Source organism: Rana temporaria, chromosome 3, assembly GCF_905171775.1.
Source record: "Rana temporaria chromosome 3, aRanTem1.1, whole genome shotgun sequence".
NCBI lineage: Eukaryota > Metazoa > Chordata > Amphibia > Anura > Ranidae > Rana > Rana temporaria.
In genome coordinates, this window is record NC_053491.1 from 493974694 (window position 1) to 494118872 (window position 144179).

Below are 144179 nucleotides of genomic sequence, written 5' to 3' on the forward strand. Positions count from 1 at the left end.
CACCCCTAAACTTTGTGGACGGCATTCCCATAGACACACCCATAAACCTTGTGGACGGCCTTCCCATAGACACACCCCTAAACCTTGTAGACGGCCTTCCCATAGACACACCCCTAAACCTTGTGGACGGCCTTCCCATAGACACACCCCTAAACCTTGTAGACAGCCTTCCCATAGACACACCCCTAAACCTTGTGGACAGCCTTCCCATAGACACACCCCTAAACCTTGTGGACAGCCTTCCCATAGACACACCCCTAAACCTTGTGGACAGCCTTCCCATAGACACACCCCTAAACCTTGTGGACAGCCTTCCCATAGACACACCCCTAAACCTTGTAGACGGCCTTCCCATAGACACACCCCTAAACCTTGTGGACGGCCTTCCCATAGACACACCCCTAAACCTTGTGGACGGCCTTCCCATAGACACACCCCTAAACCTTGTGGACGGCCTTCCCATAGACACACCCCTAAACCTTGTGGACGGCCTTCCCATAGACACACCTCTAAACCTTGTGGACCGCCTTCCCATAGACACACCCCTAAACCTTGTGGACGGCCTTCCCATAGACACACCCCTAAACCTTGTGGACGGCCTTCCCATAGACACACCTCTAAACCTTGTGGACCGCCTTCCCATAGACACACCCCTAAACCTTGTGGACGGCCTTCCCATAGACACACCCCTAAACCTTGTGGACAGCCTTCCCATAGACACACCCCTAAACCTTGTGGACGGCCTTCCCATAGACACACCCCTAAACCTTGTGGACGGCCTTCCCAGAAGAGGTGGAGCTGTTATAGCTGCAAAGGGCGGGGCTAACTCCATATTGAACCCTCCGGACTAAGACTGGGGGGTCATTAAAGTTCATGTGTGTGTAAAGGGAGCTGTCCCAATACTTTTGGTAATATAGTGTATCTCAGTGCTGCTGACTGATTGGAAATGATAATATTCCGCCCTGACCGATCGTTTGATCGAATCCTATACGTTTCTTTGCGTTGGTGTAAATCAGTTGTGGATATATTTGGACACGACACGTGTATTTGGTGTTTTGTTCCTCAGAGAACCTTTATTATAATAGGTTGTACTTTCCAATGTTCCTCTTCCGGGATCTCTTCCCATTGGCTCTTCAGATATGGGAGGCGGAGTCATTGAACATCAGTTTACATTTGTCACCCGTGTGATGAAATGAAAAGTGCGCCGTTTGTAATAAACTTTACATCAAATATCTCATTTTATTGGTACAAAGAATGTCGGGCAGAAGTGCCGCCCCCTACGCATGTTCACTTCATCAAATCTGACCCTCCGTGGAAAAAGTTTGGACACCCCTGATTTAGATGAATTTTGTTATTTGAACAGATTCTTAGCCGGATTCAGAAAGACTTACGACGGCGTATCAGTAGATATCAGTAGATACGCCGTCGTAAGTCCGAATGCGCGCCGTCGTATCTTTGCGCGCATTCTTAAAATGAGATACGCCTCACTGTTGCCAAGATACGACCGACGTAAGTCTCCTACGCCGTCGTATCTTATGTGCATATTTACGCTGGCCGCTAGGGGCGTGCACGTGGATTTACGCGTCGAATATGTAAATGAGGAAGATACGCCGATTCACGAACGTACGTACGCCCGTCGCAGTAAGCTACGCCGTTTACGTAACACATACGCCGGCGTAAAGATAAACCACCAAAAAGATGGCGCAGCCCATGCAAGGTATGGATGACGGAACAGCCGTCGTATTTTACGTCGTTTGCGTAAGCGTACGTGAATGGGGCTGGGCGTAGGTCACGTTCCCGTCGAAATCATTTAGCTGACGGCGTTTCGTAGGGAGTATTTGCGACGTGATTCTGAGCATGCGCGCGCATGCGCCGTACGAACGGCCCTCATTTACATGGGGTCGCGGTTTAATTTAAATGTAGCCCGCCCACTACCTGCCTACTTTGAATTAGGCGGGGTTACGCCGGCCCATTTGCGCTACGCCGACGTAACTTAGGGAGCAAGTGCTTTGTGAATACTGGCCTTGCCTCACTATGTTACGTCGGCGTAGCGCATATGAGCTGCACTTCCCCCGCTCAGAGATACGCCATTGTATCTGAATCTGGCCCAGTGTCTTTAGTGTCAGCAGATTTTTGTTTTTCTAGAACCTTTATTGTGGTTTTTCACATTCCCATTTTTACCTCTGTGGGTTATTTTTTGTACTTTATCTCTTCCACCTCATTAGCAGCCCCTCCCCCACTCCTCCCTCATTAGCAGCCCCTCCCCCACTCCTACCTCATTAGCAGCCCCTCCCCCACTCCTACCTCATTAGCAGCCCCTCCCCCGCTCCTACCTCATTAGCAGCCCCTCCCCCGCTCCTACCTCATTAGCAGTCCCTCCCCCGCTCCTACCTCATTAGCAGCCCCTCCCCCGCTCCTACCTCATTAGCAGCCCCTCCCCCACTCCTACCTCATTAGCAGCCCCTCCCCCACTCCTACCTCATTAGCAGCCCCTCCCCCACTCCTACTATTTACTATCTCCTGACTTCTGATTTTGGTCTCAGTGGCGGCAGCAGCTTGTTATTTGCAATGTTTTCTATTCATATTTAGTCACAGGAGGGGGGACAGTGTGACAGGAGGGGCAGTGTGACAGTAGGGGGGCAGTGTGACAGTAGGGGGGCAAACTGACAGGAGAGGGGACAGTGTGACAGGATGGGGGGACAGTGTAACAGGAGGGGGCAGTGTGACAGGAGGGGGGCCATTTGACAGGAGGGGTAAGCGTGACAGGAGGGGGGCAGTGTAACAGGAAGGGGGCAGCGTGACAGGAGGGGGGGGCAGCGTGACAGGAGGGGGGCAAACTGACAGGGGGGGCAGCGTGACAGGAGGGGGGCAAACTGACAGGAGGGGGGGCAGCGTGACAGGAGGGGGGCAAACTGACAGGAGGGGGGCAGTGTGACAGGAGGGGGGCAGTGTGACAGGAGGGGGGCAGTGTGACAGGAGGGGGCAGTGTGACAGGAGGGGGGCAGTGTGACAGGAGGGGGCAGTGTGACAGGAGGGGGGACAGTGTGACAGGAGGGGGGGCAGCGTGACAGGAGAGGAGCAGCTTGACAGGAGGGGGGACAGTGTGACAGGAGGGGGCAGCATGACAGGAGGGGGGCAATCTAACAGGAGGGGGCAGCATGACAGGAGGGGGCAGTGTGACAGGAGGGGACAGTGTGACAGGATGGGGGGACAGTGTAACAGGAGGGGGGGACAGTGTAACAGGAGGGGGCAGCATGACAGGAGGGGGGCAAACTAACAGGAGGGGGGCAAACTAACAGGAGGGGGGGCAGTGTGACAGGAGGGGGGGGCAGTGTGACAGGAGGGGGGGCAGCGTGACAGGAGGGGGGACAGTGTGACAGGAGGGGCAGTGTGACAGGAGGGGGGCAGTGTGACAGTAGGGGGCACAGTGTGACAGGAGGGGGGCAAACTGACAGGAGAGGGGACAGTGTGACAGGATGGGGGGACAGTGTAACAGGAGGGGGCAGCATGACAGGAGGGGGGCAAACTAACAGGAGGGGGGCAGCATGACAGGAGGGGGACAGTGTGACAGGAGGGGGGACAGTGTGACAGGAGGGGGACAGTGTAACAGGAGGGGGCAGCATGACAGGAGGGGGGCAAACTAACAGGAGAGGGGCAGTGTGATAGGATGGGGGGACAGTGTAACAGGAGGGGGGCAGTGTGACAGGAGGGGGACAGTGTGACAGGAGGGGGGCAGTGTGACAGGAGGGGGGACAGTGTGACAGGAGGGGGGCAGTGTGACAGGAGGGGGCACAGCTTCTTCATTGTGTAAATATTCACCAACCCCACTGCATACACTGGAATAGATCATTTATAAAACAATTACAGTCACATTGATCGCTCAGTATGGCGGCTCAATACTCTATTACCACATTCCTTAAATCTATATGAAACACATGAAAGATGAAGAGTTATGGACGGTCTTCATACAGCTCACTGCTGCCCCCTCCTGGTCACATGGGATAGACAACACACAGCTTCATAGGATGGCCAACCTCCAACGGGGTCACCGGGTGTACGGGTCTGAAATGATACATTATTAGCCAGATTCACGTAGATCGGCGTATGTTTAAGCGGGCGTAGCGCAGCTCATTTTCGCTACGCCAACGTAAAATAGAGAGGCAAGGCCAGTATTCACAAAGCACTTGCTCCCTAAGTTACGTCGGCGTATGTCTTACGTAAACGGCGTAGCTTACTGCGACGGGCGTACGTACGTACGTTCGTGAATCGGCGTATCTTGCTCATTTACATATTCGACGCGTAAATCCACGTACACGTCCCTAGCGGCCAGCGTAAATATGCAGCCAAGATACGACGGCGTAGGAGACTTACGTCAGTCGTATCTTGGCAACAGTGAGGCGTATCTCAGTTTAAGAATGCGCGCAAAGATACGACGGCGCTCATTCGGACTTACGACAGCGTATCTACTGATACGCCATAGTAAGTCTCTCTGAATCTGGCTATATATGGGTAACCTGGTAACTGGTATACTCCATAATCATAGTATTATAAATAGCTTACAGTGGAGCCAAGGAAGGCCTTAGTGTGAGATCCTCCTAATTATAATCCGCACCCCTCCCCCCCAATCCAGAAACACAAGACTGCCAGCTGTAGCTATCAGCACTGAGGGACGCACCCAGAATCCTTATAATATGGTGACCAGATACTTGGGCTGCTTTCACACTGGGGTGTCGGCGGTACCCGTCATTTTTACCATAATCTTTGCAGAGGTTTTTGGCCGCTAGCGGGGTACTTTTAAGCCCTGCTAGCACCCGAGAAAGGGTTAAAATCACCCGCAAAGTGCCACTGCAGCGGCGCTTTGCTGGCAGTTCGGTGGTGGTGCCCATTCATTTCAGTGGGCAGGAGAGGTGGAGAAGCGGTGTATACATCACTCCTTCGCCGCTCTAAAGATGCTGCTTGCAGGAGTTTTTTTTACAGCACCCCCATCCTCAGTACAGCGCCCCCATCCTCAGTACAGCGCCCCCATCCTCAGTACAGCGCCCCATCCTCAGTACAGTGCCTCCCATCCTCAGTACAGCGCCCCCCATCCTCAGTACAGCGCCCCTCGTCCTCAGTACAGCGCCCCCATCCTCAGTACAGCGCCCCATCCTCAGTACAGTGCCTCCCATCCTCAGTACAGCGCCCCCCATCCTCAGTACAGCGCCCCTCATCCTCAGTACAGCGCCCCCATCATCAGTACAATGCCCCTCATCCTCAGTACAGTGCCTTCCATCCTTAGTACAGCGCCCCCCATCCTTAGTACAGCGCCCCCCATCCTCAGTACAATGCCCCTCATCCTCAGTACAGCGCCCCCCGTCCTCAGTACAGCGCCCCCATCCTCAGTACAGTGCCTCCCATCCTCAGTACAGCGCCCCCCATCCTCAGTACAGCGCCCCTCATCCTCAGTACAGCGCCCCCATCATCAGTACAATGCCCCTCATCCTCAGTACAGTGCCTTCCATCCTTAGTACAGCGCCCCCCATCCTTAGTACAGCGCCCCCCATCCTCAGTACAATGCCCCTCATCCTCAGTACAGCGCCCCCCGTCCTCAGTACAGCGCCCCCATCCTCAGTACAGCGCCCCCATCCTCAGTACAGCGCCCCCATCCTCAGTACAGCGCCCCTCGTCCTCAGTACAGCGCCCCTCGTCCTCAGTACAGCGCCCCTCGTCCTCAGTACAGCGCCCCCCGTCCTCAGTACAGCGCCCCCCGTCCTCAGTACAGTGCTCCCTTGTCCTCAATTCAGCGCCCCCTGTCCTCAATTCAGCGCCCCCTGTCCTCAGTACCCTGCCTTCCCATCCTCAGTACAGCACCCCTTGTCCTCAGTACAGCACCCCCCAATCTTCAGTACAGCCCCCTCAGTACAGCGCCCCCCAATCCTCAGTACAGCGCCCCCCGTCCTCAGTACAGCACCCCCGTCCTCAGTACAGCACCCCCGTCCTCAGTACAGCGCCCCCCATCCTCAGTACAATGCCCCCATCCTCAATACAGTGCCCCCCATCTGCAGTACAGTGCCCCCATCCTCAGTACAGCATCCCCCCCTTCCTCAATACAGCACCCCCCATCTACAGTACAGCACCCCCCATCTGCAGTGCAGCGCCCCCCATCCTCAGTACAGCGCCCCTCGTCCTCAGTACATCACCCCCCATGTCCTCAGTACAGCATCCCCCATGTCCTCAGTACATCATCCCCCATGTCCTCAGTACAGCATCCCCCCGTCCTCAGTACAGCGCCCCCCCCGTCCTCAGTACAGCGCCCCCCATCCTCAGTACAGCCCCCCATATTCAGTACAGCGCCCCCCATCCTCAGTACAGCGCCCCCCATCCTCAGTACAATGTGGCCGGGCGATCGGTAAGTGGATAATATTTGCACCAGAACATATATATGATTTCCAGGAAGATGGAGGTTTAATGCCGACATTCCATTGAAGTGTAAAACATTGTGTGTGTGGAGATCTGTGTGTGTCTCCGTCTCGGTCCTGATAGTCGGGATGAAGGGGGACAAACAAGGACAATGAGATTGTGATTAGAGACATAGGGCCAGATTCACGTATTTGGCGTATCTTTGTGCAGGCGTAGCGCATCCTATTTACGCTACGCCTCCGCAACTTGGACAGGCAAGAGCAGTATTCACAAAGCACTTGCTCCGTAAGTTTTGGTGGCGTAAGCCCGCGTAATTCAAAGTTGGCTGGTAGGGGGCGTGTTGTATGTAAATGAATCATGACCCCACATAAATGACGCGCCTAACAAACGGCGCATGCGCTCACATGCTCAGTATCACGTTGAATTTACTCCAGAAGATACGCCAGGCCGAATGCCTGTGACGTGAACGTAACCTACGGGCGACTAACGTAAATGACGTAAAAAGATACGCTTGCCGACGTCCATACTTTGCATTGACTGCGCCTCATATAGCAGGGGTAACTTTACGCCGGACGTAAGCCTAACGTAAACGGCGTAGCGGGCGCAAGTACGTTTATGAATCGGCGTATCTACCTAATTTACATATTCGACATGTAAATCTACGGAAGCGCCCCTTGCGGCCAGCGTAAATATGCACCCAAGACTTACGCCGCTCGTATCTTGGCTAAATCTATGCGTAACTGATTCTAAGAATCAGGCGCATAGATACGACGGCTAACATTCGGACTTACGATGGCGTACGTGGAGATACGCCGTCGTAAGTCCACTGTGAATCTGACCCATGGATTGTATTCTTCTTCCAACATAAACATGAACTTCCATCATCACCACAAATAGAAACTTGGAAATAATAAACAATCACTTTTACACACAAATCCACATTACAAAGTTATCTTATGGAGACACTTTACCAGAAAGTACAAAACCTCCCAAAATCTCTTCTTGTATTTCTACAAATCCCAACAGAATGGATCAGTATGTGCTGCAGGCTGCAGTCCCTGGAGCTCCACAGGATGTGGAGGCCACATGTTTCCTGTCTACAGTGGAGCTCCACTCTGCAGCCACACCCCTCTCCCAGCTACCGCCATTCATTGTTTGTTACAATAAAGTTCAATAATAATAAAAAAAAGAGTGGAGGGCACATGCTTCCTGTCTACAGTGGAGCTCCACTCCGCAGCCACACCCCTCTCCCAGCTACAGCCATTCATTGTTTGTTACAATAAAGTTCAATAATAATAAAAAAAGAGTGGAGGCCACATGCTTCCTGTCTACAGTGGAGCTCCACTCTGTAGCCACACCCCTCTCAGGAATAAGGAAGTAGGAAAGTGGGCGGAATACAATGAAATACGATGTTCCAGGAAGTCGGGTCTTAGAGACATTTTCTGAGGTGTGGGGAAGAGACCTACAGACTCCAACATTTCCATAGAGAAGGTGAGTGAGAGACGGAATATTTCCATAGAGAAGGTGAGTGAGAGACGGGAACCTTTCCATAGAGAAGGTGAGTGAGAGACGGGAACATTTCCATAGAGAAGGTGAGTGAGAGACGGAATATTTCCATAGAGAAAGTGAGAGAAAGACGGGAACATTGGGATGGGCGGGGCATAAATTACTTCAAAAGAGACTTCTATTATGTAAAGGAAAACTCCGCCTTTAACCACTTAACCCCCGGACCATATTGCTGCCCAAAGACCAGAGCACTTTTTGCGATTCGGCACTGCGTCGCTTTAACTGACAATTGCGCGGTCGTGCGACGTGGCTCCCAAACAATTGGCGTCCTTTTTTTTCCCACAAATAGAGCTTTCTTTTGGTGGTATTTGATCACCTCTGCGGTTTTTTATTTTTTGCGCTATAAACAAAAACAAAGCGACAATTTTGAAAAAAATGAATATTTTTTACTTTTTGCTGTAATAAATATCCCCCAAAAATATATAAAAAAAAAAATTTTTCCTCAGTTTAGGCCGATACGTATTCTTCTACATATTTTTCGTAAAAAAAAATTGCAATAAGCGTTTATTGATTGGTTTGCGCAAAAGTTATAGCAGTTACAAAATAGGGGATATTTTTATGGCATTTTAATTAATATATTTTTTTTACTAGTAATGGCCGCGATCAGCGTTTTTTTTTTTTTTTATCGGTACTGCGACATTATGGCGGACACTGCGGACACTTTTGACACATTTTTGGGACCATTGTCATTTTTATAGCGATCAGTTCTATAAAAATGCATTGGATTACTATAAAAATGCCACTGGCAGTGAAGGGGTTAACACTAGGGGGCGGGAAGGGGTTAAGTATGTCCCTGGGTGTGTTCTAACTGTAGGGGGGGGTGGCCTCACTAGGGGAAACACTGATCCTCTGTTCATACATTGTATGAACAGAAGATCAGCATTTCCCCCGCTGACAGGACCAAGAGCTGTGTGTTTACACACTCAGGTCCCGGTCCCCGCTCTGTAACGAGCAATCGCGGGTGCCCGGCGGCGATCGAGCCCGCCGGGCACACGCACGGGAGTCGGGGGCGAGCGGGGGGCGCCTCCGGCGGCGCGCACGCGCCCCTAGTGGCCGCTCAAAAAGCGGACGTATAGCTACGGGCTCTCGCCCAGGAGAGCCGACCTGCCGCCGTATAATGACGGTGGCTGGTCGGCTAGTAGTTAACTTGCTAGGAAAGTCTTCTGTAGTAGCCGAGCTTCACACCCCACACCTAGCTTCCCTAGATACCCCCACAATCCACATGGCTTCCCTAGATACCCCCACAACCCACATGGCTTCCCTAGATACCCCCACAACCCACATGGCTTCCCTAGATACCCCCACAACCCACATGGCTTCCCTAGATACCCCCACAACCCACATGGCTTCCCTAGATACCCCCCCTTAATCCACATGGCTTCCCTAGATACCCCCCCTTAATCCACATGGCTTCCCCAGATACCCCCCAACCCACATGGCTTCCCCAGATACCCCCCACAACCCACATGGCTTCCCTAGATACCCCCCACAATCCACATGGCTTCCCTAGATACCCCCCCTTAATCCACATGGCTTCCCTAGATACCCCCCCTTAATCCACATGGCTTCCCTAGATACCCCCCCTTAATCCACATGGTTTCCCTAGATACCCCCACAACCCACATGGCTTCCCTAGATACCCCTACAACCCACATGGCTTCCCTAGATACCCCTACAACCCACATGGCTTCCCTAGATACCCCCCACAACCCACATGGCTTCCCTAGATACCCCCCACAACCCACATGGCTTCCCTAGATACCCCCCACAATCCACATGGCTTCCCTAGATACCCCCCACAATCCACATGGCTTCCCTAGATACCCCCCCTTAATCCACATGGCTTCCCTAGATACCCCCCCTTAATCCACATGGCTTCCCCAGATAACCCACATGGCTTCCCCAGATACCCCCCACAACCCACATGGCTTCCCCAGATACCCCCCACAACCCACATGGCTTTCCCAGATACCCCCCACAACCCACATGGCTTTCCCAGATACCCCCCACAACCCACATGGCTTCCCTAGATACCCCACACACAGCTTCCCTGATGGGGACAAGTGTCTCTTCTGAGCTGTGGATGGGGGGGGGGCTTATCGGAATCTGGAAGGCCCATTCAACAAGGGCCCCCCCCCAGATCCCCCTATATGATAGAGTATCGGGAACATCGTACCCCTACCCATTCACCAAAAAAGTGTCAAAGTAATAAACACAAGAGAGGGGTTTTTGACAATTCCTTTATTAAAAAATAAACGATAAAAACAGTGTAAATCCATCGTCCATCACGCCGCCCGCCGGACCTGAAAGATTTATTTTTTAAAAAGCTCCACCTTCTGGGACGGTCCCCTTCCGAATGCCTCCTTTGCATTTTGACATTTCTTCTTTAGGTAAGGGGTGGGGTCACCTGGCTACATTACCCAGTGGCACCGCCCCCTTATGACATCATGGACTGGTGCATGCTAGGCCAGTGATGTCATAAGGGGGGTGGGGCCACCAGGTGATGTTGCCAGATGGCCCCACCCTTATCTATATTAGAACTGTCAAAGTGCAGAGGAGGTATTCAGTGGGTGACCGTCCCAGAAGGCGGAGCATATAAAAAAAATCTGTTGTGTCCGGCAGGCGGCATGATTGATGATGGATTTACATCAAGGGACCCCCACAGACCCCCACAGCCTACGGCTGTGTGAAAGAGACCCTTGACATGGGGAAAATGTGCTTTGGGGTGGCAGAGCCCCCTTTGCCCCAAATCCCCAATATTAAGGGTATGAGGAGGGTATGATTAAGGAGGTGGGGCTGCTTGCTCATCCCCCCCCTTTCCTGACCTGCCAGGCTGCATGTCTGGATAGGGGCCTGGTATGGATTGAGATAGAGATCTGACTCGTCGGCTTTCCCCCCTTCCTGCCCAGGACAATTTTCAGCTCTCAGCGCGGTCACACTTTGAATGACAATTGCACGGTCGTGCTACACTGTACACAAACTAAATGTTTATCATTTTTTCTCATATCACCTTCCAGGACGGCACCTGAGAGATGATGGCTCCTCCCTGCAGGAAACACAATCACATGACAGTTTAAAAAGCCCCACCCTTCCCCTTGTTCCCCAGTATTGATTGTGTTTCTCCGAACACAGCGACACGTTTGTTTTAAAACCTGGAGACCAGGGAGGGTCGAAAGGTACCCCTGTGAGACAGGTTCTAGGGAGATTCAAAAGAAGAAGAGAGGAAAAGAATAACGGGAAGGGAAGAAGCAGAGAAAGGCAAAAAAGAAGGAGAAATTAAATAGATGAAAAGAAAAGAGGGGAGAAACAGAAAAAAACGTATGGATAGCACTCACATGGGCCGCATCTGTAAAGTATTAGAGAGGAAACAATATCTAACGAGTGGACATTGATGGTCAAACTTTCAGGCCAAGGAAGTAAGTTAAAAAAGTTCTATTTAATAGCATATAAATACAAACAATAATACAAAATAATATTACAAAAAATTATTATTATTAGCCACTGTATATTCCTCAGAAGTCGCCAACGCACGTTTCGCCGTGGGGCTTCTTCAGGACGAAGACGAGGAATGCATGTTTAGCAGAAAAACAGATTTTTATCTGTAATGATACAGTGTAAAGGGTTAATAACATATATATGAAAACAGAAAAAAGAATTAAAAGAATGAATATCTTAATGTATAATTACATGACAAAGTGTCCTTCAGCGGAGATATCCATGAGGCATATATGATACACAATAAACGAACGCAATGTCGACGGTGAAGTTTTGGCAGGGGTTTCACACAAAACACCAGGAATCTAATTTTAAAAAAGATATACATGTACACACTAAATAAGTCCTTAATTTCATGGTGATCAAAATCCTCAGTGCATGCAAACACATAAAGGAGATGGAAAAAACATCCAGTAGAGATTGAGATATAGACAAGAGTATACATAGAGAGAAGAAGGAAAGGGAAAAGGAAAAGGAAAAGGACAGATATGTCTATCATGGTAATACTAATAATATATATAGCATTTATGGTATAATACCACAGAAAATCACCTTTCAGGTGGCCAATAGAGGTCAAACGAATGGTCCGTGGGTTTCAGGATTAAAACATCCCAGGCAAAATACACAGCTCAAAAAGACTGTGATTATAAGAACAGAAAAGAAGAGAAAGATATATATAAATAAATAAATAGCCCAGTGTTAGCAGCCAGATTTGTTAAATCATAAATAACCAGGAGCATTGATTCACCTAATTAGGATGGTCTCGGGCTTACTGGGACAACAGAGATTGGCCACAATGCACAGCATATAAGTCCAATTATAGAAGTGCTTGAGCCAGTAACGCCGTCTGTAGACAACAGACACTGCAGTCAATGCAATAGGCCTATAAATAAAATAATAAATAAAACGAAGATGTAACAATGAGCACTCACAAAGAGCCAAAGAGATGTCTAGAGGCATATAGATAGCAACACTTACCCCAAAGCAGCGTGTATAACGAACGTCTGTGTCCCAGGGTGTACACAAGGCAACACAAAGCGGATGCACATGTATCTCCCTTAAATAGAGCGCGTTCCCGCGTCAACGTGCGACGTATGACGTCATCGGAGCACGCCGACTCGTTCAGACGGCGCATAAACAGGTCGCGATTTCCGACGGGACAACGGAACGGATATTATAGTGTTGCCGCGAATCACGGCCAAACACCCGCTCCCAACGAGGAGCGCGCACATACATCCAGGCCACAGGTCACAGCAGGGCACAGACCAAAATAACCGGGCTACAAATAATAGGCTCACAGAACAGTGGGCGGGCAAGATGAAAAAAATAATACAAATAGCACTTAAGGGGTCTTAGGCTTGCCATCTTGTGGACAAACAGGAGCAACGCATCCTATGCTAATAAGCACAGTATATTGGATTAGGATATAGAATGGGTGATTGTATAGACAAGAGAGACAGAATAATTAAAAAGAAAAAGAGAGTGTTTGCACATATAGAGGACAGCGAGTATTCCATGAACAAGTATAGTAAGGCTAAATTACAAATATAAATGAATTCCTGGTTTGTCATTGTGGAGCCAAAGCATAGAAAAGGAATTTAGTGATATATCACAGCAATATCTATAGATACTTCCTATAAGCAGCACAAAATCCCATCCATAGGGTGTGGCTGATCATATATGCCCCCGGTACATCCATGAAGGGCCATATAGTAAAGCAATCAACAGAAAGATATCCATAAGTTAAAATGATTCATCAATAGGCTGTGTATATGTGTACAAAAACATGTAGTTACACAGTACTCCCTGGGTTGGTATGGTAATCCCATTCCATTGTATTAGTGTGACAACACAAATTATGCATTATTATTATTTTTAGAAGAAACAATTAATATTCAACAAAAATACCAAACATATTCTTCTTGTTTGAGATCTTCCCAATCATTGTTTACATTTTGATTATACAGAACATCCATATATATTTTTATAGCATAGGCATAGCCCGTCCTAATTGTAATAAGTAGGAGAGGTTTAGCCTAGATGTTTTAGGGTTGATGACGTCAACCTCACAGTAACATGTATGGTAGGAATAGATAGACTATCAAAGGACTCATTGGAGATCATTAGACGTGTAAAAATGGTTTGAAACTCAGTGAGTCATTCAGCCCTGGCCAAAGGTTCTAGGGAGGCCGGGGAGGGCTGAACTAACCTGTAGGCCTTTGGTCCAACTCACAGGTCGCCCCAGGCATGCACCAGCGCTCTGAGCTGCGGGGAGGCGAGCCATCGCTGGGTGCAGTAAGAAGAAATCGCCGCCATCTGTATCGCTCTCTCCCGGGGGATTGCTTCCTTGTCAGGAGCATTGCACTCCAAGCCTCTCTCTGAGTAGACAGAAACTGTGTCACAGGAAGTGGGCGGTCCCCCGCCGGAAGTGCCTGTACGGCAGCGTGGAGAGCAGCGTTGGCGGTGGAAGTGGTCGGCTTGCAGACAACCTGTTCGGAGGTACCGTCAGCCAGGACCCAGTCAACCTCCTCATGGTAGAGGATGGGAAGACGGATACGACTGCTGGCAGATCCAGGTCGGGGGTCAGTGAGTACTAATCCCCCTGGAAAGGGAGGAAGGAGGCGGCGAGAGTTCCCGAGTTTTAGGGAACGGCCAGAGCAGGATCTGGATCCCTTCTCGCTTGCATCTTTTCCTCCCCAGTACAAAACCAGCAGTCTTGGGGGGAAGACGGAGTAATATTTGTATATCTCATGTCTTTCAGAATCCCCCAGCGGAGCCCAGGAGGCCTCAGTTCAGTCTTTTGCCGCTACAGGGCATAGTTCCTCTAAAAGGTGTGGGAATTGTAAGGAGAAGCTCCCTAAATCCTATTCAAAACCCTTCTGCTATAAATGTATAAATAATTTAGCAGGAAAAGAGGCTGCTGCAATGATGAAGAGTTTTCTTTCATCCATGCAGACGGAAATGTTAGTCAAAGCTTTCCGTGAGGCAGCTGGGCAGTCAGTAGAGACTGACATAGAGGAACTCACCCCCAGGGAGGGCACTTCTTCCCAAGAAAGTCTATTTTTTTTAAGGGTCCAAGTGCCTTCTTCACACCTTCACATATACCCCCTCTGGATCAGGCAGAGGATGAAGAAAGTGAGGTAGTAAGTCAGACCAGATCTAGACGCAGCTCAGGGGAGGCAGAAGGAGACTCTATTAGTCAGTCTCAGGAAGACATACGACTAAGGAGACACCTCTTCGCTGTAGAAGATCTTGACAGTCTCCTCCAGGCAATTTACGCCACAGAGGTGATCCCTGAGACCCCTAAACCAACCTCAGTACAGGATAAAGTTTATAGGGGCCTGGGTGACACCCAGTCTAGGGTATTCCCTCTTCACCAGTCCCTTAAGGAGTTAGTCCTACAGGAATGGAGAGAATCTGAAAGGAGAATTGTCAAACAAAAAACCTGGAAAAGAAGGTTTCCCTTCTCCCAGGAGGACAAGGAGATCTTTTTTTAAGCTCCCTAGACTTGATGCAGCTTTGTCACAAGTCACTAAATTGTCTGATCTCTCCTTTGAGGATGCGGGTAACATCAAGGACTTGATGGACCGCAGGGCAGAATCTCTTCTTAGGAAGGCTTGGGAAGCCAATTCAGCAGCTATGAGTCCAGCCTTAGCAGCAGCATGTGTAGCCAGGAACACCGATATCTGGGTGGAGACACTCACCGGGCACCTGTCTCAAAACTCTGATTCAGAGGAGGTGGTAGAGTCCCTAACAGTGATAAGGAAGGCGATTGCCTACCTGGCAGATGCAGCAATTGAATCTGCAAGAGCTTCAACCAAAACAGCAGCCTTGATTAACTCAGCTAGGAGGGCAGTGTGGATCAAGGCCTGGGAGGTAGATGCGACATCTAAAGGTAAACTGTGTGGCATCCCCTTTCAGGGTTCTCTTTTGTTTGGCAAGGGCCTAGATGATTTCCTGGCTAGGTCATCAGAAAAAGGCAGAACATTTCTAGTTAAACCTAAAAGAGAAGGTTTCAGGAAAAATTTTCGAGGCCCCCAGGGGCAAGCTAAACAAAAAACCAAAAAGGAACCCTACAGACAATGGAACTTTGGTAAAGGGAATAAGAACAACTTGCTTTTCCCCTCTCCCAAAACCGGCGACAAACAATCTAAGTGACGCCAAGATCAGAGTGGGGGGTCGGCTGTCCCAATTCTTACCTCAATGGGAAAAGATTTCGAACAGCCCTTACATTTGCTGAATTGTTCGAGAAGGCTATCGCCTAGAATTCTTGGCAACACCCCCCTCTATGATCACCCTAATACATCTTCCCAGGGATGCCCTGAAAAGGTCTGCCCTCCTAGAGGGTATACAGAAATACCATCTAATAGTAAATCTAAGAAAGCTGAACAAGTTTCTGGAATACAAGAGATTTACTATGGAAAGTATTTACTCGGTAAGGAAGAATCTCATGAAGGAAGCCTCCATGGTGACTCTAGACCTCAAAGATGCCTACCTTCACGTACCAATTCACGTGGATCATCAGGCATACCTGAGGTTTGCGGTTGTGGTGGAAGGAGAAATCCTCTGTGACGGTAGTAGAATGATATCCCCGCCAAAGTCTTCCCTTCTTCCCATAAAGAAAATCGCCCAATATTCCACGAGGGGGAATATTCCTGGAATCGCCCAATAAGCCACACATGAGTCAGAGCTTACTGCTGGAACAAGACAGGCTTTAATGGTACAACACACAGCTTATATGTAATTACAAAACTGTTACAATGACAATCTCCGCCCCCCTCACACAGTGGGGGCTCTCATACAGATTATTAGGCAGACACTTCGGAGCCGACCCTGAAAACACATTTTCTTTAGATAATGACATCAGTGAAGTTAATTACTAGTTGTAACAGAATACGTTATCTAGACAGCTTAGCCCCGCATATAGAAGAGATAATTACCACAATGAAGCAATCAGAATAATTAACATGAGCCACTTATCTAATCACAGTAAACAGTAACCACATGGCTTCTTCACTAGATCAATTACCCTTTAAGATAGGGCTGGCTGAGGAAGGGTCATTAACATTTCAAAAGCCTGTTAGCAGAGGAGTGAGTCACACCTGAAATCACCTGTTATACTTAACACACAGCAATATTACTTAGCAGGGAGAATTAACTGAATATCCTTCACATCCTCCACTGGCAGTTCAGGGCACTACCATTTGGGCTAACTTCCAGCCCAAGGATATTCACAAAAATCCTAGCGGAAGCAATGGCATTTCTGCACCTTCAGGGTATCTCCCTCATACCCTATCTGGACGATTTACTGATCTCTGGACAGTCAGCCATCCAGGTCAAGTTGGATTCCAACAAAGCAGTGTCAGTCCTGAAAAGTCTAGGGTGGATAATCAACACAGAAAAATCCTCCCTCAAACCAGAACCGGTCAAGACCTTTCTGGGATACATAGTGGACACCAGGCAGAAGAGGCTCTTCTTGCCAGAAGACAAAGTGGTAAAACTAGCCTCAGCGGCAGGGGACCTGATAAAAAACCCCAGGCTCTCCAGAAGAAATGTTCTGAGAGCCTTAGGCCTCATGTCAGCAAGCATACCAACGGTAGTCTGGGCACAGCTTTATGCCAGGACACTTCATTTCTTCTTCCTGTCCTCTTGGGACAGAAAGAGAGAGAGTCCCTGGATCAGGAAATTCTGCTTACCCCTCAGGTCCTGGCTTCCCTGGAGTGGTGGAAAATTCACCAAAACCTGAAGGAAGGGCGGCCATGGGCTCAGTGGAACCCGGTAAAGGTTACCACGGATACAAGCACTTGGGGGTGGGGCGCCCACCTAGAAAAGAAAAAAGCCCAGGGGCAATGGAACAGCTCACTAGCTCACAGGTCGTCCAATTACAGGGAACTCAGAGCAGTGGGGGAAGCCCTAATAGCCTTCTGTTAGATTTTAAATGTATTGATATTATGTTATAAAGGTCTCTGAGTCATTTTGGTTTAGACATGGTAGCTTTGAGGGCAAACAAGGTCAGTTACATCTGTTGTAAGCCATATCTATTCTTAAAAACATACGTCAAGAAGATGGGTGGAGATGTTACTTAAATATACATAGCGAGCGTTAGAGCTCATCGCGACCTTGTTTGGAAATGAGCCAATTGTGCTTAGTTAGCTGTTAAACCTGTATAAATGTACACGTGGTAAGCATAGTAAGTTAGGATTTCCTGGGTCTCCCGGCCCGACAGGAGAGATGGGGGGAGGGATGGGACCCTCTTCCAAGCAAGAGAGATCAAATCATCTTAACATCTATTTCCTCCTTCTGTAACTTTGTGATGCCTACCTGCCATGATGTTTGACTAAGCTGTAACAATGTAAGCATAAGCTGTCTGTTTGCTGTCATAATCGTTGGAAGAATAAACCATCATATAATGAAGTTATGTCTGAATATTTTGGAAGCAACGCCTGGAGAGGAAGAGGTTTTTGACAACACATCGCATGACACCTGTTAGAGGCATATGTCCACTATGTCCTCTGTTCTATCTCTGTCATCCCTCTCTCTCCCCTGCCTCCCCGGCACTTAACATTTGGCGATTGCCAGCCAGACTGGTCATTTTTTTCCTAAAGCCTTGACAAGGGGGAAATGAAGAAATGAAGTCAAAAATGTTCTTTCAAGTCTTGAAGAAAAATACGACCACAGAACCTAGCAAAACAGGCGTTTGTTTTCCAACAGAAGATGAGAAGGCTCTAAAACACAGGGTGAGTTTTTATTTGTTTTCTCATCTGTCAGAATGCTTGTAGATTACGAGCAGAAGAAAAAAAAAAAACGTACAAGGCTTACACAGGGCTACTGAGCCAAAGCTATTTTGGACAGAAAGTTTCAAGATATCATGCAAAATCCATTGAGGACTTTTCTGGTTATGGAGAAAAATCGTAGACGTTTACGTACGTGAAGAAAGCTGCCAAATAGAAGCTTCACGTTATTTTTTAAGGCCACCATTGTAGTCACACAGGCAGATGTACACTTTGAGTGAGCTATTATGGATTTTGATGTTTGAACGGTCCAAGAATACACTATACATTATACATTCCTTTCGCATACACAAAAAGGAGAAAGACATTATTTTTACGCACGCATCTTTACATTTGTTTACTTGAGGCTACTTTACAGCTTAAATAAACATTTACACTAACACGTGAGCCAAAAGGAACGGAAAAAGAACAAAAATAAAAAGAAGGCGGGCCAGAGGAAAAAGACAAGAACTGTTAGAAAATGAATTCTTCAAAGAAAATAAGGACATTACTCTTCCAAGATAAAGCAACGTATGAAGATACAGCAACATGAAAATGCAACAAGAAAAATCACCAAAGATAGACAATGTAACAAACAAACGAAAGAAACTAAAGTTAAGAAGACAAAGTTAAAGGACATTGCATCTCTTGTTTTTTTAAGTGTACACAGGAAAATCATTCTAAACAAGGGGTAAATATGTTTTTTATATAAGTGGGTTAACATGGGATGGTTAAAAATCTCAAGGTTCAGAAGTATATCTCAGTAATATTCGGGAATTTATATATTCTATATATATATATATATATATATATATAATGTGCAGGCATGTAAACAGTAGTGGGGTAATTAAGTAATTAATTAATTAATACCAGAGTGTAAGAAGTTCTTTAATAAGGAAATTAAGTTTAATGCTGCATATATATGTTCGGGAATATTTTAGCCTAAAACAACAGAAATGTGTTATTGCATGTCATTCAAAGCACATACAGGGGCAGAAGTTTTAAGGAAAAACTATTGATTAAAATTATGTAAGAACTGTATGAAATTCAGTTAATGGTAAACAACAAGGTATTTAGTATTTAACAAAAATCCTACAGATTTGGTTGTAGAAAATAATAAGTTAAGGATTGAGCAATTTTTACAAAAGTTTCCGAACTTGGGTTTGGTTATTTAATTAAAAGTGGTAAATTGTTCTAAATTACTAAAGTTTACACAGGAAAAAATATTAAAATATGAAAGTTTTGTTCAATCCAAAATTAGCAAAAATAGAAGAAAAAGTATTGTTAAAAGCTTTTATAATTGACTATTTCTGATGAGAATGAGAATTTTGTTTGGAGGAATTTTCTCAGGAAAATGGCCAATTCACAGTTCATTAGGCTGGAACTAATCTGTGAAGTTTCATGAGATTTTCTCCTAAACAATGTTTTGTCATTATTATAATCAAGAAATGTCATATTATAACGTTATGTACATGATTTTTAGCAGATGTACAAACCAAATATGCTTTAAAATTTTTAAAAAAGGTTAAAAATTGTAAAAACGATAAAATGAGATTGGTTGAAAATTGTATAGTGAATGGTAGCTAAGACTGACGGTGACCGATCTTTCTCTGAGAGTGTGTCATTAACAGAGAAATGGAGGTAGAGTTACTAAGCAGATGGTCAGTCATGACAAGAGTTTTTTCCCTATGGATCTGAACACGTTAGTGTTTAAACTTTTTTCAGAAATCTGAAATAAAGTTTCATGGATGGAAAAAATATTTAATAAGGTATTACTAAGTACTAACTAAAGTAATTGTTTTAAAAAAACACGTGGATTTTACACCATTTGTTAAAGGTGTTATTTTTAAACATGAGGGTGTCAACACAAGGCTTTGATTAAGCTTTTGTCTGAGTGACAACTGCTTGTAAGGTCAGTTGAAATGGGACATTGAAGCTAAAATTATGCAGTGTAATAAGCCACAATTATGCAAGTAAGTCATGCAAAAGTTACTTTATCAATTTTTCAGTGGATATTTATTGGGAAGAATCCATTTAGATCTATATACAGTATATTTATGTATATTTATATTGGCACAGATGAAACTTTCTGAGTATCTGTCTACACTGAAAAAGTGATCTTAAGACTTGTTTGTTTAGCAGTCAGAGTGACAGGGCATGTGGTTACAATTAACCATACTGTATAAGTTGGTTAAAAAGGAAAAATACTTAAACATGATTTAAGTTTCTTTTTGAAAAAAAAGATATTTAGGATACCCAACCTAAATGTTCTTTTGCAAAATTAAAGCTATTATAAGTAAAGTATAGTAAAGAAAAGTACAATAATATGATAAAAATATTACTTTTACAAAATATAATTAGTCACAGAATAAAAAGGGGGACGATGAAAATTTTGTCTCAGTACAGACTGATAATGAAGATAAAATTCATTGTAAAAATAATTAATTCCAACAATAATGGATAGAATTATTTTTAAATGAAAATATTTATTTTTGCATATCCAGGTACCTGACAGATTGACTGACAAATTGATTAATTGATTTTTTGTTTAAGCTAATGAAAGAAATTTTGAACTACTCATTATTAGAGCATTTTTGTCATAAAACTTCTTGAATATTGTTTTATTACAAGTATAGGAATTTCAGAAGTTTGTTCACAAAATATGGCTAGGCCTTTGCTAAATTTGAATAGAAATTATGTTTTGAATAAGATTTCTACTTTTTATGAGTATGTTTCATAATTTATTCCAGTAGCTAAAGTTAGGAATTATAATTCTGAACGTACCAAGGATATCAATAGGAATGCCAACTGAAATATCAGATTTCAATTGGGAAGGTTATTTTATTTTTTGTTTTCTTTCATGACCATGAAACAAGCACAACTAAAATTCTATTTTGGTTATTACTTCGAGTTTTTTCAAAATTATTTTTTGATTATGTTATCATGGATCATCATTTTTGGATGAACTTCAATGATTTATTCATATGGACTTACATCAAAAGTGACATATTGATCGATTGATCATTATGTAAGGGGGAGTTGGAATATAGTTCTAATATAGGAATTTTTGAATTTTTTGAAATATGGAAATATAGTTGTTATATTTTGGTTTCTAAATCTTTTATAAGAATACATATTGATACACATAAAATTATTATTTCACATAGAATAATTAATTTTTATTCATTTTTATAGAACACATAACTTGGGAAAGTTGGATGGATAGTTTGTTATTACAAGTATGTATAACAAAGTATACATTTGAAGTATTAATATAGTTAAAAACATACAAGCTTGTGTGGAAGAAAAAGATTTTAAAGTATCTAAACAGAATTATTGTTGAATTAAATAATATGGAACATTGAAAAATAAATAAAAGAAAGAGTTGCTTGCTGGTCATGGATAGATAAATAAATTATATGGATAGATAAATAAATTATATGGTTAGATAAATAAATAAAATAAAATAAATAGATAAAAAAGATAAAAATATAAATAGAAAGACAGATAGAATATATAAAAATATGACAATCAAATAATGGGAAAGTTATGTTTTTATGTATCCACAAACAAATAGATTATGTATTATGTTTATAATTGTTCAGTGTCTAGAAAACTTATACTGAAGAAATTTGGTTATTGAAATTTCAAGAGAAATAAAAAAAATTGTATTTATTAATTAATAATTCAATATTATAAAGAAATATAATTTGATACATCAAAAATATATTTATTTCTTCTTTATGATAAAATATAAAATAGCTATATGATATGGTTGAAGTTATAAGAAGTAAAATTTATGAAGGTAAAGGAAGAAATTTTTAATATTACATCATTTAGATGGAGAATAAATTAAAAATTAATTAATAATATAATAATTTATAATTTCTTAATGGAATCAAATGGTTAAATATTTCACAAGAATATCTCCAAATTTTGGAAAAAAGTTTATGTACAATATCTGAAATGTTAAATTGTATTGTTTGTATTGGAAAAAAAGTAAATCAGAAACCTTTAGTATTTAAGATGAATGCACTTATTTTGTTTATTAATTACAGTGCATTAAGGGGGAATTGTTAGATTTTAAATGTATTGATATTATGTTATAAAGGTCTCTGAGTCATTTTGGTTTAGACATGGTAGCTTTGAGGGCAAACAAGGTCAGTTACATCTGTTGTAAGCCATATCTATTCTTAAAAACATACGTCAAGAAGATGGGTGGAGATGTTACTTAAATATACATAGCGAGCGTTAGAGCTCATCGCGACCTTGTTTGGAAATGAGCCAATTGTGCTTAGTTAGCTGTTAAACCTGTATAAATGTACACGTGGTAAGCATAGTAAGTTAGGATTTCCTGGGTCTCCCGGCCCGACAGGAGAGATGGGGGGAGGGATGGGACCCTCTTCCAAGCAAGAGAGATCAAATCATCTTAACATCTATTTCCTCCTTCTGTAACTTTGTGATGCCTACCTGCCATGATGTTTGACTAAGCTGTAACAATGTAAGCATAAGCTGTCTGTTTGCTGTCATAATCGTTGGAAGAATAAACCATCATATAATGAAGTTATGTCTGAATATTTTGGAAGCAACGCCTGGAGAGGAAGAGGTTTTTGACAACACATCGCATGACACCTGTTAGAGGCATATGTCCACTATGTCCTCTGTTCTATCTCTGTCATCCCTCTTCCCCCTGTCCCTCGGCACTTAACACCTTCCAGGAAGATATCAAGGGCAGAGAAGTCCAAGTAAGCTCCGACAACGCCACAGTTGTAGCATACTTGAGTCACCAGGGAGGGACCAGGTCCAGTCCCCTACTAGAACTATCCAAGGAAATCTTGGAGTGGGCAAAAGGAAGAGTTCTCTCTATTTCAGCCATACACATACAGGGGACAAGCAATACAGAAGCAGACTTCCTCAGCCATCAGCAGTTGAAGCAGGAGGAATGGGAACTGAACCCAGAGGTATTTCAAACCCTGGTACAGTGCTTCGGAAATCCGTAAATAGACCTGTTTGCCAGCCGGCAAAACAGGAAGGTAAAGAGGAATTCCTCGATTTCCCAAGAACTACAGTCAGAGGGTCTGGATGCACTATCTCAGACCTGGCGTTTCAGGCTGGCCTACGCCTTCCCGCCTGTGGCGCTTATTCCACGGGTCCTTCAGAAACTCAGCAGGTCTCCTGGCCAGATTCTTCTGATAGCTCCGTGGTGGCCAAGGAGAGCTTGGTTTGCAGACCTAAGGTCCATGGCGGTAGTGGAACCACTAAAACTCCCGTACAGGGCAGATCTCCTCAGGCAGGGCCCAGTACTTCACCCAAAGCCGGAATTCTTTCAGCTGGCGGCCTGGTTAGTGAGCGCCAGATCTTGAAACGTAAAGGCTGCTCAGAGAAGGTCATAAGTATCCTTCTCCTGAGCAGAAAACCAGTAACTCGAAAAATGTATTCAAAAATTTGGAAGACCTTCTATTCCTGGGGTAAGGAAAGACAGGTGACTTCAACTTCTATACCGGTTATCCTGGACTTCCCCCAGGACGGGGTAGACTTGGGGTTAAAAGTTAGTACCCTTCGGGTCCAGATAGCGGCCCTTTCAGTCTATCTTGATCAAAGATTGGCTAAAGAGGACCTTATTAAACATTTTTTGTTGGCAAGAGAGAGTTTCTCCAATCCAAAAATGTAGTTGTCCACCTTGGGACTTAAAGGATCACTAAACAAAAAATTTTTTTGGGCTAAATAGCTTGCTTTACCTTATAGCAGTCTTGATTTCATGTCCTCATTGTCCGTTTTTGCTTTGAAGCAGCTGTAATCCTTTGCTGAAATCCTCACTTCCTGGTTCTCTGGCTCCATAGTAAATTTCTCATGGGAGCTTCTCACTGTGGTCTAAGCTGTGTGTCTAAAACTCCTCAGAACCAATCGGATTCATTTTAAAAACAAAACACTGCCCTGGATTTGTTTGTTTTTGTTCTGTGTCTCTCTCTACTTCACATAAACATGAAATCAGTTTAAAAGCGAAAGTGAAACTAGAGGCACATTATATAATAGAATTTAATCAATTTTTCATCATTTTTAAAAGGAATCAGTTAACTTTTATGTCTCTATACCCTGTAAACAGTAATTTCAGCAAAATGTTTTTTCCTTTAGTGACCCTTTAACTAGGGTGTTAGAGGCATTATCTATACACCCATTCGAACCTATTGAAGAGGTTTCCCTTAAATTTCTAACTTTATAGTTAACTTTTTTGTTAGCCATTACTTCGGCCAGGAGGGTAGGGGATTTGCAGGCGCTATCCATGAAAGAGCCCTTCCTGAGGGTACAGGCAGATAGGATCACTCTTAGAGCAGACCCCCTGTACCTACCAAAAGTGGCATCCTTATTTCATAGGACGCAAGACATAATATTGCCGTCCTTTTGTTCTGAACCAAAGAACGAAAAAGAAAAGAAATTTCATTGTCTAGATGTAAGAAGGTGTCTTCTCACCTACCTGGAGAGAACTTAGGCCCTGTACACACGACCGAACATGTCTGCTGAAACTGGTCCGCGGACCAGTTTCAGCAGACATGTTCGGTCGTGTGTAGGCCCGAGCGGACCATTTTCGGGCGGATCGGACAGGTTTCCAGCGGACAACTGTTTCCTGGACTTGCTTTAAAACAGTCCGCTGGAAACCTGTCCGCCCGGACATGTACGGTCGTCTGTACAGACCTACCGTACATGTCCGGCCGCCCGCCATCCCTCGCATGTGTCGAATAACTTCGACACATGCGTGGAAGCATTTAAAAGGCAGGCCCGCCCACGTTGCCGCGTCATCGACGCAGCGACGGCGCGTACACGCCCCGCGTATTGTTTACGCGCGGACTTCTGTTCGATGGGGTGTACAGCCATCGAACAGAAGTCCCCGGGCAGACATGTACGGTGGAAACGGTCCGCAGACCGTTTCATCGGACATGTCTGCTCGTGAGTACAAGGCCTAAGAGTTTTAGGAGATCCAATCACCTATTAGTTCTACATGCTGGGCCCAGGAAGGGACTGCAGGCATCAAAAGCCTCAGTCTCAAGATGGATAAGAGAAGCTATCGCAGGGGCTTATGTATGCACGGGAGTGCCAGCCCCTACTAATATCAAGGCTCTAGCTTCTACTAGATCCTTAGCAACTTCCTGGGCTGAGAAAGCAGGGGCCTCCTGGGAACAAATCCGCAGCACATCTACCCGGTCCAGCCATCATACATTCCTGAAGCACTACCGTGTGGAAATGTTGTCACAGCAAGACTTAGCCTTTGGTCGAAAGGTTCTACAAGCTGTGGTCCCACCCTGAAGGTAGGCCTGTGGTTACTTGATTATCCTCTCAGGTGCCGTCCTGGAAGGTGATGGGAGAAAACCTACGATAGACTTACCGGTAACGGTATTTCTACGAACCTTCCAGGACGGCAGGCCTACTTCCAGCCCTAAGTGGAGGGAAAAGGTAAGTACCTATAAGGAACTATGTCCCTTGTGAACCAGTTCAGGATTATTCTAATACATACTGGGGAACAGGGGGAAGGGTGGGGCTTTTTAAACTGTCATGTGATTGTGTTTCCTGCAGGGAGGAGCCATCATCTCTCAGGTGCTGTCCTGGAAGGTTCGTAGAAATACCGTTACCGGTAAGTCTAACGTAGGTTTTCCCACAAATAGAGATTTCTTTTGGTGGTATTTGATCACCTCTGGGGTTTATATTTTTTGCTAAACAAACTAAGAAAGGCCAATTAAAAAAAAAAAATAATTCTGTCATAAAATTTTTGTTTTCCCCTTCTCTGATGAGGCGGTACTGATAAGGTGGCACTGATGGGCATTGATAAGGAGGCACTGATATGTAGAATTGATGGGCACTGATAGGCGGCATTGATGGGCACCAATAAGTGGCACAGGTGGCTGTGATAGGCACTGACGGGTGGCTGTGATGGGCACTGATGTGTTACAGACAGGTGTTACTGCTGGGCACTGGCACTGTAATGGGCACTGATTGGCACTGTGGTGGGCACTTGCAGACTTTTTTTTTTTTTGGGCACTGATTGGCACATCTGAGGGGGCTGTGCTGATCAACATGCTGATGATCAGCACAGACCCCCCTCTGATAGGGAGAGCCACCGATTTAGTCTCTCCCTGTCAGTGCGAACCAAGGAATGGTTCCTTAGGCCCCGTACACACGAGAGGATCTATCCGCTTGAATTTATCCTCGGATCGGTTTCAGCGGATAGATCCCCTGGTGTGTACGATCCAACGGATATTTATCTGCGGATTTTTTTCGGGCCGACCGATTTCCAGGGGATAAAAATTTGTTAGCATGCTAACAAATCTATCCGCTGGAATCGGCTCCAGCGGATCGATCCGGTGGTCCGGTGGAAGTCCTTATATGACAGCGTCGCGCTTGTCGCCGCGTCATCATCACGGCGACGGCGCGACACGTCACCGCGCTGTGAATTCGGCGCGGATTTCGATCCGATGGTTAGTACAAGCCATCGGATCGAAATCCTCAGAGGATTTATCCGTGGAAACGGTCCGGAGGACCGTATCCGCGGATAAATCCTCTCGTGTGTACGAGGCCTAAGGCTCCTTATCACAACCAGAGATGCTAAAATGCTGTTTTTATATTTAAATTGCAAGTCCCCCTCAGACCGACAGCGACTGCACTTCCAAGTGCACTTTCACTTGTAGTGCAAAGTGTATTTTCCTTTTTTCTCCTTTTATCACCTGACCTCTCTGTAGACATCTTATTGGCTGATACTTTGGTGATGATTAGTACCGGTCTTGGCTCTGAATGGAACAGATTTGTGGAGGTGACACCTAGAAATACGAGTCTGTATAAATTGTGGTCCTAAACAGGGTAAGATTCCTTTGTGACCCCAATATACCAATCAGATGAATGCCGGGATGAAGGTTCTGATTGACCCTCATAGTTATGGGTTGTAAATGACAGAAATCCATCCAATTCTAATCTATTCTGATTGGACAACCAGTCAGCCAATTGTTATCCACAGAAGGGAACAGAATCCTCCTTATTGGTTCCATTCATCTCACTACAAATGAGTGTATTATTGTTTGTGCTCCTTCCAGGTGATGTCATCTCGGGTCATCTTCTGATGTCATGGCGACCTCTTCCTCCTCCTCACAAGGTATGACTGCCGATCCTGACAATCCTTTCCAATGTTTTCCTCCATCTCACATCTCCAGAGATTGGAATTAGATGATAGGACGTCTTATGTCTCCGTAGTCTGGACATTTCCTGTAGACATCGGGTCAGTCCACCCATTAGAAGAGTTCAGGAGCTTCATCAATTCCACCATCACATTCCCGTGTCTTCAGATTTTATTTATCATTGATGGAAATGATCTTCTGAGATGGTCCAGTGACCCCATAATGACTGGAGGACCCCAAATTTGATGGTGATTTGTGTATTGGTCGGGGGAATCCTTTGTCTATAATCCTAAGGAGAACACACCCCCGTGTCACATGACACATATTGTTGGGAGATTTGGGGGATCAGAGTTCTTAGTTCACACGGATCAGACTCATCATTATTCAGGGGGAAGGTTTTTTAAAGGTTTTATTATTTTCTTTTAGTTTACTATGAAACAATCAAACCTTTTTAAAATGATCATCCGTACATATACATTAGGAGGTCTGTATATAAAATAATTACTATGGGTTTGTGTCAGTTTCACAGCCGTCACTGATAAGCCCCGTAATTTGTCTAATAGGTTTACTTCCTATGATCATCAGCTCATAATTCAATATTTTCTTGAAATACCTCAACCAGTAAGATATGGTATTATGACCACTAGATGGAGCTGATGATCATAGGAAATAAACATATTAGACACATTATAGGGACAATTCAGGAAGGTGATGTTTTTTTATATATAGACCTCCCAATATTCCTCCATCTGAGGGGTACCTTACCACTATGGAGGCAATCATGAGATTATCACAGGGAATCCAATCCCTCCATAGGATAATGTACATACAGACATATTGGTGGATATTTTCATTTCCCTTCTATATGCTCTTTATAGCATTGCCGGCCCCCAGTACAGACTTATCTGCTGTCATGTGTCAGAAGTCATCCAATCAGGATGAATGTTTATGGTTTCCGATTGTCCTCTCTGCAGGGTCGGCTCCTGGTGTCCTGGGAAAGGTCCCAAAAACCCCCGGGGATCTTATCATAGATTCTCTGGAGGATCTGACAGGAAGGGACTTCAAGAGATTTAGGAACAAATTGTCTGATTTCTCCTATGGAAATAAACGTCCCATCCCCCAAGGAAAACTAGAAAATGCAGACTGGATCACCACCAAGGACCTCCTGATAGTAAGATATGGAGAAGAAGGGGCTCTGGATGTCACCATTCTTGTCTTTACACTGATCGGTCTGATGGGACCCGCAGATGACCTCCGGAAGAGGAGAGCACAACATGGTGAGTTCTCATCTATAATGACCATTTCCTACCAATTCCTGATCAATATCTGTGTGAGGAAGAACTAGGAATGTCACTAGGGAAAGCCAGTGACCAATCAGGAACTGAATTTTGAATTTCCGAGTTTTCATATTTCTAAACTTCGGATTTTTGGAAATTCGGATTTTCGATTTTCGAAATTCCGAAATTGGGATTTTTTTTTTTTTTTTTAATATTCGATTTTTTTTTTTTTTTATTTATTTTTTTTTTTTCAAATTTATGAAATTCGGAAATAAGAAAATTCGGAAATGAAAAAATTCGGAAAAACAAACAAAAAAAAAAACTGAAATTTGGCAAAATTTTTTTCCAATGTGGAATTTTTTAATTTTCGAATTTTCGTATTTCCAAATTTCGAAAATTGAAAAATTTGAAATTCTAAAGTTCGAAAATGGGAAATTTGGCAAATTTCCAAAAAAAAAAACGAATGAGACAAACGAAAAAAAATATTTTTTTGGCAGTGCACATGTCTAGTCTGAGCCTTGTGCCCCATGCATCCACCTGAACCTCCATCAGAAAGAGGAGTCAAGGCTCCAGATTCTAGGGGTGTGCCTGTAATCCCTGCATAGAGAATTGGGGGCTTTTCTGGTCCCCCCACCATGGTCACATGTCACTGCAATGTGCTGAGATGTTACCAGGCAGACAAAGACCCTCCCCATCACCTGGAGGAGGAGGGACTCCAATCTACAGAGGGTTGGTGGGATGATGGTGTCTGGGAGGATCTGCTACACTAATAACTCTCTTAGTTATTATTTTATACATTTCAGAGGTTTGTCAGGACTAATCACTTCCCTGATCTTATTTCCAGCCAAACTGAAGAAGACGACACATGAGAAAACATTATCAGGTTAGTAGGACATCCACGTCTGATATGAAATCTCTTCTGGGTGAACATTTTGTTTTATTGTAGTCTGGATCAGTGGTGGAACTACCAGGGTCACAAAAGTTGCACTTGAGACCGGCCCTGGCATTCTGCCACTGTAGAGGGGCCCAAGATGGAAGGAAGGGGGGCCACTGCAGAACATGGGTTCAGTTTACACTGCTGTGATCCCAAAGTTTTGCAACTTGCTTGCAATTTCCTTGTAACTTTCTTGCGATTTTGTGATTTAATATTGTAGTCTATGGCACTAAATTGCACCAAAGCAGGCATGTACTGGCCATTGGGACTACAGGGAGTTTCCCGGTGGGCCGATGGCTTAGTGGGCCAGTTTCAGTGATAGCCTGTCAAAGTAATGGCTGCACGGCTCGCCCTCCACTTCATGCAGTGATGTGGGAAGGATGAGAAAAATACAGAGGAGGATAAGTGAAATAATAAAAGAGGTGAGCAAGGACTCCTTATGTCTTTTTGCACAATTGCATATAGTTTATATACTGTTTTTATGCTTGTTTGCAAAATTAAAGTGGGCCGGTCTGGATGAAGTCCAGGGCCAAATTTTTGTCTCAGTCCAGCCCTGCACCAGTCACAGAAAAGTATTGCAGGAACCTTTTTCTTTGTTGCTGTAACTTTAGTCACATTTATTTGGACAGCACCCATTAAAATGAATGTGTTTGACTTATGATAAGTTGCAGTAGTCTGAACCAGGGCTTATAAAGGGCCCCACAACAGGAACAAGTGGAAAGGGCCACAGGCTGGAGAAAAGGCCCCTGCCTCAGAGGGAAGAGCCCTGGGACCAGAGGAAAGGGCCTGTGACTGCTGGAAAAGGGGTCAAGGGGACCCTTCATGGGTTCTTGCACCGGGGCCCAGAAGGTTCTAGTATTTTCCGGCATATAAGACGACTTTTGGCATGTAAAAAAATGCCTTTAAAACTCGGGGATTGTCTTATACGCCGGGTACCTGTGTGTGTGTTCAGGCTGTAGGCATCCATTATTCAAAAGCCGCGCCTCCTCCTCCATGCTGTTCCGTGATAGGCGGAACACTAATTTTCCCAGCAGAGCCTCTGTTTCAGTGTTCCGCCTATCACAGATGCCTTCTCATCCTCGGTCTCGGACGAGAGGACATATGTGATAGGCGGAACACTGAACAGAGGCTATGCTGGGAAAATTAGTGTTCCGCCTATCACAGAACAGCATGGAGGAGGAGGCGTGGCTTTTGAATAATGGATGCCCGCAAACTGACAAACGGTACAAACAGGAGAAGGTAGGGAGATTGTGACAGTGAGGTCGGCAATGGCACAGCGGGGCATGTGTAATGGCACAGTGAGGCATTGCTGGAAAATTACGGGGTCGTCTTATACGCCGGCAAATACGTTACTCCTCTGATCTGGATGAGGTCTCCATAGTTTGGATGCTTCCACAGTCCTCCTGTATTGCATGGGATATCTTCTTTTAGGGTTCCATTCTTTGGGTTTATGGTTAGAATACAATATTTCCAACTCTGTCTTATAAATATTATTTCATGTGTGTATGAGGAATAAAATATTCTCCTTTCTCTCATAAAGACATCAGTAAGGAACACAGAGAGTCTGAGAAGTTCCAGAGGATTAAAGAATATAATTCCCGTATGGGGGAGGCTGTTCATCTACAGGAAATATTCACCAAGTTATGGATGATAATCGGACCCCAGAATAAAGAGGGAAAAGAAGAAGAAATAAGGAGTTCAGGGAGAAGACATCTACAGAACATGGAGAAAAGACCCCCAACCACAATCCTGGCCCTCTTTGACCCTGATAAATATGGGTTCATCCCTAAGATTGTTGTGTTACAAGGAGCTGCTGGGATTGGGAAAACAATGACCTCCAAGAAGATCATGCTGGACTGGGCCTCTGAGGATCTCTACCGAGACAAGTTTGACTTTGTGTTTTATCTGAGCTGTAGAGAAATCAACACCATCCCTGGAGACATAAGTCTTGTGGGACTTTTATCCAGAACCTGCAGACTGAGTTCAGGTGACCTGGTGTCTATTCTGGAGGATCCTGGAAGTCAGAGAAAACTTCTCATCATAGTTGATGGGTTTGATGAACTGAGGTGGACTCTGGAGGGGAAATCTGAGAGTTGTCCTGACATTTCTATGAAAACCCACAAAGAAATAATTCTCCAAAGCTTGCTCAGGAGACAGGTTCTCCCAGAATCTTCTCTGATCATCACCACAAGGACACTGGCCATGGAGAAACTTAACACATTCATTGATGATTCTCGCAATGTGGAAATCCAGGGATTTACAAGGGAAGATCGGGAGGAATATGTCCATAATTTCTATGGAAATAAAGAAGATGCAGACAAGGTTCTCCGTATAATAAAAGACGATGACGTTGTGTACACCATGTGTGCCGTCCCCATCACATGCTGGATTGTCTGCACTGTAATGAAACAAGAAATAAGAAAAGATTTGGCTTTAATTCGGTGTCATACGACAACTTCAATTTACCTTCTCTACCTGGAGATTTTACTAACCCATCACATCAAGACGGAGCAGTCTGTACCCAGGAAACAATCCTGTCTGAAGAAGCTGTGTGCTCTGGCCAATCAGGGACTTCTGAACCAACAAATCTTATTTGAGAAGAAAGATCTAGAAAGACATGGACTTTCTCTGGATGAGGTGGAGTCTGTATTTCTGAATGAGAACATCTTTCATTGGGATGTCCGAACCCAGACCTGCTACAGCTTCATCCACCTGAGTGTACAGGAGTTCCTTGCTGCTCTCTATTATGGGATGGATGATGGGTCTGGGTCTATGGAAGGGACTTTCCTCCCGGAGATCTGTAAAGGGAAATCACTTGATGACCTCAGTGTATTGTACCCACATTTATCATTATCTGTAAAATTCCTGTTTGGTCTCTTAAATGAAAATCAGGTGAAAACATTCTCAGAGATCACAGGAATCCCCATCTCACTCCGAGCCAAACCTGCAATCATAGAATGGGTCATGAAGGACATCAATCAGGATTTCTGTACTCAGACCATCTTCTGTCTGTATGAGACTCAGGATGAGGACTTCATTAGGAGAGTTATGTCTGGATGTACAAGTTTGTCTCTGTGTGGCTCACATACTGGTCCCTTCTGGATGAACAGGAATTATTCCAAGCAGCTGATCTATTGCTTGAAGACTTTGAAGAGAGAAAGTTTTCAGTCTTTATATTTTGATTCTCTCACTGTGGGTCCAGAGTGCCAGAAACATCTCTCTCCATTCCTACACAGGAGTCAGGTGGTCAGGCAAGTTAAGGTGACCAGATTTTTAAAATGAAATCCGGGAACATATTTTTTTCTTTACTAGTAATGGCGGCTGTGATGGTAGTAGAATGATATCCCTGTCAAGCATTCCCTCCTCTCCATCCAAGAACATCCCCTCCTGGAATCGCCATAATAAGCCACACATGAGCCAAGCTTACTGCTGGAACAAGAGACTTTAATGGCAGCTTGCTGCTGGTATATATACAGTTTTCAAGCTACAATCCTCAATCAAGGAACAATGAAATCTCCACCCCCTTCTCACACACAGTGGGGGGCTTCCATACAGATGATAGGCAGACTTTTCGGAGTCGATCCTGAAACACATTTTCTTTTAAGGGTAAACACAGATCTTCTTCACACAACACAATAGATCAATTAACCTTTAGAATAGTGAGGGGACATTAGCACTTCAATAACCTGTTAGAAGAGGAATGAATCACACATGAAATCCCTTTCTACCTCTAACACACACACATGGCTAGCAGGGAGAATTAAACTGAGACATATAGGCAAATGCATCACAGCGGCAAGCAGCGACTCTCTGCCTGTTGCCGCCCACCTCACAGCCTCTCAAGTCTTACTCTCCGGGCCCCGGCTACTACTGGATGGGGAGCGGAGGAAGATCACTCCACCAGGGAAGGCAAGGAGATAGGCAGGTGGCTGGCCAGGATTTGAGCCAAGGCATAAGAACATGCGAGCGAAGCTGAAGAAATATTCCCTCCGCTCCGACCAGCACATGATCATCGGAAAGGGGCACAGATAATGGAAAAAATACAACCCCCCTATGCTAGTAGGCACGGCGGAGCGGGGGGTGTAATTCTAATTTTTTTATTTTAATTCTGCACTGACTGTCTTTGAAATTGCCCCTGCCCCCTTATTAAATCCAATCTGGGGACAAAACCAGGGACAGACTTGGTCCGGGGACAGTGTCCTCAATCAGGGGACTGTCCCCTGAAACTGGGGATGTCTGGTCACCCTAAGGTAAGTGAGTGTGAGGAAATCCTAACTGAGGTCAGAGAATGGGCAGGAACCTGCATACAGTATAATGGTGAGTGAGTGAGGAACTTGTAAAGCGCAACACATGCGAACTGAATTGCCTCTGGGCGCGGTTTCCATTTCATGGGTGAGGAAACCCCTTGACCTCAGAAGAGATGAATTTTGATCTTTCTCCTGAAGGCCAAGTGGTCTGACTCCAGTCGGATGGTGGTTGGTAGCGCATTCCATAGCCGAGGTCCCTGGACTGCAAACCTTCGCTCTCCTTTAGACTTGTATTTGGCTTTGGGTATTTGGAGTAGGTTTTGATTGGTGGATCGCAGAATGCGATTGGGGTTATGGGCTTTTATTTTCTCGCATAGATATTGGGGGGCGATTCCTTGAATACACTTATGCGTTAGGCAGAGTGCCTTGAAAGTGATTCTGTCTTTTACTGGCAACCAATGAAGGGATCTCAGTGAAGGTGAGATTGATTCCCATGTTTTTTTGCAGATCACTAATCGAGCGGCCGTATTGTGAACGACTTGCAGACGGGTGATTTGGTATTTGGGGAGTCCAAGATGGAGGGCATTTGCATAGTCTAGTCTGGAATTGATGATTGTTCCCACCACGACTGCAATGTCCTCTTTCGGAATAAAGGGGGTGAGTCTGCGTAGTAGGCGCAGCAGATGATGGGATCTGCTGACTACAGACCCTATTTGTGCATCCATTGTCATGTAGGTATCGAAAATGACTCTGAGACTTTTGACTTTGGTGCTATGGGAGATGGTTTTGCCTAGAATGGGCGGGGGAATCCATGTTGACGCTGGGTGACTTTTCCGGTTTGCGTGAAACAGAAAAAGTTCTGTTTTTGAACCATTGAGTTTAAGATAACTGGATGTTATCCAGTTATCTATTAGAGAGAGGGATTTCTCTAGTCCAAGAGAATGATCCTTTTTGTTGCAGATACGAAAGTACAGTTGTGTGTCGTCTGCATAGGAGTGGTAAAGTAACTTCTGGTTACTGATGATTTCAAAGAGAGGGCGAAGATAGATATTAAACAATACTGGTGACAAGGGAGATCCCTGAGGGACTCCGCATGCTACCGTACGTTTTTCAGAAGTGAAAGGTCCCAGTTTCACTGTTTGTGATCGGTTTTCCAAGAAGGAGGAGAACCAGTGTATATCACTTTCCGCGACTCCGGCCACTTCAGCTAGCCTAGCCAGTAGTAGTCCGTGGTCTACAGTGTCAAAAGCCGCACTTAGGTCCAGCAGGATCAGAAGACAAGATTCTCCTTCATCTGCGGCCTCTAAGGTGTCGTCCCATATTTTAAGCAGCGCCGTTTCTGTTCCGTGCCCTGGACGGAAGCCTGATTGAAACGGGTCGAGTAATTTATGGGTGTCTAAATGCAGTTGCAGCTGTTGTACAACTGCTTTCTCCATTACCTTTGAGAAGGTATTTAGACCTGTTATGGGCCTCCGGTTGTTTGGGTCTTTGTGGTCAAGGGTGTTTTTTTTTAGAATTGGTTTTATTATACCTTGTTTCAGCAAGGTGGGCACCATGCCCTCCTTGAATGATTGGTTTATGAGCTGTGTGATAGCGGGTGCCAGTATATCGGCACTTTCTTTCAGCAGCTTAGTGGGAATGATGTCATTCGGTGCTGTGTTATTATGCAGAGTCCCGATGATGTTTTTAGTGGCATTGATGGTGATGGGTTTTAGGGTGAATTTTGAGGGTTGCGCCGGGTTTATGTCGGTATTTAGTTTGGAATTTGGGTTAGGGTTAGTGCCGAGTCCATTTTGCTGAATACTTTCCCAGATATTTTCAATTTTATTGATGAAATAATCCGATAATTTGTTTGCAAAATTCTTGTGAATCAGAATTCGGGGCCTCTAAACAAGCTGGGTTCATAGTCTGTGAAACCAGCTTGAAGAGTTTGCGGGGGTGGTTTAGGGCATTTGCGATGATCTTGGAGAAGTGATTTTTTTTGGCCATTAAGATTTCCTTATGATATTTCTTTGTTATTGTCTTGTAAATGTTGTGGTTTTTGTCAGAGGAGCTCCTTTTCCAGGCAGCTTCTGCTCTTCTACGCTCTACGGTCCTTAAACCAGCTGGAGTTGTTTTTTCGGACCCAAGTTTTGCGTTTTGGAGCCACCAAGTCAGCTGACTGTAGTAGCGCCTTGTTGATGGCGTCAAGAGTTTCTGTGGCTGTTTGTTTTTGTTGAATTGTTTTTATTTTGTTCCCTAGTATTGTTTTGAAGAGTTCCGAGTGGAGCTTCTTTTGCGATCTGGTCCAGTGAGTTGTCACCGGTTTTGTCGTTTTTTTGGGCTGGCATTTTTGGTGATTTTGAATTTAATGGCATGGTGATAGGTCCATGGTAGCGGCTCATTGTCGAGGATGTCAATTTCCAAATCTTGTTTGAAAATGAGGTCGAGTTAATGACCTGAGGCATGAGTGGGGGCTTGTATTAGTTGCTGCAGACCTAATCCTTCCAGATGGTCGATGCAAGCCTCGGCTACGGGGTCCAACGAGGAGTTGGTCCAGAGGTTAAAATACCCAAGCACCACAAGGTGTTTGATGCTTAGGGTGTATGAGGAGATGAATTCCGTCAGCGACGTGAGAAGGTGCGTTTTTGGGCCTGGTGGTCTATAACAAAGGAGAATATGTACCATGTCTTGAGGATTTGTTTGCAGCTGTAGCGTGAGGGTTTCCATGAATGGAAGTGAGTTTTGAAGGACTGGTTTGGTGATCGAGAGGTGCTTCTTGTGGATTACTGCCAGGCCTCCCCCTCTTTGGTCCACTCTGTTCTGCATTTGAATGCGATAATTTGCTGGCACCAGTTCTCCCAGAATGGTGTAGCAATCTGCTGTAAGCCAGCTTTCTGTGATGAAGAGGCAATCCAGATCGTGTTAAAGGATGAAATCAAAGATTTCTTGCCGGTGTTTTACTGCCGATCTTGTGTTGACCAAAGTGCATTATATGCGTTTAGGCTGGTGTACCTGCGTGCAGTTTTTCACTGTTAATCGTCGGTTGATTCTTAACAGTTGCTCACTCTTTAGAGCTTTTTTGGTGACCGTTGAAAGTGTTTGGGGCAAATGGTTTTACTTCCCAGATGGTTTCTGCAGAGTTTTTCAAGTAACCCATGATTGCAGAAAAGACGCAGGTAAGTGGATGTTGATTAGAGGGCTTTACGGGCACTGGGAGGAAGAATATTTAAGTGAACCGTCACTCGTTTAAGTCTTCCTTCCCCGAATTGGTCCAGAGGAAGGCAAAAAACCCCAGGCGTGCTGTGCCAATCTGCAATGACCGGGGAAAAAATTCCTTCCTGATCCCTCGCTGGCGATCGGTGAAAAACCCTGGATCAATTCCTTTGTGGATGGGGGCGTGGGGAATACGAACCCCATGGTTACCCTGGTTTCAGGGCAAAACAGGCTGTAGAGGCGAGTGTGAGTGAGGGTGAAATTCCCTTGAATGGGAGTACCAAGATGGCCGCCGACCGGGACTAGGCCCAAGCCAGGGGCTGGGGGTACGAGGGCAGTGAAAGGGGAGAGGGGGGGACCAACAGGGGCGATGGAGCAAAGTCCTAGGGGGCCTGGGGAGTTTTTAAATGTGTTGTGTGTGTGTGTGACCGGGCTGCAGTGACCAGGGAGCGTTACAGGGAGTCCCACTAGGCCGCGGCTGAAGCCGCGGACTTTCCTGGATGAGGCAGCCGCGATCCAGTAGTGGTCAGCCGCGATCCATTAGCGGGGCTTTCACGGGCCCCAGATGGTAGAGGATGGCTGTAGGGGATAGCGGGGGATATAGGGAGATAGCGGTGGGGTGTTTGAGGTGTGATGGGGGTGCCAAGGGGGGGTATTGGATTGTCCAAATCCCGGGATCCAAGCCGCAGCTTATCCTGAAAAGGACGGCCGCATTTGATCCCCGGATTGGAGGACAAACAAGGCCAGATAGTGCAGGCTTACCTTCCAGGAAGCTGCCTATGGGAGGCAGAGGAGGCCGAGGAGGGAGGTCAGAGGGGGGGATGGAGGATCAGGTTGTCCAGTTGTTCTGGGATCCTTGCTGCCTAACTGCCTGTCTGTCTAGCTAGCCCTGGGTGAGAGCAGACTCGGGGAGTGCCTACTCCACCACAGGGCTCTGACTGACTGACTGAATGGAGCTCCTGTCACACACGTCCATTCCGTTTGACCATGTGTGTGGATTGCTCTGTGAAAATGGTGATTATCAGACATGTTCTCCATCTAGCACACTTGTTAGAAGTCCTGGGATCTCACGCTTTCCTCAGCCCTAAGTCCTGGTTCACACTACAGCAATTTTCCAGCGACATTCTGATGACATGTAAAGGAATGTTCCGTCCTACATGCAACAAACACCCCAAAGTCACTCAAGAATATTCTCAGTCATGGAGCGTCATGCACCTTGGTAGGAAAACATGCGTCTGATAACTGTGATTGGGGGTCATTAATAATTATCCGGCATTCACATCTGCGTGTTTCTGAATGTGAGGTGACCCAAACAGAGAATGTGCGTTTTTTCGTACATCTAAAAAATGCACAGCAACGCACGCCACACATGCGCAGATGTAAATGAATGGTAACGCAGGTGCAATGTGCCTTGCTGTGCATTTTTGAAACCTACAGCAAAGCGCATGTATTCTTGTGGTCTGCCATGAATTAAAAAATGTGCAAATGAATAATAATGCACGCCAACCCGCAAGAAAACGCATGCTTTGCTGTGCATTTAGAAAATGTGCGGCAACACTCATTGCACTTGCAATACCATTTGCTGGCGTCTGCATGTTTCTGAACGCACAGCAACCTGCAGGAAAACACATGCTTTGCCACTCGTTTTGGAAACATGCGTCGTGCTTGGCTCGCCATTTTTGCAGTACAAGCGTGATGGACAGTCGCAGCGCATTTCTGAAACGTGCGGCAAAGCACACAATTTCTGTGGTTGATGTGCATTCAGAATCATGCAGATGTAAATGCAGCCTGATTGTTAATGACGCCCCAATCACGGTTATCAGACGCATGTTTTGCCGTGTGACAAAACTCGCTATAAACACGGATCCATCAAAGTCACATAGGAATGCTTCTCAGTAAAGTCACTTTGAAGTCACACCTGGTCGCCGGGAAGTTGTAGAGAAAAGTCAGGCTGGAAGTCGCTGTGACTTTCATGTTGTGCTGTGTGAACCAGAGCTAAATGGAGGTTCCCACATATCACCTTCTACACAACTTCTGGGAACAATCACATCATTTACATCATATTAACCCTTTCCCTGCCCCCAATTATACCATTTAACACACAGAACATTTGGAGGGAAAGCTTAGTGTTCAGAGATGTGGGGGAGGGAAATAATACCAGGGGTGTGACATCATCATCCCAACATTGGAGGAGCCAATTGTCTGCAGAAGTGGGCGGAGATGGGAATGTCTGGACTGCATTTTATATCTGGAACCAAAGTGGTGTTCCAGGATTTTCCAGAAGCTGTTGATGAATGGAGACCCCTGTGTAGGAAGGCCGGAGACCCCGTATACATATCAGGGGCCTTCTTTAAGTTTTGTCTGGAGTGTGACTTCAAAGACCACTCATAGCCACCAATGAGAAGTCCTCATCAGGTCCAGTATGAGGCGGTAGAGCCAGAGGGAAGGCAGCCATGTGGAAGGGAAATGTTGGGTGTTACATTGTTATTCTTGGTGTCAGAGGTCATACATTGTTGGTGGTAATTATTATCTCATTATTGGATTTTAGATTTGAGTGGTGTACTATTTCCAGTAAAGATTGTCTGGCAGAAGACAAAGCAGAAGAAGAAGATTCCTGCTCTATAGAAGAAGAAGAAGAAGAAGAAGAAGATTCCTCCTCTTCAGAAGATGAAACAGAGTCTGATTCTCTTTCCTTTCTGATGAACCCGGAGAGTAAAATTCAGGAATTACGGTAAGAGAAATGTGTGATCTGCAGTGATGGGGAAATGTGATGTCTTGTGATTGTTCCCGTCTCTCAGTGTCTCCTTCTATCTCTGGGTGTCCTCCATCCTCACCCATGTAGAATCTTCCATCACCTGTCCTCTTCTCATGTCTTCTCCTCTCTGAGGGAATCTTTCTCTTTGTAATCTCATCCATGGGATTTGGGGTTCCCCTTATAGTAGAACAGTGACCAGGCTCTGTACATATGGAATGACCCTCCATATTCCTAACAAGCAGGAAATAGGATGGAATAGAAACCCTTAGGACTCGCTCACACGCATAGGTGTGCGCAGCCTATTGCATTAAGGTGTGCACCTCAAACCAAGGATGCTGGTATGGGGTATGGCAGTGATTAGGATGCTGATATGGCATTGATCATGGTGCTGGTGTGGGGTATAGTTATGGGGTATGGCGGTGATCAGGATGTTGGTATGGGGCATAACGGTGATCAGGATGCTGGTACAGGGTATAGCGGTGATCTAGATGCTGGTATGTCAGTGATCAGGGTGCTGGTGTGGTGATTATGAAATTGGTGTGGTGTATGTCATTTTATTGTGATCACTGGTGACACTGGGACAGGTGACAAGTGCTGGGGCAGTGATCAGGGACACTGGGGCAGCCTGGTACTACAGTCTGTAGAGTGTACATGCCGTGTGAAAGGCTTCTGTACACTCACCGACTGCAGCAACATTTCTCTCACAAAGAGAACCAATGCTTGCTTTCAGTTTGCATTGTTTACTATGTGATTGCTGTGATTGGACACAGCAGTCACATGGTACAAGACCAGTTGTGCGCTTTGTGAGCCACGCAGGAGTCTCCAATGCAGTGGTGGTGCATCCATAAGGGGTGCATGGGCGCCGCCCCCTCTCTCCAGCCACCCCTCTATCAGGCGTCCGGGCATCCAATCATAGCAGAGGACGGGAGAAGACATCAAGGAGCGTGCAGGACACCGCCGCCGTGATCCGCTGCCCCACCAATACAGGTAAGTGCCGGGCAGGTGGGAGGATGCACACTGGCAGTATATGATGTGCACAGTAGCGGCAATTGATGGGCACAGTATTGGCAATTGATGGGCACACTGGCAGTAATTGATGGGCACACTGGCAGCAATTGTGGGGGAACAGTAGCTGCGTTTGATGGCACAGGGTTGGCAATTTATGGGTACAGTAGCTGCGTTTGGGCACAGTGGCTGTATTTGATGGGCACAGTGGCTGCGTTTGATGGGCACAGTCTTTGTTTGCGCCCCTCCCAAAAACAAAAAAATGAGCACCAAAGTTATGTAGTAAAATATATATATATATATATATATATATATATATATATATACGCACACACACTTTTTTGCCAGGGTTCATATAGTTTTAATTGAATATGTTTTTTATATATATATATGTGTGTGTGTGTGTGTGTGTGTGTGTGTGTGTGTATATATATATATAATTTTACATACTTTTTTGCTGACAAGCCAGGGTTCATATCGTATTGAATATGTTATATATATATATATATATATATATATATATATATATATATTAGGGCTGTGCGTTAAACGCGATATTAACGGCATTAACGCAAACCCATGTTAACGCCGTCAATATTTTTATCGTGGGTGGACGTGCAGAGTGTGCAGTGGCGCGGCGCGGCTTACCTTCTCGCTGGATTCACAGGCAAGTTACTCACCTTGTCCCTGGATCCAGCGATGCCACCCCGCTCGAGCGGGTCCTCCTCGCTTGGCGGGTCCTCCTCGCTCGGCGGGTCCTCCTCGCTCGATTCACAGTGTCTGTGTGCCGCCGATCTCCATTCCCTGCGACGTTACGACACGCACGGGAGCGGAGAACGGCGCCAAATTCAAAAAAGTAAACAAACACAATACACACAGTATACTGTAATCTTATAGATTACAGTACTGTATGTAAAAAATACACACCCCCCTTGTCCCTAGTGGTCTGCCCAGTGTCCTACATGTACTTTTATAAAATAAAAACTATTCTTTCTGCCTGAAAACTGTAGATTGTCCAAAAGTGTCCCTTTATGTCAAAAATGGTTTTAGATCAGCTAGAAAACAGCGATCATAAATTATAATCACTTGCAGAATTGTGCGATATTTGTGGGGAAATTCGTCATAAATTAGATAGATTAATCGTGAGTTAACTATGACATTAATGCGATTAATCGCGATAAAAAATTGTAATCGTTTGACAGCACTAATATATATATATATATATATATATATATATATATATATATATTTATATATATTTATATATATTACACAATAAAAAATGTTATGTGTGTAATATGTATATAGTGACAAGCCAGTGTAAAGTTCATCAATTGGTTGGCTATTTATTTTTATTTTTTGTGCATCTGCTGCCCTGCTCAGTGCTGTCTCTCCCTCTCTTCTCTCATTCACCTCGATCTAGCATGCTGCCCTGCTCAGTAAGCTACAACAAGGGTCAAGACCTGTCGAGGACTATATCACTGACTTCCGTGTTCTAAGTACTGACATCCAATGGAATAGTCCTGCCCTTCGCCACTGGTTTCCTCACGGTCTTTGCGACTCCTTAAAGGATAAACTAGCCAGAGTTGAAGTCCCAGAATCCTTGGAAGACCTGATTAGTTTGACCACTCAGATCGACCGCCGGTTACGTGAAAGACAGGCGGAGAAAACTGAAGGGATCCTTTCCGTGGCTTAAAGGCCTGATCCGTCTACTACACCTCCTAGCCAGAAGGCTCAACATGAGACCTACCACAGGAGCTTTCCAAGAGCACCCCTTACTCCGGCAGAACGTCTCAGACGACGACGTGCTAATTTGTGTCTCTATTGTGTGGAGGCAGGTCACTTTTTACAGACTTGTCCAGCAAGGACCACCAGAGCCTGTTTCCAACAGCCCCACTTGGATTTTCTTGGAGAGGGTCGGTCACAACTTTCCCTCCCAGTCATCCTCCAGTTTGCCAGGAAGACGCTTCCTGTGTCAGCAATCATAGACTCTGGGGCCTGCAGCTGTTTTGTGGATTCCACATTTGTCTCTCTGCATCAGATTCCTGTGTGTCCTAAGAAACAAGAATTCCATGTCCACTTGGCTGACGGCTCTGGCATCAAATCTGGCCCGGTCACACAAGACTGCACCTATTTTTTTGTCAAACCCCTTCAGGTCACCATGAATTCCTCCAGTTGGATGTCATAGCCTCTCCCATGTTTCCCATCATCCTTGGTGTTCCATGTCTAAGAGCCCATAACACGCACATTGACTGGCCTACCGGAGTTGTCACCTTCTCTTCCAACTACTGTCTAGAGCACTGTTTTCCAGAAAAGTCTGTTAGCACCGCTCCCCTTCTGAGCCTTCAACCTGACCCTGAAACCATTAAACTGATACCTCCGGCCTACCATGAATACCTGGATGTATTTAACAAGAAGGGTGCAGACACACCCGCCCCACAGGACATATGATTGTCCTATTGAGCTATTACCAGGGGCCGACATCCCTTTTGGCCGAATCTACCCCCCTCTCTGAACCCGAACTGGAAGCCCTACGTGCCTACATTGATGACAGTTTGGAAAAAAAGTTCATCCGACCCTCCACGTCGCCTGCAGGTGCCGGTATCTTCTTTGTGGAGAAGAAAGATCACTCTTTAAGACCCTGCATTGATTACCAGGACCTTAATAAGATTACTGTTAAAAACAGGTACCCTGTTCCCCTGATTCCCGAACTGTTCCAGAGGCTGTGGGGGCACGGATATTCTCAAAACTAGACTTGAGAGGGGCATACAACTTGGTTAGAATCAGGAAAGGGGATGAATGGAAGACGGCCTTTCGAACACGCTTTGGTCACTTCGAATACCTAGTCATGCCCTTTGGGCTCTGCAATGCCCCAGCTACTTTCCAACATCTAGTGAATGATGTTTTTTGGGACTATCTTGACTTATTTGTCATAGTCTATTTAGACGACATTCTGATTTTCTCTGAATCCCTTCGAATCTCATCAGATCCATGTCAAGAAAGTCCTGGACCGACTCAGGAAACACTGTCTCTACGCAAAAGCTGAAAAATGCGATTTTGAAAAACAAACTACACATTTTCTTGGACTTGTCATCTCTGCTGATGGGATCTCAATGGACCCACAGAAAGTTACATCTATTCTGGAATGGCCTGCTCCTGACAGGAAAGCCGTTCAGCGGTTCATGGGATTTGCCAATTTCTATAGGAAATTCATTAAGAACTTTTCTGGCATTATTTCCCCCATCACACAATTAACCAAACAGCATATACCTTTACAGTGGACACCTGAAGCTCAAGAGGCCTTTGAGCAATTAAAGATCTTGTTTACCTCAGCTCCCATCCTGAAGCACCCCGACCCTGCCTTGGCCTTTGTTTTGGGGGTAGATGCCTCCGAAAATGCAGTCGGGGCTATATTGTCCCAACGTCAGGGTCCTAAGTCCTTGCGTCACCCTGTGGCCTTCTTCTCCAAGAAACTAAACCCGTCTGAGAGCAACGATGACGTTGGGGACTGGGAATTGCTTGCTATTAAAGCTGCGCTTGAAGAATGTCGCTACCTCCTGGAGGAAGCCTCTCATCCGATTCTCATATTCACGGATCACAAATCCTTTGAATATCTAAGGACGGCTAAACGATTAAGACCTCGACAAGCAAGATGGGCATTGTTTTTCTCTCGTTTTGTGTTTCACATCACCTTTCGCCCCGGCTCTAAGAACGGTAAGCCAGATGCCTTGTCTCGAATGTTTAAGGATCCTGTGAGTTCCGCAGAGCCTGATACCATCCTCCCGGCTAAAAAGATGTTGATCCTTCAGGCTGATCTGATGTCTCAGATAAAGGCAAGCGTGATCAACCAACCACCTCCACAGGACTTGGCACTTCAACTAAAGAACGGCCTTTATCTCCATGGGGAACAAGTCTTTATCCCTGAACAATTCAGAGTATCCATTTTGGGACGTTGCCATGACCACCCCTTAGCCGGTCACTATGGAATCCGTAAGACTGCCGATTTGGTCGCCCGCTCCTTCTGGTGGCCAGAGTTATTGCAGGACTGTAAGAGATATGTCAAATCTTGTATTACATGTCTTAGAAATAAAACAGACAGAACCAAGACTTGGGGTCTTCTGGAACCTCTCCCTGTACCTAAGAAACCATGGAGCATGATCTCCATGGATTTTATTGTGGAAATTCCCCCATCTGAGGACTTTAATACCATTTTTGTCGTGGTGGATCGACTCACTAAGATGGTTCACTTTGTACCCTTGCAAGGCACTCCTTCTGCTACAGAAACGGCCACGGATTTCATCAAAGAGATTGTCAGATTGCATGTATTCCCAACAGTATTATTTCCAACCGAGGGGTACAATTCACCTCTAGGTTTTGGAGGGCTTTATGTGAAGCACTAAATATTGAACTTCGCCTCTCCTTTGCATATCCTCCACAAACCAATGGTCAGACTGAGAGGACGAACCAAACCCTCGAACAGTACCTACGGTGTTTTTCCTCTTTCGCACAAGACGATTGGCTATCCCTCCTTCCGCTTGCGGAGTTTTCGTATAATAACACCATGCACTCAGCAACCAATCAATCTCCTTTCTTCGCTAATCTTGGCTATCATCCGTCCTTTCTACCAGAACTACCTGTTGAATCTCCCGTACCTGCTGTACAAGACCGGTTAAACTTATTTTCTACCAACAATCAGGTGCTACAGGATGCAATTTCTAAGTCTCAGGCAAGTAACAAAAAGTTCTATGACAAGAAAAGAAGAGGCAACCTGAACCCGGAGCCTGGGGATAAGGTCTGGCTGTCCACGACCAATCTAAAATTGAGTTGTCCCTCAAAGAAACTTGGTCCCAAGTTTTTGGGCCCTTTCCCTGTGAAACGGAAGATCAATGCAGTGGCCTTCGAATTGGTGTTACCCAAGAACCTAAAGATGCACCCGGTATTCCACGTTTCCTTACTGAAACCAACCATGCCAAACCCCTTCCCTAACCGGGTCTCTGAAGTTCCCCCTCCTGTGCTAATCGAAGGAAACGAGGAATTCGAATTGGAGTCTGTATTGGACTGTAGATGTAGAAATAATCTTACTCAGTTCCTTGTCAAGTGGAAGGGCTACGGCCCGGAAGAAAATTCTTGGGAACCGGCTTCTAACATATATGCACCAAAATTGGTGCAAGCCTTTTTTCAACGACACCCAGAAAAGAGAGCCCTGAGGGGCATCCAGAGGCTGCCCATAAGGGGGGGCAATGTAAGGAAAGGACGGAGACGCCTCTGGCATGCGCATGCATGCACACTTGGACCACAATGGACTTTACTGCCCAATGGCGTGCATGCGCGAGCACAAAGGATACAACAGCCGCCGCAGTGCGCTACTGCGCATGTGCATACGCAACGGATGGCGTGCACATGCAAGGGGCGTTCCTGATGACTATTTAAAGAGAGCTCTGACGATCAGGCGGTGCTGACTGGTCTTCAGCAGTTCCCTGATTTCCTGACGCCTGTATTCTCTGCCAGATTCCTGTTACCGACCCGGCTTGCTTTGACTCTCCCTCTGGACTCTGATTCCCCCTGAATACCTGGCTTCTGATCCCGGCTATCCATTTGACCTTGCTCCTGCTGATCCCTGTGTACCTCGCTGCCTGTCTGTTATCAAACCCGGCTATCCTCTGACCTCTCCACTCCGGAAGTTCCTGCTACTTGTTCACCCTGACTCTGCAAGTGGGTTGGAGTTCCCCTTAAACTCCAGCTTTTCTCTCCACACCACCTTGCCCAGTGCCTGCTGCTCTACCAGTGTCTTCTGTCTTCACCTCCACCTGACGGCACTCCAAGCAACGCTCACAGGCACTCGTGTTCGTCCTACCTGAACCGCCATCTGTCTCATCCTCAGAGGGGTTCTGGGCTGGAGATACAAGGGAGGCTAACCTCATCATATCAGACTCCTACCAGGTACGTGACATACAGACACCACGGATCAATTTATCCTCAATTTTTACACAATATCCAGTGAGGTCCCTCAGTGGTAGGTTTCTGCAATCTGCCCCCCCCCCCCTCCTCTCCCCCTTCTCAGTCATTCAGTTATGAAGGTAAATTACAACTTGAGCTACTGAGCTCTGTAAATAACATGGATTATACAGTGATCTGGGAAGGACAGGCAGGTAAACATGAGGAAAAGAGATTTCAGCTCCACCTGCTGGCTGGAAATGAAAATACAAATTATTTATACTCAATGGGCCAAATCCACAAAAGAGATACGCAGGCGGAACTGCTGTTCAGCCTGCGTATCTCTGTGCCTAACTTTGGAAACGATCCTCAAAAGGATTTTTCCAAAGTTAGGCAGAAGATCTGACATCTGTAAGACACTTACACTGTCAGATCTTAAGATGCAGTACCGCATCCGCCGCTGGGGGCATTTTGAGTCGAAATGCCGCTTTGCGTATGCAAATGAGTACTTAAGCAGATCCACAAAGCTTTTAAGCTTTGTGTTTTCTGTAGGGTTGTCCCGATACCACTTTTTTAGGACCGAGTACAAGTACCGATACTTTTTTTCAAGTAGTCGCCGATACCGAATACCGATACTTTTTTTAAATGTGTCCCCAAATGCAGCCATGTCCCCCCAGCCATGTCCCCTACATATGCAGCCATGTCCCCCCAGCCATGTCCCTCACATATGCAGCCATGTCCCCCCAGCCATGTCCCTCACATATGCAGCAATGTCCCTCTAGCCATGTCCCTCACATATGCAGCAATGTCCCTCTAGCCATGTCCCTCACATATGCAGCAATGTCCCTCTAGCCATGTCCCTCACATATGCAGCAATGTCCCTCTAGCCATGTCCCTCACATATGCAGCAATGTCCCTCTAGCCATGTCCCTCACATATGCAGCAATGTCCCTCTAGCCATGTCCCTCACATATGCAGCAATATCCCTCTAGCCATGTCCCTCACATATGCAGCCATGTCCCTCACATATGCAGCCATGTCCCTTTAGCCATGCCTCTCACATATGCAGCCATGTCCCTCACATATGCAGCCATGTCCCTCTAGCCATGTCCCTCACATATGCAGCCATGTCCCTCTAGCCATGTCCCTCACATATGCAGCCATGTCCCTCTAGCCATATCCCTCACATATGCAGCAATGTCCCTCTAGCCATGTCCCTCACATATGCAGCAATGTCCCTCTAGCCATGTCCCTCACATATGCAGCAATGTCCCTCTAGCCATGTCCCTCACATATACAGCCATGTCCCTCTAGCCATGTCCCTCACATATGCAGCCATGTCCCTCACATATGCAGCCATGTCCCTCTAGCCATGCCTCTCACATATGCAGCCATGTCCCTCACATATGCAGCCATGTCCCTCTAGCCATGTCCCTCACATATGCAGCCATGTCCCTCTAGCCATGTCCCTCTAGCCATGTCCCTCACATATGCAGCCATGTCCCTCTAGCCATGTCCCTCACATATACAGCCATGTCCCTCTAGCCATGTCCCTCCAGCCATTTCCCCCATACCTTTGCCCCCAAAAGCCGCCGCCGCATGAAGAAAATCACAGCATTCATTTGAATAGCTGTTTTGCCCGCGCGTATAGACACTCCCCCTTGCTCGGGATTGGACAGATCACGATCACCCATCCAATCCCGGGCAAGTGTCTATACGCGCGGGAACACTACAGCTATTCAAATATAAGCTGTGATGTTCCCGCATGCCGTTTAACCCATGCGGCGGCTTTCGATGCGGCGGTGCGATGCGGCGGTGCGATGCGGCGGCTTGCGATGGCGCGATGCAGCGGCGGGGGGGAAAGTATTCTATTTAGGTATCGGGGTATTTGTACGAGTACTCCCGCAAATACTCGGTATCGGTCCCGATACCGATACTGGTATCGGTATCGGGACAACCCTAGTTTTCTGCGTAAGTTACGATTTGCATGCGTAAAATTAGGGCTGCTTTTACAATGTGTAAAGTTAGTACACCATGTAAAACCAGACCTTTTTTTCGATCGCCGCATTTTTTTTAAAATTTTGATTTTTTTTCCCGGCGCGCAACTTTGTTTTAACCCGTCGCAACTTTATTGTCCCATCGCAATCCACAAAGCCCGGTGTAAATTACGTTCGCGCGCTGCCCGTCGGGAAAAATGACGTCACACGCATGCGCAGTACGTCCGGCACGGGAGCGCGCCTAATTTAAATGGGAATCGCCCATTTGAAAAAGGAACGCCTTGCGACGGACGGAGTTAAGTTGCGCTGCCGCAATTTTCCGGGTAAGTGCTTTGAGGATCGGTACTTAACTTCGGAAAATTGCGGCAGTGTAACTTAACTCCGTAAAGTTAAGTTACGCTGCTGTTTTGTGGATTTGGCCCAATATTTCCTAATTACAAATCTATGAATGGAATGTTTTGTCCTGACCATAATAAAGACTGAAAACACGATCCATTCCTCTGAAGGCAAAGACCTCGGACAGTTCTCACTTCTGTACAAAAGGCCGTCCCATAACCAATACAACTCATACTCCAGAAATATCATCTGTCATTGTCTCCCTTCTGCAGGATAGGAGTTATAAATCCTGGAAAGTTACCCCTCCCCCATCACTAGAAGAAATGATAAACATCCCTAACTCCCATCCCCTTTATGAGTCCTTGTCTGACATAAAAAGTCCCAAGACTTCCTCTGTCCTGACTCTGGGCAGTGAGTGCCGATCTCCCCCTCTCTGCTCCTGGTGGGGGTTCTGTTCAGGTATGAAGGTCGTATCCTATGGACATAACCCCCTCCAGAGTTTCCCCACAACCACATATTATACCAGGGCTCAAAATTTCAAGTCTTGAGACACTAGCCAGGCCTCAAAGGTAGGGATGAGCTTTGTGTTCGACTCGAACATTGTCTGTTCGTACATTTGACGAAATTCAAACAAAATGGGTCGTTTGCGCCAAATTTGAGTGACACGCAATGGCCCATAATTCCCTGCAGCATTGCGCGCTGATGATTGGTCAAGCATGCACTATGACCCTGCATGCTTGGCCAATCACAGCGCGCAAAAAACGGAAAACAATAATTGGCCAAAGCCAGGGTGGCTTTGGCCATTTATGGCTCAGGGCTTTAGCACACGCCCCACACTATAAAAGGCTGCCTGCAAGGCGGCCGGGTGTAGTGTGTTGCGGCGTTGTTACAGATCAGACAGTCAGTCGGTTAGAGAGAGATAGAGAGAGACACAGTGGCCTGGATTCAAGAAGCAATTGCGCCTGTGTAACCATAGGTTACACAGCGCAATTGCTTACTTGCCCCGACGTAACAAATGCTCCTGATTCAGGAACCTTGTTACGCCGACTGCAGCCTAAGATATGCGCGGCATAAGGCTCTTATGCCCGCATATCTTAGGCTGCATTCTTGCGATGGTCGCTAGGTGGCGTTCCTGTTGTGCTCAGCGTATAGTATGCAAATTGCATACTAACACCGATTCACAACGTTGCGCGAGCCCTGCGTACGCAATTTACGTCGTTTCCGTACGGCGGTTTTTGCGTAAGGCTGCCCCTGCTATTAGCAGGGGCAGCCAATGTTACGTATACCCGTCGCGAAATTTGAAATTTATGTAGTTTGCATAAGTGAATCGTGAATGGCACTGGACGCCATTCACGTTCACTTTGAAGCAAATGACGTCCTTGCGACGTCATTTGCCGCAATGCACATCGGGAAAGTTTCCCGACGGAGCATGCGCTCTACGATCGGCACGGGAATGCGCCTAATTTAAATGATTCCCGCCCCCTACGGGATCATTTAAATTGCACGCGCTTACGCCGGGCATCAACCAGGCACAATCAAAGAGGATTTATCCACGGCCCCCACACCCGCTCAAACTTCCATGGGCAGCCCCTGTTCATATAAGTCATTTTATACAGGGGGAGGACAGCATTGACTGCATCCATCCACGCACCCACCGTAGGAGGGGCCCTAGAGGTCCACTTCAATAGAATCGCCTTTTTTGCATAGAAAAATAATAAAGACATCAACAGTTTGGTATACCGAGGTCTCTGCTCGTCGTCCTGTACCCCCAGGAGCGCTAGCTCCGGGAAACCGGAAGACTCAGGTGGAGACGAACATTAACAGTCTCAAAAACAGCGGACCAGAAGTCCGACAGCCTAGGACAGGTCCAGAACATGTGCATATATGTACCCTCTGAGGTGCAGCAACGTGGACAGTTGGGAGAGCGGTGCGGATATATTCCATGCAGTCTCTGAGGGGTGAAATACACCCTATGTATGAACTTAGCCTGTAACAATTTATCCCTAGAGGAAATCACCAGCTTATACCCATCTTCAAAGCATTCCTCCCATGCCTCTCTATCCAAGGTCGGGACGTCCACCTCCCATTTGCGCCACAAGGCATCTATTTTAGGGGAATCCTTGCTAAGAATCGTCAAGTACAGAGTGGACATCGCCTTTTTCAAGGAGCTCTGGGCTAGTAAGTCCTCAACCAGGTCAGCCTGGAGGATAGGGAGGGTAGGGAACTGGGCCCTAAAAGCATGCCGCAGCTGATGGTAGCGGAACAGCATCCAGGGCGCCAGACCAAAACGACTGGACAAGGTCGAAAAGGGGAGGAGGGATCCACCGTCAAAAATATCCCTCAGGAGTTTAATACCCAACCGGGCCCACAGCTGCGGGTCCGGTACGGTACGAAAGTGCCCGAGGTTAGGATTCCCCCACAGTGGGGTAAATGGGGACCATCTACCAGGGGACTGAAAGCGACGCCGAGCCACCCCCCACACCTTCAATGTAGTCTTAGACGGGCCCGGCAACATGGGGTATCCAGACGGACCTCGGTAAACCAGGTTGCTAAGTTCGGTAAGGGACCCCACGATAGCCGCCTCCAAACAGACCGCTGCATTGGCCCTGGACTGCTCAAACCACCACCGCACCGTGACCAATACAGCAGCCCAGTAGTACACCATCAGGTTGGGCAGCGCCAACCCTCCAAAACCAACAGGTAGCTGAAGGGTGGACCTGGCCAATACAGCTATCCAAGTCCCGAAAAAAAGAATGAGCCAACCACACAGGGCAGTTCCTAAAAAAATAGTTGAACTTGGGTAGAAAAATCATCTTCAGAACGTTTATGCATCCAAGGAGGTTTAGTGGTAAATTACTCCAGCGCGAGCAATGTTCCTTAAGTCTATCAACCACCGGCCTCAAGTTGAGCCGGTAGTAGAACTGTAGGTCTCGGGAAACCCTCACCCCCAAGTACACAAATTCCTCAACCCATTGCAACATTGACTGTGAAGACACCTCCCTATCCCCGGCATCCAGCGGGAAGAGAACCGACTTAGTCCAATTGATACGTACCCCAGAATACCTACCAAATTCGTCAAATATTTCCAGCGCCGAGGACAGGGAGTCAACTGGATCGTGGAGATAGAGAAGGGTGTCATCCGCATATAAGGATATTTTCTCCTCCAGAGGGCCAACCCGGAGGCTGAGTACACGGTCAGAGTCCCTGACTAGGGATGAGCCGAACATACCTGGGTTTGGTTTGCACCAGAACGTTCGAACAGACTCGAACGTTCGAATTCAAAAACGATCATTTTAAAGACCAATATTCTATTTAATGTTGGTAAACGTCTTTCAGAACCCGGGTCTTGCCCCAGGGAACATGTACCAATCGAAAAAAATATTTTAAAAACGGCCGTTTTTCCGGAGCAGCGATTTTAATGATGTTTAAAGTGAAGAAAAAAAAAAGGAAAAATTCCTTCAAATATCACACCTGCTGTGTGTCTCTAGTAGTGGCACGTGTTTAGAAATGTCCCTGCACAACATTAAATTATTATAAGAACAAAGTCATTTAATACTGCTTGCGCACGTGCTGTGTGGGAACAATATCTCGATTATTTTAGAGGTGGTGGGGGGGCATTATCTTTTCGGGAAAGCAAAATTGTAGAAAAAAGGGCACCCCTCAAACATACTGTAATTGTAGCGCAACAAGGAGCCACGTGCAAAGTATTGCATCAAAAATTGTTATTAGGCGCCCCTGTTACACAGGGGCAGAAAAATTTGTCCGTAGGCGCAAGATAACAATGCAACCCCTCCCAATATCTGAAATTGGAGCACAAAAAGGAGCCACGTGCAAAGTATTGCATCAAAAATTGCTAATAGGCGCCCCTGTTACACAGGGGCAGAAAAACTTGTCCGTAGGCGCAACATAACACTGCAACCCCTCCCAATATCTGTAATTGGAGCGCAACAAGGAGCCACGTGCAAAGTATTGCATCAAAAATTGTTATTAGGCGCCCCTGTTACACAGGGGCAGAAAAATGAGGCCTTAGGCCACGTGCAAAGTATTGCATCAAAAATTGTTATTAGATGCCCCTGTTACACAGGGGCAGAAAAATTAGGCCTTAGGCACTGGTGGCGGAGCACAGAAAAACAAAATTTCTTACTAGCTAACAGCATGAAAAGTGAGGAGGAGAAGGATATTCCATCAGCAGCACAACAGGACAGTCACTCAGCATCAGCAGTCTCAAAGGGATCTGATATTTCAACACAAAATTCTTATTCAGTAACATCAGCATCAGGTGCTTGGTAGCCGGTGTTGATCCAAGCCTGATTCATTTTGATGAAGGTCAGTCGATCAACAGAGTCGGTGGAGAGGCGCACCCTGTGATCGGTCACAAAGCCTCCAGCAGCACTGAATGTGCGTTCTGAAAGAACACTGGATGCAGGGCAAGCCAGTAGCTCAATTGCATACTGTGCAAGCTCTAGCCAGTGATCCATCCTCAAGACCCAGTAAGCCAGAGGATTTTCGGTGGGGAAGGTGTCCAAGTCGGATCTTGCCGCTAGGTATTCCCGGACCATGTAAACCAGACGCTGGCGATGGTTGCTGGAACTGGTCAGACCTTGGGGCTGCGGACTAAAAAATTGTCTGAACGCATCGGTCAGACGGCCACCTACTCCACCTCTGACTCACCGAAGCCTCAGCAAGACGTTGTCCAGGGCCAGGTTTTGGTAATCCCCCCGGTTCTGGGAACGCATTGCACAGACCCTTCTGCAAGGCCTCCCGCAGTAGTTTCATCTTCTGCTCCCTCTGCGATGGCAACATAAGATCCGCTACCTTACTCTTGTAACGTGGATCAAGAAGAGTTGCCAGCCAGTAATGATCCCTCTCCTTGATAGCACGTACACGAGGATCCTTACGCAGGCTTTGCAGGATCAGGGAGGCCATGCAGCGTAGGTTTGCAGAGGCATTCGGGGCACAGTCCTCTGGGTCACTGAGGACGACAGGATCCTCAGCCACCTCATCCCAGCCACGTAAAAGTCCACGTGTTCCTTGGGACTGTAAATGATCCCTTGAAGACTGCTGCTGTTGATGCTGAGTGCTAGGCTCCACCTCCATGCTGCTGATACAATCCTCCTCCTCTTCCTGTGTTCTAGGTGGGCAAGCAGGAACAGTGTCTGGATAAAGGGGGCCTTGAGAGGTAAGGAAGTCCTCCTCTTCCTCCCTCTGTTCTGCCTCAAGGGCCCTGTCCATTATTCCACGTAGGGTGTGCTCCAACATGTGAATAAGCGGGACAGTCTCACTGATGCATGCACTGTCACTGCTCACCATCCTCGTGGCCTCCTCAAATGGTGACAGGACAGTGCATGCATCCCTGATCAAGGCCCACTGGCGTGGTGAAAAAAACCCAAGCTCCCCTGAGCCAGTTCTGCTGCCATATTGGCACAGGTACTCATTGATGGCCCTCTGCTGCGTGTGCAGCCGCTGCAGCATGGCCAACGTAGAGTTCCATCTGGTGGGCATGTCACAGATTAGGCGGTTCTTGGGCAGGTTGTATTCCCTCTGGAGGTCTGTCAGCCGAGCAGTGGCATTATATGACCTCTGGAAATGCACACAGACTTTCCTGGCCTGCTTCAGGACATCCTGTAAGCCCGGGTACCTGCCCAAGAACCGTTGCACCACCAAATTGAGAACATGCACAAAACAGGGCACATGGGTGAGTTTTCCCTGTCGCAGGGCAGAGAGGAGGTTGGTGCCATTATCGCTGACCACCATTCCAGGCTTCAGCTGGCGTAGTGTCAACCACCTCTGAGCCTGCCCCTGCAGAGCTGAAAGAACCTCTTCCCCAGTGTGGCTCCTGTCTCCCAAGCACACCAGCTCTAGCACCGCATGGCATCTCTTGGCTTGCATTCCTGCGTAGCCCGTCGTACGCCTACGGAGCACGGCTGGTTCTGAGCCAACATCACCACAGGAAGAGGCCACAGAGGAAGAAGAAGAGGAGGGGGTGGAGGAGAGAGGTGTGTCACAAGCAGTAGTAGTGTTTTGGAGGCGTGGTGGCGGAACAACCTCCAAAACTACTGTACCTTGCCCTGCGTCCTTCCCAGCTGCCAGCAGAGTCACCCAATGGGCCGTAAAAGACAGGTAACGTCCCTGTCCATGCCTGCTGGACCATGAGTCAGCGGTAAGATGCACCTTGCCACTGACCGCCCTGTCCAGCGAGGCATGGACATTGCCTTCCACATGCCGGTTGTCACGGAAGCATGAATCAGACGTACAACAACAGATAACTGAAATAGGAAGGCTTTATTAAAAACCAAACAGCAAGGTTAAAGTCCAAACGGATGAACAAACAGTAAGCAGAGTCTTCCACCGGAGCCAGGGATCAGGAACCAGAAGGGTAGTCCGAACGAAGCCAGGGATCAGGAACCAGAAGGGTAGTCCGAACGAAGCCAGGGATCAGGAACCAGAAGGGTAGTCCGTGGAAGCCGGGTCGGTAACCAGAAGCAGCAGCACAATCTCAGGAGCATGTGTATACAAAAGGACCAAGCAGGGGAATGAAGCAACAGACCTTCTATATATGTGCAAGGCATCCAGCTCCTCCCAGTGGGAAGGAGGAGCCGCAGGGTGTGGTAAGTTATAAGAAGCCCAGAAACCAATATGGCCGCCAGCACATGTCAGATGAAAGAAGCCAGCAAGAGGTAAGACCATGACACCGGTAGAGAGCCGGAATCGCCTTCCGTGAGAAAAAGTGGCGTTTGGGTACTTGCCACTGAGGTACTGCACATTCCACAAACTCATGGAAGGGGGCAGAATCTACCAACTGAAAAGGTAGCAGTTGAAGTGCTAGCAATTTTGCTAAGCTAGCATTCAACCGCTGGGCATGTGGATGGCTGGGAGCGTACTTCTTTCGGCGCTGCAGCAGCTGGGGCAGGGAAATTTGTCTGGTAATATCAGTAGATTGCCCGCATGTACTACCACTACTACGTTGTGACACACCTATTTCTCCACCTTCGGTGCAGGCTGCAGAGAGGACTGGGGGTCTAGTGGGGTTGGAGGTCACAGAAGGGCAAGGGGAGGACCGCTTTGGTCTTTGGTGTGGGTCTTTCTGGTATGCCTGCCAACGAGCTGCATGGCAGGTCAACATATGTCTGGACAAGCATGTGGTGCCCAAGCTGGTGATGTTTTGGCCACGCGAGATACGCTTGAGACATATGTTGCAAACAGCAAAGGTACGATCTGATGGACAGGTTTCAAAAAAGGCCCACACCAAAGAGCTTTTGCTGTACCGTTGAGACACAGCAGCGCCACGTAATACAGTTGGTATGCTGCCCTTAAGCTGACCCCTGGAGGGCATCCTGCCTCTTTGGAGATGTGTCTGTGCCTCGTCCTCCTCTTCCTCCTCCTCCTCTCTCCTACCAGGCACCCAGGTAGAGTCAATGACCTCATCATCCCCTCCCTCCTCATCATCACTGGCGACAACCTGGCAGTATGCTCCAGCTGGGGGAACATCACTCCCAGATTGTTGTCCCTCTCGGCCACCCCCTCTCCCTGGGCTCACATCAATGCCTTCCTCTATCAGTGTTCCGTCATCGGAGTCTTCAAAACGCTGCGCATCTTCAGCTAGAATGTACCCAACACTGTGTTGAAACAGTTTGGGGGACTCCTCAGGAGGACACAGTGGGACTAGGGAAGGATTGTGTAATGCCATTGTGCAGAGGGTAGAGGACGCCTTGGCAGCTGCTTTGCCAGACAAACTATGTTCAGTCTGTGTGAGAGAGGATGAGGACGGCTTGGTCATCCACTCAACTAATTTCTCAGCATGTTGAGGCTCAACACGGCCAGCTCCCGAAAAGAAGGACGAGCGGCCACGGCCACGTGCTGAAGAGGATGCACCACATCCACCACCAGCGTTACCTCTAGATGCAGAGCCTGCTTGCCCTCGTGACTCTCTGCCTCTCTTTGTCCTTCCAGCCATAGTTATGCGTTCAGGTGTTATGTAACAAAATAGTCGCAGTCACACCAACTGCGTTCAGATGGTATTAAACGGCAACCACGCAGTAAGAGCGACTTGGCTCAAGTGTAAAGTAACAAAATAGTCGCAGTCACACCAACTGCGTTCAGATGGTATTAAACAGCACACACGCAGTAATAGCGACTGCAGTCAAATGCGATTTAACAGCACGCACGCAGTGACACCAACTGCCTTTAGTTGCTATTACACAGCACACACGCAGTAATAGTGACTGCGTTTCTGTGCAATTCAATAGCCAAGTTGCATTAACAGTGACTGCGCTTCTGTGCAAATAAATTGCACACGTGCAGTAACCTGTAATGCGTCTGTGTGTGCAATTAACTAGCACACGTTCAATAACACAGAATAATATTTTCAACCTAATCCCTAATGCAGGCAATAAAAAACGTTAGAGCACTGCATGTAGAACAAACTCCTGCCTGACAGATACTAATAGATAAAGTAACTGAGCTATACAGTTTATAAATATATTGACAACGCCTAAGGATGTGAATATATTCTCTACAAACTGTAGTTTTAACTATACTGACTACACTTCCTACTCTATCTATCTGGTAGAAAAGACACTGTGTCTCTATCTCTCTATCTATCTCTGCCGTGCAGGCTGCCTTTTATAGTGTGGGGCGTGTGCTAATCCCCCTGAGCCATAATTGGCCAAAGCCACCCTGGCTTTGGCCAATTATGGCTCTTCGTTTTTTGAGCACTGTGATTGGCCAAGCATGCGGGACATACAGCATGCTTGGCCAATCATCAGCGCTCAACGCCGCAGTGAATTATGGGACATTTTGCGTCATTCAAATTTGGCGCGAATGACCCGTTTTGTTCGATTTTCGACGAACAATCGAACGACCGATGTTCGATTCGAACATACGTTCGAATCGAACGCAGAGCTCATCCCTATCCCTGACCATAACTGCCAGTGGCTCAAGGGCCAGGGCGAACAGGCTAGGTGACAAGGGGCATCCCTGCCGGGTTCCCCTCTGGAGGGGGAAATAGTCAGAAAGATAGTCGTTCACACGAATCCTAGCCCGAGGGGACCTATATAGCATCTGGAGCCATTGAAGAAACCTAGGACCGAAGCCAAATCTACGCAGTACCTTCCACAGATAGCCCCACTCCACAGAGTCAAAGGCCTTCTCAGCGTCTAGAGAGGCCACAACTCGGGTTCTCCCATTATCATGTTGAGCATCCAGGTTCAAAAACAGGCGACGGATGTTGATGTCAGTGCCCTTCCCAGGCATGAACCCAGTCTGGTCCACGTGTATCAGGTCTTCTATCACCGTGGCCAGTCTAATAGCCAAGAGCTTGGCAAGGAGCTTGGCGTCCGCATTAATAAGCGAGATGGGCCTATATGAGGCACACTCTTCAGGATCCTTACCAGGTTTGGGCACCAACACCACAATCGCCTCAGACATTGAATCAGGAAGAACCCCCAGAGAGAAAGCCCGCTTCAGTAGGGAGGTGAGCCTGGGAGCAACAAGCTCCTGGTGCGCCGAGTAGAACTCAATTTGAATACCATCCGGGCCGGGGGTTTTCCCGGACTGAATAGAGTGTAGGGCCACCTGTACCTCCTCCAGGGAGATGTCAGAATCTAGGAAGTTGCATTGCGCCTCAATCAAGGAGGGAAGGGAGATCCGATCCATATAACCAAGCAGCTCTGCGGTAGTATAAGTTACCCTAGTGGAGTACAAGGACTGGTAGAACTCCAGGAACCTAGCCCCAATATCCACGGAGGACGTAAGCAACCCCCCATCCCGGTCACGCAACCTCCCCACATGAGTCAGAGGCTGCTGCCCCCTGACAAGCTGATACTGAAAGAATGGGATCGGTTGCAGTTGCAACAAGGGGTGGTCTACCGAAGGGGCCCCTCTGATGATCCAGAAGCAAAGTGGCAGCTGCTCCTGCCGGAAAAGCACAGAGAGAGGGTACTGATTGCTTTACACGATCATCATGGTCATTTGGGAGCCGAGAGGACTTTCCAACTAGTAAGGGACAGGTTCTACTGGCCTCACATGAGGAAAGAAGTGGAGAGTTACTGTCATTCCTGCCTCAGGTGTATACAACGAAAGACATTGCCCCATAGGGCTGCCCCAATGGGCCATTTGGAGAGCCAGGGACCAATGGACCTGGTCTGCATAGACTTTCTTTGTTTGGAATCCGATCTGAGTGGGCAGGGGGACATCTTGGTGGTAACAGATCACTTTACCCGTTATGCCCAAGCATTTCCTACTAGAGACCAGCAAGCAACCACAGTAGCAGACTCGTGGAAAAGTTCTTCGTCCATTATGGCTTACCTCAACGGATACATTCGGACCAAGGAAGGGACTTTGAGAGCAAATTAATAAAAAGACTGTTGGATCTACTAGGCATACAAAAGTCCAGGACTACTCCTTATCACCCACAAGGGGACCCTCAACCAGAAAGGTTCAACAGGACTCTCCTGAATATGTTGGGGACATTGACTGCAGAACAGAAACCCCATTGGAGTAAACACATTACTGCACTGGTTCATGCCTACAACAGTACCAAAAGTGACGCCACTGGGTATTCACCTTACAGATTGATGTTCGGCCGTGAAGCCCGATTACCAGTGGACCTGGCTTTTGGTTCCTCCTTGGATCACACATCATAGACCTCCCATAGAGGGTATGTGGACAGGCTGCGGAGGAGCCTGAAGATAGCTTATGAGCAGGCTTAGGCCACCTCGAACTCCAGAGTCAACAGGAACAAGAGAAACTTTGACCTGAAAGTAAGAGTTCAGGATCTTCAACCAGGTGACCGGGTTTTGCTGAGGAATCTAGGCATCCCAGGCAAGCATAAGTTGGCTGATCATTGGAGATCACAGCCTTATGTTGTGTGTAGGAAGCTTCCAGGGCTCCCAGTGTATGAAATCAAGCCAGAAGGAAACACTGGGCCAATAAAAACCTGGCATCGGAATCACCTTTTACCTCTCACTGAGGCAGTCAGGATAAGCACAGAGGAGGAATTCCCATCCACATCCACCGATGTGCGTAGGCCAATAACCAGATCTCAGCTTGCACCCTCTACAGATGAAGATGAGGAAGTGGAGAGGAGTTGGCTGTGGCCTCCGGAAACTTCAGAAACAGATGCTGATATCTCTTCAGAAGTAGAGGAGGATAATAACTGAACTCTCAGGGCAGAGGCCCCAGAATTTGTGCCGGCAACTCATCTTGCAGAAGAGCCCAGTACTCTTATTTACTCTCCATTTTTAGTCACTGAGAGGAGGGATGACGACATTTGTCAAAAAGGAATGGATACCCCGAAAGTGCAAAGAGAGACATTCGCCCACCACGCAGACTGACTTATGATACATTGGGCGAATGCTCTGAAGCATCTCAGTTTGTCAGCAAAAGAAACCTTGAACTGTCTGGTCCCTCTACTTTTGATTCAGTAAGGGACAACCCCACCTCACCCCTTGGCACATCTGTACCAGACACAGTAGTATCAGCTGTGAGTGCACAGGATAGCTCCCCATCATATGACAATTGGTGGGAAGCTCCTCTGTCTGTATTGTATGACCGTCTAGAGGCTAAAATGCAGAATAGAGTTAGCAATTTGAACCTCTTTGGAGGACCAAAGAGATAAAGTAGGGGGAGTGTGTAGCACTGACATTCTTGTATATTGATATGTGTTTGCATACTTTAATACAACGTCTATGGACATTGCTATGTTTATATATTTGGAGCCATCTAGTGACCAAATACTGGTAATGCAGAGAGATGTTTTGTTTAGTATTTTGGTTGCCTTGGAGACGAGGAGAGACCCAAATACTGGTAATGCAGAGAGATGTTTTGTTGAGTTTTTGGGTTGCCTTGGAGACGAGGAGAGACAGGGGAAAACAATCCTGGTTGTTGGGGCAAGTGATCTGAAGGTGCCCGAGGGACAGTGGCCGGATTGCAGAGACCAAGAGACACTCATCCGAGCATCGGAGAACCGGATCCATCCAGCGGAGCTGACGGAGAAGCAAGTTGCAGTCACAGGACCCTGAACAAAAGTTACTAGCCGGAGCTCCGATCCAGTGGGTGAGCGGGTCACAACCCACAGTTTGCTAAGTTTACACGCAGTTAGACTCATATACATGCCTCACTGGGATTTATAGTTCCACAGAGGAGCAGATAAACTGACACTGAGAAGGCTTGAGGCCTATCTAATTTGACATTTCAAGCAATTTTAAAATAGTTGTTGCAGTTACACCAGGAGCATTTTCACTTAAATTTGACTCGTCAAAACTGTGGATTACAAATCACTTTAGCTAGCGAAGAAAAGAAGATCCAAGACCAAGTACTTTAAGTGAGATCTCACACATAGCTAATAAAGTAGGGGGAGCTCCCAGGTATAAAATGTTTATGTATACTGTTTTCAAATAGCTTATGTTTAAATCAATTGTGCTGTCGTCTTACGTTGGGATGACAGCACAATTACTGTAATCACCTCTTTGCATATTTCACAGAAAAATATATCTCTGGTTAAGTATCCAGTTGTTGTGGTGTACTGTTTTTCTCACTCCAAGTACAGTCAGTGGATCCTGGGGTTATAATACAGGTATTTTGTATTGTCTTACATTGTATTGTATTGCATTGCATCACAGCTGTGCCAAGGGGATTGAGCCAAGTTAGTGGGGTTTATTGGTAGAGTACAGGCCCAAATTAAACCAGCAGCTCCTTCGGGGGTGAGTGCTACATCTGATTGCTGGAGACACTAAAGAATGGGGGGTGGAAGAATAAAGTGCTTTAATGTGAAGTGTCCCCCATGTGAATGTAGAATCCCATTGTAAATGTGGAATATCCACCAATATAGTACTTGTATCTCTAATATATCCCATAAGTCTCAGCACTAAAGGCTGTAAATGTATATCCACCCCTCCCCCCTACATTCTCTATAAGGGATCCTATTCCTGCCACAATCCGGTGATCTTCAATGGGAACTCCTGATTTGTGAACTTTAGGAAGGTGATGGAATATTGGGGTCACTGGGGTATCCACCATCAGATATTCTGCTGTTTTATTCCATAAACCCCCCCAGATCCTTTCCTTTATCTATCAATTTCAGAAGCCCCTGTATGAGGCACTGTGTGAGGTCCTGCTTAAAGCTGAGGTTCATCCTGATTTTTTTTTTTAAACCTATCTCTAGCCTTAATAAAGGCTTTTAGCGCTGTCATTTTTTTTTTGTTTAAACTTACCTTTTTTCAGCCGCACTTCCGGGTCTTCTTCCTTGCGGGCGAGTGGGCGTGTCGCTCCTTTTCCCCGACAAGTGATTGACATGCGCGTCATCGCCTTCCAAAAAGGCTTCCGGCGGTCGCATACATCGCGTCACGATTTTGCGAAAGTAGCCGAACGTCGGTGTGCAGGCGCCATATAGAGCCGCACCGACGTTCAGCTTCTTTCTGCTACTCGTGACGCGATGGATGTGACCGTCGGAAGCCTGTCGGAAGACTGTCAATCAAGAAGGAACGCCCAGTGCCGAAGACCATACCCAAAAGCGGCGGAGAAGATCGCTCTCTAAAACGGTAAGTACTGCTTAGTTTAAAAAAAAAAATACCCGATTCCCCTAGACAAAATGAGCATGAATCTAATTTAAAAAAAAAATTCAAGTGAACTCCCGCTTTAATAACCGGGTACATAAGGGGGTGACTGAGCTGTCACAGCGCCCCCTCTTTATACTGTGTAAACATAAGTACTACAACAGCTTCACCTTTATCATCTTCCCTAATAAGAAGATCTTTCCTCTGTATAACATTCTGTATATCCTGATATTCCGCTCTAGTGATGTTATGTTACTGTTCACTAAATGGGAATAATTCCTCATATTCATCTTATAATATAATATCATGTGTCTGAATTTTGTCTCTGCAGGTTGGTTGGATGTGGTGTGACTTCCTCCGGCTGTGATGATCTCCGATCCATTCTTATCAATAATCGATCCCTCACCACATTGGACTTATCAGATAATAATCTGGAAGACTCTGGAATAAAACTTCTATGTGAGGGGCTCAGAGATCCTGGCTGTACTCTGCAGACACTGAGGTGAGAATTATCCTATAAATGATATAATATTCTGCAGGATTCTGATATAAATCTTCTATGTGAGGGATCCAGACATGTCACCTAGATGAAAGTTATACAAAGACAGACTTCTGATTGGCCAGTCACACTGGGAGTTCCCATCATAGTCCTTCAGGTCGCTCGCTGTTATTGGCTTTCATCCCCTCCCCCTCCACTGACTAACAGAGATCAGACTTTGGCTGGGGTCACACTGGAGGTCACAGCGGCTCACAGCAGGGGGTCCGGTGCGTCTCCATTCACCATTTCAGGTCCGATTTCAAACCAAATTTTGGGCTGAATTTGGACCAGAAGACACACAGGACTCCGTATTCTCTGCATTCACTGACCAATCATAGACAGATGGTCCTCAATTAGAATCTGGAAGGACAGAGCGAGTCTCTAGACCAGAAGTGACCCCTAGATGACAATAAAATCCCCACATCCTTGTAGATATAAAATTGTCACCTCACTGAGCCGCAAAGAGAAGTCCTAGTCATTTCATCTACAAGCCCAGCAGGGGACGAGGCCAATACAGTGAGAAGACCCCCAACTGTCATTGATTTATGTCAGAGATCAGAGGAATCTATTTTATCTCTCATACAAGGTGGCTGTGTGGGGTCCCTGGTGGCTGTACAGGGTCCCTGGTGGCTGTACAGGATCCCTGGTGGTTGTGCGGGGTCCCTGTGTGGGGTCCCTGGTGGGTGTGCAGGGTTTCTGGTGGCTGAGCAGGGTCTCTGGTTGCTATGTGGGTTCCCTGGTACCTGTGCGGTGTCCCTGGTGGCTGTGCAGGGTCCCTGTGTGGGGTCCTTGGTAGCTCTGCGGGGTCCCTGGTTGTTGTGCAGGTTCCATGGTCCCTGTTGGCTGTGTGGGGTCCCTGTGCAGGGTCCCTGGTGGTTATGTGAGTTTCCTGGTGGCTGTACAGGGTCTCTGGTGGTTGTGCAGGGTCCCTGTGTGGGGTCCCTGGTGGCTAAGTGGGGTCTCTGGTGGCTGCGCAGGTTGCATGGTCCCTGTTGGCTGTGTGGGTCCCTGTGCAGGGTCCCTGGTGGCTGTGCGGGGTCCCTGGTGGCTGTGCAGGTTCTTTAGTGGCATTGTTGTGTCCTTGTGCGGGGTCCCTAGTGGCTGTGTGGGGTCTCTGGTGTCTGTGCGGAGTCCCTGGTGGCTGTGCGGGGTCCCTGGTGGCTGTGCGGGGTCCTTGGTAGCTCTGCAGCATTCCTGGTGGTTGTGCAGGGTTTGGTTTGAAGAAGTAAGCACATAGGTGAGTGGAGGGGGAGGGGGCAGGTAGGAGGGGGGAGGGGGCAGGTAGGTGAGTGGAGGGGGAAGAGGGCAGGTGGGGGCAGGTAGGTGACACACTCTGCATGGGGCAGACACAGATGACAGATAACAAGTGAGGGGAGGTGTAAAGGAGAGCCCAGTCTGAGGAGGAGGGTGACAATGATGTCGGGTGTCTGTGCACAGGGTGATGACTTGGCTGTGTCCACAGATCACTCACCCCTTCTAGGACATGGTGTCTCCACTGACACACATATGAGAGAGTGGAGGGAGGTCAGAGCGTGCACTCTTCTCTGAGTGGGCGGTGTCCCTGATTAGAGCCGCTCTCTCTTTGGCTGACAGGAGAAAGGGGAGGGGGGTGAGCGGGGGAAATACAGACAGTCCGCAGCTCTCCTCTCTAATATCACAGTGCCGCTGCCGAGTTCTCTGGCAAATTAAGCAGCGCTGTCACTGTGTGTGGGGGGAGGGTGTGGGGGCATTTTTTTGGGGGGCGGCATTATTCCTTGTCCGCCTAGGCCAGAACACAGCACTGATTGGCCCCATATACAGTATAGGTGTCATGTGCTTTTCCCCCCCTCTGGGGAGCTCAATGGGCCCGGGGGACTTCCCATAAGATCAGTTGTCATAAGTGTGGGGTCCCATTATGGGATCTGGTCCCTCCTGGTTGGATGGATATAGAATTCCAAACAAAACAAAAATGTGTGTCCTCCAAAACAATTGTCTCTTTATTTACAATAAATGCACTAACAACCAATAATATGTCAGCATATCCAGCAACCAATTGGGCAGTAGATAATATCACTCACCAGTGTCACTTCCTTTTTGAGTTCCAGGCAGGAAATGACATCACCCGGCTCCGCCCGAGGGTCGCCTGTCCAATGATTGGTTGATCTGCTGACATATTATCATTGCTTGTCAGTGCGTTTAGCGATCCTCATGGATTTTGCTGCATGGAGACGCATGTGAAGTAGAAATCCCATTATTTCCTATGTGGGCGGTTCCCATCAATGTGCCGCAGTTTAGTGTGAAAGAGAATCTATATGGAGCCAATCACCCCTCCAATGTGTGCGTTACAAAGTACGCCGCAATGTACCCGCAACAGTGTAACTCCACAATAAGACTTTTCAGGTGGGTGACAACTTACCTCCATTTCACAGGGGAGGTCCAACCAATATTTTATCCATATGTCACAACATTTGATTTTATAAGACCCCGCCCACTGATTATTCATTGGTTGTGTCTAATTCTGTCCCTCCCTGGAAGAACATTTCACCTCTTTCCTGCTTCTCCCTCCAGGATTTATGACTATAAAGTGACATTGCGGAGCTGTGATGATCTTTCCTCCGTTGTCTCCACAAACCGAACTCTGACCTCTCTGGAGATAACATTGTATGATGATTGGAAGATATCGGGGTCAGAAGTGGGACGTTGTTGTGAGGTCCTCCGGAATGCCGGCTTCTCTGTGAAGAGACGGTAAGATCTGTTCTATTGGAGGAAACACACAGACTAAGTCTTATGCCGCGTACACACGGTCGTTTTATGTGATGAAAAAAAATGACGTTTTTAAAAACGTCACTTTAATTGACCGTGTGTGGGGGAAAACGTCGTTTTATGTCTTCTAAAAAACGACCAAAAAAAATTGAAGCATGCTTCAATTTTATGTGTCGTTTTTCAAAACGTCAACTTTTACTTCACAGAAATTGACCGTGTGTAGCAAAAAACGACGTTTCAAACGACGTTTTTGAACCCGCGCATGCCCAGAAGCTACTTATGAAGCGAGCTTCAATGGAAAAAGTGGTGAACGTAACCTCGCTTTGCTAGAACATTGTGAGAAAAACGATGGTGTGTAGGCAACTTCGTCTTTGAAAATTGAAGTTTCAAAAACGTCGTTTTTTACTTCACAGAAAATGTCGTTTTTTTTCATCACATAAAGTGATGGTGTGTATGCGGCATAAGAATGTGAATAGTAAAATGTAGAGAAGATTGGGTGGTGATGATGGAAGGGGGACGTGGTTGGGAGGTCTTCTGACACCCGGGCTGCACTGTAATGAAAATGGAAGGGCGGGGTGACAATTTCTGTAGATCCCATTGGAGGTCTCTGTAGTTATACAGATAATGAGAGAGATGATTGAGATTTCCTGTGCCAGTCACACATTTCCCAGATGATGGAGAATTTATTCCTCATCCCAAGTTTTATCATTACAGATGGGGGATGGGGAAATCAGATCCACCAATAATAATCTTAGTCAGGTCCTTCAATCTTCCACAAGGTTTTACCCCCCATCCCCCGCTGTCTATCCAATGTGTCAGTATAACTTAGCCAATCAGATGTGAGCTCTCATCCTGTACACATGACAGCCAAGCACACCCGGCATACAGTCTGCTATCCCAATGGTTTGATGGCCATGAGTGTGTGGCCCCTGCCATGGTGAGGGCCCCTCACTTTTCCATCATTTATTACAGAGCACAGTATGAGCCCCTCCCCCCTTTTCCATCATCACAGCAACATTTCCTCCTCTAACACTCTCATTTTATTCTTCTATGAAGGATTGAAGGAAGAGGCTGGCATGTATCTATAGACAGAGAAAGATAAGAAGATGGTGTGTGGGAGCTCCTCCCCCTCTCAGGTAATACAGGGCTCCTCCCTCTCTCAGGTAATACATGACTCCTCCCTCTCTCAGGTAATACACGACTCCTCCCTCTCTAGGGTAATACAGGGCTTGTAACGGTACCCCAAATGGGACAGGGTTTTAAGCCGTTTAGGATATTCCATTCCCAAACACAAGGCAACTACCGACACTCCACAGTCAGTCAAACTAATCCCAATAACGAGACACAGCTCTGTTTGAGGTTCCACAGGAAATAGACCCTTTATTGAGAAATGCAGGCTCTTATATACAGTTAGGATACTGTAGTAACCAAATGAACAATGACCCAACTGCACCCACAACATCATACAATGAGCCCCAATACACATCTTTTTGTAGACATCCTGTCTCCGGCTCCTGACCTAACTTACATTAGCTAATTAACTAATCATTTACCCATACTAGATGACTCCGAGATATGACCTTTCAAGGTAGACGTCCCGTCTCACCTGCTATACAATACACATTATCATAAGTGTAAACACAGGACATCTTCACACAATACAGGGTCAATTGGCACAAGCCACAATGAAAGATCCTTAGAAGTTAGTCTGGATTCAACTTACATTACACAGACAGACAGGTGGGCTGCAGTCGATGGCATTAGCATCTAACAGCATGTGTCCCCACATTATGAATGAGTCACTCTTTCAATTAACCTGTTGAGTTCAGAATTAACAACCGGTAAATTTCCTTACAGATATCCTGGAATATATTGTGAATTACAGACCTATATTAAAGCAATCCAAGATATATTCTGAATGTCCATCATTTCCTGGCTCATACTTTGCCCAAAAGTGACTCCCGTTACAGGGCTCCTCCCCCTCTCGGGTAATACATGGCTCCTCCCCCTCTCAGGTTATACATGGATCCTGATATGAAGAGAATGTCCAGAATGGAATGATATCAGAGTAAAGTGATATGAAGTCTCACATTTTATTTTCTCTTTCTGATCCTTAAATATATGTAGCGCCTGGTTACTTCCAAGTACCGGTGCTATTGAAATTTAGAGGGTGATCAGAGTGCTAATGACTCTAAATCCAATTGCAATGTTTGAGTAGGGTCTCTGTTTCAGCTTGGCTGTACTGTGGGCTTATTCTGTTACTGGGGTGTTATCCCACCCTGGGAAGACAGGTGACAGCAGTGGAGTTAAGGCTTGGGTGTCCTTTACCAGCAGCCAATCAGGAGGGAGTGTCCTCACTGGGAATGCTGGGAGAGGGTACTTATTGAACAGAGGTCATTGAATCTGGGTCTTTTTTCATCCAGTGTGGCGCCCACCTTTAGGGTGACCACATCATGGCGCCCCGGCATTATGGCCTACCTGGCCGGGGCATGCGTTTCAATTGGTGTTCCTGGGCCATGTTGGTCCAGAACATTTGAGCAGCGACGGGACCCAGTGATCGACTGGGTTCCCACTTTTGAGGATCCCAAGCAGTATAGCTGTTCGGTGGGGAGTCTGTCTGAGGAGCGCCAATGAGAGGCTGCCGGTCCAAAATGATTTAGACAAACCACCGGGGATCAAGGTAGCCGGACACTGAAGGATTGATCACCTGTCAGTGGGTACCTGGGCATTGTTAAGAAGGAGATCCAGGCATAATTCAACCAAGGAGGATTGCCTCTGTATCTGCAATCAGAGAGGGCCTGTGGCCAGGGCCGATCCTAGGGTCACAGGTGCCTGGGTGCAGAAATATTTCTGGCGCCCCCACATGGACGTGGTTATCTTACAAACTCCTCCCCTTTACAAATGTTTCTATGGCAACAACTTCACCCCCCAACTTCAGCCCCCACCACTTTGCTTTGATTTTGCTTTGCTTTAATTATTTGGCCTCTATACCAAACAATATGTCTGGCAGAAATCCAATACAGCTCATCATCCAAATAACACCATTCCTATAGTAAACCATGTTATGGGGATGTTTCTCTTCAGCGGAAAATCTGCTGCCCGCTGCCAGAAGGTTGTCAATGGGAACAAGATTTACCTTCCAACATGACAATGACACAAAGCACACAGCAACAATGAGCACACAGTGGTTGAAAGAGAAAAAGGTGAGTGCCCTTGCATGGCCTAGTCAGAGCTAAGACTTAACCGCCATTGAAAATCTGTGGAATGACTTGAAGATTGCAGCCCACAAACGGTCAGCATCAAATGTAACTGAACTTGAGCATTTCTTGCAGTGGAATAACGTCCTTACAGTATGTCTCCAACTTACAAGCCAACATCAATTCTCTGTTTTATTGGGCAACTGTGTGGCAAAATGAGGTTTAATGTTGATAAATGTAAAGTTATACACTTGGGTCTAAGACTATGCATGCATCATACCTACTAGGAGGAGATCAGCTGGGGGATCAATGATGGTGAAGGATCTGGTATATCATAAGCTCAATAATAGCATGCAATGCAGGGTGGATTTGATTTAAATCACTAGTAAAAATGTTTGATTTAAATCATAATTTTTAAAGAGCAACGTTCATCTCTGTCCCGCAGTGGCTCCTCCTCTGACCTGCTGTTGACTCACCAACAGTCCCAATTACTTTAATGGGACAGTTGGTGATACGGCAGTGACACAGCAAGGTGAGGGACGTGGCAGCAGCAGGTGAGTGGATGCCCACTAACAGGCGCTGCCATGAGGGATCTGAAATGACAGGTGCTCTTTTAAAATAAGAAATTATTCTTGTTGGTTGTTAGAATCTTTAATATTTGCAAACAAAATGAAGGTTTCCTATTTAGAATAATAAGCTGTCAGGTTAGTAAAACAGCAATATCAGAACCCATACAATCATACAGTTTGTAGTGTACATAGATTTGCAAAACAATGGGATTAAGGAATATTCCTGAACTTTGTTTTATCTGATGGTTACTGTGAAATTGTGTGAATGCATCAATGCAGTGCATGTTATGTCACCTTGCAGAGCTTGGATTTATTGAGCCTGGGTTCACACATATGCAAACACAGACTTTGCATGTGATTCGCACCGCATTGATGGTGCGGATCACATGTACTGTCTGTGCAATGCGAATTCTGCCATACAGTTGTATGGCTGAGCTCGCATTGGATTTGCACACAAAAAGGTGCAGGGACGTTATTTTTCCCACACTGAAATTGGATCTCATGAGTATTCACATTCCTGTGCAAATTCACAGTTCACACTGTGATCTGTGACCCGATCTGGGGGTGTCATTAAGATTGTATTGACAACCGCATCAGTTTGCAGAGGGCAGTATGAACTGCCCTCTGGGGGAGGGATGTGATGAGGGACCCGGCACTGCAATCACGCTGGTTCCCGCATCGCTATAGTGTGAACCCGGGCTAAATGAGTTTACCAAAAATGTAAATATTGCAGAATATACAGCCTCATGCTACATAACTAAGCTCCATTTTATACCAAATAAACTAAATTATTAATGTATTTTAAATAGAAAACCTATCTTTAGATTGATTTTTACTCCAACATCATTTTATTAAAATAAATGTCATAAAAATAAATCGATAAAAATTTTTTTTTTTTTTATTTATTTATTTATTTATTGATTTATATCCACCCTAATGCAATGCCAAGCAGCGTTATCCAAATCGAGCAAAATCCTTTTTTGTATTAGACCAGCTGTGAGAAGAGGTGAGTGAATGGTCTCACAGCCGCTACGTGCCCCGTCTCAGTATTACTGATGGCCACACTGTCCATAGAAAATTACATATACGCGGTACTCAGTGTTGCCAACCCCTACGACTTTTTTAAAACCTAGAAAATGCACTGACAAGCTGTAATTTTTACTTACAATGTGAAATTTTACAGAAAATATTTAAACAATATGTACACTGTTTACAGTAAACATTAGCAATACCTATACAGTAATAAATGATCTGTCTGACTTTACAAATGAAAAGTCAGCTTGATAAAAAGTGGAGTGCGACTAAAATTATGAAAAACCAAAGAAAAATAGGTGGGGAAAGAAAGCGCATGCAAAGATCCATATAGCACAACATGGAAAAGCGTTATTATGGTCAGAACCTGGGCCTAGTCGCTTTATGCACTGCACTCCTATGCCACAGTCCATTTACCAACACAATTCTCCTAATTACTGTACCACAACTCACAGCCTCACACATACGCCTAGGGCTAGAGAATCCTTTTTTAAAACATTTTAATTTTCAATAACATTTGCACAAAGAATGAAATCACTTTGTCTGAGCCTACCTTACAGAAGAACTTCATTAAAATCAGTAACTGTTGAGAGAACGAACAATTTGGTTAGGACTATGCAACATACAACATGAAGTATGGGAACAAGAGGGGGGGGAGAGAGAGAGAGAGAGAGATCTATGTAGTATGTGATGTGACACTACTGGGTCTGGGGAGTGCATATGTGTTTTGATTGGCACCATGGCTGTGTTTTGATGGGTACAGCACAGTAGCTGTGTTTTGATGGGCACAGTGGCTGCATTTTAAATGGGCACAGTAGCGGCGTTTTGATGGGCACAGTGCCTGCATTTTAAATGGGCACAGTGGCTGCATTTTAAATGGGCACAGTGGCTGCGTTTTAATGGGCACAGTGGCTGCGTTTTGATGGGTACAGTAGCTGTGTTTTGGTGGGCACAGTGGCTGCGTTTGGTCGGCACAGTGGCTGCGTTTGGTCGGCACAGTGGCTGCATTTGAGCACAGTGGCAGTATTTTGACTGGCACAGTGGCTGCGTTTTGACGGGCACACAGTGGCTGCGTTTTGACGGGCACACAGTGGCTGCATTTTGACGGGCACACAGTGGCTGCGTTTTGATGGGCACACAGTAGCTGGGTTTTGATGGGCACAGTAGCTGGGTTTTAATGGGCACAGTGGCTGCAGTTAATGGCACACAGTAAATCAATTACTTACAACAGGGTGCAGGACAGCCAGGTCAGGTGCAGTCAGCAAGGCACTGCAGGCAGGTGGCAGACCAGGCAGAGGTAGGCTCGATCAGGCGGCAGCTGTGAAATGCGCCGCTCGCTTCCCTCCCTCTTAGCCACGCTGTCTGAAGATGGCAGAGGTGGGTGGAGCTGAGCGGAGCTAAATCTCCAGCCGCAGAGACGGCCCGCTGTGAATGCTGGGGCGGCCGTGGCCTCAGTCACGTCACACAATCACAGGTTGTTAGGAGCCCAAATCTGGCAACACGGCTCAGAAACTTGGCGCCCCTTCTCTGCGGCAGCTAACAGCGCTGGGGTGCGGGGCACCCACTGCACCCCGTATAGGATCAGCCCTGCCTGTGGCAGAGGTGTTTACCTGATGTCCATTTCAGGAGGGTCTGTGGCAGAGACTTTTCCTCAAAGGTTTGAGTGATACTCTGGCTGCCGGGTCAGTGAGAGAGGCCTGTCCGGGTACGCTATTCCCACTCAGGCAGGAGTGGTATGGAAAGTGTTATGTATGGGAGCAGGACTGTTCCAAATACTAGGCCTGAATCTGCTGTTCTTCTTCTTTCAAACTCCATCCTTTCATCACCAGTTCATTGTTTTTACCCAGCTGGGTAATAAGGAGCACAGAAAATACACTTCTTGCGGACATTCCTTTACTATTGCTTTATGCACCATACACCCCTAGGAATTTGGAAGAGCCATGAGTTAAATGTGCCACCCGAAACAAACCAGCAGCTCCTCCGGGGGTAGTGCTACATATAGAATTCCAGTAATAATAATCTTTGTGTTCTTTTCCTCTTCTAAATGGCTTCATTTCTGCTCAGTATTGTCCACTTCCTGTGTCGCTGTGTGACCAGTGCCCCCTTCACAGCGCTGATCTGATAGGGACACCCGCGCATGCGCGCTCCCATCTATTGTACTACAAGCCTGCAGTGACACGCTGGCTGCACCGCATGTACATTGGCCCAGACATCAGATCACCACTACAGCTCCGCCTCCATTGTCATCTGATTGGAAATCCAGGGATCTAAGCTCAAGCCCCGCCTCTGCCCCGCCTCCTCGCTATGAGTGACAGTGGCTCCCACACTTTTAGAGCTGCATGTGGATTGGCTCCTGGATGATGTTCTGTGACAACGGCACAAGGACTAAACATTACAACAAACTTTTCATTCAAGACACGGTCCTGTTGTGTCAAAGTTTACTGACATTACATTTTACTGACTCAATTTTAATTGGAATTTTTATTTTATTTTAACCATCACCCCCCAGGCAGATTCTGTGTCGCACCCACGGCAGATTCTGTGTCACCCCCCGGCAGATTCTGTCTCACCCCTCCAGGGCATTCTGTGTCACCCCCCAGGCAGATTCTGTGTCACCCACCCAGGGGCAGATTCTGTGTCACCCCAGGCAGATTTTGTTTCACCCTCCCAGGCAGATTTTGTTTCACCCTCCCAGGCAAATTCTGTGTCACCACCCCAGGCAGATTCTTTTTCACCCCACACAGGCAGATTCTGTGTCACCCCCAAGGCAGATTCTGTGTCATCCCCCAGGCAGATTCTGTGTCACCCCCCAGGGGCAGATTCTGTGTCACCCCAGACAAATTCTGTTTCACCCTCCCAGGCAGATTCTGTGTCGCCCCCAGGCAGATTCTGTGTTGCCCCCCCAGGCAGATTCTGTGTCGCCCCCCCAGGCAGATTCTGTGTCGCCCCCCCCAGGCAGATTCTGTGTTGCCCCCCAGGCAGATTATGTGTCGCCCCCCCCCAGGCAGATTCTGTGTTGCCCCCCCCAGGCAGATTCTGTGTTGCCCCCCGGCAGATTATGTGTCCCCCCTCCAGACAGATTCTGTGTCCCCCCAGGCAGATTCTGTGTCGCCCCCCCAGGCAGATTCTGTGTCGCCCCCCCAGGCAGATTCTGTGTCGCCCCCAGGCAGGTTCTGTGTCACACCCCCCCCAGTTCATTGTGTGTCACCCCACCCATTGCAGAGCATTACATGTCACCCATCCCACTGCAGAGTATCACGTGTAGTCACTAGTGATGGGCCTTGTTCGGTTCATGTCAGAACTTTCAAACATCATAAAAAATTGGACCCAAGCGGCAAACCCCATTGAACTCTATGGGACCCGAACTGCCTACTTCAAAAGTCCCCATTTTGAAGGCTTATATAAAAGTAAATGGCCATAAAAGGGTATGGGGGCCCGGGTACTGCCCTGGGTGACATCAATGATTTAAAAAAATATATATATTTTTTTAAAGGAGCAGTGATTTTAATGATGCTTAAAGTGAAACAATAAAAATGAAAAATGCCTTTAACCACTTCAGCCCCGGAAGGATTTACCCCCTTCCTGACCAGAGCATTTTTTGCGATTTGGCACTGCTTTATTTTAACTGACAATTGCGCGGTCATGCAACGTTTTACCCAAACCAAAATTTACATATTTTTTTCCCACAAATAGAGCTTTCTTTTGGCGGTATTTGATCACCTCTGCAGTTTTTATTTTTTGTGCTAAAAACAAAAAGAGCAACAATTTTGAAAAAAACAATATTTTTTCATTTTTGCTATAATAAATATCCCCCAAAAATATATAAAAAACAAATTTCTTCCTCAGTTCAGGCCGATACGTATTCTTCTACATATTTTTGGTAAAAAAATCTCAATAAGCGTATATTGTTCGGTTTGCGCAAAATTTACAGCATCTACAAAGTAGGGGATAGATTTATGGCATTTTTATTATTTTTTATTAGTAATGGCGGCAATCTGCGATTTCTGAAAGGACTGCAATATTATGGCAAGGAGATCGGACACTTTTGATACTATTTTGGGACCATTTCCATTTATACAGTGATCAGAGCTACAAATAGCTTGTTTTCTTTATAAATAACGGCTTGGGGGGCTGGTCTGTATGATGAGGTAACAGTGTAGTGCACTGGGAACAAGATTAGAGATTTTTTGGATAAATTCTGGTGTCACTTTGGCAGACTTTGGATGGAAATAACACATTTTTTGCACCACTTTGAGCAAGCCTTATTACTCTGCAGCTGGTGATGTGCTACTAGCAGATGTGCTGCAAGGACCTGGGACACCCTGCACTATACCATTATCCCTGTCAGTGGAGGCTGCTGAGAGGTCATGAGGTATAGCGGGGGCAGACTGAGGTGAGTAAAGAGGAGGGACAGATTTGTGCCCCTTTTGTGTGACTTTTAGGTGCTCCTGCCAACAGGCTGAGTGGTGGGAGGTTAAATGCCTTGGTAGGTGTTTTTCCACGCTTGATGTGCTTGAGACAAAGTTTCAAATTGCAATAGTGCGATCGGCTGCACATGTACTAAAAAACAGCTGAGCTGTGGGAAGTGAGTGGGGAGATAACAGATCCACAATGTGAGGGAATAGGGGGGCTGCTCTCTACTCTTCCATGATGGCTGCCTCCTTGGGGTTGTGCCTCACCCTCACTTTCCTCCTCTGCTCTATCCGGCACCCAAGTCACATCAGTGACCTCATCATCATCTCCTCCATCCTCATTACCACTGGAGACAACTTGGCAAATACACATCACATTCACATTCACATATATATGTACTGATGAAACATTTTATGGAATGTATACAATGTAATATCTCAGTGTAATTGTACAATTATCTCTTGTAGACGACCAGAGATTTGTCTGCTGATTGTGTCCCGGTGTTGGGTCTGCTGGAACTCTTCCATGTATAGAGGATGTACTCACCGACACATCGGATTTCTCTGCAATCCTCCAAAGTCTTCTACTCTTCATGGATATAATGGTCGCCTCCCATTGAGAATTCCCTCTTCTCCCCTCCCAATATTATCAATACGTACTATGATGATGATGAGGATCAGACTCATTATTAGGAACCATTCATGGCGGAGAAAATACATTTTCTAAAGTTTCTGGCTGGAAAAATCACTAATACAGCCACAGAGACCACATCTTCCTCTTACTGCTGTCCTACTACTCTCTGTCCTTCATAGTACTCTCCATCCTCCATACTGCTCTCCATCCTCCATACTCCTCTCCATCCTCCATACTACTCTCCCTGCACTCTCTCTCTCTCTCCTCTCCTTGGATGTAATACAATGATGTGGCTCTATCTAACATATACGACATTACTGGCTCCCAATGTCTCTCTCTGCAATTTCTTTCTCCATGTTGCTGACATTATCTTGTATAAGAACAGAACCTGATCCATCAGCAATCCCAAGAAGAGACTGACATCTCATAGCCGGCTCTCTGCTGCCTTATATGAGAGTTTTTGTTCCACAACCAGAAATTTATCCCCCTGAATGACAAATTTAGCCAAGTGATCCCATTTATAGAAGTTCATCTTTTCTTCTGCCAACTCCCCCATCTCTGCTCTGCATGACTCTCTGCCAACACGGCTACTAATATTTCCTTGTCAAATATCTTTATTTGTAAATGTCAAAGAATTGAACAAACAGTATAACACAGATACATTACAATTAAGGAATAAGTTCTTTCGCAAGTACGTCATCTTGAAAATTTTGTATAATGAGCACGTTATAACCTTGGTGGATAATTTGCAACAATCTTATACCGATTAATCAAGAGGTAGAAAAACTTGAAACAAAATTTGAAGCCTAATATACCATACTTATATATCCGTTAAGTAAGTCTACTTATTATATAAACAGTTGAAGCTTCAATCTTATATTACTGACCTAAGATAAATTAAGTGGAATATGTACAGCAAACATCAAAACGTCAGAACAAAAAATAAAAAGGGGGGGAGGAGGGGGAGGATAAGGTAAGGGAGTCTGCAGGACTAAGCCGGGAGACGCCTCCACTTGAGCAAGAAATGTAGCTACCGCCACGATGGCTGGGCTACCATGGCAACAACACATCATTATTAAAAGTATTAGAAGTAGTATAAGTAATCCAAGGCATCCACTCTTTTTCAAACTTGGTGATTGTATCCGAGTCCATGGCCGACATTTTGGCATGTGTCATTGCTTTATTTGTTCTGGATTTACTGACAGGTTTGGGGATTTCCAAGCCTTTGCAAGAGTTTGCTTGGCAGCTGTAAAGAGCTGCCTTATGAGTTTAAATTGTATATGCGTTAAATTGTCAGGTTTTAAGTTGAGTAAAGCCGATTTGGGGGTCTAAAGAGATACTCTTGTCAGTATGTTTGCGAATTGAAAAATTTCTGACCAAAATGTTTGAGCTTTCGGACACGACCACCAGGTGTGATAATATGTGCCTATGTTAGAGCATCCCCTAAAGCATAGTTCTGAGTAATTCTAAGTATATTTAGCCACTCTAGCTGGCACAAAGTACCATCTAGAAAGCACCTTGTAGTTTGTTTCTGACGCTAACACGTTTGGGGATGCAGTTTTGGTGTTATACCATATTTGGCTCCAATCCAAGTCACTCAATTCCGCTCCCAAGTCCTCCTCCCATCTGCGGACATATAAAAGTTTCCCAGTGTTGGGTTGTGTTACTAGTTGGGAATAGAGGGTAGATATCAAGCTTCTTGCATGTGGATCTTTTTTACATATGGATTCAAAGGGCTACTAATATTTCATTGTGCCGAGTCCGTTCAGCCGCTTTGCCTTTCACTGCCAACTTGCTGCAATTTTTATTAGCATGATTTATCATATCATCAAAACGTAATCAGAACAATCCATGGATAAATTCATTTCATGTCACGGATCATTACCCAAAGGGACTTGATTATCCCAATTGATTATTGGGCTACCAATATTATTACCTAGTTATTGGAAGGTGTTATTCTCTATAGATTTACCCCATTGAGGTTTTTCACTCATCAATAAAGTTTTGTATATTTTATTAACCTTATTCTGCATTTCTGTGATTATTACCAACTTCTTCTCATCTTGTTCTCCACAGTCAATACCCTCTCACCTTTCCCTTCCCCCTCTCTCACCTCTCTCTTCCCCCTCTCTCACCACTCCCTTCGCCCTCTCTCACCACTCCCTTCCCCATCTCACCTCTCCCTTCTCCATCTCTCACCTCTCCCTTCCCCATCTCTCACCTCTCCCTTCGACATTATGGCGGACACTTCGGACAATTTTGACACATTTTTGGGACCATTGTCATTTTCACAGCAAAACATGCATTTACATTGCATTGTTTATTGTGAAAATGACAATTGCAGTTTGGGAGTTAACCACAGGGGGTGCTGTAGGAGTTAGGGTTCACCTAGTGTGTGTTTACAACTGTAGGGGGGTGTGGCTGTAGGTCTGACGTCATCGATCGAGGCTTCCTATAAAAGGGATCACTCGATCGATGCAGCCGCCACAGTGAAGCACGGGGAAGCCGTGTTTACACACGGCTCTCCCCGTTCTTCAGCTCCGGGGAGCGATCGCGACGGGGCGGCTATTAACGAATAGCCGCGCCGTCGTCCCGGATCGCTCCCCGTGGGAATCCGAGTGCCGCAAGTAGCGGGGGGGTCCCGATCGGACCCCCGACCCACGTCTAGGCAGGGACGTACAGGTACGCCAATGTTCCTGTACGTGCCATTCTGCCGACGTATATCTACATGCGGCGGTCGGGAAGTGGTTAAAGTGGTTGTAAACCTACTTTGAAAACGTGCACCTACAGGTAAGAATAGATTAAGGCTTACCAGTAAGTGCAAGAAATATCTCCTTAACGTACATGGGTAAGGAGATATTTGCAGAAAACACTGCACAAATGTCAGGCGCCGTAGACAACAGCGCAGGTGGACTGAGCCTGCCGGTTTTCTGAATGGGCTCATGCTGATCCCACATGCATGCTCGGGGGATCTGCCAGTCCCGCACGCATGCACGGGAGTGACGCCATCGCCGCTCCGGCCAGTCACAGCGCCAGAGCAGCGATCCCCGAAAGGCGCACGGAGTGAAAATGGAAGTGGCAGGGAACGAGGAGCACTTCGATCTCATGTAAGTCTCACATAATGAGCTAGTATGCTATGCATACTAGCTCATTATGCCTTTCTCTTGCAAGGTTTTTTTCATAAAAAAGAGGGTTTATTCCTCTATAACACACTTGGGCATGGAGTTCACCAGAGCTTCACAGGTAGTCACTGGAGTCCTCTTCCCCCCTCAATGATGACATCACGGAGCTGGTGGATGTTGGAGACCTTGTGCTCCTCCACCTTCTGTTTGAGGATGCCCCACAGATGATCAATAGGGTTTAAGTCTGGAGACATGCTTGGCCAGTCCATCACCTTTACCCTCAGCTTCTTTAGCAAGGCAGTGGTGGTCTTGGAGGTGTGTTTGGGTCATGTTGGACTACTGCCCTGCAGTCCAGTCTCTGAAGGGAGGGGATGATGCTCTGCTTCAGTATGTCACAGTACATGTTGGCATTCATGGTTCCCTCAATGATCTGTAGCCCCCCAGTGCCGGCAGCACTCATGCAGCCCCAGACCATGACACTCTCACCACCATGCTTGACTGTAGACAAGACACACTTGTCTGTCCTCCTCACCTGGTTGCTGCCACACACGCTTGTCACCGTCTGACACCAAATAATTTTATCTTTGTCTCATCAGACCACAGGACATGGTTCCTGTAATCCATGTCCTTAGTCTGCTTGTCTTCAGCAAACTGTTTGTGGGCTTTCTTGTGCATCATCTTTATAAGAGGCTTCTTTCTGGGTTGACAGTCATGCAGACCAATTTGATGCAGTGTGTGGTGTATGGTCTGAGCATTGACAGGCTGACCCCTCCCCCACTCCTTCAAGCTCTGCAGCAATGCTGGCAGCACTCGTACATCTATTTCCTAAAGACAACCTCTGGATATGATGCTGAGCACGTGCACTCAACCTCTTTGGTGAACCATGGCGAGGCCTGTTCTGAGTGGACCCCATCCTGTTATACTGCTGTATGGTCTTGGCCACCGTTCTGCAGCTCAGTTTTAGGGTCTTGCAATCTTCTTATAGCCTAGGTCATGTTTTATGTAGAGCAACAATAATTTTTTTTCAGATCCTCAGAGAGTTCTTTGCCATGAGGTGCCATGTTGTCCTTCCAGTGACCAGTATGAGAGATTGAGAGTGATAACACCAAATTTAACACACCTACTCCCCATTAACACCTGAGACCTTGTAACACTAATGAGTCACATGACACCGGGGAGGGAATATTGACACTTTGGGCCCAATTTGACATTTTTTTTTAATTGTTTATTTATTGAATATTTCCAAAGGAAGGAACAACATACATTTTCACATGAGATTCAACAGAGATGATATAATCCAAATGGGGAATAATCATAACAAATGTTGTATAAAGGGTGTAACGGAATGGCCTGTGACACCCAGAGATGTTTGAAGGATGTGGGGTACTCCTGTGCCAGCTTCACTAATGACTCTTGGATCTAGGGTCATCCTATGTTCCTTTTGGGCATAGGATGACTGAGAACTGATGTCTCGGATTACATGAGATGGGACATTAATGATAATTCATATATTGCAGGATATCTTGAGATATTACAGGTTGCTTATTCTGACCTCCAACAGGTCAATAAGAATGTCTCATAGACTGTTGAGATGCTAATTAAGGCTGCCTATTATGGGATGTTTAAGTGTCTTGCTGTGATTGCATTCTGTGTCCATTGTGCCAATTAGGTATGCTTCTACAGACCATTCCATTGTGTGATGCTAATACGGTTTTGGGTCTATTGTACTAATTAAGTCTGTAAAGGTCAGATGTCTAACTTTGAGGTGTTAATTGAGTCTGGCTTCTGAAAGACCTTTCATTGTGGATGCTAATGACACTGTATTATGTGAAAATACTATTGATGATAATATGTGATTTGAATAGCAGGTGAGAGTCATAACGTCTGACATGTCAGCTGTAGTAATCAGTTCATGTTAATTATGTCAGATTCGGTGTCAGAACTAGAGATGTACAGAACGGTTCGCCGGCAAATAGTTCACGGCGATTTTCACTTGTTCGCATTCGCCGTCACCGGCAAACATATGCGATGTTCGACCCGCCTCCTATTAATTAACATTGAGCAAGCTGTGACCCTCTACCTCACAGTCATCAGACACATTCCAGCCAATCAGCAGCATACCCTCCCTCCCTGACCCTCCCACCTTCTGGACATCATCCATTTTAGATTTATTCTGAACCTGCATTCTTGGTGAGAGGAGGGACAGTGTTGCTGCTGCTGATTTTATAGGGAAAGCGATAGTTAGGCCAGTGTACTCCAGTCCTGAAAGACTCATCTGATCTCTGCTGTTAGAACAGCACCCCAAACAGCCCTTGTTAGGGCTAATCAATCAGTCTGCTTTTTTTTCTCTGTAATCTGTGCTGCGTGGTTTACAGAGAGAGAGAGAGAGAGAGAGAGAGTGTATTTTTTTGGAGTTAGGCAGGCTAGTCAGTTAATGTTACAGTGTGTAGAGGATAAATATACATCCCCATTGTACATATATTTATACACTGTATAGTTTAGTTAGATTAGAGGTGCAGGGTGCTGTGTAATATAAAGGGGTCCAGTGATGCAGGGTGCTATGTAGAGGGGCCCAGAGCTGTGGGGTGCTGTGTAATGTAAGGGGCCCAGTGGTGCAAGCTGCTGTGTAATATAAAGGGGTCCAGTGGTGCTGGGTGCTATTTAGAGGGGCCCAGAGCTGTGGGTTGCTGTGTAATGTAAGGCAGCCCTCAAAATTTGCACTCTCTGCTCGCATTTGGTGAGTGAAAAAATGAGGAGGGCGAGTATGGACAGGGATGTGAATTTATAGCCAGTGCTCCTCTCCCCCACCGTGCTGCAAGCTTTGCAGCGTGGCCATTTCATTACGAACAGTCAGACACCCGGGACCGCCCCTCTCCACCTCCCTTCTGCCACACATCCCCGCCCCCACAGTCACACAGAGCGTGCACTTCCATAGGAGTAAAAGAGCCACCCGGGACCGCCCCTCTCCGCCTCCCACCTGCCGCACATCCCCGCCCCCCACAGGCAAACAGAGCATGCACTTCCATAGGAGTGAAAGCTGCCTGGGACCGCCCCTCCCCGCCTCCCACCTGCCGCACATCCCCACCTCCCACAGGCACACAGAACGTGCACTCCCATAGGAGTGAAAGAGCCGCCCCTCTCCGCCTCCCACCTGTGGCACATCAAAGGAGTGGGGTGGTAAATGTCTCTGAAAGGCAGTTCTAAGTGGGTAGGCGCAAACCCTCTCGGTCCGCCCTCAGTGTGCACCCTCGTGGCTGAAGAAGAATGGTAAATATAACAGTGTGCTGGTGGATTAAACAAGATGTGTTCTGGGAGGAAGGTTGAGAGCATAGATGCTCTATATTGGGGGGGTAATTGGAGGCATAGATATGTCTGAATCATACCCTTTGTCTTGGTGGGCACTGGATACGCTGCATTGATGGGCACAGATCTTCTGCAGTGATGGGCACTGGTTACCCTGCATTAATGGGCACTGATCCACTGCAGGGATGGGCACTGGTTATGCTGCATTAATAAGCACTGATCCACTGCAGGGATGGGCACTGGTTATGCTGCATTGATAAGCACTGATCTGCTGCAGTGATGGGCACTGGTTACCCTGCATTAATGGGCACTGATCTGCTGCAGTGATGGGCACTGGTTACGCTGCATTGATGGGCACTGATCTGCTGCATTGATGGGCACTGGTTACTCTGAATTGATAGGCACTGGTTAGGCTGCATTGATGGGCACAGATCAGCTGCGCTCCATTGATGGGCACTGGTCAGGCTGCTTTGATGAGCACAGGTCACGCTGCATTGATGGGGACTGGTGAGGCTGCACTGATGAAGTTATTAATATTTATTTTTGTAGCTTAATTCTGCATAAAACATTTAAGTGTAATTTCATGAGATGATTTATGAGGGCATGTTTAGGGGCGGGGCATGGTAGGGGTTGGGTGGGGCAACTGGTGACAAGTAACCCTTATGGCCTGGCTAGTAGCTCAGGACTTGAAATTTTGAGCCCTAATGTAAGGGGCCCAGAGGTGCGGGGTGCTGTGTAATATAAAGGGGTCCAGTGGTGCAGGGTGCTGTGTAATATAAAGGGGTCCAGTGGTGCAGGGTGCTATGTAGAGGGGCCCAGAGCTGTGGGGTGCTGTGTAATGTAAGGGGCCCAGTGGTGCAAGCTGCTGTGTTATATAAAGGGGTCCAGTGGTGCTGGGTGCTATGTAGAGGGGCCCAGAGCTGTGGGGTGCTGTGTAATGTAAGGGGCCCAGTGGTGCAAGCTGCTGTGTAATATAAAGGGGCCCAGTGGTGCAAGCTGCTGTGTAATATAAAGGGGCCCAGTGGTGCAAGCTGCTGTGTAATATAAAGGGGTGCTGGGTGCTATGTAGAGGGGTCCAGAGCTGTGGGGTGCTGTGTAATGTAAGGGGCCCAGTGGTGCAAGCTGCTGTGTAATATAAAGGGGTCCAGTGGTGCAGGGTGCTGTGTAATAAAAAGGAACCCAGAGGTGCAGTGTGCTGTGTAATGTAAGGGGCCCAGTGGTGCTGGGTGCTGTGTAATATAAAGGGGTCCAGTGGTGCAGGGTGCTGTTTAATAAAAAGGGACCCAGAGGTGCAGGGTGCTATGTAATGTAAAGGGGTCCAGTGGTGCAGGGTGTTGTGTAATAAAAAGGGGCCCAGGGGTGCAGGGTGCTGTGTAATGTAAGGGACCCAGTGGTGCAGGGTGTTGTGTAATAAAAAGGGGCCCAGAGGTGCAGGGTGCTGTGTAATGTAAGGGGCCCAGTGGTACAGGGTGCTGTGTAATAACAAGGGGCCCAGATGTGCAGGGTGCTGTGTAATGTAAGGGGCCCAGTGGTGCAGGGTGCTGTGTAATATAAAGGGGTCAAGTGGTGCAGTGCTGTGTAATGTAAAGGGGTCCAGAGGTGCAGTGCTGTGTAATGTAAAGGGGTCCAGAGGTGCAGGGTACTGTTCAATGTAAAGGGGTCCAGAGGTGCAAGGGGCTGTGTAATGTAAGGGGCCCAGTGGTGCAGGGTGCTGTGTAATATAAAGGGATCCAGAGGTGCAGGGGGCTGTGTAATGTAAAGGGGCAATGCAGAGAGAGGAGTCTGAAGAAGAGGAGGAAGGTGGCTTTGAGGAGGTGGAAAACCAACCACAGCAGGCATCCCAGGGGGCTTGTTGCCACCTTTCAGGGACCCTTGGTGTTGTATGTGGCTGGGTAGAGGAAGAGACATTCAATGACATCAGTGAGGACAAGGAACGGGACATGGCTAGCTTGGTATCCAACCTTGTGTAAATGGGGAGTTTGCGGTTGTGCAAATGGACTGTTTGCGGTTGTTTGTGGTGCGTTAAACGGGGAGTTTGGTCTGTCACTGTGAACCCCAACCCTGTCTGTAACCCTAACCCTGTCTGTAACCCTAACCCTGTCTGTAACCCTAACCCTGTCTGTAACCCTAACCCTTACACTACCCGATCGATACAACATCATACCTGATGTTTTAAAGCACGTTATTCCAAACAATTTATGAATGTTAGGTGATTTATGCCCTTTAAGGATTAAAAATGGACTCTGCAACAACGACGTACTTTTCCATGGATCCCCCTCCGGCATGCCACAGTCCAGGTGTTAGTCCCTTTGAAACAACTCTTCCATCACTATTGTGGCCAGAAAGAGTCCCTGTAGGTTTTAAAATTTGCCTGCCCATTGAAGTCTATGGCGGTTCGCCCGTTCGGGAACATTTGTGGAAGTTCGCGTTCTCAGTTCGCGAATGCAAAATTTTAGGTTTGCGACATCACTAGTCAGAACGTCTGACATAGGAATGTGTATTATGCAGGTGAATAGCTTATTGTTGGAGTCAGGACGTCTGGGGGATAATTAACTCACCTGAACGTCATTATCTAAAAGAATGTGTATGAAGTTCATTGTGTGATGTGGTGGGTGGAGTGTGTCTAAACTGTAAATAAGAGCTGAAGGTTACCATTAAAGGGTTCATTCATTTTGGAACCAGTAACAGAGCTGTGTGAGTCTCATTATTCTGGAGAATGAAATGGGTCCTGTCGGCTGGATTGTCGGATTGTCGTGGGGGCGATGGAATGGAATATTGTAAACAGTTGTGACCATTACAAAGGGGATAATATAAAGTGTCAAATGATTATCAGACATTACAAAAACATCATGGTATAGGAAAAAGAAACACAAGTAACCATTAAAACAAGGTCAACAACCAATTTGGACATTTTCACTTAGGGGTGTACTGACTTTTGTTGCCAGCAGTTTAGACATTAATGACTGTGTGTTGAGTTATTTTGAGGGGACAGCAAATTTATTGTTATACAAGCTGTACACTCACTACTTTACATTGTAGCAAGGTGTAATTTCTTCAGTGTTACCACATGAAAAGATAGAATACAATATTTACAACAATGTGACGGATTTATCACTTTTGTCAGATACTGTATATACAACATACAATTTGTACCATAAATACATGCATGTTTCCTATATATTAGTCCCAAGTTAGATGCACAGAATGCAGGTAGAGCATTGGGGACACCTAGTGGTGGGTGAAGAAATTACAGCCCAGTTCAAACACACCTTGCTATGGGTAGTAAGAAGGTAGGTGCAGGCATGAGAAGCAGGAATCTCCTGACTCTGGTGAAGCACTTTTCCCTTCTATGGGAATATGAGTCTGTTAGAGCTGCAGTCAATGCTATAGGTAGGAAAAGGGAAGAGATGTCTGTGCTGTGGACAGTGCGAATAAGAGACTGCCAAATATCATACACAAGGTGAAGGGGATGGTGTTGAGTGAGGTGGGGTTTCCTCAGATGGAGGGAATGGTGTTGGAAGAGGTGGGGTTTCCTCAGGTGGAGGGGATGGTGTTGGGTCTCCTTGGGTGAAGGGGATGGTGTTGGGTGAGGTGGGGTTTCCTCAGGTGGAGGGGATGGTGTTGGGTGAGGTCTCCTCGGGTGAAGGGGATGGTGTTGGGTGAGGTGGGGTTTCCTCAGGTGGAGGGGATGGTGTTGGGTGAGGTGGGGTCTCCTCATGCAGGGAGGACGGTATCGGGTGAGGTGGAGTCTCCTCAGGTGGAGGGGATGGTATTCGGTGAGGTGGGATCTTCTCGAGTGGAGGGGACGGTATCGGGCGAGGAGGACAGCAATGGGTGAAGTGGGGTCTCCTTGGTCGGTATGAGGTGAGGTGGGGGTCTCAGGCAGAAGGGGATAGCATTAGATGAGGTGGGTGTCTACTCAGGTTGTGGGAATGGCTTTAGATGAGGTGGGGTCTCCTCAGGTTGAGGGAACAATATTGGATGAGGTGAGGTCTTCACAGATGGAGAGGAGGATATTGGTGAGGTGAGGTGGGGTGGGGTCTTAACAGATGGAGGGGATGATATTGGGTGAGGTGTGATCTCCTCATGTGGAGGCAAAAATATGTGCTGCCCCCCAAGTGAGCTCAAGTGTTCCAAGTGCTAATCCTCCATCATACAAAGACATTGTAGACAGTTGTGCTCCTCCAATCTTGTGGTTGGTGAAGACCCTTTTCTGTCCCCCCATGGCATTCCTCCTGATATTTCCACCTGTACACAATGTCAGAACATGGCCAAACTTTATCCCAAAATTGGGGGCGTGTCCAACTTCCGGTATGTGAGGAGTGTTTCTCTGTGAGCTCCGGACTGCGCTGTGATCCTTAAGTTATCCTGTGGAGCCCCAGGCTTGGATTTCAGACCCAGAACGGCTGGGATTGCTAGGGAACAATCCGGGAGCATGACCATGGTGAATAAGTATGGTCCAAGGGTCGGTGGCACGTCCGCGGACCGTCTTGCAAAGTTCGCCCACAAGACCAGCCAAGATGGCACCCGGCCTGCAGCGGCGTGGCAAGGCTCCTCTCAGCCGGGTGGCAGTCTGTGGACTGAGGGGAACAAGGACTGGACAGAGCCACCTGACCCGCTGGTGGATCCCCTGCCCTCTCTCTCGTTGGATTTGGGGGAGGGAGGCTCTGGTTCACAGGTGAGGGAGCCGATGCTGGCTCAGATCATGGACACCATTAAGAGCTGCCATGCTGTGCTGTCTGCACAAATAGACACTATCAGGGTGGACTTTTGCCATATTAAAGGATGATGTACACAAGATTAGACACAGGGTGAATAATGCTGAACAGCGCATTGGGGCGGTGGAGGACGATCTTATCCCACTCATGGTACATGTCAGGGATATTGCGGCGGACTATAAGTCCCAGGAGGCCAAACTCAGAGACATGGAAGATAGACTCAGGAGGAATAACCTTCGCTTCCTGGGTTTCCCTGAAGGGTCAGAGGGAAAGCGCCCGGAGGGTTCAGCAGCAGCCAGGCAGATACCCAAGACCTATGTTGGCCCGCTTCCTATACTTCAGGGATAAGGAAACCATTCTTCGCAAGGCCTGAACCATGCCAGATATGATGTTCAACAACAACCGCATCACCATCTTCCCGGATTTCTCTGCTGCGACACAGAAGCAGCGTGCAGCTTTTCAGAGTGTGAAGCTGCGATTGCAGGAGCGTAGTCTCCCCTACAGCATGTTATACCCTGCCAAGCTGAGAGTGATGCACAACGGCAAGACCCAATTTTTCACCTCTCCTAAAGAAGCAAAAAACTGGTTGGAATCACCCGGTGCTGCTTTAAGGGCCCTTGCTGTGGCCTTAAGGTTACTCTTTTAGTCATGTTCAGGAGCGGCTCCTCCGAGATATTACTCTGGAACTGATCTTCGCTGGATAAGATGTACATTGTTAATCCTTGCTGATCGCACGGCTATGGGGCTCAGATGTCTGACCCAGTTATCAGCGCGGTCCGTCAGTTGCTCTACTGACTGTCACATACCTACTCCTGATCTTTCTGTCTGGCTGGACTGGGAGAACTACCCCCCAGGGGTGACTTTTTTTCTTTCTGATGATTACAGTGTTTGGGGTGAAGGTCCGTGGGATGTTTGGGGCTACGGGTAGGGTGGGGGGAAGGGGGATGGGGGTCCTTGTTAGGGATCGCAGTTTCTCATGTTTTATTTGTTAGTTCTGTCTTTTAATGTTTTTTTTGTTTTTGCTCACATGGTCGTATTTGCTGTCTATCATGTTCTATGACTAGCCTATTATACAGTGTCGTAGATTTTCCCGGAAAAATAAGAATTTAATATTTACTAGAACATATTTGTGAGATTCGCTTAGATGAACTATGAGTCCTTTTAGGGACCGTTCAAAAAGAAAAAAACACATGCTTTCCAAATGGTCAGGGGAGTAGCCATCTTCTAATTTTTATGAGCCCTTTTTGGAAACAAAAGGCTAGGCCTGATATGTACTCAGAATGATCTGAACAATGGTGTCAAAAAGAGGAGAGTGGTGTTTTGAGCTCTCAAAAGTCTGGAACAATGATAACAGCTTTCTCACCAAACAAGATGGTTGAACTGGTTTCAAGTGAGAAGATATCCTCATTGTGAGCTAGTTTCAATGGACACTAGTGTTGGCTTTAGCCATCCTAAAACAATGGACAATGTTGACCAACGAGGGTCCCTGAGAAGAAACTGGTTACACAGCTGAGCTATCATCCTGCCCTCATTAAGAGACAGTTTAAAGTCCGATCCTCACAAACCAATGTACAAATTTGACTTGCATTAAGAATATACATGATACTGAAAGAATATATATTGGTATGAAATAAATGAAAATTAATGTTTAGATTATAAACGAAATCTTAGGACAGAGGAAAAAGATGACCATTGCATCTGTTGATTTTGGAGACTTTGTTCGAAGAAAGAAATATTTGAATATATATGCATGTAATTTTAATATAGAAGTGTTTTACAGAAGCTAACCCATATTATGAAAGATATCAAATTGTGATTATAAAAATGTGAATTAACCTGTAACACATATCAAAATGATTCATGTATCCACATTGAAATTGTTTTGCATTGACTGAGAGATATAATCTATGCATATTTAGAAAAACTGTTTTTAAAAGATATACCTTTATAGAGGAATATGGAAGCATGTTATGCAAGACTATACAAATTGTATGTTATAAAATATAGAGTTACCAGAGTGTATATGTGGGTATATATATATATATAGATATATACACATATATAGATAGTCTCCCCAAAAATATAAATATTAACGTACAGTTAATCTCACAATAAAGGTGAGACACCTGGTGGTTGAAAGTGTTATTACTTGAACTTCCCAGACTCTAGGGAACATTTAAAGCGGTTCTCCACCCTAAAGTGGAGTCCCGCTGATCGGATCCCTCCCCCCCTCCGGTGTCACATTTGACACCTTTCAGGGGGGAGGGGGGTGCAGATACCTGTCTAAAGACAGGTATTTGCACCCACTTCCGGCCAGACGCTACGGGCAAAAGACGGGCATTCCGACACATCCCGTCTGTCGCCCGTTGTGTGCTGGGAACACTCGGCTCCCAGCACACAGCGGGAGCCAATCGGCTGGCACTGCGCGACTCGCGCATGCGCCGTAGGGAACCGGGCAGTGAAGCCGCAGCGCTTCACTTCCTGGTTCCCTGAGCGTGGATGGCGGGGGGAGCAGCAGAGAGACGAGCGATCGCTCGTGCTCTGCTGCGATCGGCGCTGGACTCCAGGACAGGTAAGTGTCCTAATATTAAAAGTCAGCAGCTGCAGTATTTGTAGCTGCTGGCTTTTAATATTATTTTCCCGTGGCACATCCGCTTTAATCATTAAATCGTCAGCCAATAGGAACCAGACACGTCTTGACAGGAACTCCCATATGTGCCACGAACCTATGAGTGGAGGACATGTATTGAATAGGCAGAACTTAGTATAATCGTTATAGTTCTATTGTTCTGATCGATATATAATGAGGGAAGGAAATTAGAGAAGGGATAAAATTAAGAAGACCCTGAGAGGAGACCCCATCAATAGGAGCGCCCCATGAGAGCAGGAATGAAGCAATGACTGAAGTATGATGCAGGGGGGACTGACTCCGATGGGGAGGGGCACGCTAGGAAGATGCATGAAGACATATCCTTATCAAACGAAGGTACATTGAAAGACTGCAACCATTTTAGCTCTGGTCACTTGCCAGTAGGAAATAGTCATTTTGGAATTGATAACTTTGCCATTTTTGATTTTATCTCAAATCTATTGTTGTTCCCTATAAATGTTGAAATATTGAAGTATTGAATATCCTGTAGTTATGGTTGGTTCTCATAATCAATAATTGGTAAATTTTTCCTTAAAGACTACAATTTTTATTATCTTTTTATTTTTACATAGTTCCAATTTTATTGACAAAACAAACGTCCAATATATTCCACATTGTTAACCACTTACTTACCTGCAGTATAGTAACAGTTGGACATGTGAAATAGATGCTTTTGTTTCATTGTCATTTATATAAAGATATTTTGAGAACTTACCATGGCGCTAATGTCAAGTATATTGCACGCCCATTTTGGGGGTATTTTATTGATTTTCAAGTCGTTCATGTTACGCAATCAGTATTTTAATTTCATGTAAATATTCATATTTTGTCCAACAATAAATTTGCTATTTTGTATGATCATACGTCTCCGTGAATAAGTTTCATATTATAGATTATGTCATATAGATTGACTTGTATTTAAAAATATCTTCGTTATAAAAGAATTCAAAATAAATTACTGTGCGGGTAAAAATTACCTTAAAAAGCACAACAATAGCAGTAATGTGTCTCATGTCATTGTCTCCATGTGTGGGGTTGGGGGTGGAATGCCCTGGCCTGGGTTAGGGTGGTTGCCTTGCTGCCCTAGAAAGTTTAGTAATCCTGACATACTGAATGTTCCCCTCTTGCATTATGCAAGCCCTTAATGTCTTATCAAGGAATGTGAGGGGTCTTAACTCCTGGATAAAGCAGGCTTTGGTTTGCAAATACGAGTATTGCCTTCCTTCAGGAGACACATCTAGTTGGCTCTAATACGTTGGCCCTCCACAGGGCATTTGTGGACAGGGCATTCCACTCCATGTACTCAAACTATGCAAGGGGGTTTCAGTGTTGGTATACAGATCTATTTTGTATACCACCAAGCTGGTTAAAACAGACCCATTTAGTAGATTTGTGATCTTAGTCCTCATCGTAAATAACAGACTGCGTACTTTTGTGGCATTGTATATACCACCCCCATTTACAGTGGGAGTTTGGGACAGGATTATGTCTGAAGTGCTTAGGGTAGCGTATGGGCCTATAATTCTGGCAGGGGACTTGAATGTGGGTTTGTCACCAGCAATGGATAGATATGGTATGGTGCCTATGGACAGCTCCCCTCTGGAGGCATGTGTAAAACCCTATGACTTGGTAGAGGCGTGGAGGTGGAAGAATCCTAATGCTAAAGCATACTCCTGTTACTCTGCCACATGCAACACCTTGTCAAGTCTGGACATGTGTTTTGTTTACAGGGAGCTCCTTCCTAGGATCCTGGCTGTCCAGTACCTCCCCGAGCCATCTCAGGTCATTCTCCCCTGTTGGTCTCAAAAGATATGGAGGGATCAAGGGGGTTCGTTTTGTGGGGACTGAGCCCTTTGTGGCTCAAGGAGGAAATCTTTGAGAGATCTACCTTGTCAGCTATTAATGTCTTTTGGAGGGAAAATAGAGATGAGATTCCTGTGGGAGTTACATGGGATGCATTTAAGGCCACGCTTAGAGGTTCTGTTTCAGGAGTCATTAATCAAACTAGGTCTGATAGGGAATGGAAGATAAAGGAATCGGAGCAAGTTTCCACCGAAGCCGAGGTGGACTATATTAGGAACCCCAATCCTGACACTCATAGGACATGGAGGGAGGGAGTTGGGCAACTAGATCTAGTATTGGTGGAAAAAACTCAGAAAAAGCTTCTGTATCAGTCCCAGCGCATATTTGAATTTGGCAACAAAAATAGTAGATTACTGGCCTACCTGGCTCACTGACAGCAACCTGCTGCTTCTATCCGACACATTTATGATGGGCAGCAGAACCTCTGCACGTCACAATTGGACATAGCTGATGCCTTTTTTGATTTCTATTCAAACTTATACTCTTCTAGGGTGGACTATGGGGAGAAGGAGGTGCATGATTACCTGGCCCCTATTCCAATCTCAGAACTGTCTGAGGAGGCGGCAGGGGAATTGGATCTCCCATTAACTGTAGAGGAAATAGTGTCCGCCATACGTTCACTTAGCCCGAATAAGATGCCAGGACTGGATGGCTATCCGGTTGAGTGGTACGATATGTATGCAGAGAGTTTGGCTCCTAGACTGCTGGAAGTGTATGGAAAGTCCCTTGCACTATGAGCTCTCCCGGAGACTCTTAGAGAAGCCCTTATTGCACTGATCCCAAAAACCGCACAAGGACCATGAGCTATGCGAGTCTTATAGGCCTATTTCATTAATTAATGTGGATGCTAAAATCCCAGCTAAACTTCTAGCTGCTCGCCTGAACAAGGTCATAGCTTCAGTTATACATCCTGATCAGACGGGTTTTAAACCGTAAATAATGGTAACAAAGATGAATCTGCCCTTTCTGTGTTCCCACCACTGCGCTTATGAACATATAGGCCCAGATTCACGTAGAGCGGCACATATTTCTGCGGGCGTAGCGCATCTCATATGTGCTACGCCGACGGAACACAGAGAGGCAAGAACAGTATTCACAAAGCACTTGCTCCCTACGTTGCGCCGGCATAGCGTAAATTGGTCGGCGTAAGCCCGCATAATTCAAAGTAGGAAGGAAGTGGGCGTGATCCATTTAAATGAAGCGTGACCCCATGCAAATGATGGGCCGAACGAACGGCGCATGCGCCGACCTGTGGACGCATCCCAGTGCGCATGCTCAGAATCACGTCTAAACAACAGCCTAAGATACGTCGAATCACTGCCTACGACGTGAACGTAACCTACGCCCAGCCCTATTCACGTAGTCTTACATAAACGATGTAAATTACGGCGGCTGTTCCCGCGCTCATATCTTTGCATGACTTACACCTGCTTTATGAGGCTTAACTTTACGCCAGACGTAAGTCTTACGCAAACCACGTATATTATGCGCCGGGCGCATCTACGTTCGTGAATCGACGTATCTCCCTCATTTGCATATTTGCAATGGGGAGTCCAGCGTAACTATGCGCCCACGATACGCCAGCATAGGAAAGTTACGTTGGTCGGAGGAAGCCTATTTTCAGGCGTATCTAGTTCTATGGGCACGGCGCATAGATACGACGGCGCACATTTACACTTACGCGGCGTATCTCGATATACGTTGGCATAAGTGCTACGTGAACCCGGGCCATAGTGTTAATCAAATTGGCAAAAGAGTGAAGCTAGTGAAATTCAGCGCCAAAAAATTCATAATAAATTAAAAATAAATAAATAAAATTAAACAAGCTGCTCCTCATATACAATACTGATTGCAATAATTGAAAAGGGAAAATAGAGGGCGCTAGACCACAAGTGGTAAACTAATACATCTCTTATAATCGTGATCACAAATATTGATGATCAATCAAGTGAAATAGAAACAACAATTATATATCATAAATAATGGCTCTCTGTCATAGATGTGCCAAATAGAAATGTAGATAATAAGTAAGTAATTCAATCTTCTCATTTACTGTGCTCTTGATTAACCACTTAAGCCCCGGACCATATTGCTGCCTAAAGACCCAAGGGGTTTTTACAGTTCGGGACTGCTTCGCTTTAACAGACAATTGCGCGGTCGTGCGACGTGGCTCCCAAACAAAATTGGCGTCCTTTTTTCCCCACAAATAGAGCTTTCTTTTGGTGGTATTTGATCACCTCTGCGGTTTTTATTTTTTGCGCTATAAACAAAAATTGAGCGTCAATTTTGAAAAAAATGCAATATTTTTTACTTTTTGCTGTAATAAATATCCCCCAAAAACATATATACATTTTTTTTTCCCTCAGTTTAGGCCGATACGTATTCTTCTACCTATTTTTGGTAAAAAAAAAATCGCAATAATCGTTTATCGGTTGGTTTGCGCAAAATTTATAGCGTTTACAAAATAGGGGATAGTTTTTTGGCATTTTAATTTTTTTTATTTTTTTTACTACTAATGGCGGCGATCAGTGATTTTTTTCGTGACTGCGACATTATGGCGGACACTTCGGACAATTTTGACACATTTTTGGGACCATTGTCATTTTCACAGCAAAAAATGCATTTAAATTGCATTGTTTATTGTGAAAATGACAGTTGCAGTTTGGGAGTTAACCACAGGGGGCGCTGTAGGAGTTAGGGTTTACTTTGTGTGTGTTTACTAGTGTAGGGGGGTGTGGCTGTAGGAATGACGTCATCGATCGGGTCTTCCCTATAAAGGGAATCACCCGATCGATGCGCCGCCACAGTGAAGCACGGGGAAGCCGTGTTTACACACGGCTCTCCCCGTTCTTCACCCCCGGGGAGCGATCGCGACGGAGCGGCTATAAACAAATAGCCGCGCCGTCGTCCCGGATCGCTCCCCGAGCGGACCCGACCTCCGCATGTACCGGGGGGGGTCCCGATCGGACCCCCCACCCACGTCTAGCAGAGGACGTACAGGTACGTACATGTGCCTGTCCGTGCCATTCTGCTGACGTATATGTACATGAGGAGGTCGGGAAGTGGTTAAGTGAAAGTAAATTGCCACCACCACACTTGAATCTTCTTGACACCCAAAATGTGCTGAAGAAAATGGATGCGCTTACCAGATCGAATGGACTACTTTAATTAAAAAGATAGTCACATGAGCCTGAGCAGGATTGTGCCTGCACACATGTAGACAGGAAAATAGATGTGTAACCTCGTTTCCAGGAGTTCCAAATAGGGATTTGTGGAAAAACCAGGAAAAGCCAATAGCGTGATATTGCTTTTATTAAAAATACTTAAAAACAAAGGAAAAGCCAAATGGCTAAGGCCCCGTACACACGACCAAACATGTCTGCTGAAACTGGTCCGTGGACCAGTTTCAGCAGACATGTTCGGTCGTGTGTAGGCCCGAACGGACAGAATTCCAGCAAACATTTGCCCGCCGGGCCTTTTTTCAGCGGGCAAATATTTCTGGACTTGTTTTAAAACAGCCCGCTGGAATCCTGTCCGCTCGGACATGTTCGGTCGTCTGTACAGACCTACCGTACATGTCTGAGCGCCCGCCATCCCTCGCATGCGTCGAATGACTTTGACGCATGCGTGGAAGCATTTAACTGGCAGGGCCGCCCACGTCCCTGCGGCGACGGCGTGGACACGCCCCACGTATTGTTTACGCGCGGACTTCTGTACGATGGTTAGTACAGCCATCGTACAGAAATCCCTGGGCAGACATGTACGGTGAAAACGGTCTGGCGGACCGGTTTCATCGTACATGTTTGCCCGTGTGTACGGGGTCTTACTGTAAAAGTGCCTACCCGGCACTGGGGCTGCAGACACTTCACCGGCAATATGCGGTCGGATTGGGGTCGTCGGGAGTCACTGCCACCTCCGTAGCGCAACACGAGTTCCCGGCTGCTAGCTCCACAGGTCGGAGAGCACGTCACGTGACCAGGTACCGCCTCCAACGTACGTTTCATTAATTGAATGTCTTCAGGGGGGCGTGCCTGGTCACTGAAGCATCATGGTATATGTAGTCTATCGATACTACTCATTGGTCCGTATGGGGTAAAATAATTGGAATGCAGCCTCAGTCCCGTGCGGCTTACAACCTTAGCGCCTGCTCTAAATTAGCACCAGGACACTCAATTAGCAAACAATATAATAAATATAAGACATCTCATACACATTAAATCCACTGGAAACGAATGGAAAAAAGACATCATAAGTGATACGACCACTGTGTATCAATCCCATTAGTATATTTGGGTATCCAGAGTATGGATGAAGAGAGGTTGCTGTGCACATCTAGAGGGAAGCTGGGGCTGTGCCTTTTCTTCTCTCTATTGTTATAGTGCTAGGACCTCTTAAAAAGTAAAGTTGTTGGGCCAGATTCACAGACATTTGCGCTACGCTGTGGCGGCGTAACGTATCCCATTTACGTTACACCGCCGCAAGTTTACAGCGTAAGTGCTTGATTCACAAAGCACTTACCTGTAAACTTGCGGCGGAGTAACGTAAATCCGCCCGGCGCAAGCCCACCTAATTCAAATGGGGCGGGGACCATTTAAATTAGGCGCGTTCCCGCGCCGAACGTACTGCGCATGCTCCGTCCCTAAAATTACCCAACGTGCATTGCGCTAAATGACGTCGCAAGGACGTCATTGGTTTCGACGTTAACGTAAATGGCGTCCAGCGCCATTCACGGACGACTTACGCAAACGACGTGAAATTTAAAAATTCGAACGACGGCCATACTTAACATTGGTTAGGCCACCAAGAGGGCATGCTTAGTTTTATGCGACGCATCTCTACGGAAACGACGTAAATTTAGATCGACGGGCAAAGCGGACGTTCGTGAATCGCCGTAACTAGTCATTTGCATATTCTACGCCGACCGCAATGGAATCGCCACCTAGCGACCGGCCTAGAATTGCAGCCTAAGATCCGACGGTGTAACACAGTTATTCTATGAATCAGCCGCATAGTTACGACAATCGTATCTCAGAGATACGACCGCGTATCAGGAGATACGCCGTCGTATCTCTTTTGTGAATCTGGCCCGTTATGTCTTTTATATTTTTCTAAATGATATTTTTAATAACCCTTGTATATAAATATAAAATCCTTGATTGGATACATTTATACTTCTGCAAAGTTATGTAATTTATGTGTTCTGGCGATTATTATTCTCTATGCACGTCCGGAGGGATGCAAGGGTGGCAGTGCCCCCCTTATGATGTCTTTTTTCCATTTGTTTCCAGTGGATTTAATGTGTATGAGATGTCTTATATTTATTATATTGTTTGCTAATTGAGTGTCCTGGTGCTAATTTAGAGCAGGCGCTACCTTAAAGATAGTAAAGATCTGATTGTAGCGCTTAAAAACCTCCAAGCCACTGACCATACAATTATGGCTACAGTAGATATTGCGTCACTCTACACGAATATTCCACATAAGGACGCTCTAACAGACCTTCGTTGGGCTTTAAAGCGCGAGTCTAAACTAAAAAAAAAAACGAAACAAAATTTTTGATTAACCACTTAAGCCCCGGACCATTTTGCAGCTAAATGCCCAGGCCAGGTTTCGCGATTTGGCACTGCGTCGCTTTAACAGACAATTGCGCGGTCGTGCGACGTGGCTCCCAAACAAAATTGGCGTCCTTTTTTCCCCACAAATAGAGCTTTCTTTTGGTGGTATTTGATCACCTCTGCGGTTTTTATTTTTTGCGCTATAAACAAAAATAGAGCGACAATTTTGAAAAAAATTCAATATTTTTTACTTTTTGCTGTAATAAATATCCCCCAAAAACATATAAAAAATGTTTAGGCCGATACGTATTCTTCTACCTATTTTTGGTAAAAAATTGCAATAAGCGTTTATCGGTTGGTTTGCGCAAAATTTATAGCGTTTATAAAATAGGGGATAGTTTTATTGCATTTTTATGATTTTTTTTTTTTTTTACTACTAATGGCGGCGATCAGCGATTTTTTTTCGTGACTGCGACATTATGGCGGACACTTCGGACAATTTTGACACATTTTTGGGACCATTGTCATTTTCACAGCAAAAAATGCATTTAAATTACATTGTTTATTGTGAAAATGACAGTTGCAGTTTGGGAGTTAACCACAGGGGGCGCTGTAGGAGTTAGGGTTCACCTAGTGTGTGTTTACAACTGTAGGGGGGTGTGGCTGTAGGTGTGACGTCATTGATCGAGTCTCCCTATAAAAGGGATCACTCGATCGATGCGCCGCCACAGTGAAGCACGGGGAAGCCGTGTTTACATACGCCTCTCCCCGTTCTTCAGCTCCGGGGAGCGATGGCGACGGAGCGGCTATAAACGAATAGCCGCGCCGTCATCCTGGATCGCTCCCCGAGGGAATCTGCCCGCCGCACGCAGCGGGGGGGTCCCGATTGGACCCCCCACCCGCTAGAAGGCAGGGACGTATATATACGCCCTTCTGCCTGTCCGTGCCATTGTGCGGACGTAAATAGTCGTGCGGCGGGCGTTAAGGGGTTAAAGGGCTAGAAATGGGAAAACGATTATTTTTGGGCAAATAATGCGTTTTTTCAGCAAGTAGGAGGTGTGGCTATGGGGCTCGCTATGCACCCAGTGTAGCTCACAAATGGGAACATGAAATGTGAATCACTCGTCTTTTACAAACGTTATATTGATGACGTCATCTTGTTTTGGGAAGGGACGGCTGAGGTTTTCCTCCCCCTCTAATAATGTGCTAGTATGGGTATGTGAGTGAGATAATGTGCTAGTATGGGTATGTTTTGGGAAGGGACGGCTGAGGTTTTCCTCCCCCTCTAATAATGTGCTAGTATGGGTATGTGAGTGAGATAATGTGCTAGTATGGGTATGTTTTGGGAAGGGACGGCTGAGGTTTTCCTCCCCCTCTAATAATGTGCTAGTATGGGTATGTGAGTGAGATAATGTGCTAGTATGGGTATGTTTTGGGAAGGGACGGCTGAAGGTGTAAAATCTTTTATAGGAAAAATGAAAAACAATAAGTCTGGTGTGACTTTTGTGGCAGAAGTCAGCACTACTTCAGGTAACTCTCTGGACCTAACCATTAGGAAAAAGGATTTCCCCCAAGGGAGCGGAATGGGTTTGTACCCGCCCATAGCTTCCACCACCCTCTGTGGTTAGGGGCAGTGCCCAAAGGGAAATACATGCGACTCAAACTGTGACACAGAGGAGGATACTGGGCATTCCCTTCCCCCCCTCTCCTTGTTCTTCCCTACTTCTCCCCCGTTCTTTCCCTGTCCTCCCCCTCTAATAATGTGCTAGTATGGGTCTGTGAGTGAGATAATGTGCTAGTATGGGTCTGTGAGTGAGATAATGCGCTAGTATGGGTCTGTGAGTGAGATAATGTGCTAGTATGGGTGAGTGAGATAATGCGCTAGTATGGGTCTGTGAGTGAGATAATGTGCTAGTATGGGTCTGTGGGTGAGATAATGTGCTAGTATGGGTCTGTGGGTGAGATAATGTGCTAGTATGGGTCTGTGAGTGAGATAATGTGCTAGTATGGGTCTGTGAGATAATGTGCTAGTATGGGTCTGTGAGATAATGTGCTAGTATGGGTCTGTGAGTGAGGTAATGTGCTAGTATGGGTCTGTGAGTAATATTAGGGATTATATCCCACAAATGTTATAGAGAGTTTAGAGAAACCCTTTCAGGTAGAGGAATTAGTAAGATCTCTTCTCTCCGGACTAATAAGACCCCCGGACCGGAAGGTTTTACTTCTCAATCTTTTACATTTTTCTTTGTTTCTATTTTTGTAACAAAACTGTATAATGCTTCATCATCATCTGTCATTTCCCATTGCAGTCATTAGAGGCGCATATTACAGTGTTACTGAAGCCCGGGAAAGACGCCACTCTTTGTAGCCGGTATCGTCCCGTCACTCTTACAGATATTGATATTCTTCTATATTCAGAGATGTCAGCCAATCGGCTTATCCCATATATTTCTGATGTGATATTCCTGGACCAGGGGGGGTTTATTTCCAACAGAGACGCTGGAGATAATTCTTTACCACTTCCCGCCCGCCGCATCTATATGTACGTCAGCAGAATGGCACCGACAGGCACATTGGCGTACCTGTACGTCCCTGCCTAGACGTGGGTGGGGGGTCCGATCGGGACCCCCCCCCCCCCGCTACATGCGGCGGTCGGGTTCCCTCGGGGAGCGATCCGGGACGATGGTGTGGCTATTTGTTTATAGACGCTCCGTCGCGATCGCTCCCCGGAGCTGAAGAACGGGGAGAGCCGTATGTAAACGCGGCTTCCCCGTGCTTCACTGTGGCGGCGCATCGATCGTGTGATTCCCTTTTATAGGGAGACTCGATCGATGACGTCAGTCCTACAGCCACACCCCCCTACAGTTGTAAACACACACTAGGTGAACCCTAACTTCTACAGCGCCCCCTGTGGTTAACTCCCAAACTGAAACTGTCATTTTCACAATAAAGAATGCAATTTAAATGCATTTTTTGCTGTGAAAATGACAATGGTCCCAAAAATGTGTCAAAATTGTCCGAAATGTCCGCCATAATGTCGCAGTCACGGAAAAAATCGCTGATCGCCGCCATTAGTAGTAAAAAAAAAAAAAATTAATAAAACTATCCCCTATTTTGTAAACGCTATACATTTTGCGCAAACCAATCGATAAACGCTTATTGCGATTTTTTTTTACCAAAAATAGGTAGAAGAATACGTATCGGCCTAAACTGAGGAAAAAAAATGTTTTATGTATGTTTTTGGGGATATTTATTATAGAAAAAAGTAAAAAATATTGCATTTTTTTCAAAATTGTCGCTCTGTTTTTGTTTATAGCGCAAAAAATAAAAACAGCAGAGGTGATCAAATACCACCAAAAGAAAGCTCTATTTGTGGGGAAAAAAGGACGCCGATTTTGTTTGGGAGCCACGTCGCACGACCGCGCAATTGTCTGTTAAAGCGACACAGTGCCGAATTGTAAAAACCCCTTGGGTCATTTAGCAGCATATTGGTCCGGTCCTTAAGTGGTTAAATGGCCCTCATGCTCACGAGGAGTATGTCCGCTGTATAAGATTCCCTTGCCCGGTACCGGCACAATCCAAGATCCCTTAGCCAACCCAGTCACTTGTTGGGACATCAGTGTAGGGTGGTAAGGAACATAAAACTGTTTATTGAAACACAGGTACAAAGAGATATACACTCAGGGGACAATCCCTCTTCTTTGTATAATGACACAGGGTGGGGTAACATCTAGTAATGAGAGACACAGGTATATTCAACTTTTCATCAGTACACCATCCTATCAGCAGGGAGGGCTATTGGAGAAATCCCCTCCCCCCTCTAGCATCTAATAGCTGACAGTGGTTTCATTAACATGTAAGCTAATCCACATAAACATCCCATAATACTTTGCTCCCAATGCAGACCCAAACAATAGACCAATGGAATACAGGCACTTCACAAACACATAACAAACCCCCACCGCACCTCAAACTATCTAGCAATGGTCTGAGACACTCCTACAATATTCTATCCGTCTGAAAGGTGGAATTATTTATCTTCCTATATTTCTGGAGGAATATTGTTCAGAAATATTAATGTCCCAAGTGAAAGAGCCGCTTCATTCTTTCATCACAAACCACACATATAAGACCCAGGATAACAGGGGCAACACACAATGATAAGTCTGGTGTGGTTGTACTGGGAGTCTGGTGTGGTTGTACTGGGAGTCTGGTGTGGTTGTACTGGGAGTCTGGTGTGGTTGTACTGGGAGTCTGGTGTGGTTGTACTGGGAGTCTGGTGTGGTTGTACTGGGAGTCTGGTGTGGTTGTACTGGGAGTCTGGTGTGGTTGTACTGGGAGTCTGGTGTGGTTGTACTGGGAGTCTGGTGTGGTTGTACTGGGAGTCTGGTGTGGTTGTACTGGGAGTCTGGTGTGGTTGTACTGGGAGTCTGGTGTGGTTGTACTGGGAGTCTGGTGTGGTTGTACTGGGAGTCTGATGTGGTTGTACTGGGAGTCTGGTGTGGTTGTACTGGGAGTCTGGTGTGGTTGTACTGGGAGTCTGGTGTGGTTGTACTGGGAGTCTGGTGTCATTGTACTGGGAGTCTGGTGTGGTTGTACTGGGAGTCTGGTGTGGTTGTACTGGGAGTCTGGTGTCATTGTACTGGGAGTCTGGTGTCATTGTACTGGGAGTCTGGTGTCATTGTACTGGGAGTCTGGTGTGGTTGTACTGGGAGTCTGATGTGGTTGTACTGGGAGTCTGGTGTGGTTGTACTGGGAGTCTGGTGTCATTGTACTGGGAGTCTGGTGTGGTTGTACTGGGAGTCTGGTGTGGTTGTACTGGGAGTCTGGTGTCATTGTACTGGGAGTCTGGTGTCATTGTACTGGGAGTCTGGTGTGGTTGTACTGGGAGTCTGGTGTGGTTGTACTGGGAGTCTGGTGTGGTTGTACTGGGAGTCTGGTGTGGTTGTACTGGGAGTCTGGTGTGGTTGTACTGGGAGTCTGGTGTGGTTGTACTGGGAGTCTGGTGTGGTTGTACTGGGAGTCTGGTGTGGTTGTACTGGGAGTCTGGTGTGGTTGTACTGGGAGTCTGGTGTGGTTGTACTGGGAGTCTGGTGTGGTTGTACTGGGAGTCTGGTGTGGTTGTACTGGGAGTCTGGTGTGGTTGTACTGGGAGTCTGGTGTGGTTGTACTGGGAGTCTGATGTGGTTGTACTGGGAGTCTGGTGTGGTTGTACTGGGAGTCTGGTGTGGTTGTACTGGGAGTCTGGTGTGGTTGTACTGGGAGTCTGGTGTCATTGTACTGGGAGTCTGGTGTGGTTGTACTGGGAGTCTGGTGTGGTTGTACTGGGAGTCTGGTGTCATTGTACTGGGAGTCTGGTGTCATTGTACTGGGAGTCTGGTGTCATTGTACTGGGAGTCTGGTGTGGTTGTACTGGGAGTCTGATGTGGTTGTACTGGGAGTCTGGTGTGGTTGTACTGGGAGTCTGGTGTCATTGTACTGGGAGTCTGGTGTGGTTGTACTGGGAGTCTGGTGTGGTTGTACTGGGAGTCTGGTGTCATTGTACTGGGAGTCTGGTGTCATTGTACTGGGAGTCTGGTGTGGTTGTACTGGGAGTCTGGTGTGGTTGTACTGGGAGTCTGGTGTGGTTTTACTGGGAGTCTGGTGTGGTTGTACTGGGAGTCTGGTGTGGTTGTACTGGGAGTCTGGTGTGGTTGTACTGGGAGTCTGGTGTGGTTGTACTGGGAGTCTGGTGTGGTTGTACTGGGAGTCTGGTGTGGTTGTACTGGGAGTCTGGTTAGGGAAGACCAGACTGGGGTTCTCAGGCCATCCTATGACCCTAATAGACAAATGACTTTCACATTAGAGGAGCCGGGGAGCTGGAAAATAGGTTTCCAGAGCTCTCTAAAGTAATCTGGGTTCCACGGGCCCCCCATCCAATATGACCCCCATCACAAATACTCTTAAGACCATTTCTCTAATAAAATATGCTCAGAAACATAAAATACCTGCAGGTTTAATCTCATTTGATGGGGAAAAAGCATATGACCGAGTGAACTGGGAGTTCCTTAACCACTTCCCGCCCGGTCAATAGCAGATTTTGATGTCCTGCAAGATTTCATGCCAGCGCGCGCCCGTGGGGGGCGCGCAGCGCGGCGATGCAGGGGTGTCAGTCTGACACCCTGCATCTTCGATCTCGGTAAAGAGCCTCTAGCAGAGGCTCTTTACCACGTGATCAGCCGTGTCCAATCACGGCTGATCACGATGTAAACAGGAAGAGCCGTTGATGGCTCTTCCTCACTCGCGTCTGATAGACGCGAGTATAGGAGAGCCGATCGGCAGCTCTCCTGACAGGGGAGTTTGCGCTGATTGATTATCAGCGCAGCCCCCCCTCGGATCGCCACACTGGACCACCAGGGAAGCCCACACTGGACCACCAGGGAAGGGCAAAAAAAAAGGGGGCAATAAAAAAAAAGCAGTAAAAAATAAATAAAAAAAGGGCAGTAAAAAATAAAAAGATGCCAATCAGTGCCCACAAATGGGCACTGACTGGCTACATGGATCCATCAGTGCCCATCAGTGCCATCCCTCAGTGCCCATCCATGCCCAGTGCCCACCTATCAGTGCCCATCTGTGCCACCCATAAGTACCCATCAGTGCCACCCATAAGTGCCGCCCATGAGTGCTCATAAGTGCCGCACATGAGTGCCCATCTGTGCTGCCTATGAGTGCCCATCAGTGCTGCCCATGAGTGCCCATCAGTGCCGCCCATGAGTGCCCATCAGTGCCGACTATGAGTGCCCATCAGTGCTGCATACCAGCGCCGCCCATCAGTGCCCGTCAGTGCCACCTCATGGGTGCCCATCAGTACTACCTCCAGTGTTTCCAACCGTATGTATATTTACGGACAGCACGTAAATTTAACCCCTTTTCGGGCTGTCTGTTAAAGTCCGCTATGGGCATCGGGTGTCCGTAAAAAAGATGGCCGCGATCCGACCATACAACTGCGCATGCGCCGTTCCGAAGCCGGCCGGGCTCGGGAAAGCTCGTAAGCGTTCGGCCGGGCGGCGCATGCGCAGTAACGTAATGGCGCCGCTCAGCGCCATTTTTGAATAGATCGGTGGTCGACACTTGGGACATTCTCAGCGCCTGATGAAGACAGTGCAGTGGAGCTGGCAAGGGCTGGCAGCGGCAACATCCGCGAGTGAGAGGGAGTCGGGGACAACACAGACCTGGCCTGTCAGACCCCTGGACAGACACACAAGGCCCTGATATGTGCCACTGGCCAGCACTGTGCACACCCTGCCCTGGCTGCAGCCCACTGGCCCCTGGTGAGTAAAAGATGAAAATGTGCACAGTGTGCAATGTGTAGCATAAAGCGGCTCATTGATATCAGATATGGCTTTCTCTACATCCCCCTTCTGTCCACCTTGCTCATCCTCCCTCCACTTGGATGCCCCCTCTCCTGTCCACCTGGCTATAGCCTTCCTCCACCTGGCTACACCTCCTCTCTTGTCAACCTGACTCCATTCCTCCACCTGGCTGAACCCCCTCTCCTGTCCACCTGGCTGCACCCCCTCCTGTCCACCTGACTCCATCCTCCCCCCATCTGGCTGCACCCCCTCCTGTCCACCTGGCTGCACCCCCTCTTCCACCCACCTGGCTCCATCCTAGCCCCCACCTGGCTGCACCCCCTCCTGTCCACCTGGCTGCACCCCCTCTCCCATCCACCTGGCTCCATCCTCCCCCACCTGGCTGCACCCCCTCCTGTCCACCTGGCTGCACCCCCCTCTCCGGTCCACCTGGCTCCATCCTCCCTCCAACTTGCTGCACTCCTGTCCACCTGGCTCCATCCCTCCACCAGGAGTTCTGGTGCTAAAATGATTGAATTAATGTTGATTTTTTATTTATTTTTAAAGGGGGGCGCAAGTAGCTGGTCTCGCCTAGGGTGAAAAATAGTCTTGCACCAGCCCTGCTTGCCGTTCTAGTTTAGTGTCTTAATTTAGTGACTAAATACTATCAGTGTATAAATAATAATGGTGGATAAATACATTAAATGTTCATTGTTCAATGATAAAATAAGCAACTCTCACTAACATGACCAAATGATATGAGTAAATAGTGAGTAAATATATATTATTATTGTATACAATTTCTGTCTTGCTATATCTGATATCCTGTTCACCTCCTGTACCATATCTGCAGTCTCTGACCATCTCCTGTACCATGTTTGCAGTCTCTGACCACCTCCTGTACCATATCTGCAGTCTCTGACCACCTCCTGTAACATGTCTATAGTCTCTGAGGGGGAGCCAGTAGAGGAGTCAAGAGTGGGAGTGCCGCCAGATTGGGGATCACGAGAGAAGTCAGAGGTGTGTGGACTGTGTAGCGGAAACTATCAGATAAAGCCAGAGCCGCCAAGCTGGAGTTGCCTGAGCCCTGCACAGTGCACCTGAGAGGAGGTCAGTCTGAGGAGGGGTCACTGTTGTAAGGGGGGGAGTGAACACAATAATGTAAGGGGGCACTGAAATAAAGGTTAACCCTTATATCAGTTACCCCCCTAACCTTAGTGTATTCACTCTGCGGAAGGTAATCTCTGGTAACCAGAGTCCCGCCCCCCCTCATTAGAGTTCCCCTTTACATCAGAGTCTGCAGGATTTCCTCTTATAGTGCAAGGGAGAATTTTGCGGACCCTGATGTAAGTTGGAACTCTGATGTAATTGGGAGCGCAGAGCCCCTCCTTACATCAGAGTTCCCCCTTAGATCGTGATCTGTGGCATCGTCCTTTACATCAAGGTTCGCAGAGTTCTCCCTTGCACTGTAATGGGGAACGCTGTGCTGGCTGTTATATTAACCTGACCTAGAGAAATTTGTTTTTTGGCTTTTGTTTAACTTAAACACATTGCTAATAGCACTAGCAACATGTTTACAGTTTAAATACTAAAAGTTGCACAGTTTAGCACTGAAAACAGCCATTTTAGGTGCTTTTTTTAAGTGCCAGTAAAAAATAAGTGTCGTTCGTAATTTTTAGGCATCTTGCCAGTAAATTTCGCTTGGGGGGTTGGCAACACTGACTACCTCATCTGTGTCCATCAGTGCAACCTCATCGGTGCCCATCAGTGCCGTCATATCAGTGCCCGTAATTGAAAGAGAAAACATACTTTTTTACAAAAAAAAATACAGAAAAAAATTAAAATGTAATTTTTCAAAATTTTCAGTCTTTTTTTAGTTGTTGCGCAAAAAATTAAAATCGCAGAGGTGATCAAATACCACCAAAAGAAAGCTCTATTTGTGGGGGAAAAAGGACGCCAATTTTGTTTGGGTACAGTGTAGCATGACCGCGCAATTGTCATTCAAAGTGCGACAGTGCTAAAAAGCTGAAAATTGGCTTGGGCGGGAAGGTGCATAAGTGCCTGGTATGGAAGTGGTTAAGGGATCTCTCCATCAAATAGGATTAGGACCCAATATACTCTATAAAATCTAAGCTCTCTATCATAACCCCTCTGCTCGAGTTATGTCCAATGGGTTTCTGTCCCATCCTCTAAAAATTCATAACGGTACTCGACAGGGTTGCCCCTCATCTCCTTTGCTATATATTCTCACAATGGAACACCTTGCAGTTGGAATTTGAGAAAATAATGCAATTAAAGGGATTGAGGTAGGCTCCCATCAATACAAATGATCACTTTATGTGGATGACCTACCTCTATATACAACAACTCCATATGTCGCTTCCCTCCATAATACATGAATTGGAGACTTTTGGGCAAGTGAGAATGTTTAATGTTTACTATGACAATACAGAGGTGTTACATATCTCATTATCATCTCAGGAAATATTGTGTATACAAACAATTGTTTTATTATAAATGGCAGAAGCAAGCAATTAAACATTTAGGTATTTATATTCTACTTGTTTATCAGCAATTGCAGATTTGAATTATAGTCCCTTCTGTATACAATCCGTATGTTCATCTTGGTTTGGACACATAAATATTATTAAAATGGTTATATTACCCAAACTTCTATATGTATTCCAAACAATTCCTCCCCCCCCTGGATTTCTACGTAGTATAAATATTATCATCAGTAAATTTATATGGGGTAACAAAAAAATCACAGATTAAGTTACCTACTTTATCATTACCCAAGTGTAGGGGAGGTGTGACATTTCCCAATGTTCTGTTATACCTTCATGTATCATCTTTACTTCCTATCATGGATTTGTCCCATAATGAATCAACTAAACTATGGATTTTATTAGAAAAAGACCTTATTGTTCCGACCTTACTTCTTTGTTATATGGACCTCGTCAGCTCAGAGACCGCTAGTAGATTCTTTACCAGCCTTGGTTACATATACATTAAAAGCTTGGGGCCATTATTTACATAAGGGTCAATTGTCTACTAGACCAAGTCCCTTGTCACCAATGTTTGGTGATTGTGCATTTCCACCGACTTTGCACACATCTCCTTTTTTATCCTGGACTAAGACATCTAGAGTGTTCCTAAGGGACACTCTGTTACAGGGATCATTACCCCCTTTCTCTAGTCTCCTGCCATATCGTCATAATCCTTCACATGCATGGCTTGAATATCTGCAGCTTGGTCACTATTTTCAAGGTATTCAACCGCGGGAGGCTCTTTTCCATTCTTATACAGAAATTGAATCATTACTTATTCAATCAGAGAGACGAGCTCATATTCTATCCGCAGTGTATAAACTTCTCTTGAAGGAGACATATCAGTAAAATCCACAATTTTTCTCTAAATTGGCTGAGGATTTTTGATGTTGATGAAGAAGACATGGATTGGGATAAAATATTAACATTCACTTATAAAGCCTCCATATTCATTACAACAAATAAGATTATATTATAAGATAAGATTATATATATTATAAGATTTTATCTAGATGGTTTTGATGCCCTTCAACTTTACATAATTTGGACACTTCTATACCAAACACGTGCTGGAGATGTATGAATGCCCCAGGTACGATGTCACACATATGGGGGACCTGTCCATTAATTATTGTATTTTAGGATAAAATCCTCCAACTATATTATACATTGGGTGGAGATTGGATTCCTAATGATCCTCTGTTATAAATGATGCCTGGGTCCTATAAACAGAACAAAAAAGGCCTACTTTTTTTTCTGTATATGTATATATATTAATACATGGTCAGTATGGAGATATTTTAGAAATTATTTCGAATTTGTAACATACTTTGTGTAAGAGTATTTATTCTTATTTATTAAAAAATCATATTTTTTTTTTTTTTTTGCAATTTTTTTTCTCTTTTTCTTTCTTTCTTTTTGTGTAAGTTTTAAAGCTGATTGAAAAGAAAAGGGGAAAATTTGTATTATTGTTATTGTAATATTATTGAGGTTTTTTGAGGTCATAAATATAGATTTTTACTTTTTTCCTTAAAAGATAGGATTTACCAACCTTTAAGGGTCAGATATGTTACTATTTATTGTTTCTCATAATATTGTGGCAATTTATTTATGTATTCTTGAAGGGTGTATTAACGGCAAGATTGCATATATCAGGATAAGTTTGTATAAAACCGTTTAGGTACATGGGCCCGGATTCAGATAGATTTGTCTATCTATCTGCGGGCATAACGTATCGCAGATACATTACGCCGCCGTAATTTAGGGCGAAAGTTCCGTATTCAGAAAGGACTTGCACCCTTAGTTACGGCGGCGTAACGTATGTTCTGCGGCGTAAGCCCGCCTAATTCAAATGGGGATGATGTGGGCGTGTTTTATTTAAATGAATGGTGACTCTGCGTATTTGACGTATTTTACGAACGGCGCATGCGCCGTTCGTGAAAAAAATCCCAGTGCGCTTGCTCGAAATTACGCCCATGCAAACGATGTAAAACGACTTATGCAAACGATGTAAAATTTTCAAAAGTCGATGCGGTAACGACGTCCATACTTAACATTAACATATAGCAGGGGTAACTTTACGCCGAAAAAAGCCTAACGTAAACAACGTAAAAAAATTTGCCGGCCGGACGTATGTTTCTGAATTGGCGTAAATACCTAATTAGCATATTCATCACGTAACTATACGGAAGCGCCACCAAGCGGCCAGCGTAAATATGCAGCCTAAGATACGACGGTATAAGACACTTACGCCGGTCGGATCTTAGGGAAATCTATGCGTAACTGATTTTCTGAATCAGACACATAGATACAACGGCCCGCACTCAGAGATATGACGGCGTATCTCGTTTCTGAATCCGAGCCATGGTCTATATGTATTTGTAATAATTTCTGTATTTTTCTCCTCCTTTTTATTTATTTTTCTAAAAAATTATAAAGTCAGATTAAACAAAAATATTAGAAGCCGTGTTGGCAGAGAGTCATGCAGAGCAGAGATGGGGGAGTTGGCAGAAGTAAAGATAATCTTCTATAAATGGGATCACTTGGCGAAGCTTGTCATTCAGGGGGATAAAGTTCTGGTTGTGGAACAAAAACTCTCATATAAGGCAGCAGAGAGCCGGCTATGAGATGTCAGTCTCTTCTTGGGATTGCTGATGCATCAGGTTCTGTTCTTATACAAGATAATGTCAGCAACATGGAGAAAGAAATTGCAGAGAGAGACACTGGGAGCCAGTAATGCCGTATATTTTAGAAAGAGCCGCATCATTGTATTACATCCAAGGAGAGGAGAGAGAGAGTGGGGTATGGAGGACGGAGAGTAGGGAGGAGCCGAACACCCCCGGTTCGGTTCACAGCAGAACATGCCGGGCAGGGCTCAAGTCCTGCGGGAACGCATGGGAACGGAGTCCCTGCACTTTTTTCACAGCAGGAACGCAGTTCCCTTTGCAGGACTAGAGCAGCCGAGACGCCCGAGCCAATCCTTCACTAAGCAGCGATGCCCAGCTTGAGTCCCTGTCAGGGGCAGGCGAACCTTAGTAATCCTTTATGTTACTGGCCGCTTCCTGTATATGGATTCATTGGGTAGTATGCGGGTATTCCATCACTTCCTCGATGCCGCAATGTCTCCTGGGAGCTTTTGTCATCGTTCCCAGGAGACATTGCGGAGGTCTGCCACGAGTTATCTCGGGATTTAGAAAGAACTTGCTTAAAGTGGATAAAAAAAAAAAAACATGCGGTTTGTTAATTATGCATATGAGCGTATCATTTTTTTTTTTGGTAGGGGAGTGGATCTTAGGTGGGAGTTCCCACACTTTTCTCCCCAGGACTTGACCCCCGATTCATTATAGCCACAAGTAGTTTTAAATGATTTTTTTCATTTAGAAATTACACTTTGTGCAGGACTGTTCTAAACACGGGAAAAATTCGCTATTTTACAGGCATACTATAGACACCCCCCAGGTATGAAATTTAAAGGAATATTTCACTTTTATTGTTTCACTCTAAGCATTATTAAATTCACTGGTCCCGAAAAAACTGCAATTTTTAAAACATTTTTGCATTGATACATGTCCCCTGGGGCAGGACCCGGATCCCCAAACACTTTTTATGACAAAAACTTGCATATTAACCTTTTGATTTCTCCCATAGACTTTTAGTGGGTGTTCTGCGGCTTTCAAATTTGCCGCGAACACCCCAAATTGTTCGTTATACGGTGAATGGGCGAACAGGCAATGTTTGAGTCAAACTCATGTTTGACCCGAACATAAAGCTCATCCCTAATGGAGAGGAGGATGGAGAATGGAGAGGAGGATGGAGAATGGAGAGGAGGATGGAGAATGGAGAGGAGGATGTAGAATAGAGAGGAGGATGGAGAATGGAGAGGAGGATGGAGAATGGAGAGGAGGATGGAGGATGGAGAATGGAGGATGGAGAGGAGGATGGAGAATGGAGAGGAGGATGGAGAATGGAGAGGAGGATGGAGGATGGAGAGTAGTATGACAGCAGTAAGAGGAAGATGTGGTCTGTGTGGCGGTATTAGTGATTGTTCCAGTCATATTTTTTTATTTAAACCAATGGTAACCAAGTACAATCCGCCCCTCTTGAGTTTCTACCACTGCACTTATAGAACAATAAAGTGTACCAGTGAAGCAGACACTTTTAAAAAAGAATATGTGAAATAGTATTTTTAACTCTTTAAAGTAAATAGTGTATAAAAATAAGTAGCACTTAAACAAATATACATAAAGCAGAGTTTCCATCAAAAAAAAAAGTAATCATTATTGTGCACATTAGACCTAAAAAAGAAAAAAACATTTTTTTTTACTCCACTGGAAATGCCTGTTGCTATGCGGTCCCACAAAATCTGCCTTCGGAATAACCTAGGATTCTGACGTCAGCTCCCTCAGCATGACACATTTCCCAGGATGCCGTGCGCTACCACTAGGGTTAGAATCACAGGACTTAGAGACTGGAAGTGATGCGATTATTTGAAGATTTCTGCGCCATTTTTATTATTGGAAGAGCCCTTTGTTTTCAACATACGGACACAGACAAACAGCAGCCAGCACCGGAGAAGGATGAGCGGTCAGAGTCAGCATTTCTTACCGACCATACATAAATATGTACAAAAAAACAAAACTATTATTATGATTTTCCCTGTGTATTATTCTTTAGAGATCATCCATCTTCCTATAAGCTTCTTTGTTGCCATCACAGCGGCATGCACTTCTGCCGCCGCCGCACATTGTTGAATTGAATAGACATGTTACTGGCCGCTTCCTTAGATGGAGCTGCCAATTCCGTTTGGAACAGCCAAAGAGTCGGCTGAAAAAATGGGGGGGCAGGGCTTTTTCTGTCCTTGGCCCGAGAGAATGGAATCTACTTCCCCTAAGTCTTAGACAGAGTCCTGACCTACCCACATTCAGGAGGGATCTAAAAACCTATCTGTGGGCAGAGGCAGATTGATAGGAAGAGTGAGGTTAGGGTCATTCTGGAGGGAAGCACTGCTAGATCTGTTGGGAATTGTGTGTTGTCTCTCTTTTGGTCTTATGTGATTTCTATGGTTTTTGTACTGTATTGGTTTTATGGTGTTATATTGTTGTTTTATTATTTGATTTTAATTGTGGTACATATTTTATATTGTTACTATGTTAATTTATGCCTGTAACACTCGGTCCTGTTGTGAATTGTTAAGGTCTGGAAGCGTTTTGATACCTTCGGGTGATTCTACGCTATACAAGCAATAAACAACAATTGTGATAGCAACCCGAGTCCTTTCACAGGCCTTCAATGTGAACAAAGTGTTACCCTATCACATCAATCACCCTGTGACATTTGTGAATAAAATATATATAAACAAAGTGTATGTAAAGCACACCACTGTGGCAAGCTGTGTGGACTCATCTGAACAGGGTATCTCCACACATCTCCTTTTATTTAACACATCAGGACCCTTAAGGTCTGTCTGTCCATACCGAATCCGGTATTTACACGGTGGAATGTGGAACATCTGGTAAACCTTTCTTTCATGCTTACACGCCAAGCACGAGAGTGTAAGGCATATTGAGTTGGTGAGTGTTTAATCTGACGGGAGAGGATTCACTGACACTCGGGTGTGGTGGATGATTAGAAGACTATTACGCACAATCAACGATTGAATTCATATTAACCACTTAAGACCCGGACCATTATGCAGGTAAAGGACCGGGCCCCTTTTTGCGATTCGGCACTGCGTCGCTTGAACTGACAATTGCGCGGTCGTGCGACGTGGCTCCCAAACAAAATTAGCGTCCTTTTTTCCCTACGAATAGAGCTTTCTTTTGGTGGTATTTGATCACCTCTGCGGTTTTTATTTTTTGCGCTATAAACAAAAATAGAGCGACAATTTTGAAAAAAAATCTATATTTTTTACTTTTTGCTGTAATAAATATCCTCAAAAATATATATAATGTTTTTCCCCTCAATTTAGGCCGATACGTATTCCTCTACATATTTTTGGTAAAAAAAAAAATCGCAATAAGCGTTTATTGATTGGTTTGCGCAAAAGTTATAGTGTTTACAAAATAGGAGATAGTTTTATGGCATTTTTATTACTCATTTTTTTTACTAGTAATGGCGATCAGTGATTTTTTTTCATGACATTATGGCGGACACATCGGACAATTTTGACACATTTTTGGGCCATTGTCATTTTCATAGCGGAAAGTGCTATAAAAATGCACTGATTACTGTGAAAATGACACTGGCAGTGAAGGGGTTAACCTGTAGGGGGTGCTAAAGGGGTTAAGTGTGTCCTAATGTGTATTTCTTACTGTAGGCGGGCGTGGCTGGACGTGACATGTCACTGATCGTTGTTCCCTATGACAGGGAACAGATGATCAGTGACAGGCACACTAGGAAGCACGGGGAAAGGTTTGTTTACCTCTCCCCGTTCTTCAGCTCCTGTGACCCGATCGCGGCACACCAGCGGCAATCGGGTATACGGCGTGGTCACTTGGCTTCGGACCGGGTCGTCGGTGCGCTCACGACCCACAGCTGGGTTCTTAAAGGGGACGTACCTGTATGCCCTTGTGCCCAGCCATACCATTCTGTTGACGTATATCATCGTGCGGCGGTACTTAATTGGTTAATGGACTTATGCTTTATATACACTTTGTTTATATATATTTTATTCACAAATGTCACAGGGTGATTGATGTGATAGGTTAACACTTTGTTCACATTGAAGGCCTGTGAAAACAGACATTCCTTATGTATATTTGTATAAGTGCTACTTATTTTTATACACTATTTACTTTATAGAGTTAAAAATACTGGCCCGGATTCAGAATCGAGTTACGACAGTGAATCTCCGCATACGTCGTCGTAACTCTGAGTGTGGTCGGTCGTATCTATGCGCCTGATTCTTAGAATCAGTTACGCATAGATTTCCCTAAGATCCGACCAGCGTAAGTCTCTTACACCATCGTATCTTAGGCTGCATATTTACGCTGGCCGCTAGGTGGCGCTTCCGTAGATTTACACAAGGATAATGCAAATTAGGTAGATACGGCGATTTAGAAACGTATGTCCGCCCGGCGCATTTTTTTACCTTGTTTGCGTAAGGCTTTTTCCGGCGTAAAGTTACCCCTCATAAAGCAGGGGTAAGTCACGTTAGGTATGGACGTCGGAAACACACGAACAGCGTCGTATTTTATGTTGTTTACGTAAGTCGTTTGCGAATAGGGCTGTACGTAAGTTACGTTCACTTCGAAAGCATTGACAGTTTGCGGCGTAATTTGGAGCATGCGCACTTGGAAACGTTCACGGACGGCGCATGCGCCGTTCGTAAAAAACATCAATTACGTGGGGTCACAAGTAATTTAAATAAAACACGCCCACATCATCCACATTTGAATTAGGCGGGCTTACGCCGACACATTTACACTACGCCGCCGTAACTTAGGGCGCAAGTTCTTTCTGAATATGGAACTTGCTCCCTAAGTTACGGCGGCGTAATGTATCTGAGATACGTTACACCCGCCGATAGATATGAAAATGTATCTGAATCCGTGCCACTATTTTTAACTAGAAAATGTATTTTTCCCGCCATGAATGATTCCTAATAATGAGTCGGATCCTCATCATCATCATCGAAAGTATTGATAATATTGGAAAGTGTGGAATCCTACAGAGGGGAGAAGAGGGAATTCACAATGGGAGGCGACCATTCTATCCATGAAGAGTAGAAGACTTTCCTTTAGAGGGTTGCAGAGAAATCCGAGGTGTCGGTGAGTACATCCTCTATACATGGAAGAGGTCCAGCAGACCCAACACTGGGACACAATCACCAGACAAATCTCTGGCCGTCTACAAGAGATAATTGTACAATTACACCGAGATATTACATTGTATACATTCCATGAAATGTTTCATCAATACATATATATGTGAATGTGATGTGTATATCATTCCATTGTACACAGGGACTCGTCATATCAGTAATTTGGCTACTTTCCATCCACAGAAGAATTGGGATCATGTGACCCGAGGAAGATCTGCAGATCCCAATATCAGCAGCAGAGACAACTGAGGAGACGATTGTATTCAGAATATTGAAGGTCGGCCCCATTCCCATCCCAGGAACAGTCAGGACGGGTTTTATTATTTTCTGTTCTCCAATATCTAAAGGAATTTTTCTTTTTTATTGTTTCACTTTAAGAATCATTTAAATCATGGCTCCTTCAAAAAAGATTGTTTTAAAAAATAAATCATTAATGTCCCCCAGGGCAGTACCCGGGCCCCCTTATCCTTTTTATGGCCAATTACTTGCATATAAGCTTTGAAAATGGGGACTTGATTTTTGCAGTTTGTGTCCCATAGACTTCATTGGGGTTTGCCGTTCGGGTTTAAACTTTTGTGATGTTTGAAAGTTCTGACGTGTGCCGAACAAGGGGGTGACAATACGTAATGCTCTGCAGTGGGATGGGTGACACACAATGCTATGGAGGGATTGGTGACACACAATGCTTTGAGGAGAGAAACACAATGCCCGGGGAGGGGGTGACACACAATGCTCTGGGAGGGGGTGACACACAATGCCCTGGGAGGGGGTGACACACAATGCTCTGGGAGGGGGTGACACACAATGCCCTGGGAGGGGGTGACACACAATGCCCTGGGAGGGGGTGACACACAATGCCCTGGGAGGGGGTGACACACAATGCCCTGGGAGGGGGTGACACACAATGCCCGGGGAGGGGGTGACACACAATGCCCGGGGAGGGGGTGACACACAATGCCCTGGGAGGGGGTGACACACAATGCCCTGGGAGGGGGTGACACACAATGCCCTGGGAGGGGGTGACACACAATGCTCTGGGAGGGGGTGACACACAATGTTTTGGGTGGCACATAATGCCCTGGGGGAGGGGTGAAACACAATGCCCTGAGGGAGGGGGGTGACACAATCTGCCTGGGGGGGGTGACACAGAATCTGCCTGGGGTGATGCACAATGAACTGGGAGGGGTGACACAGAATCTGCCTGGAGGGGGGGGACATAAAATCTGCCTGGGGGGGACACAGAATCTGCCTGGGGGTGACACACAATGTTGGGTGGTGATGATTAAAATAAAATAAAAATTCCAATGAAAATTGAGTCAGTAAAATGTATTGTCAGTAAATTGTGACACAACAGGACTGTGTCTTGTATGAATAAAGTTTGTTTTAATGTTTGGTCCTTGTGCCATTGTCACAGAACATCATCCAGGAGCCAATACACATGCAGATCTGAAAGTACGGGAGCCGCTGTCCATCATAGAGAGGAGGCGGGGCAGAGGCGGGGCTGGAGCTCAGAGCCCCGGATTTCCAATCAGATGATAATGGAGGCGGAGCTGTAGCGGTGATCGGATGTCTGGGCCCCTGTACATGCGGTGCAGCCAGTGTGTCACCGCAGGCTTGTAGTACAATAGATGGGAGCGCGCATGCGCGGGTGTCCCTATCAGATCAGCGCTGTGAATGGGGCACTGGTCACACAACAACACAGGGAGTGGACAATACTGAGCAGAAAGGACGCCATTTAGAAGAGGAAAAGAACACTTAGGCCCCGTACACACGATAGAATCCATCCGCTGAAAAATCCCAGCAAATGGGTTTCAGCGGATAGATCCTATGGTGTGTACGATCCAGCGGATCTGTTTCCGCGGATATTTCTCCCCTGGGATGGATTCCAGCAGATCGAATATTTGCTGACATGCCAAACAAATCCATCTGCTGGAGTCCATCCCAACGGATGGATCCGCTGGTCTGTACAGACTCACCGGATCCATCCGTCCGAAGGAATCCCCCGCATGCGTCGTAATGATTAGACGCATGCGTGGAATTCCTTATATGACAGCGTCGCGCACGTCGCCGCGGCATAATCGCGGCGCCGGCGTGACACGTCATCGCCAGAGGATTTCGGCGCGGATTTCAATGCGATGGTGTGTACACCCAATCGCATGAAAATCCGCCGAAATCCTCAAGAGGATTTATCCGCGGAAACGGTCCGGAGGACCGTATCCGCGGATAAATCCTCTCGTGTGTACAAGGCCTAAGATTATTATTACTAGAATTCTATATTTAAGTATCAGAAAGAGAAAATAAAATGTGAGAGTTCATATCACTTTACTCTGATATCATTCCATTCTGGACATTCTCTTCATATCAGGAGCCGTGTATTACCTGAGGGGGAGGAGCCGTGTATTACCTGAGGGGGAGGAGCCGTGTATTACCGGAGAGGGGGAGGAGCTGTGTATTACCGGAGAGGGGGAAGAGACGTGTATTACCTGAGAGGGGGAGGAGCCATACATTACCTGAGAGGAGTAGAGGCCATGTATTACCTGAGAGGGGGAGGAGCTGTGTATTACCTGAGAGGGGGAGGAGCCATACATTACCTGAGAGGGGTAGAGGCCATGTATTACCTGAGAGGGGGAGGAGCTGTGTATTACCTGAGAGGGGAGGAGCTGTGTATTACCTGAGAGGTGGAAGAGCTGTGTATTACCTGAGAGGGGGAGGAGCCATGTATTACCTGAGAGGGGGAAGAGCTGTGTCTTACCTGAGAGGGGGAGGAGCCATGTATTACCTGAGAGGGGGAGGAGCCGTGTATTACCTGAGAGGAGGGAGGAGCTATGTATTACCTGAGAGGGGGAGGAGCCATGTATTACCTGAGAGGGGAGGAGCCATGTATTACCTGAGAGGGGGAGGAGCCATGTATTACCTGAGAGGGGAGGATCTCCCACACACCATCTTCTTATCTTCATCTGTCTATAGATACATACCAGCCTATTTCATCCCTTCATAGAAGAATAAAATGAGAGTGTTAGAAGAGGAAATGTTGCTGTGATGATGGAAAAGGGGGAGGGGCTCATACTGTGCTCTGTAAGAAATTATGGAAAAGTGAGGGGCCCTCACCATGGCAGGGGCCACACACTCATGGCCATCCAACCATTGGGATAGCAGACTGTATGCCGGGTGTGCTGGGCTGACATGTGTACAGGATGAGAGCTCACATCTGATTGGTCAGTTATACGGACACATTGGATAGACAGCGGGGGATGGGGGGTAAAACCTTGTGGAAGATTGAAGGAACTGACTAAGATTATTATTGGTGGATCTGATTTTCCCATCCCCCATCTGTAATGATAAAACTTGGGATGAGGAATAAATTCTCCATCATCTGGGAAATGTGTGACTGGCACAGGAAATCTCAATCATCTCTCTCATTATCTGTATAACTACGGAGACCTCCAATGGGATCTACAGAAATTGTCACCCCGTCCTTCCATTTTCATTACAGTGCAGCCCGGGTGTCAGAAGACCTCCCAACAACGTCCCCCTTCCATCATCACCACCCAATCTTCTCTACATTTTACTATTCACATTCTAAGACTTAGTCTGTGTGTTTCCTCCAATAGAACAGATCTTACCGTTCTCTCTCCACAGAGAAGCCGGCATTCCGGAGGACCTCACAACAACGTCTCACTTCTGACTCCGACATCTTCTTATCATTATCCAATATTATCTCCAGAGAGGTCAGAGTTCGGTTTGTGGAGATAACGGAGGAAAGATCATCACAGCACCGCAATGTCCCTTTACAGTCACTAATCCTGGAGAGAGAAGCAGGAAAGAGGTGAAATGTTCTTCCAGGGAGGGGCAGAAGTAGACACATCCAATGAACAGTCAGTGGGCGGGGTCTTAAAGAATGAAATGTTTTTCCAGGGAGGGGCAGAAGTAGACACATCCAATGAATAGTCAGTGGGCGGAGTCTTAGAAAATGAAATGTTCTTCCAGGGAGGGGCAGAAGTAGACACATCCAATGAACAATCAGTGGGCGGAGTCTTAGAAAATTAAATGTTCTTCCAGGGAGGGGCAGAAGTAGACACATCCAATGAATAGTCAGTGGGCGGAGCCTTAGAGAATGAAATGTTTTTCCAGGGAGGGGCAGAAGTAGACACACCCAATGAATAATCAGTGGGCGGAGTCTTAGAGAATGAAATGTTCTTCCAGGGAGGGGCAGAAGTAGACACATCCAATGAATAATCAGTGGGCGGGGTCTTGGATGGATGATGTCATGGAATATTGGTTGGACCTCTCCTGTGAAATGGAGGTAAGTTGTCACCCACCTGAAAAGTCTTAGTGTGGAGTTACACTGTTGCGGGTACATTGCGGCGTACGTGGTAACGCACACATTGGAGGGGTGATTGGCTCCATATAGATTCCCTTTCACACTAAACTGCGGCACATCGATGGGAACCGCCCACATAGGAAATAATGGGATTTCTACTTCACATGCGTCTCCATGCAGCAAAATCCATGAGGATCGCTAAACGCACTGACAACCAATGATAATATGTCAGCAGATCAACCAATCAGTGGACAGGTGACCCTCGGGCGGAGTCGGGTGATGTCATTTCCTGCCTGGAACTGAAACAGGAAGTGGTGCTGGTGAGTGATATTATCTACTGCCCAATTGGTTGCTGGATATGCTGACATATTATTGGTTGTCAGTGCATTTATTGTAAATAAAGAGACAATTGTTTTCAAGGACGTACTTCACTATTGGTGGCATTTTTGTTTTGTTTGGAGTTCTATATCCAGCCAATCAGGAGGGACCAGATCACTTAAAGGGACCCCACACTTGTGACAGCTGATCTTGTGGGAAGTCCCCCGGGCCCATTGAGCCCCCCAGAGGGGTGACAAGCACATGACACCTATACTGTATATGGGGCCAATCAGTGCTGTGTTCTGGCCTAGACCAACTAGGAATAAAAGCCCCCCGAAAAAAATGCCCCCGCACCCTCCCCCCGCACACAGTGACAGCGCTGCTCCATTTGCCAGAGAACTCGGCAGCGGCGCTGTGATAGGGGAGAGGAGAGCTGCGGACTGTCTGTATTTCCCCCGCTCACCCCCCTCCCCTTTCTCCTGTCAGCCAAAGAGAGAGCGGCTCTAATCGGGGAACCGCCCACTCAGAGAAGAGCGCACGCTCTGACCTCCCTCCTCTCTCTGTGTGTCAGTGGAGACACTGTGTCCTAGGAGACACCTACCTGCCCCCACCCCCTCCACTCACCTACCTTCCCCCATAACCCTCCACTCACCTACCTGCCCCCATACCCCTCCACTCACCTACCTGCCCCCATACCCCTCCACTCTCTCATATGTGTGTCAGTGGAGACACCGTGTCCTAGGAGAGGTGAGTGATCTGTGGACACAGCCAAGTCATCCCCCTGTGTACAGACACCCGACATCATTGTCACCCTCCTCCTCAGACTGGGCTCTCCTCTACACCTCCCCCCACTTGTCATCTGTGTCTCCCCCATGCAGAGTGTCACCTACCTGTCCCCTCCCCCCTCCACTCACCTACCTGTCCCCACCCCCCCTCCACTCACCCACCTCCTCCCACCCCCCTCCACTCACCTACCTGTCCCCTCCACTCACCTACCTGTCCCCACCCCCCTCCACTCACCTACCTGTCCCCTCCCCCTCCTCTCACCTACCTGCCCCCACCCCCTCCTCTCACCTACCTGCCCCCACCCCCCCTCCTCTCACCTACCTGTACCCCACCCCTCTCCACTCACCTACCTGCCCCCGCCACTCACCTACCTGTCCCCACCCCCCTCCACTCACCTACCTGTCCCCACCCCCTCCACTCACCTACCTGTCCCCACCCCCTCTCCACTCACCTACCTGTCCCCACCCCCCTCCACTCACCTACCTGCCCCCACCCCCCTCCACTCACCTACCTCCTCCCACCCCCTCCACTCACCTACCTGTCCCCACCCCCCCTCCACTCACCTACCTCCTTCCACCCCCTCCACTCACCTACCTGTCCCCACCCCCCTCCACTCACCTACCTGTCCCCACCCCCTCCACTCACCTACCTTTCCCCACCCCCCTCCACTCACCTACCTGTCCCCACCCCCCCTCCACTCACCTACCTGTCCCCACCCCCCTCCACTCACCTACCTGTCCCCACCCCCTCCACTCACCTACCTGTCCCCACCCCCTCTCCACTCACCTACCTGTCCCCACCCCCCTCCACTCACCTACCTGCCCCCACCCCCCTCCACTCACCTACCTGCCTCCACTCACCTACCTGTCCCCCCCTCCACTCACCTACCTCCTCCCACCCCCCCTCCACTCACCTACCTCCTTCCACCCCCTCCACTCACCTACCTGTCCCCACCCCCCTCCACTCACCTACCTGTCCCCACCCCCTCCACTCACCTACCTTTCCCCACCCCCCTCCACTCACCTACCTGTCCCCACCCCCCCTCCACTCACCTACCTGTCCCCACCCCCCCTCCACTCACCTACCTGTCCCCACCCCCCTCCACTCACCTACCTGTCCCCAACCCCCCTCCACTCATCTATCTGCCCCCACCCCCCTCCACTCCACTCACCTACCTGTCACCACCCCCCTCCACTCACCTACCTGCCCCCACCCCCTCCACTCACCTACCTGTCCCCACCCTCCCTCCACTCACCTACCTGCCCCCAACCCCCTCCACTCACCTACCTGTCCCCACCCCCATACACTCACCTACCTGCCCCCATCCCCCCTCCACTCACCTACCTGCCTCCACTCACCTACCTGTCCCCATCCCCCCTCCACTCACCTACCTGTCCCCACCCCACCCCCTCCACTCACCTACCTGCCCCACCCCCTGCACTCACCTACCTGCCCCCACCCCCCTCCACTCACCTACCTGCCCCATCCCCCTCCACTCACCTACCTGCCCCACCCCCTCCACTCACCTACCTGTCCCCACCCCCTCCACTCACCTACCTGTCCCCACCCCCTCCACTCACCTACCTGGCCCCACCCCCCTCCACTCACCTACCTTCCCCACCCCCTCCACTCACCTTACCTGTCCCCACCCCCCCTCCACTCACCTACCTGTCCCCACCCCCTCCACTCACCTACCTGTCCCCACCCCCTCCACTCACCTACCTTCCCCTACCCCCCTCCACTCACCTAGCTGTCCCCACCCCCCCTCCACTCACCTACCTTCCCCACACCCTCCACTCACCTTACCTGTCCCCACCCTCCCTCCACTCACCTTACCTGTCCCCACCCCCTCCACTCACCTACCTGTCCCCACCCCCCCCTCCACTCACCTACCTTCCCCACTCCCTCCACTCACCTACCTTCCCCACTCCCTCCACTCACCTTACCTGTCCCCACCCCCCTCCACTCACCTACCTGCCCCCACCCCCCTCCACTCACCTACCTGCCTCCACCCCCCTCCACTCACCTTCCTGCCCCCACCCCCCCTCCACTCGCCTACCTGCCCCCACTCCCCCTACACTCACCTATGTGCCCCCACCCCCCTCCACTCACCTACCTTCCCCTACCCCCCTCCATTCACCTACCTGTCGCCACCCCCCTCCACTCACCTACCCGTCCCCACCCCCCCTCCACTCACCTACCTTCCCCACCCCCTCCACTCACCTTACCTGTCCCCACCCTCCCTCCACTCACCTACCTGTCCCCACCCCCTCCACTCCCCTACCTGTCCCCACCCCCCTCCACTCACCTACCTTCCCCACTCACTCCACTCACCTTACCTGTCCCCACCCCCTCCACTCACCTACCTGCCCCCACCCCCCTCCACTCACCTACCTGCCTCCACCCCCCTCCACCCCCCACCACTCACCTTTCTGCCTCCACCCCCCACCACTCACCTACCTGCCCCCACTCCCCCTCCACTCACCTACCTTCCCCTACCCCCCTCCACTCACCTACCTGTCCCCACCCCCTCCACTCACCTACCTGTCCCCACCCCCCCTCCACTCACCTACCTTCCCCACTCCCTCCACTCACCTTACCTGTCCCCACCCCCCTCCACTCACCTACCTGCACCCACCACCCTCCACTCACCTACCTGCCTCCACCCCCCCCTCCACTCACCTTCCTGGACCCCGCACAGATACCAGGGACCCCACACAGCCACCATGGACCCCGCACAGCCACCAGGAACCACACACATCCACTAGGGACCCCACCCAGAGACCCCGCACAACAACACAAGAGACCCCACACAGGGGCCCCTGCACAACCACTAGGGACCCTGTATAGCGACCAGGGACCCCGCACAGCCAAACACCCCACACAGGGGCCCCTGCACAACAAACCGGGACCCCGTACAGCCACCAGAGACCACACACAGGGACCCCACACAGACACCAGGGACCTCACAGAGCCACAAGAGACCCCACATAGGGACCCTGCACAACCACCAGGGACCCCACACAGTGACCAGGGAACCCACACAGGGACCCCACACAGCCACCAGGGACCCCACACAGCTACCAGGGACCCAACACAGCCACCAGGGAACCTGCAGAACTATTAGGGACCACACAGAGCTACCAGGGACGCCATACAGCGACCAGGGACCCTGCACAGCCACCAGAGACCCCAGTCACCCTGGACCCCGCACAGCCAACAGGGACCCCATACAGCCACCAGGGACCCTGCACAGACACCAGGGACCCGCACAGGCACCAGGGACCCCGTACAGGCACCAGGGACCCCGTACAGACACCAGGGACCCCGCACAGACACCAGGGACCCCGCACAGCCACCAGAGACCCCGCACAGGGACCCTGGACAACCACTAGGGACCCTGCATAGCCACCAGGGACCCTGCACAGCCAGAGACCCCACACAGAGGCCCCTGCACAACCAAGAGGGACCCCGTACAGCCACCAAAGACCCCACACAGACACCAGGGACGTCACAGAGCCACAAGAGACCCCACACAGGGACCCTGCACAACCACTAGGGACCCTGCACAGCCACCAGGGACCCCACACAGGGACCCTGCACAGCCACCAGGGACCCCGCACAGGGACCAGGGAACCCACATAGCAACCAGAAACACTGCACAGACACCAGGGACCCCACACAGACACCAGGGACCCCACACAGACACCAGGGACCCCACACAGACACCAGAGACCCCACACAGCCACCAGAGACCCCACAGAGCTACAAAGGACCCCACACAGATACCAGGGACTCTGCACAGCCACCAGGAACCACACACAGCCACTAGGGACCCCACACAAGGACCCCACACTGCCACCAAAGAACCTGCACAGCCACCCAGGACCCCACACAATCACCAGGGACCCCACACAACCACCAGGGACCCCATAAAAGGACTAGGAAACACACAGAAACCAGAAACCCTGCACAGTCACCAGAGACCCCACACAGGAGCCCCTGTACAACCAACAGGGACTTGTACAGCCACCAGGGACCCCACACAGCCACCAGAGACCCCACACAGGGACCCTGGACAACCACTAGGGACCCCACAGAGTCACAAGAGACCCCACACAGGGACCCTGCACAGGCACCCCACACAGACACCAGGGACCCCACACAGACACCAGGGACCCCACAGAGCTAGAAAGGACCGCGCACAGATACCAGGAACCACACACAGCCACTAGGGACCCCACACTGCCACCAAAGAACCTGCACAGCCACCCAGGACCCCACACAGCCACCCAGGACCCCACACAGCCACCCAGGACCCAGCACAGCCACCAGGGACCCAGCACAGCCACCAGGGATCCAGCACAGCCACCAGGGATCCAGCACAACCACCAGGGATCCAGCACAACCACCAGGGATCCAGCACAACCACCAGGGATCCAGCACAACCACCAGGGACCCCACACAACCACCAGGGACCCCATAAAAGGACCAGGAAACACACACAGAAACCAGAGACCCCGCACAGCCACCAGAGACCCCACACAGGGGCCCCTGTACAACCAACAGGGACTTGTACAGCCACCAGAGACCCCACACAGGGACCCTGGACAACCACTAGGGACCCTGCACAGCCACCAAGGACCCTACACAAGGACCCTGCACAGCCAGAGACCCCACACAGGGGCCCCTGCACAACCAACAGGGTCCCCGTACAGCCACCAGAGACCCCGCACAGGGACCAGAGACCCCACACAGGGACCCCGCACAACCACCAGGAACCCCACAAAGCCGCCAGGGACCCCATAGAGCTACCAAGGACCCCACACAACCACCAGGGAACCCACACAGGGACCCCACACAGCCACTAGGGATCCCGCACAAGGACCCAACACTGCCTCCAAAGAACCTGCACAGGAACCCCGCACAGCCACCAGGGACCCTGCATAGCCACCAAGGACCCCACACAGGGACCAGGGACCCCACACAGGGACCCCACACAGCCACTAGGGATCCCGCACAAGGACCCAACACTGCCACCAAAGAACCTGCACAGGGACCAGAGAATGCACACAGCCACTAGGGACCCCACACAGCCACCATGGACCCCGCACAGATACCAGGGACCCTGCACAGCCACTAGGAACCACACACATCCACTAGGGACCCCACCCAGAGACCCCGCACAGCCACCAGAGACCCCACAAAGGGGCCCCTGCACAACCACTAGGGACCCTGCACAGCTGCCAGGGACCCTGCACAGCCAGACACCCCACACAGGGGCCCCTGCACAACAAACCAGGACCCCGTACAGCCACCAGAGACCACACACAGGGACCCCACACAGACACCAGGGACCTCACAGAGCCAAAAGAGACCCCACATAGGGACCCTGCACAACCACTAGGGACCCTGCACAGCCACCAGGGACCCCACACAGTGACCAGGGAACCCACACAGGGACCACGCACAGCTACAAGGGACCCCACACAGCCACCAGGGACCCTGCACAGCCACCAGGGAACCCACATAGCAACCAGAAACACTGCACAGCCACCAGAGACCCCAGTCAACCTGGACCCCGCACAGCCACCAGGGACCGTGCACAGCCAACAGGGACCCCGCACAGCCAACAGGGACCCCATAAAAGGACCAGGAAACCCACACAGAAACCAGAGACCCGGCACAGCCACCAAAGACCCCACACAGGGGCCCCTGTACAACCAACAGGGACCCCACACAGCCACCAGAGACCCCACACAGGGACCCTGGACAACCACTAGGGACCCTGCACAAGGACCCTGCACAGCCAGAGACCCCACACAGGGGCCCCTGCACAACCAACATGGACCCCGTACAGCCACCAAAGACCCCACACAGACACCAGGGACCTCACAGAGCCACAAGAGACCCCACACAGGGACCCTGCACAACCACTAGGGACCCTGCACAGCCACCAGGGACCCCACACAGTGACCAGGGAACCCACACAGGGACTCCACACAGGGACCCTGCACAGCCACCAGGGCTCCCGCACAGGGACCAGGGAACCCACATAGCAACCAGAAACACTGCACAGCCACCATAGACCCCACACAGTCACCCTGGACCCTGCACAGCCAACAGGGACCCCACACAGCCACCAGAGACCCCACACAGCCACCAAAGACCCCGCACAGCCACCAGAGACCCCGCACAGCCACCAGGGACCCTGCACAGCCACCAGGGACCCTGCACAGCCACCAGTGACCCCGCACAGACACCAGGGACCCTGCACAGACACCAGGGACCCCGCACATGAATGCTTCTGATAGATGAGGATTGTATTTTTAGCACCGGCATGTCAGTCTGATCCCAACAAGACCAATCACTGCTTGTCCTGTGTGATCAGACCCCATAGAACCATTCTGGGGGTTTCTCCTGGATTCTATCCTCACTACACATACAATGTTATATGTACATGTACCCCAACATGTGTACAATCAGGAGCAATTATTTCCATCTCTCTGCAACTAATATTTTCTATGAGAGATAAAATAGATTCCTCTGATCTCTGACATAAATCAATGTCTGGCAGACAGTTGGGGGTCTTCTCACTGTATCGGCTTCGTCCCCTGCTGGGCTTGTAGATGAAATGACTAGGACTTCTCTTTGAGGCTCAGTGAGGTGACAATTTTATATCTACAAGGATGGGGGATTTTATTGGCATCTAGGGGTCACTTCTGGTCTAGAGACTAGCTATGTCCTTCCAGATTCTAATTGAGGACCATCCTAGGGTTGCCACCTTTTCTCCAGGCCAAACCTGAACACTTTAGCGACGCACAGGATTTTTCCTGTAGTATACACTATAGGATTGTAAAAGAACTGGGACACCTTTGGGTGCCCCAAGGAGAGTTGTAATGTGGTGCATACAGCGGGCCACAGCGAAGAGTGGGTGTGCCCAAATTGTGTTAACAGTGGACAAAAGTGTCGGTAAATGGCATTCCTCGGTTTGCGCTGACAGGGAGATCGGCGGCTTTCCCTGTCAGGGGGTGGAGTCTGTGCTGATAATCAGCACATTGATTATCAGCACAGCCCCCTCAGATATGCCAATACAGCTGCCAAAAAGGTGCCCGTCAGCTGCCAGTCAGTGCCCCATCAGTGCCCACCAGAGTGCCAATCAGTGGCCAACAGTACCGCCTGTCATTGCTCATCAGTGAAGGAGAAAACAAAATGTTATAACCAAAATGATGAAAAACATTTTTTTTTCAAAAATTTCGGCCTTTTTTAGTTTAGCAAAAAATAAAACCCCCAGAGGTGATCAAATACCGCCAAAAGAAAGCTCTATTTGAGGGAAAATTGTCCTGGGCAGGAAGGGGGTGAAAGTGCCTGGTATTGAAGTGGTTAAAATAGCCAGGGACTGCTTAGCAACCAGCTACTGATAAGACAATGGCCACCTTGGTGAGAGTATGTAATGTTCAATATAGTGCAATGTGGCATAGTGTATAGCATTGCGGTACAATGTACGGGTGTGGATATTGTATAATGCAACACATTGTACGGTAGAGCTGCACAATTAATCGCGGAGAGAATCGCAATGTCGATTCTCCCCGTCCACGATCTCCCCGCGGGATGACAGGCGATTTTTATGTGTGTCGCTGGTTCCACGTAACCAGCGTGGAACGCAAATGGCGGATAAAGGAACTGACGTCAGCAACCGGAACTGACGTCAGTTATCAGATGCAGCGTGATGCCTGGACGTGGGCGGTACCACCACGCTGCTCGGCCGGCGGTTGATTTTGATTTGATTTTGTTGGCTCGGCTTTAAGCAGCAAATGAAATGGCCGAGACCCCATCTTCTACAGGTCAGCTCTCTCTAGTCCAGACCTCTTCTCTGCTGTATGTCCTACCACACAGAGAGCTGTGTCCTGTCTGCCTGGGAGTATTTATCTATGGAGCTATAGAGATGTGCGCAGTGATTAGACACCATCTCCATAGATAGAGGAGGTTCAGCATGGGGTGAGATCTTATGTGTAATGGCCTGAACAAAATGTATATGTGTAAGGATGGAATGCCGGAAATCTATATATCTGTTAAGCAAGACTGTTACAGTATAAACAGACAACTGCATTATGGCTTACTTTAGTTTAAGAGCCTTTGGTAATAATATTCATAATAAGGGACAGTGGTTAGCGGTAATTTAAGTCCACTCCTCAGCTCACAGGCTCATATGCCCCCCTTTCATAGCCTGTCTGAGTGTCAGGCTATTAAAGGGGGGGCACGTGAGAAGTGGACGTAAAATACCAGAAACCACTGTCAGTGTCCCCCTTATAATATATTATGAATATTACCACACAGTCTGAGTCAGCTACCCATATTATCAATACAACCACAGTCAGCTACCCCAGACCTTGCAGATGACACTTAAAGGGGGGCATGTGATGTGAGCCTGTGAGGAGTGTGGACTTACCGGCAACCACTGTCCCTTATAATATAATGAATATTACCACAGTTAAAAAAAAAATTAAGAATCGTGAGAGAATCGTGATCTTCATTTTAAGCAAAAGAATCGTGATTCTCATTTTGGCCAGAATCGTGCAGCCCTAATGTACGTGTGTGAATATTGTGCGATACAGTTCAATGTACGGGTGTGGATATTGTGCGATACAGTACAATGTACGGGTGTGAATATTGTGCGATCCAGTACAATGTACGGGTGTGGATATTGTGCGATACAGTACAATGTATGTGTGTGAATATTGTGCGATATAGTACAATGTACGGGTGTGGACATTGTGCGATACAGTACAATGTACGGGTGTGGATATTGTGCGATACAGTACAATGTACGGGTGTGGATATTGTGCGATACAGTACAATGTACGGGTGTGGATATTGTGCGATACAGTACAATGTACGGGTGTGGATATTGTGCGATACAGTACAATGTACGGGTGTGAATATTGTGCGATACAGTACAATGTACGGGTGTGGATATTGTGCGATACAGTACAATGTACGTGTGTGAATATTGTGCGATACAGTATAATGTACGGGTGTGGATATTGTGCGATACAGTACAATGTACGGGCGTGGATATTGTGCGATACAGTACAATGTACGGGTGTGAATATTGTGCGATACAGTACAATGCTTAGGTATGAGTACTATGTGAAGCCTCACACAGTACTGTCAGGATTTACACAGATGCGATGCAGTGCATTGTAAGCTGCTTGCGCTGCATGGAGTTGCTGACTGCAGAAATACACCGGCACTACCACACATAGCTGTCATATGACTTGTGATCTTCTATGGAGAACTTGCAATAAAACGCAGAAGATGAGTAAACTTTATAGAATTATCCATGCAGAGATCTGACAGCTCACACTATACTAAGCACAAGTCAGGGGAAGTGTGGGGGGCAGAGGAGACCTGGACAGTGACAGCAGAGGACAGCCCAGAGACCCCCCCCCCCCCAGCAGGACACATGTCTGTGCTACTCCTGACACCTGGAGAGCATTGAATAATGAAGAGCCCCTCCTCCACCCCAAGCACACTACACACAGTATGACTTAGACACAGAGCTACACAATCATCTGATCTCTCCCCTACCTCCAGAGCTGAGCCAGCACCAACCTCTGTGTTACAAAAAAGGAGAGTGTAACCTGAGCCAGCCGGAGGTGTCCTCCATGATCACACTCACTGTGCCTTCAGAGACACACAGCACTGCCTCCGCTCTCCACTGGGGGCACTAAATCCTCTCCTCATTAGGCAGCAATGGAGAAAGCTGCAATCTGGATTTAATGATTTATCCGGTTTTGAGATGAACTCAAAACCCGGACACTGGATTCAAATCCTGTACTGTCCAGGTCAAAAACGGACAGGTGGCAACCCTAGACCATCCGTCTATGATTGGTCACTGAATGAAGAGAATACGGAGTCCTTTGTGTCTTCTGGTCCATTTCAGGTCCAAATTTGGTTTGAAATTGGACCTGAAATGGTGAATGGAGATGCACCGGACCCCCTGCTGTGACCTCCAGTGTGACCCCAGCCAAAGTGTGATCTCTGATAGTCAGTGGAGGGGGGAGGGGATGAAAGCCAATAACAGTGAGTGATCTGAAGGACTATGATGGGAAGTCCCAGTGTAACCGGCCAATCAGAAGTCTGTCTTTGTATAACTTTCATCTAGGTGACAAGTCTGGATCCCTCACATAGAAGATTTATAGCAGAATCCTGCAGAATATTATATCATTTATAGGATAATGCCGCATACACACCATCACTTTATGTGATGAAAAGAAATGACGTTTTTAAAAACTTCAATTAAAATGACGGTGTGTGGGGAAAACGTTGTTTTATGTCTTGTGAAAAATGACAAAAAAAAAATTGAAGCATGCTTCAATTTTATGTGTCGTTTTTCAAAACGTCGTTTTTTGTGTCAATTAAAATGATAGTGTGTGGGCAAAATGACGTTTAAAACAACTTTTTTAAACCCGCGCATGCTCAGAAGCAAGTTATGAAGCTAGCTTCAATGGAAAAGAGTGCTGAACATAACCGCGCTTTGCTAGAGCATTTTGAAAAAAACGATGGTGTGTAGGCAACGTCGTTTTTGAAAATGAAGTTTCAAAAACGTTGTTTTATTTCAGGATTTAAAACATTTATTTTTCATCACAAAAAGTGATGGTGTGTACGCGGCATAATTCTCAACTCAGTGTCTGCAGAGTACAGCCAGGATCTCTGAGCCCCTCACATAGAAGTTTTATTCCAGAGTCTTCCAGATTATTCCCTGATAAACCCAGTGTGGTGAGGGATCGATTATTGATAAGCAGGGCTTTTTTTCAGCGGGAACGCGGGGGAACGCAGTTCCGGCACCTCTAGCACTGAATGTCAAGAGGTGCTGGGTTGGGCTACAGTGTCTATTGCTGCTGGGGGATCTAGTGTTACTGGAAGGGATCTATTTTTGCAGGGGGAGGGTCTATTGTTGCTGGGGAGGTATATTTTTGCTGGCGGGGCATCTATTGTTGCTGGGGTGGGTCTTATGTTGCTGGGAGAGTCAGTTGTTGCCTGGAGGGATCTACTGTTGAGGGAGAATTCGATTGTAGCTGGCTGCTGGATGGTCTTTCGATTCTGTCTGCGGGGAGATCTTTTGTTGCTGGGGGATCTATTGTTGCTATTTTAATGCTTTTCTTGTTATCATTAACAAATTAAAGGTGCAGTACTGGGAGGTGGGTAGGGGGTGAGACCAAGGAACGGTGCTTGGAGTTAGGAAGTGGTGAAGACGGGGTAACTCCAAAAGGGAGAGTTCCTGAACCTATTCTCTGAGAAAAAAAGCCCTGTTGATAAGAATGGATCGGAGATCATCACAGCCGGAGGAAGTCACACCACACCATACCAACCTGCAGAGACAAATCCAGACACATGATATTATATTATAAGATGAATATGAGGAATTATTCCCATTTAGTGAAATGTAACATAACATCACTAGACCAGGGACCCCGCACAGCCACCAGGGACCCCGCACAGCCACCAGAGACCCGCACAGGGACATTGCACAGCCATCAGGTACCCCTCACAGCTACCAGGGACCCCGCACAGCCACCAAGGTCCCCGCACAGCCATCAGAGACCCCCACAGGGACCTTGCAAAGCCACCAGAGACCCCACACAGCTACCAGGGACCCCGCACAGCCTCCAGAGACCCCACACAACCACCAGGGACCCCACACAGCCACCAGGGTCCCAACACAGCCACTAGGGACCCCGCACAGGGACCCAACACTGCCACCAAATAACCTGCACAGGAACACTGCAAAGCCACCAGGGACCCCACACAACCACCAGGGAGCCCGCACAGGGACCAGGGAGCCTGCACAGAGACCAGGGAACCCACACAGCCACCAGGGACCACACACAGCCACCAGGGACCCCACACAGCCACCAGGGAGCCTGCACAGGGACCCCACACAGCCACCAGAGACCCCACACAGGGACCAGGGAACCCACACAGGGACCAGGGAACCCATACAGGGACCCCACACAACCACCAGGGACCCCCTACAGCTACCAGGGTCCCAACACAGCCACTGGGGACCCCGCACAAGGACCCAACACTGCCGCCAAAGAACCTGCACAGGAACCCTGCACAACCACTAGGGACCCCACACAGCCACCAGGGACCCCACACGGCCACCCGGGACCCCACACAGCTACCTGGGACCCCACACAGGGACCAGGGAACCCACACAAGGACCAGGGAACCCACATAGCCACCAGAGTCCCCGCACAGCCACCAGGGACCCCACACAACCACCAGAGACCCCATACAGGGACCCCACACAACCACCAGGGACCCCACACAGCCACCAGGGACCACACACAGAGACCAGGGAACCATCATAGCCACCAGAGACCCCACACAGGGACCCCACACAGCCACCAGAGACCCCATACAGGGACCCCGAACAACCACCAGGGACCCCCTACAGCCACCAGAGACCCCACACAGGGACCCCACACAACCACCAGGAACCCTGCAACCACCAGGGACCCCGCAGTGCCACCAGGAACCCTGCACAACCACCAGGGACCCCGCAGAGCTACCAAGGACCCCACACAGCCACCAGGAACTCCGCACAGCCACCAGGGACCTTGCACAAACACCAGGGACCCCGCACAGACACCAGGGACCCCCGCACAAGGACACAACACTGCCACCAAAGAACCTGCACAGGAACCCTGCACAGCCACCAGGAACCCCACACAGCCACCAGGGACACTGCACAGCTACCAGGGAACCCACACAGCCACCAGGGACCCCACACAGGGACCCCGCACAGGCACCAGGGACCTAACACAACCACCAGGGACCCCACAGAGCTACCAAGGAACCCCGCACAGATACCAAGTAACCCCGCACAGCCACCAGGAACCCTGCACAAACACCAGGGACCCCACAGAGCTACCAAGGACCCCGCACAGCCACCAGGGACCCCGCACAGCCACCACACAGGGGCCCCGCACAACCACCAGGAACTCCGCACAGCCACCAGGGACCCCGCACAAGGACCACACACAGCCATTAGGGACCCCACACTGCCACCAAAGAACCTGCACAGGGACCCTGCACAGCCACCAGGGACCCCGCACAGGGACCAGGGAACCCACACAGCCACCAGGGACCCCATAAAGCAAACAGAGACCCTGCACAGGGACCAGGAAACCCACACAGAAACCAGAGACCCCACACAGCCACCAGAGACCCCCACACAGGGGCCCCTGCACAACCAACGGGGACCCCGTATAGCCACCAGAGACCCCACACAGGGACCCTGCACAACCACTAGGGACCCTGCACAACCACTAGGGACCCTGCACAACCACCAGGGACACTGCACAAGGACCCTGCACAGCCACCAGGGAACCCTGCACAACCAACAGGGACCCCATACAGCCACCAGAGACCCCACACAGGGACCCCGTACAGTCACCAGGGACCCCACACAGCCACCAGAGACATCACACAGGGACCCTGCACAACCACTAGTGACCCTGCACAGCCACCAGGGACCCTGCACAGCCACCAGAAACCCCACACAGGGGCCCCTGCACAACCAACAGGGACCATGTACAGCCACCAGGGACCTCACACAGCCACAAGAGACCCCACACAGGGACCCTGCACAACCACTAGGGACCCTGCACAGTCACCAGGGGCCCCAGCACAGGGACCAGGGACCCCGCACAGGGACCAGGGAACCCACACAGACACCAGAGACCCCACACAACCACCAGGGACCCAGCAGAGCTACCAAGGACCCCACACAGCCACCAGGGATCCTGCACAACCACCAGGGACCCCACAGAGCTACCAAGGACCCCACACAGCCACCAGGGACCCCGCACAGCCACCAGGGAGCCCGCACAGCCACCAGGAACTCCACACAGCCACCAGAGACCCAGCACAGCCCCAAGGGACCCCATACAGCCACCAGTGACCCCATACAGCCACCAGGGACCCCACACAGGGACCCTGCACAGCCACCAGAGACCCCACAAAGCCACCAGAGACCCTGCACAGGGACCCCACACAATGACCAGGGACCCCACACAACCACCAGGGACCCCACACAACCACCAGAGCTAAATGTGGCATGAATGGTTCTGATTAAGGATGAGCTCTGGCGTGTTCACATAGTACACGTGCAGAGCCCGCCAGGAAGTGTGCACGGTGCTGCACTAATCACAGTCAGGGAGACATTGTCCCGATGCTCAGATGCAGGGATCGTGAAATGTCTCCCTGGCTGTGATTAGCACAGCGCAGTGCACACTTCCTGGCGAACACGCCAGAGCTCATCCTTAGTTCTAAAGGATGAGAATAGGATTTTTAACACCAGCATGTCAGTCTGATCCCAACAAGACCAATCACTGCTTGTCTGGTGTGATGAGACCCCATAGAACCATTCTGGGGGTTTCTCCTGGATTCTATCCTCACTACACATACAATGTTATATGTACATGTACCCCAACATGTGTACAATCAGGAGCAATTATTTCCATTTGTCTGCAACTAATATTTTCTAGGAGAGATAAAATAGATTCCTCTGATCTCTGACATAAATCAATGTCTGGCAGACAGTTGGGGGTCTTCTCACTGTATCTGTTCTGTTTCAAGCATCGGTTGTACCTGTGACAAGCTTCTTGTAGACCCAGTCTGTAAGGATGTATGCAGCAGGTTGAATGATGACTTTAACAGACAGTTTACTCAATGAATAAAGACTCCAGAGGTGTTTTCCAATGCTTCTTTATGCTTCAAGATAACAAGGATATAAACATAGAGGCTTTTCCATAGGTACATTTCCAATGAAGTTACACAGCTCCCACACTCTGCAGACTTTTCAAGCAACTAAAGCAAAATGAAGTTTAGAGCAGGAAATGGAGGGTGGGAACAACCAAACTAGCCAGAACAACAGGGGGTAAGGATCATACCAAATAACATAGTAACATAACATTTAATAACTGCTAGACAGTAAAAGCTGTGTGACAGCACACTCCCCGCCTGGTATTGCGAGATACCACTATACGCTACATTGTTTTTCTTTTACATATTATTAACATTGCATACAGTAACATTCTATCTAGCCTTCTCAAGTCTATAAGCTAGCTATATTATAGGTCTTAAGTGGCTCCTTCACATAACACTGAATCAGAATTTTTGGAAGCAGGCATTATTAGGACTGTCTCTGTGACTGGTCTCAGGAAGGTTTTTGAAGCCCCATCCTTAACGATCCTGACTTCCACACTTCGGACTCTTCCATCATCACTGGTGATGGCCTTTGTAATAAGTCCAACTGGCCACTGGATACGGTGAGCTTGCTGGTATTTTAGCAGGTTTGACTTATTTAGTCGTCCACCGACTCGAAGCATGCCTTCATCGTCGATTATTGGGTTCAGTTTGAGTAGTGGGCTACTCTTTAAGACTGGTCTATTGCCTCTCAAGCATTTAATCTCTTCTGCAAAGACTTCTTCTTGCACAAGGCGTACGACGAATAATTCTGCGTTCTCGTACTCTAACGCATTGGGTGACTCCTTGCAAGTGTGCCATCCATGACAAGACGATGTCTGATTGGGCTTGCGGAAAGTCTGGGCAATATGTCTCAATCTTGCTATAGTCTTGACCAATCTTTTCCAAGAAGAGAAACATGCAAAGCGTCTCGCTTCCAAGTTTCTTCTTGAGCAGATGTTGGAACTCAATGTTATCACTTCAGCGCAGATTTCTGGATCAATATATCTTTTACACTTACCATAAAGAATATCGTATTAGAAAACTCATAACCTGTAATACCACGCATGTGACATATGTGGTTGAATGTCCCTGCAAATTGCAATACATAGGCAGAACCACAAGGCCTCTAAAAGTCAGAATAAGGGAACATATAAAAAACATCCGCAAAGGGTTCCCATACCACAGTTTGTCGAAACATTTTAGTGAAGTACATAACAATGACCCTTCCCAAATTATATTCTATGGCATAGACACAGTACAAGATCACTGGAGAGGAGGAAATAGAAAAATACAAATTTCACGAAACGAAACTGAGTGGATTTATAGGATGGGGACTTTGGCACCAAAAGGAATGAACATAGACATTGATCTTAACTGTTACATATCCAACTACTAACTCCTAAACCCAGGAAATGATCCTATAATAGTTAATTTGAAGTTATCACTGGGAGATATAACATAAATTATACAACATACAAGTTTTGGGATACAATAAGGTGAAATAAGTCTTTGGATGCAGTCCTTATCAGTTGCAACTATTCCCACCTGGAATTACCACACCAACCCTATTAAACTCATTCCCTTAGTGAAGGGGAGTAATATATACAAATATATAAAATATAACAGAAAATAAGGGAAGACAAAGAAATATTATATAACCGAATAGCCCAACCATAGTAACTTTTTATTTTTTCACACTACCTGGGACAATCCTGAAAGCATGGTACACAACCCTTCCACTGTTCCCTTTAGAGACCATGGTTCCTCCAAATCCTTGAACTTATGTAGGAACATTTAACCTAATATACAATGGTAATTGATACAAAACCCAATTTAGGTCAATTTACATCCAGGGCACAAATGGTTAAGGGGCTTACATAAAAACTAAATCTATTTTCATCTAAGTGATATGTTCTCACACACAAAGACTATTAATATCAACCCTCTATTGGATTCATTAATAAAATATAGCCCCCGATATATTATAGTCACCACACTAATTTATAATATAACGGTGAAATTTACTAAACATTAACCATCAGATTTATAGAGGGACTAATATGATGTAACATATATTTTTAAGTTAAAGTTGATCAATTAAATGGTATGTAAAACGGTACCCAATTTCCTGCTCTATAAAAAGCATATCTGCTACAACCTAAGATTAGGTTTATATGTATAAATATTTAATATCCTCAATTCCATATATTCCCATTTTTTGGTTTATCCCCTTAGGGGTTAAATTACTTAATTCCACTGGGTGATTGAGCAGATCATATTCTTTACATATATTTAGCAAACACGCCTCCCGTATTGCATCTGAAACCCTCGATTTGACCAAAGGGGTTTGGCCCCTCCCTGATAGGAGGGAATTGGCTGCCGAATATCATACAAAAATGAGTGTGAAGTGACAGACGTCCATCACCTTTGAAAACGTCCATAGACGAAACTAGTCAGGTGACCTTCAGCGTCTGTTACCTCACACGTACGCACCGCTACTAGTTACTTCCGGGTACGGACCTAAGAGCCGTGGAGCATCAGCCGCGACACGAGCTGTGAGATACCGCTGGGCTAACCTAACGCACCGGGCGAGTGTACAAACTAGTTGGAGGACTGGGACCTAGTCTTACAGCTGCTGCCAGCACAAGAACGGGTTCATTTTATTTTATATTTTTTATATTTTTTATTTGTGTTACTCGTTTTCTTGCCTGGCTTGTAGCAATTTTAAAACCTTTTATGTACTTGATGTGATCACCTTTTAGTAAAGCTGATCATCAAGTCTAGAATCTACTACTCTATGTGGATTTCCTTTATCTTTCATACTATCGAAAACTTATGAGAAAAGACACGGCACCCTGGGAGAAAGCTGCCCCGCACCAGACTGAAATAAGGAGGAGAGGTAATCATCTGATAGCTCACTGAAGCTTATTTCAGACAAGCCCTACACCCCCTCGAGGGGACATCTGTCCGGTGAGTGGGGAGACAACAGGGGGGATCGCCAGTCAAATCAAAGTGTGAATAGAGGAAAATTGATGAGAGCAGAATAAGGATTATCTGTTTAATCATGTTGGGGATCATATTGCTCAATTAACCCCCATTAAGGAACACCTGATGTTTTTGGTTTTTATTCTTCTTACTTTGGCATTGGAATCTTTTGAATGAAATTGTGATTAATACTTTCTAAACATCTATACAACTTATCGCAGTAGAAACTTTTGGATACTAACACATTAATAATCCAAAGTGCAACTAATCACTAATTGCGGGGCTCATAGCCCAATGTGAAATCTAGTGAACTATATATATATATTTTCTTCACATCATTTTTTTCCTTTTTCAACTTGTATTATTTTTATCTGAGGACACATTTATTATTACTCAATTTTGAGCAGCACATAGCACTTTAAATGGGCACAGTTTGAAGCTATAATAGCTTGCATTGTAAAAGTTTTTTTACATTTTTTGCAATTTTTTCTTTTTCCCCTTTTTTTTTTTTTTTTTTTTTTCTCTGTTGGATTGAACATTGATATTGGATACACACTTTATATATGATTCAGATAACTAGCGTTTATCACGGAATAAGAGTTTTTCACTTGGGGGCCATCTTTATATATATATTTTTTTTGGCCAACTTACATATTTTTTTATTATATATATTTTTTAGTGAACTGATTACCAACAGAAGCTTGCACATTGGATTACTGAAAATTTCCCAGTCCAAATATAATTGATATTACCTACCAATATCACACTGGGTCTAGGGGACACCAACTAATATCCCTTCCTCCAACGTATCGTTTCTTTATATATAATTTGAGCCTCTTTCTTAAACACTTTTTAATGTCCTTGGCGGATACACAGGAACCATTCATCAATTGAGAGTGGAAATACACTGCCAATCAATAAAAAAGGGGGACCTCACATCCTAATGGTGGCTATATATTTAAGCTAAACCAAAGGAAGGAACCCAACATTCATTATTTGCCTATATACTTGCATATCACTTAAAGATAGATAGCCCTTCACCAGACCAGCAGCGCCACTTACCCCAAAACGTCAACACATAAATATATCTTTTGAGTTTGTAGAAGACTGGTCCGATAAAAACTTGGGTCCTGAAAACCAAATGGTTTGCGTGAGGACAACTGCTGACACTGACCTCGTTGCAATGTCTGCAGGATTAAAACCAGTCGGGACATAGTTCCATTGTTCAGGTCTACTGACCTTTCTTATTCGTTCTACCCTGTTAGCCACATACATATAGAACCTCCTTACGCTGTTGCATATGTAGCCAAGTACGACCTTGCTGTCGGTGTAGTACTTAACCTGATCAATTTCAGCGTCCATTTAATTTTGCAGGAATTCTGCAACTTCGACAGCTAGGGTTGCGCCACACAATTCTAATCTTGGAATAGTGTGAGCAGGTTTTGGAGCTAACTTGGCTCTTCCTAGTAGAAAACCGACATTGGATCTCCCGGAGGGATCTATGATCTTGAGATAAGCCGAGGCCGCTATAGCTGCGGTAGATGCATCGCAAAAGACGTGAATCTCTTTCATCAGACTTCTTGAAGTTGAAGTGGGTGAATAGCAGCGTGGGATATTAAGTTTTTTCAGCACTTTCATGGAGTTTCTCCATTTCTCCCATTTAGGCAGGTCTACTGGCAGAGGGGCATCCCAATCTGTCACTCGCTCAGTAAGCTGGCGAAGTATGGATCTCCCTTGGACGGTAACTGGAGTCACAAAGCCTAGGGGATCGTAAAGGCTGTTAACAGTTGACGGGACTCCTTGTCTTATGAATGGCTTCTTGGAGTCAGATACCTGAAAGGTGAATGTGTCTGAAGTTATATTCCAGAGAAGACCGAGACTCCTTTGAGTGGGTAGGGCATCTACTCCCAAGTCCAAATCCTTTAAATCCTTAGCATGATCTTCTGGATTGAAAGACCTCATTACTTCACTGCTATTAAATGCAATCTTATGGAGCCTTAAGTTAGCAGTCGACAGGAGCTGTTGAGCTCTTTTTATCAGATTGACAGCTTCTTCAGGTGTTGAAAAGGATTTTAGGCCATCGTCCACATAAAAATCTCTCTCAATGAATTGCCTGGTGTCAGATCCGAATTCCGTTTCACCTTCCTGCGCTGTTCTTCTCAGTCCATAAGTTGCCACGGCAGGAGATGGACTATTTCCAAAGACATGGACTCTCATGCGATAGTCTATCACCTGATCATTAATGTTATTGTTGAGGTGCCACAAGAACCTGAGATAATTTCTGTGATCCTCTTTGACTAGGAAACAGTGGAACATCTGTTGAATGTCAACTGTCACGGCAATTGGTTCCTTCCTGAACCGCATCAACACTCCTACTAGGTTGTTCGTTAGATTTGGACCAGTTAGAAGAACGTTATTTAAAGAGGTTCCCTGGAACTGAGCGCTTGAGTCAAAGACTATTCTGATTTGCCCCAGTTTACGAGGATGGTAGACTCCAAAGGATGGAAGGTACCAGCATTCTTCACCTTCCTTAAGGTCTGGTGCTGGTTCAGCATGAAGGTTATCTAAAATCTTCTGCATAAATGCTAGAAAATGCTCTTGGATCTCAGGTTTGTTACAGAGAGTCTTCTTAAGTGCAGCAAATCTGGTTAAAGCTTGTCCTCGATTGTGAGGCCCCATACACACCATAGAATCTATCCGCAGATAAATCCCATCAAATGGGTTTCTGCGGATAGATCCTATGGTGTGTACACTCCGTGGGATATTTATCCGCAGATAAATCTCCCCTGGGATGGATTTCCAGCAGATGGATATTTGCTGACATGCTCAACAAATCCATCTGCTGGAATCCATTCCAACGGATGGATCCGCTCGTCTGTACAGACTTACCGGATCCATCCGTCTAAAGGGATTCCCCGCACGCGTCGTAATGACTTGACGCATGCGTGGAATTCCTTATATGACAGCGTCGCGCCCGTCGCCGCGTCATAATAGCGGCGACGGCGCGACACGTCATCGGCAGAGGATTTCAGCGCGGATTTCAATGCGATGGTGTGTACACGCCATCGCATAGAAATCCTCTGAAATCTTTGAGAGGATTTATCCGCGGATACGGTCCGCTGGACCGTATCTGCGGATAAATCCTCTCGTGTGTATGGGGCCTCAGGGAGAGTAAGCCTTGGTACTCGGAAGGGTAATGGAGCTACCCAACTGTTGGAATTGTCCTTGAAGAACTCTTCATCCATAATCTTGATGAACTCCTGGTCTTCGACTGAAGGGGCAATCTTGTTGTCATCGCAAGTAGTCTGGTACACTGAATCACCAAGGTCCTTCTGAGAAGTGAGCTTGCAGTTTATATCTTGGAGTGCTTGATATGGAACTTTGTTTTTAAAATCAAGTCTTTCCTTCACATAATAATGCAATGGACATTTCATCGACCGATAGGCAACATTGGTTTTGTAGGAAGCTACATACAAGAGCTTGTGAGATTGATCTAAACAGACTTCTCCTATTATCACCCATCCAAGATCAAGTTTCTGGGCCTGAGGAGCATCGTCTGAACCGTTACATAACTCTCTTATTTTATGGACTCTAGGAACGTCTCTCCCTAGGAGAATCAAGATCTTAACATCCTTGTTAAGTGGTGGAATGTAGTCAGCAATGTGGCTTAAATGGGGGTAATGACATGTAGCCTCTGGTGTGGGGATTTCTTCTCTGTTGTTCGGTAGCTGATCACATTCGATTAGAGTTGGAAGAGGAAACTCTATGTCCTCATATTCTGATGCCACTATGAAGCCATGGGCTCTTCTTCCAGAAGTATTGATCTTTCCTGCACATGTCTGCAAGGTATAGGACCAGGCCTCTCCATGAATGTTGAATAGGTCAAAGAATTCTGTACTGGCCAATGAGCGATTGCTCTGATCATCGAGTATGGCATACATTGTTATGGAATTTTGTGGGCATCCTTCAGGAAAAACCCTTACAAGACATATCTTGCTACAAGACTTGCTATGAAGCCCTTCTCCACATACCTCTGTACACCTTGTGGTTACGGGGTTGGCATGTTGCTCAGTTTTCTCTCCGCCATCATCTGATGTAGGCTTGGGGTTGCTGCTGGGTGAAGGTTTCCTTTTGAACAGGTCTGAATGAAGAGCATCCACATGTTTGGCACTGTTACACAGAGAACATCTGATGGTGATCTTACAGTCTCTTGCTAAATGATCGGAGGATGCACAACACTTGAAACAGATATTATGCTCTTTGAGAAATGACTTGCGTTCTTCAATAGGCTTGTCCTTAAATGCATGGCATTTGGAGAGAGAATGTGGTGCATTATGGATAGGACAGTGTTGATTGGGATTGCTTGCCTTAATGCCTGTAGCCAAGACTTAAGACGTTGGATGCTACCTCTGTCTTCCTTACGGCAATAGGATACTTTAAATCCTTGAATTTACTGTTGGTGGCAATACCCCTTGAAGTGGTTAAAGGAGTGGTGGTTGTATCTGGATAGAAGAAGCTTGGGTCATTCTTGGATTTTGCAACCTTCCGCACGAACTCTGCAAAATAAGAAAAGGGAGGGAAGGAAACATGATGTTCATACTTATATTTTGATCCTACACTAGTCCACTTTCCCTGAAGATAACTAGGCAGCCTTGCTACAATAGGATTCACGCCCTGAGCAGTGTCTAAATAGCTAAGACCTGGTAAACTAGGATCTAACTTAGCAATTTCAAGTTCATGAAGGAGGTCACCTAACTCTCTAAGCTTATGATTGTCCTTAACAGAGATCTTAGGAAAGTCGTTTACTCTCTGGAATAAGGCAGATTCAATGACTTCGGGACTCCCATAGTCTTGATCTAGATGTTCCCAGGCAGCATCAAGGCCTGCGTTAAAGTTATAGATGTAAACAGATTTAAGTCTCTTTACTTGTTCTGAAGATTGTCACCCCAAATACCTTATTAGTAAGTCCAGTTCTGCTTGAGGTTCAACGGGCAAACTCTTGATTACCACCTTAAATGTAGATCTCCAACTCCTGTAGTTCTCTGGGCGGTCATCAAATTTAGACAGTCCAGTTGTGATCAATTCTCGTAGAGCCATACTCTTGCTGAGCTCCGCAGCGTCGATGCTTTCAGTTTTTATAGCCACCGGGGATACTGATGGTGCGCCGACTTGAGCCATGGTTGGTATCTGAAGTTGGCTGGTTGGTGGAGCGAAAAGTGTTGCAGATGGGTTCAATCCAGGTAAGGGTCTGACGTCTGAAGGTCTCTGAGCATTTGAAGTTGAAGAGAACTGTATCACAGGGGTCATAGAGTTCATCCTGTAGTCTTTTGCTGTACCCTTGTAATCTCTATTTGCATAGGGTTGCGGTGGCACGTGAGCCGTGTGGGTTGACTCATTTGATTTTGTGACATGCGGTAGTTGCGGAGTGTCTCTGTTAGCAGGTGTGTCTAGTTGACCAGCTTGATTTTGTGACACGTTGTCTTCTGGTCCACATGCTGGATGATTATGAGAAAAGTCTCCAACTGTAGGTGGGACTGTAATTTCGTGGTTCTGGCTTAAGACGAACTGTAGGGTCCTTTCAACGGGGTCTTGACAAGCAGCCAAGCTGGGACAAGCTGCCCCTTCTTCTTCCAATAGGGCTTGTTCCAAGATGGATAATTCCGCCAATGCTACTTCCTTTTCCTTACTCTTCTGAAGGATTTCTAGCTGAGCCTCTAGCTGAGCCTCTGTTTCTGCTTGAATGCGTTTAGCTTCTGCTTTGATGGCTGCTTCTCTTTCAGAGCAGGCGGTTTGAACCTGGGCTGCTGCGACCTTCTGGCGAGCTTTGACTATTTGGTCGCTCAGTGTTGACCTTACAGAGCAGGACAGCAGTGATTTAGAAGAGGATTTATGATGGGAGCGAGCGGATCTAGATGATTTTCCTGAGTGTCTGGAAGAAGCAGATTTACAGGATGTAGTTTCATGTAGCTGTGCTAATTTACCTTCTATCTGTGCCTTCGCTTCAAGATATGTGCTATGCCTCTGCTGGTCAGTAGAAGTAAAGTCCTTTAATTCCAATGCGGGTTCCGCTATGCTGGAATGTGACAATAGGGAATAGTACTTCTCAGAAAGTCTTCTATAATTCTCAAATGCCTTCTTAACACTTGAGAAAGCAGTGTTCAATTGCTCAGGATTGTTGCTAGTTTCATTACTGGTTATTATACAACTTAAAGTCTTATGCCATAATGCAGTCAGGTTACTAGATGTTTCTTCCTTGCTTGCTTCATAAACCTCTCTTGCCTTCAAGGATGGATGATGGGCTCTGGCAGGACGAGCAGAATGAAGTAAGGAGTCTGCTTTATCTTGGTTAAA

At 47.0% G+C, this 144179-nt stretch overlaps 2 protein-coding genes across 4 annotated transcripts in view; one reads left to right on the forward strand and one right to left on the reverse strand.

The window, feature by feature from the left end:
* Nucleotides 1–7744: 7744 nt before the first annotated feature.
* LOC120933832 (NACHT, LRR and PYD domains-containing protein 3-like) lies at nt 7745–76146 on the forward strand. Of its 3 annotated transcripts, none has more exons than XM_040347233.1 (10): nt 7745–7890; nt 27305–27363; nt 28360–28662; nt 29507–29545; nt 31137–32847; nt 39587–39769; nt 62950–63120; nt 65704–65880; nt 66955–67034; nt 75577–76146. In XM_040347233.1, exons 2-9 carry the CDS (start codon nt 27336–27338, stop codon nt 66998–67000), a joined length of 2658 nt encoding a protein of 885 aa, XP_040203167.1. In that variant the 5' UTR covers nt 7745–7890; nt 27305–27335; the 3' UTR covers nt 67001–67034; nt 75577–76146. The 3 variants fall into 3 exon arrangements, with proteins under 3 accessions (XP_040203167.1, XP_040203169.1, XP_040203168.1); XM_040347235.1 differs by lacking the exon at nt 7745–7890 and adding an exon at nt 7928–7957; XM_040347234.1 differs by lacking the exon at nt 7745–7890 and adding an exon at nt 7968–7991.
* Nucleotides 76147–131355: 55209 nt separating this feature from the next.
* LOC120933839 (NACHT, LRR and PYD domains-containing protein 3-like) overlaps nt 131356–144179 on the reverse strand; it is a 22919-nt gene continuing 10095 nt past the window's right edge. The window contains exon 4 of the mRNA XM_040347252.1: nt 131356–131455. Coding sequence (XP_040203186.1) covers nt 131371–131455 — 85 coding nt within the window. The 3' untranslated portion in view covers nt 131356–131370. The remainder of the gene's footprint in view (nt 131456–144179) is intronic.

Bases quoted from the DNA above. Each gene is read 5' to 3' on its own strand.
- LOC120933832 (XM_040347233.1), top strand. From the start codon at position 27,336: ATGGCGACCTCTTCCTCCTCCTCACAAG. The intron at 29,546-31,136 runs GTTAGTAGGACA...TCTCTCATAAAG, and splicing joins ACATGAGAAAACATTATCAG to ACATCAGTAAGGAACACAGA. The intron at 32,848-39,586 runs GCAAGTTAAGGT...ATTGGATTTTAG, and splicing joins CACAGGAGTCAGGTGGTCAG to ATTTGAGTGGTGTACTATTT.